Raw genomic sequence first — 144,179 nt, forward strand, 5'->3', positions numbered from 1 at the left:
AGGTTCAACACCCAGCTGGGGCCTTTCTGTGTGGAGTTTGCATGTTCTCCCCGTGTATGCGTGGGTTCTCTCCAGGTACTCCGGCTTCCTCCCACTGTCCAAAAAATCATGCATGTTAGGTTGATTGGCATCTCTAAATTGTCCTTAGGAGTGAGTGTGAGCGTGCATGGTTGTTTGTCTCTATGTGGCCCTGTGATGGACTGGCGGCCTGTCCAGGGTGTACCCTGCTTCTCGCCCATTGACTGCTGGGATAGGCTCCAGCCCGCCCGCGACCCGATCGACGGATTCAGCGGTGTATAGATAATGGATGGATGGATTTTCTCGCTGAACTTGTTTGTGCAAAGACAACTTTTCATGATTAAACCATCTGTTAACAAGCACCGTAACCTTCCTTGAACTCCTTCACTGTTCCCTCTCTGCCTGTATAGTCTTAAAGCTGAGTAGAGAGGTGTTTAAGAGTTGTTCCAGCAGCCATGTTTCTTCCTGCTGTGTCCTCATCAGGGGTCCAAGCTTGTCCATTTTATTTGCCAGAAAATCACACTTCTAGTGACGCTTTAGGCAGTGTTCGAATTACGGGGGGTACTGGGGGGGTCTGACCCCCCCGATTGAGACTTGATACCTCCCAAATGGGACTAAATTACACTTTTGGGGGGTACTGAAAAAATGTATCTATTATTAAAATCAGGTGTTGAAAATGTCTTGTTACTTAGTATTTTTCAATGTGTACTATGAATAACCAAATAAAATGCGTTTTGGAACACCCCTTCGATGGACTGTACCACCAGCGGGCGTTTCGCATGTTCGCAGGCAGCTCGGGCATAGTCCAAAACATCGGCAGCACTGAGATGCAGGGTGTTGATGCCCGTTAAAATGATGTTTGAGATGCGAGCGCGTGGAATTAAGCTGTCAAGGTGGAGGTTTCCCGTGATTTGTTAAATGAAACTAACAAATCAGACTAATATTATTTCAACTTTAAAGCACTGAACTTACAAACACTCAAGACGACCGCCCTTCCCTTTCTCCCATGAGAAAAAAGTTAGCCTAGGACTACATCAGAGGAATTCCATCGAGTCAACATGCACAAGTAGTCTCAGTTCAAAGACAGAGGCGGACTGCTCTAATCCAGAATACACCAACCAACATACTTGATCTCAGAAAATAAAGTACAAGGCTTATCATGTGTTTAAAGCACAATTGGAATAATATCATTTAACTAAGTGAGAAGAAGGCAAATGGATAGTGTGACTCCACCAAGCAAGAAGCAAGGATAGCTGTGTCGAGCAAGAAGGCAAAAAGGATAGCATGCCCACAAAGAGGTAGGAAAAATGGGATTCCTTACCATATGTCCGCCGTGACAAATATAGGATTAATCATAATTTTGACTGTTTGAAGCCATTTCATGTAGCAGCTAGCAGTATACCATGACTACTAGCACCACGGGGCTGTCTGATAGCACTTTTCAATCTCAAGAAAAGCGCACACTGCTTACAGCGGACATTACAAGCTATGTTGAATTTGGCAGTTGTAGTCTGATAATTTACAGCTTGATTCTGTATGCGTCATTGGGTTCACTTTGCTGTTTGACATTTCTTGATTGCGTTTCGTGGGCACTACATAATGGCTAGTTGCTAGTTTGCTAGTGGGCTTTTGGTAAGCCATACAGCTGTTTGAAGTTGGGTCGTTGCTAGGTTTAATATTTATGTATTATTCTGCATGTGTTGGTTCTGCTGCTGTGCTTGTTGCTAACTGGAAAGTTAGCAACGTCCTGCTGCAGCAACGTGTGTGAGACAAACTTTGGCTAGGTGGTTGAACTTGACAGTGCTGCGTGCAGATTTGAGCTGAATTCACCTGCGCAGCGCGGATGTTGCAGGGTTGCCAGATGATTTCCAAACATGCTCAAACCCCGCCTGGAGGCACTACATCTAAACTAAACCAGTCTAAACTGAATTGTATTTATTTCTATGGCCATAGAGCCATATACAGATACAGAAAAACTCGCCCAATACCCATTTTTACCCGCAGACGGTCATCCAAAACAGCCCAATCTGGCAACACGGAGTTTACGGAGACGAGTGCTTTGATGTGATCTTCCCGCGAACGTGGTCACTTGATTCATCTGAGGCTCTAGCAGGGACTTTGCAAATGATAACGTATTGTTGTGTTTGCATATCATGATATATTTTTTTTTTTGGGGGGGGGGTGATGTCATCAATTGATCCGCAAAAAGTCCGACCCCCCCCGAAGCCCGGTGGATAATTCGAACACTGGCTTTAGGGAAGAAATGATTGAACCCTCTTTCATCTTTTTCTCCTTTTTATTCCTGCTCTGCATCCCAGACTTCTCCTCTTCATCTAATCACGATCTGGGGTCTTATTCCAAGCATTACTTCGGCTTTGGAAAGCTCAGGTAGCTGCTCCAACAGGTTCCATCTTTACTGTTGCCATGGCTACACATCATAACAGATGTTTGTTACCAGCAGAAGTAGAAGAAGCGGCACAGCATCCAAAACAGCACAGAAAGTCTGTTGGGTTTTTTTGTTGTTGTTTTTAAAACAGAAAAAAAGCTCCATAGAAAATCTCAAGATTCAAAGAAATAGCTTTCAGAGCTGCTGCAGCATGCTGCCAGGCGGCGTCATTATGGTATTAATTAATCTGGTATATATTAACATCACAAAACAATTGTACTTTATTAGAAACATGACAATAATGTTAACACACAGAGAGCAGTACACGGTTCAATGTAGCAGAGAGAGAGGAGAGGGCCGGTGTTGTGTTGGAAACACACCTTATCCTCACAGCTGCAGGTTGATGAGTTACAGAACGGAAGCGTTCAGCTAGAAAGCTTCAGCTAACAAAGTAATGTGGGAATAATAATGTTCATCTTTCAGAAAGGAACAGCAATAACTCCTTAGAAGCTGGTGTACGTCACCTTCATTAGCTAAGCTGTTAGCGTTAGCTGCTGCTAAAGGAACAAATAAACTATAGATACTCACTAGATATTTCCATTTCCCTTGTCTGAAGTTCAGACACTGAGATTTGGAACTAATCCTGCTCTGTGGCTCGGTTTCAAATCCAGTGTTAAACTGGCCCAAATTGCTGAAATAGTCTGAAAAGTGGTTGATGCTCATACATGCTCATACAGTCTTTTGACTGATTTGACTTGATCATTATCCTCAGATAGAGTTTATCCACTGGGCTCTGATATCCTCTGAGGCTGCTGCTGGATGGAAGATGCATGCTCCTCAGTGCAGCTGACAGCAGAACATTTCCACCAGAAGCTGGCTTCATTGGTCCAGTAGGTTGGATGCAGGGCTCAGAGGATCGAGGCTCAGCACAGGAGGTTTCTCAGACAGGTTTGTACGACACAGAGAGCTTAGTTTTAATTAAACTTGTGTTTTCACATCCAAACCTTTGTCAATAATATTATTAACTCAATCGTATTTCTTTAATATTATCTGATATTTTCCCTATTTTTTGGGGCAAATTCCCGTGATGTACAAATTACTTGGCAATAAAACCTTTTCTGATTCTGATTCTATAATAAATAGGACAGTTTAGAGCGACAGGAATCAGGGGGCAGAGAGAGGGGGAACGACATGCAGCAAAGGGCCGTCCGGTGCGTCCTATAGCCTCTGTACATGGGGAGCCTGCTGTACCCACTACGCCACAGACCACCCCAATATATTTTCCCTATTTGTATATTAATATATCAATCCCTATTTGATTAAGTTTTAAGCATGTTAATTTTTCTTACTGTATATTAAGTTGGTGTCATCCTGTTATGTGTATTTATTTGAAAATGAAGAAATAATCCATGAAATTATAATAATAATAACCAAAACAGACCAAATTTTTGGGTGGTTTCATAACATTGTGAACTTTTATTTATTTATTGTAAAACAGAGATCTACTGCAAAAGTGCTGTTTTTCCTGTGAGTGTGTATAATGTGTGCGTTAGTTTGTTAGGCTGCCAGGTTAAATGAAAACACAGAAAAAAAAAAGGGATGGTCATTTTTCAGTTTGCCAAAGCACCGAACGTACCTGGTATTTTCAAAGTCAGTTTGATAAAGTCTTGATAAGAAAGGAGTGATGTCCTGATGAAACGGTTTCATAAAGGGGTCACACAGCAGCAACAGAGCTGGGCTCAGAGGCATTGTGTAACGGGTAAGTTTGTTCAACTTTTATCAGGAGAGAGAAAATGGAATTCCTTTAATGAAACGGTTGACAAGTGACTTTTGAGCCCTACATATGTGTGTGTGTCATAAGAGTCCTGAGAACCCCTTATTTGGTTTGATTTTCATTTCCAACCCGTGATTTTGCAGCGCGTGCTGAAAGCATTTCTAGCTAGTAGCTGCACAGGTATACATGTTTGTTCCCTCTCAACATCACGGAGAATAAGAGGGAGGTGTGAGACTGTCTTTCAGCAAGCTCTGATCACACATATACAGATGTATAACCAGGCTGATTGCAGGGACATCATTCAGTATTAACTCATTATTATTCATACTAACTCGCCACTGCTGGGTGTCAGAGGTGATTTTAGAGATGCCTGTGTTTGGAAGAAGAAAAAAACCCAACATGGTTCAGAAACGCTTGGGAAATGATCCTCAATGTTTTGTACCACAGCCAGGTTTAGGGTACTTTGCCTGTTTTTTTTTTTGTAGTACCTGTGATGTACGGTCACAGCATAGGATCAATATTTTCAAGATTAATTACCAATCTAGTGCCACCCATGCCTATAGAGCCATGATTGAGACTATGGTCAACATTTCCAAAGATGTATTAAAAAGTCAGTTCAGTGCAGTAGCAGCCGTGTGCTGCTAATCAAAGGCTCTTGAAGAACTGATATTAAGTGTTAGCACCTCTATTAAAGCAGAAGTTTTGTCAGGTTGCTGGTCTGCAGTATTCAGGTGTGGGTTAACACTCTCCAGCTTTCTTGCAGTCTGCTTTAAAGCACGCAGCTGTGAATTATACCAAGGAGCCAACCTCTTCTGACTGATTACCTTCCTTTTCAGAGGGGCAACATTGTCCAGTGCTGTACGATTGCGACGAGAAGATACCATGTGGGTGGGGGGAGGTCGGGAGGGAGGAGAGGAGAGGGAGAGGGTGTAGGACATGAAGTAGTGGTCAGAGAGATGAAGAGGAGTGACAGAGAGGTTGGTGCTAGAACAGTGCCTGGTGAAGATAAGGTCCAGTATGTTGCCAGCCTTGTGGGTAGGAGGAGATGGGGAGAGAGCTAGGTTACAGGAGGAGAGAAAGAAACAAGAGGGTGAAGCTTCTCTGTCTGTATGTTGAAATCCCCGAGACGGATGAGGCCGGAGCCATCATCAGGGAAGTGAGAGACAAGAGTGTCCAGCTCCTCCAGGAAGTCCCCAGCAGGGCCTGGTGGGCGATAAACTACAGCGATGGTGAGCTTGACTGGGTGAGAGACAGTGACAGCATGAAATTCAAAGGAGGAGGGAGAGAATTGCAAGAGGGAACAAAGAGAGTATTTGCAGTCCCTGGAAATCAGCAGGCCAGTACCACCGCCCCGCCTCGCAGCTCTGGGAGTGTGAGAGAAAGAGTACGCATCAGACAGAGCTGCAGGCGTGGCAGTGTTTTCTGGGGTGATCCAGGTCTCTGTTAGAGACAAAAAGTTAAGGAAGAGCAGGGATGCACAGGGTCAGTGATGGGCGGAGTCTGGAGATGTTGCAGAGGTGGAAGAATGCAGTTGATGTTTTGAAGAGGGGTGCAAATTGAAAGATTGCTGTCCAGAATAACACCGAGGCTCTTGACTTGGGGGGAGAAGGGTACAGGGAATCCGTCAACGATGATGGGTGGAGCTGATGATGATGACTTTTTCAAGTCCGACTTTTTCAAGTCCGACTTTTTCAAGTCCGACTTCCTCAAGGACGATCTTCTTCTGGACGATCTTCTTCTGGACGATCTTCTTCTGGACGATCTTCTTCTGGACGATCTTCTTCTGGACGATCTTCTTCTGGGCGGCACCTGTAAGTGTAAAGTGCCATCTTTCGACCAACCATGTGCTTCATTCCCGTTCTTTCCTCTCGGTCTCGGTGACCACGCAGATGCAGGGTCAGACCCAGAGGCCGGGACCCCACTAAACTTATCCTTCCTTCTCTCTCCACTCGTGTTGAGCAAGTGGTGGCAGGGGGGCTGTGGAACTGCCAGTCTGCTGTGCAGAAGGCTGAGTTTGTCCAGCACCAAAATCCTGGTCCACTCATTTGTCACATCCCGCATCGACTACTGCAATGCCCTCCCCACCAAACTCATCAACAGACTGCAAATCATTCAGAACTCTGCCGCCTCATCACCTGTACCAAATCATCGGACCACATCACCCCCGTTGTCATCCAACTTCACTGGCTCCCTGTACAATACTGCATCCACTACAAAAATCTTCTCCTCACCTATAAAGCTCTCCACAACCTAGCCCCCACCTACCTCAGCGACCTCCTTCACCAACACACTCCCTCCCGCACCCTCCGCTCAACCTCTGCTGGACTGCTAACCATCCCCACGTCACGCCTCAAGACCATGGGTGCCCGAGCCTTCAGCTGCTCAGCACCCAGGCTCTGGAACTCTCTCCCCCCACTCATAAGACAGTCAGACTCCATCACATCATTCAAGTCTCAACTCAAAACTCACCTATTCAAACTGGCATACTCTCTTGAACTGGACACTGTTTTTATGTTGATGTTTTGTTTTAATGTCGTTTCTATCTTCTACCTTTCTATCTTTCATGCTTTTATTTTTTGTAAGGTGACTTGAAAGGCGCCTCCAAATAAAACGTATTATTACTATAACTATTATTAAAACTAAACAGGGGTTCTCAGGACTCTTATGACACACACATAAAGGACACAATCTCTGAAGCTGTCAGAGCAAAAAGGATTTTCTTACTGACGGCTTTATCTTCTGAAAAAAAATAAGAAGCCATTTCTACAAATTTCGCCTGTCTTGGAGACAGAAGAGTGATTGTACCAGCCCAGTCCAGACTCCTCTCTTCCATGTCAATAAAATTGAGGACGGACAGCCCACAGAATGGTGCTTCAAGCTTTCAGATGAGTTTTTGTACCACTTGCTCCTAAATGTGTCAATTTCTTGCACCATTCTTTTAAATTCAATTCAGTTTTATTTATAAAGTAATAAATCACAGCAAACATTATCTCCCAAGGCATGTCAAAGATATAGTCAAATTCAAGCCAAAATATAATCCAATTCACTTTAATACAATCGTACAGAATCCGAGAACGGCCATGTATTTAAAAAAAAAATTTTTATGCACTGTTATCTCGTGATAACGACCGATGGGAGGAAAAAAAGACTTATTTCATTATCTCGATATAACAAAGATCGTTTTCCTGCCTTTTTGTTTGTGGGATAATTTTCAAGTCTGATGATTGCGCGCTGGTTATTGTGATCTTCCTGATTTCAACCTACAAGAGCTGCCACGAACGGCTTCCGTACATCTGCTAACCGGTAGACCCTAAACAAACCCAGTCAAGTAAACAAGCTAACATAAAGTGTAACTTATCACGAGAAAACGATCTTTCTTATATCGAGATAACGAAATAATAAGTCGTTATCACGAGATAACAGTGCATTTACATGTGTGAACTGCACAAAGAAAGGCTCCAGCTGGGATTTGAACCAGGAACCTAGACCAAATGATATCATCACATGAACCCCTGAACCTGAACCAGCTTTCTACACCCTGAAAAACAGCACTTATGTCTCCACCCACACTGCTGTCTCCCTGATCCTTCCAAACCATTAAATGGACTGTTGATGAAAATATGGCTGCATGCCTTCTGTTGTTCTGCAGCAACATGGTGAAAGGCTTAGACCTATAGCCTTCTCTTCAGACACACTTGATCCTTTGGCTCCTGGGCTTCTTTAATAACTGCCTGAGGTAGCAGCTCCTGCAGAAGCAGTACCTGCTTCCTTTGACATTGTAGGCTACTCTGACTCTTGTAGTTCCTCATGGTTTTTTATTCTTTTAGAGCAGAAAATATCTCACATTTCCCCTGCTTGTTGGAACAACACAGTCCTCCTCATGCCTTAACATCACTGTGAAACTTTGCACAGTTTGGAATCCTGCTTCTTCCTGCCCTTTCTGGTAATGAGGGGAGGACCATGATCGTGAACTTGCTCTCTCTGATGTCTGTTTTCTTAGACCTGATCTGAAGCAGGTACATTTTTTTTTCAACTGGCTGCCTTAATTCTGATAACCTATGATTTGGTCCAGAGAAAACTGTTTCTCTTCTAAGCAAAGTTGACACATGGGTTAGACCATGTGTGAAAATGGAAGATATGTGCTATTGTATGCTGCTGTGACATTATATAATTGATTAACCAAATGATTTTAGGCTTTATTGAGGGGAATTTTCCAATAAATAAAAAGATTTGAAAATGCTTTTGTTGAAGAAACAAGAGGATTTTGACACCCCATAAAAGCACACAAACTGGAGAAACGTAGTTATGATGGGGGAAGAAAGGTGTGAAAACCTAAATCTTAGAAACTGCCATGTGATTATAGAGAAGTTAATACAATGAAAAAGGCATGGTGTATTTTCTTCTTAAGGTAGTGAAATTAGTACCAGTTGCACAAATTGGAAATAGTAAATTGAAATGCAAGAACACTTCCATGAAGGAGAAGCTTGAGCTTGACAGGCTGTTGGGTAAAAATGAAATAGTTTGATTTTTCAATGCCCCTACTCAATTTCTGACCTTAAACCTTAATCCATCACAGTTAAGATTTAACCCTGCCAAATGTTTAACCACACTTCATTTTAAGATCTGCTAAGGACAAGATTTTTTTTTTTAAATGTCTCCTTCCATAAAACCATAGAAATAAAAGTGGATGCATTTTAGAACTAGTAAGGAGGTTAATTAGCATCTACCCCACAATATGACCCGACTTAGTAAAGATCATTATAACAATACCAGTGCCAAACAAAAAGCAAAAGCAGGGTGATAAGAGGAGCACCAACAGCTTAATACTTCTGTTTATTAACCAAAACTAGCATGTTTAAATGGATTTATTTTCACTGTGGTTACACTTGCTAAAACAAGCCCATTCAATTCTTTACTATTACTAGTAGGAATGCTTTAACCTTCAGTGTTTTGAGGGCTACAATGTATTCAGAACAGGTCCAGTAATGGCTACTAACTCCAAGGAGAAATGAATCAGTGCCACATATTTTTGATCCGTCTAAAAAGGGCTTCTGACTGTGGATTAATAATGAGGTCACCAAACACCTACAGTGGGGAAAAAAAAGTATTTAGTCTGTCACCAATTGTGCAAGTTCTCCCACTTAAAAAGATGAGAGAGGCCTGTAATTGACATCATAGGTAGACCTCAACCATGAGAGACAAAATGAGAATTTTTTTTTCGAAAATCACATTGTCTGATTTTTAAAGAATTTATTTGCTAATAAGGGTGGAAAATAAGTATTTGGTCACCTACAAACAAGCAAGATTTCTGGCTGTCACAGACCTGTAACTTCTTGGCTCCTCTGTCCTCCACTCATAACCTGTATCAATGGCACCTGTTTGAACTCGTTAACAGTATAAAAGACACCTGCCCACAACCTCAAACAGTCACACTCCAAGTTCCACTATGGTGAAGACCAAAGAGCTGTTGAAGGACACCAGAAACAGAATTATAGACCTGCACCAGGCTGGGAAGACTGAATCTGCAATAGGCAAGCAGCTTGGTGTGAAGAAATCTACAGTGGGAGCGATAATCAGAAAATGGAAGACCTACAAGACCACTGCTAATCTCCCTCGATCAGGGGCTCCACGCAAGATCTCAGCAAAAATCCCAGAACCACACGGGGGGACCTAGTGAATGACCTGCAGAAAGCTGGGATCAAAGTTACAAAGGCTACCGTCAGTAACACACTACGCCGCCAGGGACTCAGATCCTGCAGTGCCAGACGTGTCCCCCTGCTTAAGCCAGTACATATCCGGGCGCGTCTGAAGTTTGCTAGAGAGCATTTGGATGTTCCAGACGAGTATTGGGAGAATGTCATATGGTCAGATGAAACCAAAGTAGAACTGTTTGGTATAAACACAACTCGTCGTGTTTGGAGGAGAGTGAATGCTGAGTTGCATCCAAAGAACACCATACCAACTGTGAAGCATGGGGGTGACAACATCATGCTTTGGGGCTGTTTCTCTGCAAAGGGACGAGGACGACTGGTCCGTGTACATGGAAAAATGAATGGGGCCATGTATTGTGAGATTTTGAATGCAAACCTCCTTCCATCTCAGCAAGGGCATTGAAGATGAAACGTGACAGGGTCTATCAGCATGACAATGATCCCGCACACTGCCAGGGCAACAAAGACGTGGCTTCGTAAGAAGCATTTCAAGGTCCTGGAGTGGCCTAGCCAGTCTCCAGATCTCAACCCCATCGAAAACCTTTGGAGGGAGTTGAAAGTCCGTGTTGCCCGCCGCCAGCCCCAGAACATCACTGCTTTAGAGGAGATCTGCTTGGAAGAATGGGCCAACATTCCAGCAATGGTGTGTGCCAACCTTGTGAAGAATTACAGAAACCGTTTGACTTCTGTCACTGCCAACAAAGGATATAGTACAAAGTATTGCGATTAACTTTTGTAGGTGACCAAATACTTATTTTCCACCCTTATTTGCAAAAAAAATCTTTAAAAATCAGACAATGTGATTTTCTGAAATTTTTTTTTCTCATTATGTCTCTCATAGTTGAGGTCTACCTATGATGTCAATTACAGGCCTCTCTCATCTTTTTAAGTGGGAAAACTTGCACAATTGGTGACAGACTAAATACTTTTTTCCCCCACTGTATTAGGTTTGCTTGACTTTAAAGAGCTTATTGACATTTCAAGTTAGAGAGCAAAATTTTGTTTCTAGAATGAGATTCTCTGTATGGATTGCATTTCTGTTCAGTTGGAGCCCAATAAGCATGCATTTCCACACATGTGGTTATGTGTTTTTCTCTTGTCCAAAAGAGTCATGAAACTTGCTGTGGGGAAAAACACCAGGACTTTGTCTTTCCAAGCCAAATGGATTTTATTTAGACATCGAGTCACAGTCATAGATCTATGTGGTGGGCACAGGTGAAAGAAATCAAAGAGAACACGTAAATGATGACAACGTGTATGCACAATGCTTAGTGCAATCATTCCATACTTTGGCTTCTACAGATGTGCTATGTATATTCTAAGCTATACATTGTGTCAAAATTCTACAATAGGCTTTGTAATAAGTAAGTTCATATAAAACAGTGAATGTTGAATTTGTACAACATTTACAATGTATGAAACCACAAATACAATGACAAAGCAAATGTTGTCTAGTGAATGAAAGTGAAGATGAATGAAAAATAAAATCTTGGCTAAACTGCTTGAATATATTTTAATATATCCCAAGGAAAACAATTTGTGCAATGAAGCAAAACTAGTCTAATTTGTTACATGGTACAGTACTTAGTGTCACAGTTCAACACTGCTTTCCTCAGTGACTACTGTGGAACACCTTTTTAACTTGTTTAATTAGCTTAGCATATCTTTGTCACAGAATGAGAATAACTAAATGTGAAAAATAACTTCTATTCAATGTTTTATTCAAAAGAGCTGTGGTGGGGTTTACAACATAAGTGCAATAAGGTGCTTCTGTCATTGATGGAATGTTTGCTGTAAATAGGTAGCTCATTAAAAGTAAATGCTTTTCACTCACAACATTACAGGTTTTAACATTTCTCGTTTCCAGTGATTCATTTAAACAAGTGAAACAACTTGTCCTTAAAGGGATAGTTCGCCTCTTTTGACATGAAGCTGTATGACATCCCATATCAGCAACATCATTTATGAACATCTTCTTACCCCCTGCTGCGTCCTGTGAGCAGAGTTCCAGCTGAGTTTTGGTGTTGATGAAGGTAGTCCGGCTAGTTGGCTGGGCCCACAAAAATAAAGCGTTTTGCTTCTCAAAACAAAATGCGTTCAAAAGAGTAATACATTTGCATCAAAGAATGGTTCTCCAGGAAAAAGTCAGACCTCACAATCGCTTGGCCCTATTTTCTCTCCCTTTGTATCACTGCGTGCTGTGTAGACTGTGCAGACCGAGCAGTAACACCGTAACAGGCGCGGCTGTCGGCAGGCGGCAGTGATACGAAGGGAGAGAAAATAGCACCAAGCGATTGTGAGGTCTGACTTTTCCTGGAGAACCATTTTGTGATGCAAATGTATTACTCTGTTGAACGCATATTGTTCTGAGAAGCAAGACGCTTTATTTTTTTAAACCCCAGCCAACTAGCCGGACTACCTTCGTCAACGCCAAAACGAGGCTGGAACTCTGCTCACAGGACGCAGCAGGGGGTAAGAAGATGTTCATAAATGATGTTGCTGATATGGGATGTCATACAGCTTCATGTCAAAAGAGGCGAACTATCCCTTTAAGGGCCCTTTTTGGAGTTTGCAGACAGTTATATTTGCATCCATGGTACAGTGTGTCACAAAAACATATCGGGCCTCATGCAACAACCGTTCGTACGCACAGATTTGTTCTTAAATCGTGCGTACGAGTGATTTAAGAGAATTTGCGCATTCACCAATCTTTTCATATTTTGCATTTTCTTTCAGGTACGAACAGAATTTACAGTGATCCAGACCTGTCGTAGGAGGTTCATAAAATAGTCCGCTGTTATTCCAATCAAGTTTGCTTGAATAATGGATTGTATATTTAATTACTTTGAAGCAATCATGTGTTCCGAGACCGAGTAGATATCCTTATGGAGACAGACGAATGGCTGACATCGTGATTTAGATTGCCAAGGACTTTGCTGCTGCAGATATGCAGCTTGCTGGAGCCACAACTCCAGAGAGAAACACGCCGATCAAACCCAATTCCACCACACGTCCAGGTCCTCACCACCCTTGGATTTTTGGCCACTGGAACCTTTCAGAGGGAGATGGGAGACAGATCGGGGGTGTCCCAGTCCTCTGTGAGTCGTGCGCTCCCCTTGGTCATCAAAGCTCTCATCAGTTTATCACCCATGGTACATCAGATTCCCATACACCGCTGTCCAACAAGTACAAATTAAGAGGGACTTTCCTCCCGTGGTTGGACTGCCAAACATAATCGGAGCAATAGACTGCACACATATACGCATCAAAGCAGCCGTGCTGTTGTGGAGCGCACTGAGCTGAAGGCCAGGTGGGGGTGTCTCCATACAGCTGGGGGGCAAACAGCTCTATAGCCCAGAGAAGGCATGCCAGATTTGCACAATATTGCCATAAACGAGGGTCTCCCACTACCTGAACCAGCCCAGGCAGACCAGAAGGTGTGGTGCCAGAAGACCCCCCCTCATGGACCGCCCCATCAAAGAGCCATCATGATGAGGCAACAACTCATGATACTGACGCTTTGCGGTAAGACGTGTTGCATCACTTCCTGTTACCTTGCTTGTGCACTGTGGAATTTCTTGCTCCGCTTGGACTACTGATAATCACTTTATTTCTATCTATAACTTACACAATTTTGCATAGTTAAACTCTATAGCTTACTGTTCTGTTCTAACACACTCCTACAGATCTTTATTCTCACTTTTTAGCGGTGTGTCTGGTTCTCTAGCGTAGCATGGCTACCGGTTCTCTTCCTCCTTCTCCTGCTTTCACCTGCTCCGTGTGTCAGATGTTTAGTTACTCCTCTGCCTCCTTTAGCGATAATGGTACATGTAACAAATGTAGTCTTTTTGTAGTTTTGGAGGCGAGGTTATCTGAATTGGAAGCTCGGCTCTGCACTGTTGAAAATCAACCGATAGCGAGCCAGGTCCCTTTAGCCAGTGTGGAGCCACCTAGCGTAGCTAGCTCAATTAGCCTCCCCCTAGCAGAACCTGAGCAGCCAGGATTACAACGTGGCTGGGTGACTGTCAGGAAGAGGCATAGCTCGGGAGCAGGTCGTTTAGGCCAGGCTACCTTAGCAGCTGAAATCTTTATTATTGTACATTCGGTATTATAAGATATAAGTCAGCTCTACTGGTCTGTCTATATATGGTAAATGATTTAATAACCAACTTTAGTGTGGAAGCGTTTTTTTATTTAATAAATGGTGATTTATAAATTCATAAAATTGTGGAAATAATCATCCGCATTGCCACATTCATTGGACAATAATGCTGTAATTATTTAGAAGCCCGTTAGATTCGCGAGGCTTGTGAGAATTAAAATAGTGATTTATAAGATAAGCATGCAATGTCATCGAAAGGGTGACTGATCTGAAAGGGAGCAGGTCGTTTAGGCCATTGGCGTTTAGGCCCCCCCGCAGTCGTTTAGGCCAACATAGGAGTCGTTTAGGCCAGGCTACCTGAGCAGCTGAAATCTTTATTACTGTACATTCGTTATTATTTGAAGTGGGCGTTTTATTTTGAAGACGGTTTGTGCAGTTCCTCTTCCTTTCTTCACGTTCACCACTCGACATGTTTACACCGGTGCGGCAGTCACTGACGATGTAAGTTATGTTCATACTGATGTGAAATGAATGTGTACATGTTACTTACCTTTCTGATAGTGTTTTCTTGCTCCTGGTGTGTATTTGCACTCTTTAAAATGTCCGTTTCTGCTCGTTAGCATGATCGCGATTTAGCATTGTTAAGCTAACCGAATTTGTATTATACAGCATTATTGTCCAATGAATGTGGCAATGCGGATGATTATTTCCACAATTTTATGAATTTATAAATCACCATTTATTAAATAAAAAAAACGTTTCCACACTAAAGTTGGTTATTAAATAATTTACCATAGATATATAGGCTACCCAGACAGACCAGTAGAGCTGACTTATATCTTATAATAACGAATGTACAATAATAAAGATTTCAGCTGCTCAGGTAGCCTGGCCTAAACGACTGCAGGGGGGCCTAAACGACCTGTATCCCACCAGAAACACCACATTTGTTGGACAATAATTATTAATACCTAATAATTTGTTATTCAGAAGCCAGTTTGATTCGTGGTTTGTGAGAATATTTTTGGAATCCTGATCACATAATTTCCGCAGTAGCTGGGGCGTGTACAATTGCTTCCCTGGTTTATCTATTTTTAGAGAGAGCGCGCGAAAATGTACAGATGGCTGGTTGATATGTGTGTCATTGATCTGCGCGGATAGTAATCGCTCTGCATACAGAGCTGCAAGTGGCTTTGATGGGTTAACATTCCATACCCTCGCCTCGTTCACAGCTGGCACATTTAATTGGTCTATGCCAGCACTAATCGCCCGGCATACCAACACTTACCTCTAGTCAGGTGAGAGTGGTTTCGATGGCTCATTAATATCAGTCACAGGTTGCTCAATGACTTCATCGTCATCTTCCACATGAGTGGCGAATTCTTGCTCCTTTTCCATATCCGAGTCTTTGACATCGCTGTCATTTTCTTCTTCAGAAGATATCACACATCAGCTCCAAAAAAAATCAGTAACTAGCGCTAGCAAGTCTTGCTGTCCAGCAGCAGAGCTAAAATTGGACGCCACGAGAGTTTAAAGCTCTACTTTCTTTAGCGAATGACATTTTAAAACAAAAACACAGATCAACACACTACACTATACTACAGTACTACACGATACTAATATTGTAATAAGACGATGACTTTTTTGACAATGACGAATATTGAGAGACTTTCTACACAGCCCTTTTACAGACAGCCGTTCCACTTCCTATTCGTCCCATTATAAAAAATTTGGCTGCAGTTCAGTTGATTTTCTCTGGGGGCGCTGGCGAGCGAGTGCAGAATGACCACTGGCCATAGGGCTGGCGCTAATAACTCAAAAAATGTCCCCGCTAGCGGCTGAAACCTGAAAATAATACTGTGATTTCTGACAGAGGGATGTGGATTTATATCGAAAGTACAATAACCTGGGAGTTATATCTTTCTGTTTTCTTACAGGTCTGGCATTTGCGAGTCAGTCTCCGCTAGCATCTAGCTAACGGAATCTGAAGAACGCACGGCTGATTACGACCGGCTGCTTTACGGCACTCGTCCACTGTGCCAGAGTGCTAACCTGGTGCTGCTAACAACAACCAAAGCTAAACCAGAGGCTAGTCAGATAGTATATAAAAGGGCTGTGCTGAAATCTGTAACTATTTGAGCTAACACCTCTCTGCTAGCTCAGCGCTAGGACTGACCATGCCGTAAAGTGATGCCACATGCGTGACGTCACTCGGGATGCAATACTGACAATAAATGTGTATTTTAAACAAATCTAGTGAGTCTAAAAAATCAAACCAAGTGCCGTTTGAAAGGATAATTTATCCTGCCTTTAGGAAAATTAAAATGAAAAAATATAAAAAATTCTATCCAAAGCAATGGCTGCATCTAAGGTGGATCTCATAGTATCACCAGAGAGTTCTGCCTGCTCTGCACTGCTTCGTTGGCGCCCCTAGAGTGCAGTACCACCCGGAAAAAGTCGCCAGCTTTCCCTCTCCTCATAATAGAGACTCTCTGCTTTCTACGATTAGTTTAGGCTACACCAACACAGATAGCTAGTTTGACAGGAGTGATGGCTGGACCAATCGCGTGCACCAGTCACTCGAAACGTGACTTCCCGCCTATTGTGGGCCTTTGTGTCACTGTTTGTGTACATTTTTAAGCATTTTGATTGGTTTTATGAAGCGAGCAGAGATAGAGACGTTTCAGAGGTAAAGGGAAATCCTCAGAGGTAATAGGAACGGTAGACATTAACGGGAGAGGAGTCGATGAATTTGTTCAACCTGTTTTTAACACATTTAATACAACTTGGAAGTCAACTTGAATTGTCATTTACGTGCCTTTCCTCAATTATATGGACTGCACAACTGTGGGGGATTGTTTTTTAATGTCTATTCTTTGAAATTAGCAAAAAAAAATATTTTTTAATCCATTGTTTTTTCACGTTATCTGCCCGTACCTCAAAATAGAATGTTGCGACTTCCGACTCATTTCGCCAGAGCGAGTCACATATGTAGGCTACCCAGACAGACCAGTAGAGCTGACTTATATCTTATAATAACGAATGTACAATAATAAAGATTTCAGCTGCTAAGGTAGCCTGGCCTAAACGACTGCAGGGGGGCCTAAACGCCAATGGCCTAAACGACCTGTATCCCTTAGCTCTAAAGTCAAGCCCGTTGTTCACCATCGACCTGTCCACGCTTCTAACAGATTTTCCCCACTCAGCGACACACCCGCTGAGGACAAAACCCTGGTAACTGGCAGCTCCATAGTCAAAAACGTGGCATTAGAGACACCAGCGGCCATAGTCAAATGCATTCCAGGGGCCAGAGCGGGCGACATAGAATCCTATTTAAAACTGCTGGCTAAGGATAAACGTAAATATGGTAAAATAGTTATTCACGTCGGCGTTAATGACACCCGGTTACGCCAATCGGAGGTCACTAAAATTAATGTTGCATCGGTGTGTAATTTTGCCAAAACAATGTCGGACTCCGTAGTTTTCTCTGGACCCCTGCCAAATCTGACCAGTGATGACATGTTTAGCCGCATGTCGTCCTACAATCGCTGGCTGTCTAGATGGTGTCCAGCAAACAACGTGGGCTACAGAGATAATTGGCAATCTTTCTGGAGAAAACCTGGTCTGATGAGGAGAGACGGCATCCATCCCACTTTGGAAGGAGCAGCTCTCATTTCTAGAAATATGGATGAATTTATTTGCCACCCTAAAACATGACAACCCAGGGCTCAGACCAGGATGCAGAGTTGTAGTCTTACACACTTCTCTGCAGCTTCCCACCTGCTGCTACCCCCCCAATCAATTAACACAAAAGGAGCAAATCCTCTTGTGCAAAAAGAAATTATTAAAACAAAAACTTTAACTGAACAAAAACATCAAACTATTAAATGTGGTTTGCTGAATATCAGATCTCTCCTTTCCAAGTCTCTGTTAGTGAATGAGTTGATTTGTGATCATCATATTGATATATTTTGTCTTACAGAAACCTGGCTGCAGCAGGAGGATCATGTTAGCATCATGTTAGCATCATGTTAGCATTAATGAAGCAACTCCCTCTGACTGTTTAAATGTTCACGTTCCTGGAACCACAGGCAGAGGAGGAGGAGTGGCAGCTATTTTCAGATCAGGGTTACTAATCAGTCCCAGACCCAAGATTAGTTTGAGCTCTTTTGAATCTCTGATTCTCAGTTTTTCCCACGCAAAGTGGAAATCCCAGAAACCTCTTGTGTTTGTTGTTGTGTATCGTCCACCTGGCCCTTATTCTGAGTTTCTGTCTGAATTCTCAGAGTTTTTATCCCAGTTAGTGCTGAGTACAGATAAAGTCATTGTAGTGGGTGACTTTAATATTCATGTAGATGTTGAAAATGACTGCCTGAATATGAACTTTAATTCTATATTGGACTCTATTGGATTTTCTCAGAGTGTTCACAGACCGACTCACTGCCTTAATCACACCCTTGATCTTGTGCTGACTAATAAATTTGTTCAGTTGTAATCTGTGTGAACTAAACTTTGAACATAATTTTGTCTGAAACAGAAATAATCTGTTTGAAGAGTTTCAGTCAGGATTCAGAGTGCATCATAGCACAGAAACTGCACTGCTGAAAGTTACCAATGATCTCCTCTTAGCCTCTGATAGCGGACTTGTGTCTGTGCTTGTCCTGTTGGATCTCAGTGCTGCATTTGATACGGTCGATCACAGTATCTTATTACACAGACTTGAACATGTTATTGGGATTAAAGGAACTGCATTAGGCTGGTTTAAGTCATATTTATCTGATAGATTTCAGTTTGTTCTTGTAAATGAAGAATCTTCCTCACACACCAGAGTAAGTCATGGAGTTCCCCAGGGTTCTGTGCTTGGACCGATTCTTTTCACTTTATACATGCTTCCATTAGGTAACATTATTAGACAGCATGGCATAAATTTCCATTGCTATGCTGATGATACTCAGCTGTACTTATCTATAAAACCAGATGAACCCAATAGGTTGGTCAGACTACAAGCATGTCTTAAAGACATGAAGACCTCGCATATAAAACAGGTTTGTAGGACTGCCTTCTTTCATCTTCGTAATATTGTTAAAATCAGGAACATCTTGTCTCAGAGTGATGCAGAAAAACTGCTCCATGCATTTGTTACTTCAGGATTGGACTACTGTAATTCTTTATTATTGGGCTGTCCCACATATTCTCTGAAAAGCCTTCAGCTGATCCAAAATGCTGCAGCCAGAGTTCTGATGAGAACTAACAGCAGAGATCATATTTCTCCAGTTTTAGCTTCTCTTCATTGGCTCCCTGTTAAATTCAGAATAGAATTTAAGATTCTTCTCCTTACATATAAAGCTCTTAATGACCGAGCTCCATCATATCTTAAAGATCTCATTGTAAGATATTTTCCTAACAGAGCACTTTGCTCCCAAACTGCAGGTTTACTTGAGGTTCCCAGAGTTTCTAAAAGTAGAATGGGAGGCAGAGCCTTCAGTTATCAGGCCCCTCTATTGTGGAATAAGCTGCCAGTAAATGTCCGGGAAGCAGACACCCTTTCCACCTTTAAGACCAGGCTTAAAACTTTCCTTTTTGATAAAGCTTATAGTTAGGGATGGCTCAGGTGATCCTGAAACATCCCATAGTTAAGCTGCTATAGACCCAGCCTGTTGGGGGGCCTCATCTGTCACACCTTTCCTCACTTTACTCTCTTTATGTATATGTGATATTATTGTGGTCATTAACTCGTGTTTCCCTGTTCCAACAGGTATCCTTTGAATGGTGTTACAGTGTTTGTTGTCCCCTCTTTCCTGTCTTCTCAAACCCCAGCTGGTGGAGGCGGATGGCCACCCTTCCTGAGTCTGGTTCTGCCAGAGGTTTCTTCCTGTTCAAAGGGAGTCGTTTCTCTCCACAGTCGCCTCAGGCACGCTCAGGACGGGAGATTGGACCGAAGACAAGTTTCAGTGCAATCTGTTGGTTTCCTTAGCTAGGAAAGTGTTTTTGAATTGGCTCTATATGAATGAATTGGATTATTTCGAAATGAATTATAATTACAATGAATTGAATTCCATTTGGCTTGAATTGGACTTTATTATCTAAGTGCCTTGAGATGACATTTGTTGTAATTTGGTGCTATATAAATAAACTGAATTGAATTGAACTGATTGCACGGCTTTAGTTGCAGTCATCGAGCGCCTACCCATGGCAAGTTTTTTTAAATTTCTTTTTAAGCCATTTTCATATCAAACCATTTCTTTTTTATTTCGGTGACATTATGAACTACAGGTGACACGGTATTATCAGCACTCGTAATAACTTCCCATTTCTTGGCTTTAGCAGGTCCCGTAATTCCACTGCTGACTCTGCTAAAAATGACAGATTTTCCTTTCTGGATCTCTGAAAGCAGAACTTCAGTCTCAGAGCCCCTAAAGTTGTTCTTTTTGCGCCTTGATGCCATTCTCATGACTCAACACGTCCTGCCAAAGGAGAGAGGAAGCACAGCCTTATATGGTATCATTTTGGGCGTGGAGTATCCAAATCTACTATCCTCGTGCACGTGCACTTAAATACGCACAAGTGTGATTCATCATTTACGCAGGTCGTTTACACACTTTTTCTGAAGATAAGAGCGTTTGTTGAATCTGACGTGGCGTGTTCGTACGAGACCTTCGTACGAAAAAAGTGAGAGAAATTTAGAATAAAAATACGAAAATGTTCTTGCATGAGGCCCATTGTGTGAATCCTTGAGATCTCACAAATTCCTACTACATTTCTATTGCAAAGCTTTCTTACTAAGTTTACACCCCTATGTGTTTGCTACCATCATTCACAATCAGTTCGGCACACACAACCCGTGTTTAGCATGACAACATGAAATCAGCAGTACGTGTATGAATCCGAGTCTGGTTCTGCTGGACATCTCTTCCTGTTAATGGGGAGTTCTCTCCACTGTCGCCTGCCGCACTCTGCATGCTCAGGATGGGGGATTGAACTGAAAGACTAATTAAATCTCTTGGTTTCTTTACCTGGGCCTTTGCTTTGATTACTGCACACGATTGCTGTGGCATTGTTTAAATAAACTTGAATCTTTTAATAAACTTTGTCAATATAATCATTTTTGTCCAGAAATGCATTATTTTTTGTCCAATATATTTTATGAGTGATGGCTGTTGGGTCGGACCTATGTAGTCATGTCCACAGCATCCTAAAGCCTCTCAGTGGAGTTAAAAGTCTGGACTCTGTGGTGTCCGATCCATGTCTCATACTTTCTGAACCCCTCCCTCACAGTTTGGGTATGTCCGTGCCATCAGGGAAGAAAATCCCGGTCAATCAGTTTATTCAGGTCGTCTGCTGATCTCGATCAATTTTTTTTAGCTCACTTTTTAAATTGTTTTTGTCCAGGCAGTGCATTAATGCAATTGTTATGAATTGATTATTCAATTCATTGAAGTGGCTTAAGATGACTTGGGTTGTGAGCTAGCTTTACGTATGTGCCATCAGCTTGTGACTTGTTTGCTAGCAACAACATAAGAGACCCACACTTAAAAAGTGCTCTGTGGCAATACGAGAGGTGAAAAGCTCCACAGGACACCTTTAAGATTTGTGATAGACCAACTCGCAAGGAAATCAGTCCTTTAATTCTACTCTCCTGCTCCTCTACAACAAGAAATATGCAGTCATCAAGGTTTCATTCACCTTAGACTCATTTTGGTGGAAAACATGCATATTTTTCAGATACACAAGTCACACATGTAAGCTGCACATGAAAACTATTGTGTCCTCCAACTACTGTTTGTTAGCATTTCTCTGCATGCAACAGTGAGCTGGTTGAGAAGATTTGGCACATAATCCTTAAATACTTTTCCTAAGAATAAGCATGGAAGAAGAAGGCTTTTGACACAGCACTGACTTATCCCCAGAGGCTCATTCACAGTTACTGATATTAACGAATGGATAACCACTCGGAATCAACACTAGATAAAGAATGTGTTTCATGGGGCACTGGAACCTTCAGATGTGTTAAAACAGCTAACGTAAGGGAGAAATTTGCAGATGATTATAGAGTCTCCTAACAGGCATCCATTCTGTAGGCCTTTACAGAAATGTGTCCTCTGACTGTTTCAAGTCCTTCATTTCCTAATCCTAACTTTTGCTCCAGGCGGCACCCTGATGACCACAGCCATTTCCTGCATCTACATTCTGGGATGACCTTTCCTTCTGATAACCTTCACACATGAAGGATTCATAGGAAGTTATGAGTATGTCATTCATACCCTTTTTAATTTAAGTAATAAATATTGTTTGTATTTTCTTCATCAATACAAACCTCATTGTTGACTTTTAATTGAATTCAAAGCGTATAACGGTACTGTTCACCTCATTTTTGCTTCTCCTCCTTGTTCATATTCAAATCATTCCAATAATGAATCATGGTGCAGTTTTATTGTGAAGGAGTAAGAAAATGCATTTAGTGCAGTTAGAAAATATACCTGCAAAACATTTTCTGCATCTTTTGGCAACAAATTTAATTGAAAATATTACAAGACCGAATCACTTGTACAGCATGCGGCATGAGCGGGATGGTCACTCAGAATGATGGAGAACCGACAATTTGCACTGTAAACAGATCCACCATCTTCTGATCCATTTCAGACAAACAAGTTAAAAACACCTGCTAAAACACCAGTAACTGTGGATGTTGCCAAATCAACAATGGAAGGTAAAATCTTATGAATTCCAGCTTTTACATATGGGCAAATAGTAAGATAATGGCAGATCCGCACAACTACACTAATACAATACACGTTTATGTCTGGGCGTGGGGTGTTTAATTCTTAATCTCTAGGATGGAGGGATTGTGGTCAAGAATAGCCAGAATGATTTTGTCCATATACTGCCTCAGACGTAGGTTGATCTCCTCTTGCTCCTTCAGAGCGTCAACCAGCTAAAAGAGAGAAACAAATTCAACCGAGGGTCAGTCCCAAAAAGCCCCATCCACCACTAACATACTTACCTCGTCTCTGGAGGCATTGTCAATCTCAGCTGCTAAGCACTGGGCCTTGGTCTGACAGGCAAACAGGTTCTTAGCCTCATACAGACTCAGGCTGAGAATCTGAGCATTCAGGTCATCGTTCTGGTCGCGCAGCTTATAGTTCTCCTAAAGAAGCACAGAGACGACATTTCCTTACAGTGGGATGAATGTGTGTAAATACTGAATACTGAAACCAGGTGGGAGCAATTATTCAAAGCCGTCACAACTATATAAGAGAACAGAAGTTATTGTTAATTAAATGAAGTTTTTGTTTAGTAAAAAAAAGAAAGAAAGAAAGATCCATGTCGTATAACTAATAGATAGCCGTATATCTGCTGTAGAACTGTCCTGTTCCAGTTAAAAAACAGGACCCAAAGGAAAGCACGGACACCAAGCTTAAAAACAGGTGTAAATGTAGATATGTATTCCTTCTAAGTGAACTACCAGAGGAACGAGGTGGCTGAGTGTGTACCTGTTTCAGTCTTCTGGCTTCATGCTCCATCTCCATCTCCCTGGTCTTTGCGCTATACTCAGACAACCCCTTGCCTTTCCCAGGATGCTCCATTTCCAACTTGAACAACTGCAGATACTCCAGCTCCCGGTGGAGATCGTCAATCAGCTGCAAAGAAAAAAGATTTGACATCTAGAGCAGAATCCCATTCTAACCTTTTACACCTTTTAGGCGAGCTGTCAGGGGGAGAGTGCCTCACCTCCTGCATGGCCTCTTTCTCCTTATGGAACTCACGCCGGTTATACCACAGCTTGTCCATTATCTTTCTGTACAGGTCCATCTCATCCTTCAGCCTCAGACTGGTGTCCTCCAGCTTGTCCGTCATTCTCTGCTTCTCCTGCAGAGGGACAGCGAGAGCCAATGATTGTTCTGACATGGTTCATGCACTCTCATAGCAGACTTTTTTTTTTTTTTTTTTTTTTTAAGAGGGACACATCACTGAGCTCACTTTTTCAACCACGTCCTGGCTAAAAGAGGCAGCAACAATGATGAGCACTGATAAAGGAACCACTAAATTGTTAATATAAAGCCTACTTCACAGTAAAGGATTTTAATTTATCATCATACACCTCAGCTTTATTTACCTGGAGAAACGCAGGAATGCTTCTGAAGATGGAGGCTCAGTTACTGTGTGTGTGTGTCCTGCTCAGTTACTGTGTGTGTGTGTGTGTCCTGCTCAGTTACTGTGTGTGTGTCCTGCTCAGTTACTGTGTGTGTGTCCTGCTCAGTTACTGTGTGTGTGTGTGTCCTGCTCAGTTACTGTGTGTGTGTGTGTCCTGCTCAGTTACTGTGTGTGTGTGTGTCCTGCTCAGTTACTGTGTATGTGTCCTGCTCAGTTACTGTGTGTGTGTGTGTGTCCTGCTCAGTTACTGTGTGTGTGTGTGTGTCCTGCTCAGTTACTGTGTGTGTGTGTGTCCTGCTCAGTTACTGTGTGTGTGTGTGTGTCCTGCTCAGTTACTGTGTGTGTGTGTCCTGCTCAGTTACTGTGTGTGTGTGTCCTGCTCAGTTACTGTGTGTGTGTCCTGCTCAGTTACTGTGTGTGTGTGTGTGTCCTGCTCAGTTACTGTGTGTGTGTGTCCTGCTCAGTTACTGTGTGTGTGTGTGTGTGTCCTGCTCAGTTACTGTGTGTGTGTGTCCTGCTCAGTTACTGTGTGTGTGTGTGTGTGTCCTGCTCAGTTACTGTGTGTGTGTGTGTGTGTCCTGCTCAGTTACTGTGTGTGTGTGTCCTGCTCAGTTACTGTGTGTGTGTGTCCTGCTCAGTTACTGTGTGTGTGTGTGTGTCCTGCTCAGTTACTGTGTGTGTGTCCTGCTCAGTTACTGTGTGTGTGTGTCCTGCTCAGTTACTGTGTGTGTGTGTCCTGCTCAGTTACTGTGTGTGTGTGTCCTGCTCAGTTACTGTGTGTGTGTGTCCTGCTCAGTTACTGTGTGTGTGTCCTGCTCAGTTACTGTGTGTGTGTGTGTCCTGCTCAGTTACTGTGTGTGTGTGTGTCCTGCTCAGTTACTGTGTGTGTGTGTCCTGCTCAGTTACTGTGTGTGTGTGTGTGTGTCCTGCTCAGTTACTGTGTGTGTGTGTGTCCTGCTCAGTTACTGTGTGTGTGTGTCCTGCTCAGTTACTGTGTGTGTGTGTGTCCTGCTCAGTTACTGTGTGTGTGTCCTGCTCAGTTACTGTGTGTGTGTGTGTCCTGCTCAGTTACTGTGTGTGTGTGTGTCCTGCTCAGTTACTGTGTGTGTGTGTCCTGCTCAGTTACTGTGTGTGTGTGTGTGTCCTGCTCAGTTACTGTGTGTGTGTGTGTGTGTCCTGCTCAGTTACTGTGTGTGTGTGTGTGTGTCCTGCTCAGTTACTGTGTGTGTGTGTGTCCTGCTCAGTTACTGTGTGTGTGTGTGTCCTGCTCAGTTACTGTGTGTGTGTGTGTCCTGCTCAGTTACTGTGTATGTGTCCTGCTCAGTTACTGTGTGTGTGTGTGTGTCCTGCTCAGTTACTGTGTGTGTGTGTGTGTCCTGCTCAGTTACTGTGTGTGTGTGTGTGTGTCCTGCTCAGTTACTGTGTGTGTGTGTGTGTCCTGCTCAGTTACTGTGTGTGTGTGTCCTGCTCAGTTACTGTGTGTGTGTGTCCTGCTCAGTTACTGTGTGTGTGTCCTGCTCAGTTACTGTGTGTGTGTGTGTGTCCTGCTCAGTTACTGTGTGTGTGTGTCCTGCTCAGTTACTGTGTGTGTGTGTGTGTGTGTCCTGCTCAGTTACTGTGTGTGTGTGTCCTGCTCAGTTACTGTGTGTGTGTGTCCTGCTCAGTTACTGTGTGTGTGTCCTGCTCAGTTACTGTGTGTATGTGTCCTGCTCAGTTACTGTGTGTGTGTGTGTGTCCTGCTCAGTTACTGTGTGTGTGTGTCCTGCTCAGTTACTGTGTGTGTGTCCTGCTCAGTTACTGTGTGTGTGTGTGTGTCCTGCTCAGTTACTGTGTGTGTGTGTGTGTCCTGCTCAGTTACTGTGTGTGTGTGTCCTGCTCAGTTACTGTGTGTGTGTGTGTGTCCTGCTCAGTTACTGTGTGTGTGTGTCCTGCTCAGTTACTGTGTGTGTGTGTGTCCTGCTCAGTTACTGTGTGTGTGTCCTGCTCAGTTACTGTGTGTGTGTGTGTGTCCTGCTCAGTTACTGTGTGTGTGTGTCCTGCTCAGTTACTGTGTGTGTGTGTGTCCTGCTCAGTTACTGTGTGTGTGTCCTGCGTGCAGAGCCGGTTCTGACCTCCATGGGGCCCTAGGCAAAAATATGCCAAGGGGCCCCCATAATTAAAGTCGTCCAGTCACCGCCCACCCCACACCCCCCAACCGAAGACCACAGAGACAAAATTTGTCCGACTCAAATCAAGTTTAATGTGCAAACAATTAATAATGGCTCAAAGCCAACTCCTCTTAATCATTTCACCATTTGACAGCCGTCTTTGAAATAAGCCTGCATGAAATGCTCTCCTGGACTTGTCTTTAGGGTAAGAAAAATCAAGCCCTGGCTGGAATGGACCTCTGGGCACTATCTCAGTCCGCGTACTGTCCGTTAAGGCTGAAGGCCATTCTGCTGCATCATTGAGAGGAGCACAGACTGTTGCTAGATGTTCTGGTTCTGCACTAGCATCTGATCATGTCTGAATTTCCTCTGACAATGGTGGCTGTACTGAACATGTGACTGCCTCATCAGCTGCAGGTGCATCTGGCTCATCTTTGCCAGATGCACCTGCCTGAACATTGTGCTGGCCCTCCACTGGCTGACTGACTGTAGTCTGTGCTGGTCAGAAACTTAAGCATAGCGCCTGTAAAATATAAATAAGGCTTCAATTAATTTAGCTCCATCAAATTGGTTGCATTTTAAATTTACCGTATTTCCTCAGTTTATAGCCTGCCCCCTAATAGTAGCTTGCCTCTTTTAGTAACCTGGTCTAAAACATTTTTAAATAAATTAATATGTTAAGAAATTCATATGTAAAATTAATTAATATGCTATATAGCATTGGTTATTATGAATATTGTGATACATTATTGTGACTAATGTGTTTATTATATTGTGATTCACCTTCGTAATGCCACAAGTTTCATACATTCATCAAGAGGTCTGCATTTATTAGTCTGTGGGCTATCCAAGCAAAAACCACGCCCCCTTGCTATTGTTAACATGTCAGTCAAATAATTGATACAAGGTTGAGCTCCACATTACATTGCCATATCGCTCTGTCCACGTAATTCTATTGATGCACCAAACACCTAGCTGTAGTATCCCCCTTTTTTTGCCAATAGACCCAGGTCGTAATTTGACATAATTATTACTATTATTATATTATTAGAATAGTATTACTATTTATTCAGACCTGCAGTCGGCACAAACGGTGTCGAATATCGCGAGGTGCACTTCCAATGCGCAGCGAGAAGGGACACACCTCTCGGTTAAAGCCGCATATTCCTCTCATCTCCCGCTGCTGACCGGAATATGCACACTTCTTTTGTCTTCATTTACTTTTGTACTTAGTATACAAGCTCTTCTACAAACATCCCGACCACTGTCACCCTCCAGGTCTTGAATATTGAGTCTATTGAGAATGAGGAGTTGTCGTCATAGTACAGAGCCCCGCCCCTATCCGCCATGTTGGCAGAATGCTAGCGAGAAAACGCCATTCTCTCCGTTCGTTTACATTGTACGCGTGTGTTTTTAAATCAGTAAGTTTAAACAGTGCGGAATTGCAAGAACATGCCTGGAAATCACTGCTGTGTGAAGAACTGTTCCAGTACCTCACATAATACGTTTGGGAAACATAGGAACAACGAAATACATTTTTTTCGGTTTCCTAAATGGATGCAGCATCAGGGAGAGCAGGCGTCTGACCTGACGAGGAGACGCCGGGTTGCCTGGCTGGCTGGACCTTAATTTCGATTGCACCCCTCCGTCGATGAGAGTGTGTTCTCTGCATTTTCACTCGGGTACGTTATCTAAAAATCTCTTTATGTTGTTGTCTCTTAAAGCTACGAAGTTACTTTATGTTGTTGCAAACCCTGAAGTACACCTGACGTTGCTGCCTAGCGAGCTAACTAGCGAACTGTTGCCTCTTCGAAAATTAATGTTAACTACCCCCTAATGTGGCTAATGTGTTAATGTGTATCCCTTCAGCCCTTTTGTCATACCATGAGCAGCGTTACCCTCTCAGTCTGTATCTTTATTTTGCATGTGTTCTGTGATGGGTTTGCCATTGATTGCATAGGTTTTTTTCCATAAACTATTTATTCTGTTGTAGGTAAGCCATCATATGAGATGTTGGAGAACCACGCTGACTGGACAAATTCAGATTTTTACATTCAACTGTACCTGTGCACATGCTGCTCAAATGTGAGGGTGAAAACCTAATGCCTTTAGATAAGATTGTCACTGTTTGCTGTGCCTTAACGAACATGTGCAAAAGTGTTGTTTGAGTTCATTCTTCATTGTTCATTACCTTTTAATTTGTTTGAAATAAATGCTTGAGTGCCTTGTTCATTACCTTTTAATTTGTTTGAAATAAATTCTTGAAACAACTTGATATGGCTTAACAATGTTTATTAACAGAACAGGAAAAAAGAATAAGGGCGCAAGGTGCAGAATGCAATATACCTCTAGGAAAAGTTAACAGTGCAAAAGAACATGTGTGCATTCAGAATAAAAAGTATAAAAATTTCCAGCATGTAAACATTGACAACAAGCAATAATAAAATAATACTGTTACTAGTGCAAAAGAACAAAGAAACACTATTCAGCACAAGAAGAACAAAACCATGGCGTGTCAGCGGAGGGTCTGTCCACAAGCCCCACACAACTGAAGTGATACCACTGGACTGGTAAGTGGAGGCTCAGAGTCTCTGTGAATGCAGGACCTGTAAAATAAATAAAGTGAAATAAACTAAACAGTAAAAAGCATTTATTTCAAGTTACAGTCTACACTTTAGACACATTGGTAATGGCTGTAATCTAACCAGGACATGTACACCTTGCATTGAAAATGTTAATGGCTTAAATCTAACCAGGAATGTACGCCTTGCATTCACACATAAGTACCCTAGCCAACCCAGAACTGGTTTGTTCACTTTGCAGCCCCCAACACCCAACACAATAACCTGCTACAGTATGTGTCGTTGGGCTAAAATCAAATGACAACTAAATACCTAAACATAAGCTTTAGCATACATCAAAACATTGGAAACGTTTGTGTACATTGAACATCTCGTTAATCTAGTGTTTACAAAACAAGTCGCAGTTAATTACGTTGTCATTTTGGTCAAGAAGTGTCTCAATGCAATGTAATTACAACACACTAAAATGCATGACAAGAACCTTACCTTTGCCAGTACAACGCTGTTATCATCACCAGAGCCACCTGGAGGCTTGTAGATGGCCAAGTCCTGCACCCAGCCACAGCAGAAAGTCTCGTACGATTCCAAAGATTTGTGACTTTTAAACTCCTGCATAGTGTAGTAACTTACACCAAAGACAAGATAATTGACTATGTCCATATATGTGCACGGAGGTAACTGGTCCAGGTCTCTGTGCCATTCTGCTGCAGGGAGCTCGTAAGGATCAATATTTTGGATGCTGGACAGTTTCTCCAAATACCGCTGCTTTGCGCTTGTAATAAGCTTGTCCCTGTAAGGTCCCTTTTCTTTCGCCTTATCTCTCTGCATTGCTTTGCTTTCTTTCTTTTGTATTCGTCTCTGCCCTGCCGAAATGACAAATGCGGGAAGATATCCATTAAGTTAATGGCGTTGCCCCTGGCAACCAATAGATTCTTCTGCCAACATGGCCGACCGGAGTCACGTGACTCCTCATTCTCAATAACATGCACATTATGACCCGTTGCTTACTTTATCACCCTGCCGTTGCCATGCACCCCTGCCTAACGACGGTAAACAAACTTGCAGCATGAAATATTTACCCCGCGTCTCATTCAGAAAAACCTCCACTTCCTCAATATATGTCCCCTACAGAAACAAATACTTCCAATGTGTACTTAGCAATTTAATGAATGTATGTTTTTTTTCTTCTTCTGGAAACCGTTCCCAAGATCCGCGATTGTTAGACAGTCTCCCTCAGTTAACAGTTCTCACGATTCTCACTCCTGTCCCATACGAAATTAGCCACAGAAGGGTAGCATAACCAAAAAGAGAGGGGTTACGTTGCCTTGCTGACTGCTGTTCTCGTTGCTCATTTTCAATGATTTTCTTATTTCGTTCCCAGAAGGAATATGTTGTTTTATATGTATATATAAGCACAATATGGAGATGCACCTTCATTTTGTTGTACTTCTGTGCAATGATAGCCTAGCAAGCCAGACCCGTACAGCAAAAAGCTGTACATAGCCCCGGAGCAAATTCCATTTGCGGCCGCTAGGGGCGTCTAGATTTCTAGGCTAGTGCAATGACAATAAAGCTTTCTATTCTATTCAATAATGAAGACAAATTGAAACTGGAAGCAATTCTGTGGATGTTCAGCAATAAATAATGCTACATTCAGAAAATTTGGGAATTTGTACCAGGCAACTATTTTAGTTGCCTGGTACAAATTCCACTTGGTACATTCCACTCATGAAATAATACATTGAAGTTGTTCTCATAGCTTTGGCATGACATGCTATTAGAATACGGTGTGAGATCTGCTAAGTCTTAACAAATACAGCAGAAAATGAGCCAGCACAAAAAAAAAGGAAAAACAGCAGAAAGGGGTCACACTCGAACCCATAAATCTGATGGCAGAACATATAGGTAATACTTTCAAATGTATTTGCCCTTTGGGATAGATTGAACTATCCTCTGGCTTTTAAGGCCAGTCTGATTTACTGGTACACATCTTTTTAGAAACGGCGTAACATTCCCAGAGCTCAGTGAATCTGTTTGACAGCAACAATAATACTGATTACCACAGATATAAATGCACTCAGAGAGTGCAGACTTCCGCCAATGAAGCTTTGTTTTATAAGCGCATTTTTTTTATCCACCCATATATTGTAGTGAATGGTCTGAAACATTAAGGTCGTAATCCACCACGTCCGAGAGAAAGCGATGCGTCTGCTTAAACTTGTGCATAGATTCAGCTGGCTCGTGTTCCGATTGAAAAGGTTTACAAAGTTAAGATGCTATCTTTCAGATGCGACTCAGAAACGGCAAAGACGGCTTTCACACTGCGACCCGCTACCTTAGCGGGTCAAAATTGCGGACCTCCTTGTCTCCCCAGTTGGCCATATTAAAAAATGTCTCCAACTTGATGTAGGCTAAAACAGAGTAAAACTTGTCCTCACCTGTCGCTGTTGTTCTGAATCAGCTGTCCATTCTGTCTTTTAAACTCCTCACGTCACGCCACGCCCACGTCCGACCCGCGTCGATTGCGTTCACACCAAACTCGGCTCGGCAAAAAGACTAGGGTCCGACGCGGGTCGAAAGGCGAGTCGAGTTGACGCGGCAGCCCGGGTCGGCAGTGTGAACACAACAGCGGACACGCTAAATTCGCGAATTAAACGCGGGTTAAGGCTCTAGCATGGTTGCCGCGTCTGCTCGCGCGAGCGGTGTTGATGACGTCACGAGTTCGTGCCCGCCATAGGACCCTATATAGTGGCGCAAGTCGTTGCGCGCCAGTAGTTGCAATTTTCTCCGTCACAGAGGTGGCGCTGCTACGTTAAGGTTACCGCTACTCTACAACCACGAAAGTGGAGAAGAAAACAATGCCGCTGTCAAGAGCAAGAATACTGTAATTAATGATACTGCTGCAGTTTTCGGATCATTTTAATTTTTTAATTCAGTTAAAAGAGGTGAAGGTTTGAAGCCCCCGGCATCAACAGAGTCTCTGCCCTCTTCTTTGCCTTCACGTATCTGTCCCGTAGCTTCTTCCACACATTCTTACAGAACTCTCCCTCTTTCCCCAAAGTTCTGCCCATCTCTGTGCATCAGTTTGGGGAGTTTACATGTTCCCTGTGCTGTTTCACTGCAGTTTCGTACAGCTGCCTGTACAAACGCACCTCCTGACTGAGCCTGGTCTCACATCGGTCCATCCGGTTCGTTGTGCTCGGCGCCGCCAAGTTACAAAAATCGACTGGTGCACGACAACGCGCTGCGCCGTCTTTTCAAGGGAAGCGCCATGCCTGAAACGTCATTTTGACGTCACGGTCCACCACCGCCGTGACAGACGCGGCAACCATGCTACCGCCTTTATTCGGCAGTGAAAGGGGCTACTGTTTACCTTCCCCCCTGCGCAGTTAGTGTAAGTTTTCCCCCTGCGAACCCCCTCCTACCCCTCCCTCAACGATAACGAAACAACCAAGCCCCGCCACCTTGTGGCAAGATTGCAGCACGAACAGACGAACATCCAGACCAACAGACAAACTCGGGCGATCACATAACCTCCTTGGAGGAGGTAATAACAATGAAAAAAGGAAGGTTGTGAAAAACTGAATGACCTTTTTGATGAATTGCACTCACCTGGTCCAGTTTCTCTGTCTGAGACTTGAGTCTGCACACATTTAACGTCATCTCTCCGTTCTCCTCTTCTAACTGCTGTACCCTGTGGATGAGTGTGCTGGATCAATGCCGGAGCCTTTAAACAGCTGCTTTCAGTTTGGAGTTGCTATACTATTATCCAAGTGTGGAAAACAGGAGCACACAAAGGGCAAATGCAAACACTGCTTTCAAGAGGATGCAGCAGTGCAAGATCAGAGGAACTGTATAGATTTAACTGCGACACACACGCAGACGACCTGGTTTCCGAGTATAAATCAGGATATACTCGGAAACCAGGTCGTCTGCGTGTGTGTCGCAATGAAAGTGCGCATTCGTCCAGTCGCGATTGTTGTTGAATGACCTCCGTAACCGTAACACCCACAATCCTAGCTTGTTCGTGATTGTCCCTCTTGCGTTGTGGCGTGGGATTAACATAGCGCAGACAGCGCTTCAAGGCATAAATCAAAAATAACTGCGTCGTGTCTGCGACAAGCTCACTGCGACACACTGCTGCGAAGTATACACGAGCCTTAAGCCAAGCACTGAGGGGTGCTTGATGCTGTGGTTGGTGGAAACCCCACCCCCCACCAGCTGTATGACGCTATTGTTTGGTTTGAACTGAAGTGAACTAGTTCAAAGTTTAGTTCACACAGTTGTACTTATCTATGAAACCAGATGAAACCAATAGGTTGGTCAGACTACAAGCATGTCTTAAAGACATAAAGACCTGGATGACTCAGAACTGTCTGCTTCTAAATTCAGACAAAACTGAAGTCGTTATCTTTGGACCTGAGCGCTTCAGGGAGAAATTGTCTAGCTATATAGTTACTCTAGATGGTATTTCCTTGGCTTCTAGTTCTACAGTGAGGAACCTTGGAGTTATTTTTGACCAGAACTTATCATTTGACTCGCATATAAAACAGGTTTCTAGGACTGCCTTCTTTCATCTTCGTAATATTGTTAAAATCAGGAACATCTTGTCTCAGAGTGATGCAGAAAAACTGCTCCATGCATTTGTTACTTCAAGATTGGACTACTGTAATTCTTTATTATTGGGCTGTCCCACATATTCTCTGAAAAGCCTTCAGCTGATCCAAAATGCTGCAGCCAGAGTTCTGATGAGAACTAACAGGAGAGATCATATTTCTCCAGTTTTAGCTTCTCTTCATTGGCTCCCTGTTAAATTCAGAATAGAATTTAAGATTCTTCTCCTTACATTTAAAACTCTTAATGACCGAGCTCCATCATATCTTAAAGATCTCATTGTAAGATATTTTCCTAACAGAGCACTTCGTTCCCAAACTGCAGGTTTACTTGTGGTTAGCACGTCACCTCACAGCAAGAGGGTTCCAGGTTCAATTCCCCGCTCATACTTTCTGTGTGGACTTTGCATGTTCTCCCCGTGTATGCCGGGTACTCCGGTTTCCTCCTACCGTCCAAAAGCATGCTTGTCAGGTTAATTGGTGACTAATTGGTGGTTTGTCTCGTTTGTCTCTGTGTGGTCCTGTGATGGACTGGTGACCTGTTCAGGGTGAACCCCGCCCAATGTATCTCGCCCCCTGCCCTGCGACCCTACAGTTGGATGAAGCGGGTATAGAAAATGGATGGATTATGATTACAATGAATTGAACTCCAATTGGCTTGAATTAAACTATATTATTGAAGTGCCTTGAAATTATATTGTTGTAATTTTGCACTATATGAATAAAACTGAATTACATTAAATAGGTATATAGTTCCATTCGACTCGATCCAATGCCTTTAGAGAATCCAGTGAGATCACCATTTCAGCAACGGGCTGGCAATGTTCTACACAATGTTCTGGAGTCTTTTCAAGTTTTAGAGTGTCTGTTTAAAATAAAAACTGTTTGCTCAGTAGATATTGTTTGTGGTAATAATTTCTCCAGTCTGGCAGCTAATGTTTTAGACCAGGGGTCGACAACCCGCGGCCCTGGAGCCACATGCGACTCTTTTCATCCTGATGCTGGAGAAAAAGTCTCCAATTCAAGTGTATTTTATTTGTCTTAGTTACTTTTTTATTGTAGTTCTAAATTGAAAGATTATTGTGATCTTCAAATATTAAAATAAAATGATATTCTATTAGTTTTATTATTTTTCATCACACTCACCGGTATATGGCCGCCAAAACGCTGCGCATTTATGGAGACTTTCAACCCCAAGTATGGAGAAATGTAAGAAAAGAAAAATATCTGCAGAAAATAGAACATTTAATGATGCCTGCAGATTCATTTGCATTTACCTCTGAGGAGACTGGCTCAACAGTGGGCCTGATTTCCGTAAGCAACACACTATAGTTGTTTCTACAAAGCGTAAAAGTATTTGCGGCTCCCAGTGTTTTCTTTCCCGTGGAAACCGGGTCCAAATGGCTCTTTGAGTGTTAAAGGTTATCGACCCCTGCTTTAGACAGAATCTCATAACCGCCATTTAGCAAAGATATATGTTGATATGAAGCACACTGGAATGCATCTTTACCTTGTGTAGTGCAGAAAGTGTTATAGCAGCTTGTCGTAGGGCCGGTGGAAGCTGTCGAGATGGCAAGGATTCATTAAACATGGCTACTAGCAGGGCAATAATTAAGGTGCAAATTTCTTATAGAAGCCTGAGGAAAAGTCGTCTGGACCAGGGGTTTTATTGCTTTTCAAAGATCTAATAGCTTCCAAAATTACTGCATTCAAAATCTTTCTCCCTAATGGTGCACTGTGCTTGGGTGAGATGGAGGGAAATGTAAGTTTGTTGGTTAAAGTTATTGTTTAAAGACATTGTTGATCTCCAAATGGTTGGTCACACCATCGTTTTCATCATAAACCTTAGTTATGAGGCGAGAGGAGGCAGATTGGCTGGCTCATTGGGCTAATAAAATATTGCAATGGGCCCTTGTAAGTAAGGATGTGGCTTTGGCTGTGGTCAGTGTATCGCACTTCGTTTGCAAACGCAACCTTTCACACTAAATACTGTTTGTCAATCCCAGCTAAGGCTTGGAAGATGTTTGACAGCCTCCCCAAGCTTGGCTATTCCTGCTTTTTCTTTCGAGAGAAGTATTCAATTATTTGTCCTCAAAGGAAAGCCTAAAGCGCCTCCTGTAAGGTTTCGTGGGAAACCTCAGGGATGGCGTTAGTTTCTATAAAGAAAGTAATCTGAGAAGAGATTATTCTTACTAATTTTTCATTGGTCAATAGAAGTGGATTAATGGCATGAGGGTCTGAAGCAGTTTGGTTGTGTCAGTTGAAAGGAGAGTGCGCCATGGTCTGAGACAGAAATGATATGGCATTGTATTTCCCCTACTTTGCAGAGGTCATTAAACTGTATCCTGCAGGCTGTGCTTCTAATAATCCCAACTCTGAGATGCTCACGCTAGTTAAATACTTTTAACTGGACTCCTGAATGTCAGCACCACACAGCAGGACAGAGGATAAGCTTCCAAAAAAAACCTAATTATTCTCTTGCCGTTTTTTCGACGTGTTTCTGTAAAGAAAATGTGAGCTGTGCTCCTTTTTATGGCCTGATCACAGCATCCTCAGTGAAAATGAGCGTGTGCCCCTCTGTGTTGTGTTCCCACTGAAGCCCAGCTGGAGCCCGTAGAAACCTGCGTCTACTGAAAAGCAATTTAATGAGTGACTGAGCCAATTAGTCAGATGACAGTAAGTGTTCCTGGTGTAAAAAGGGCTTGCTTGTATTGTAGTTGAGTTTACCTGTAGCACAGCAGTTCTATCTCTGTGTTTCTGTCTCTGTCCATTTTGCTGTACGCCTCCCGGTAGCTCTTCATTTCCTCCTCCACACTCTCTGCTGCCTTTGTCTCTGCATCCTTCACTTGCTCCTCCAGCTCATGCACCCTGGGAGGCAAACGGGGAGAGTGTGGGGCAAAGAGAAAAAAAAAACTAAATTTCTTCAAGATAAGTTTATAAAAAGCTACATTTGTACATCCCGATCCCTCTTTCCCTTTACCAAAACTACATGGAACATTTTGAACATGGCTCGTTTAAATTGCACATATGCATTGAATGTTCAGATGGTTCCATGCAAAAATTAAAGCATCAAGTGTAAAATATCAAAATCATCACTAACATCACCTTTAAAACAATGCATGCTTGTGGTATATTTATATCCAGCAGACCATTTATGCTTATGGTTGAATACATTTTGAAATAAAATGTCATGTGATTTAGAAAAATGTGGACACAATGTGCTTTTGGGTTTTGTACATTTGAAATATAATGTTCAGCATGTGGAAGCATTAATATCAGATTAAATATTTTTGGAGGAATAGATTTGCCTCATAAAACTAAATGTGCTTTCCTACCTGTGAACAAGTTGAGTGTTCTCCTGTTTGAGTTTAGACTTGAGGTCACCATTGGCCAGACTGTCACTTTCCAACTCTGTCACTTTCTTCTCCAGATAACTGACCTGAGTGAGACAACCAAGCTTTTGACTCAACAAGTTCTACAAATGACACTACATACAAGTTCACTGAAGCATAGAAAGTACATACAAACCAAACAGAATGAATATTTTATATATACTGAGAATTGTTTTATGGTAAAGATGTCTGTTATTTTCCTGCAACACAGGGCACAAAGGGCACAGTGAGACTGCTAACAGCTGGAAAAGATTTTTGACAACATGTACTTACAGGAGAACTAAGTATGGATTTTGGGCACAGCAGTGATTTCAGCTTGTCATCCTGCAGGCTTATACCTGACAGTGTCCAGTGTAGCATGTCAGCATTTCCCAGCAGAAGTTGATAAAAAATCATCATCAGTCATCAATTCTTTAAGTCTCCACAGGGCTGATGAATATGTTGTGATTCATTTATTCATGTGCATGTTAAGGCTGCACGGTGGTGCAAGAGGGTTCCTGGTTCAACTCCCGGCTGGTTCTTTCTGTGTGGAGTTTGCATGTTCTCCCCATGTATGCATGGGTTCTCTCCGGGTACTCCGGCTTCCTCCCACCGCCCAAAACCATGCATGTCAGGTCCTTTGGTTATTCTGAATCGTCCCTAGGAGTGAGTGTGCATGATTGTTTGCCTTGTTTGTCACCCTTCCAGGGTGTACTCCACCTCTCGCCCAATGACAGCTGGGATAGGCTCCGGCCCCCCCATTACTTTTAACTGGATTAAGTAGGTATTAAAAATGGATTTAATAGATGGTATGTCTGGTGAAAGATTTTGAACAAGTATTAAAGTCAACTACTTTTACTTTAGTCTGTAACATGTTAGCCATTTTTATGCCAGTGAGTACAAAACACATGTGAAGCAGCCCATAGAATCCAGATCTGTGCCACAAAATACCAAGAAAGAAAAATCTTATTTCATGGATCCATGCTGCTAAGCTTCAGGAGCAGGACTTCAAGTTACTCAAATGTTTTCACTTGTAGCCTGCCACTACAGATTGCATTCAAACGAAGGTAACAATTAGCATTTTTGTTATTCGCAGTTAGATTTATGGATTTACTTTTTTCCCCCAAACAAAATCAGTTGTTAAACGGGAAGAGTAGATGAACATATTTTATGCCAGAAATAAGGTCCAGGTTTAACAACTGATTTTGTTTGGGGAAAAAGCTAACTTTAGTTGTTTGTGGTTTTTCCTCAGCTGTAGGGGTAGAGGGATGGGGCTGTGCGAGGTGGCATCATTGATTGTTCTCCATCTGAACAGGATGGCTCACAGTGGTGCCAGCCAGGACTCCCTCATTACACTGTACCTTTTGATTGTGTGTGTGTCTATTAATGTGCATATTTTCAAACGTAAACTGCTCTCTGGTGAAAAGACACGATACCCTGAAACCTTTTTCCTGACTATTCTGCCTTACCATTTAGATTCTAGTTTAAAATCCTCTGAACTTTTCAGAAAAACTCTGGTGTCACTGTATAAACTATCACCCTGGTAACCAAGAAAATGAGAAGAATCAGGTCCTGTCATGTCTGTGGTGCACTCACATGAGATGTTTGACAGAAATGATCAGTGCAAACACAGGTGACACAGACTGTTGCCTGTGAGTGTTGTGCTTCTGTCACTGTATGAGTGATGTGTCATCAACGATGATGCTCGCCCCAACACCCTGAAATGTGGACACAAGCCCCTAAAAAACTTTAATGTGAACTATACAAACAAAGGATGACGTCCATCTTCTAATCTACTTCAGCAGTAAAAAGCAAAGTCATATTCTGTATTATATTTGTAGGTAACATACTGGTTCCATTATCATCGCAACAATGCAAAAAATGTTTTGGCTTACAGTCAAGTCTTACTGCCTTTTTGCGTGTATTTACTTTGTCTGTGATGTCAAGGTCGCAGGAGTCAATACTGTCTGTGAACAGATCCTCTGTGCTGCTGCCCTGACTGGACCCGAAAACGGTGTGGGTGGCCTGGAACAGCTGACTGCAGAGGAGAGAGGACATATCAAGAAGCAGCACAGACAAGCCATTACACCCACGAGACCAATGATGATATAAAGACAGCCATGCCCGCTTGTGAAGACACTCACACGATAAGATTTTTCACCTTACTTTCAAACCTAGCACTGTGATCTTCAACAAAACAACAGCTCCCTCTTTGCAATGCAGTGGAAGATTAGGTTATCAGGAAGGAGGGTCAGACACTCACCGTCCAAATGCTCTGCTGGAAATCTTTCTGTTAGGACTGAAACACAAGAGAGAAACTAAGTCACCACACTGACAAGAACCCAGCTCCAATCATCTTTTGGACAAAACCATCATCTGTGTATGACCACAAAACTTGTCTTTGCTTGGGTATATCACTCGTGTTTTGTGGACATGTCAAGTGGTAAGTGAAACACTAATTAACAATATTAATTCATTCATTTACAAGAGGGAATTTTATAAATTAAAGTAGTTTCGATTGATCAGGTTTTAAGGTTTAATGGATGGATGGATGGAATGGATGGATGGAAATTACTGCAAAGAGAAAACACCCCACACAACAGAGTATGTACATAAACCTTTATTAACTACAGCTAGAGACCGACACAATTTTCAATTCAATTCATTTTTATTTATATAGTGCCAAATACAACAAATGTCATCTCAAGGCACTTAGATAGTAAGTCCAATTCAAGCCAATTGGAATTCAATTAATTAATAATAATCATAATTCATAAAATAATCCAATTCGTTCATATAGAGCCAATTCAAAAACAATTTCCTAGCTAAGAAAACCAACAGATTGCACTGAAAACTTTTTGTTTTTCGGTCCAATCTCCCGGCCTGAGCGGCGTGCCTGAGGCGACTGTGGAGAGAAACGACTCCCTTTTAACAGGAAGAAACCTCTGGCAGAACCAGACTCAGGAAGGGTGGCCATCCGCCTCGACCAGCTGGGGTTTGAGAAGACAGAAAAAGGGGGGGGGGGGAAGGGGGGGGGGGGGGATGGGGAGGGGGGCAGGGGGCCACCGCGACGGCGGCACTGTAACACCATTCAAAGGATATCTGTTGGAACAGGGAAACACGAGTTAATGACCACAATAATATCACATATACATAAAGAGAGTAAAGTGAGGAAAGGTGTGTCAGATGAGGCCCCCCAGCAGTCTAGGCCTATAGCAGCTTAACTATGGGATGTTTCAGGATCACATGAGCCATCCCTATTCAAGGTAAACACAAGAAACTTGTGCTAACGAAAAAATAAATAATAAAATAAAGTAAAGGACCAGACTCAGTGAGTAATTCCCTATACTCCCTATATAGATCTGCTCCTCACACCACAACAACCATCTTTTTACAGCCACAAGCTACCTCAGCCTCTCACCAACTGCACACCAGTCACAGCGGGGTGGGGATGCAAACCCTGGTTCGGGTAGGGGGAGAAATAAAAGAGGTAAGAGAAGCGGGAATGGGATTCAAACCCTGGTTCGGGTAGGGGGTAATGAAAGTATAGAGGGTGCCAGAGGTGGAGGCAGAACAAGACACACTAGCAGACACACTATCAGATTCAACAGACCTAACTATAAGCTTTATAAAAAAGGAAAGTTTTAAGCCTGGTCTTAAAAGTGGAAAGGGTGTCTGCTTCCCGGACATTTACTGGCAGCTTATTCCACAATTGAGGGGCCTGATAACTGAAGGCTCTGCCTCCCATTCTACTTTTAGAAACTCTGGGAACCTCAAGTAAACCTGTAGTTTGGGAACGAAGTGCTCTGTTAGGAAAATATCTTACAATGAGATCTTTAAAATATGATGGAGCTCGGTCATTAAGAGTTTTATATGTAAGGAGAAGAATCTTAAATTCTATTCTGAATTTAACAGGGAGCCAATGAAGAGAAGCTAAAACTGGAGAAATATGATCTCTCCTGTTAGTTCTCATCAGAACTCTGGCTGCAGCATTTTGGATCAACTGAAGGCTTTTCAGAGAATATGTAGGACAGCCCAATAATAAAGAATTACAGTAGTCCAATCTTGAAGTAACAAATGCATGAATTAGTTTTTCTGCATCACTCTGAGACAAGATGTTCCTGATTTTAACAATATTACGAAGGTGAAAGAAGGCAGTCCTAGAAACCTGTTTTATATGCGAGTCAAATGATAAGTTCTGGTCAAAAATAATTCCAAGGTTCCTCACTGTAGAACTAGAAGCCAAGGAAATACCATCTAGAGTAACTATATAGCTAGACAATTTCTCCCTGAAACGCTCAGGTCCAAAGATAACGACTTCAGTTTTGTCTGAATTTAGAAGCAGACAGTTCTGAGTCATCCAGGTCTTTATGTCTTTAAGACATGCTTGTAGTCTGACCAACCTATTGGTTTCATCTGGTTTTATAGATAAGTACAGCTGAGTATCATCAGCATAGCAATGGAAATTTATGCCATGCTGTCTAATAATGTTACCTAATGGAAGCATGTATAAAGTAAAAAGAATCGGTCCAAGCACAGAACCCTGAGGAACTGCATGACTTACTCTGGTGTGTGAGGAAGATTCTTCATTTACAAGAACAAACTGAAATCTATCAGATAAATATGATTTAAACCAGCCTAATGCAGTTCCTTTAATCCCAATAACATGTTCAAGTCTGTGTAATAAGATACTGTGATCGACCGTATCAAATGCAGCACTGAGATCCAACAGGACAAGCACAGACACAAGTCCGCTATCAGAGGCTAAGAGGAGATCATTGGTAACTTTCAGCAGTGCAGTTTCTGTGCTATGATGCACTCTGAATCCTGACTGAAACTCTTCAAACAAATTATTTCTGTGTAAATGATCACAAAGCTGAGCTGCAACTATTTTTTCAAGAACTTTAGACATAAAAGGGAGATTGGATATAGGTCTATAATGAGCCAACACTTCTGAATCAAGAGTAGGTTTTTTAAGTAAAGGTTTAATTACAGCAACCTTAAAAGTCTGAGGTACATATCCTGTCAACAAAGACAGATTGATCAAATCCAATATGGAAGTGTCAATTAATGGGAAAACCTCCTTGAACAGTCTGGTTGGGATTGGGTCTAAAACACAAGTTGATGGTTTAGAAGAGACTATTGCTGTTGTTAGTTCAGAGAGATCAACTGGGCAGAAGCCGTCTAAATACAAATCAGGTTCTAAAGATACTTCTAAAGCTGCTGTACTTGATGATACATCACTGATAATAGTGGGAAGGACTCCATCAATCTTCTCTCTGATAGAAACAATTTTATTAATAAAGAAGCTCATGAAATCATCACTGCTGAGAGTTAAAGGAATAACTGGCTCAGCAGAGCTCGGACTCTTAGTCAGACTGGCTACAGTGCTGAAAAGAAACCTGGGATTATTCTTATTCTCATCTATCAATGATGAATAATAAGCAGTTCTAGCTTTACGAAGGGCTTTCTTATACATTGTTAAACTATCTTTCCAGACACAACAGTCGAGTGTGACTGTGTGTGTGTCTCTGGGTGTTAAACAACGGAACATTGGGAAAGTGGGAATGATGTTCAGAGAAAGCAATGGATGTGAAGTTACCATGAAGATTACCGGTAAGGATGTGACACCTGAAGAAATATATATAGTGTATAGAATGTTACTACTTTAACATCAACCCAAACACTATGAACACTGAGGGGGCTGCATCATTTAAAATAGCCCATTTTTCCAGCTGTAATGCGATGAAACTGGTTTGAACTCCATGACTCTGAGGTCGCATTGGGGCGAACACATGCCAAGCCAAGGTGGTTCTTTCTTGGAGGTAGAGTGTTTCCTCCTGCACTTTTGTTGGGTCCCGTGTCAGCACCGTGCCGGCATCAGACCTTTAGACAGCACCACTGGGATGAAGGATGAAGTGATGGGCCTCTTAAACAAACCATGCTTCTGCAGGAGGTTGTTTGTTGATCTTGTGCCGTGGTGATCCAACAAAAAAAAAAAAAATAAGCAGACTTTTTTCTCATAAGGTAGTTAGTGTATGAACTGATTTAGGCCATCCTGAAAAGGTTGATTAGCAGGGAAAAACGCAAAGGTTAGTACCATTAGAAACAGTGACTGATATGATAAAAGGTAATGCAAACAAAGAAAAAGAAGAAAAAAAAAGACACTATGGAAATAAGCTTCAGATGGTAAGAGTCCAGACTGGAGATGATCAGGGGTCCAGTAGAAAAGTCCAATTTGCTGATGAAGCTTCCTAACTGAATGAGATGACCCGGAAGTATCTGAGCAGCAGCCAAGAGCTGTTAGAATTTTACAATGCAAAGGAAAGAAGCTGTAATGCCTACTTTACGATCTCCATGGGAATCGGATACCTGCCCATCCTTCATGGAAGAAAGGAGATTGTCCCAGAAATCCTTGCAGCCACCACTTTCATAGTGACCCTCAGTTATTTTCATTCATTTGAACTAAATGTGACTCATGTGAGTAAATATGAGAACGGGAGGGTTTGTTTGGACAGCATGTGACAACGCTTTGAAATGTTTTCATCATTTTCCCTCCTTTTTCAGTTCCAAACCTTGATCATTTGTAATATTCTATCTAAGGTAATATTCTATATTGCCTCTAATAAGATTCATAAGAGATAACCATTGTATAACAGAGTGTATTAGTATCTGTCACACTTATTGTAGAATATTTATTGAACATCTGTAGTTTCAGAGAGTAAATGTGGTGAATTCGGATTGCTGCATGGTTGTCTTTTCTTTAGTCCTTAAGAATTTTCCATCTTTCCTTAACCCCATGATGTTTTCCATCAAGGTCAAGCAAAAGAGTTTAGGAAAAAGTTTTTAAAGAAGTCTTTACCACTCTAGGGCACTCTGTTCTTGCTATTGTTAACAGCAATTTGTCTTCAGGTGTGGTTCCTGTAAATTTAAAACATGCTGTTGTTCAACCCCTGATTAAAAAAAAAAAAAAAAACTGTTTTAGATCCCACAGTTCTTGCTAATTATAGGCCAATTGCTAAATTACCCTTCATTTCTAAAATCATTGAAAAGATGGTTTATGACCAGTTCATGGCCTTTCTGGAAAAGCATAATATTTTAGAAGTTTTCCAATCAGGTTTTAAAGAAATCCGGCGACGTGGGATCTGGAGACGGCAACGGTCTGCCGGACGGTCATACGTCCAGCGACGAGGGAACTTCAACCGGAGACGGTCTGGCGGATGGCCAGACATCCGTCGATGAGGCGGCGAGACACCCTGGGCCCCCTCCGGAGCAGGGACTGGTGCAGCTGGAGGCTGATTTTTATGTTTTCCCCCATCTTACTCATTCTTTTTTCTTTATTTTCTGATCGTGCAGTGAGGGGAGTCGCAGGTGCAGGGCTCATTTAAATATGATTTGCATATTTAAGTAGGGCCGTGGACAGGGAGGGATTGGGTACTCCAACATGTGCGCTCAATTCCACGTTGATTGGGATGTACAAAGGAAATGTGCTTGGATTCATACGCGTGCACAGATTCATACATCTGGATATTTTTGTGCGTACGACGTTTTCTGGATTTGAGCGTACGCCATGTTTCAGTAGTTAATCCACACAAGTCTTTGTACATGAAACCCACCTTTCCAGATTATCAATGTGAGTGTAATGTGTAGGTACGTAAATGCTTTACCTGTTGGCCTTGAGGTTTCTAAGTCGAGCCTCCAGGTCATTGAGTAGATTCACTTTTTTGCAGCATTGAGAACAGTAGATGTCCAGCAGCTCACTGTTGTAAAGCTGCCGCATCTTCTGAGGAGTCTGTCCAGCACTGGAATCACAAAGAATGAATTAATATATAAATTAAACTAATAGCCATGCAAAATGTCAGTACATATCAGCTGGAAAAAAAAAAAAAAAAAAAAAAAAAGACTTCTATGTTCCTGGTTTTGTTTGAAATGTACACGCTGACCACTTATAACTTCAAGCTTAGGGTAAGCTAAAATTCTCAATGTCTGATTGAGAAAAAGGTTTTTGCAACTAGAGGCCTTGTGCCTATTGCGGCCAATATCTGGCCCTCTCCGGGGGAGACTCTGTCCCCCGGTCTTCTAGATCCCCACACCCCTCTCTCTTCTGGCTCCTGTACACAGCACACATTCACACACGTAGGGTTTTGAAGGCGGGTGTGTTCGGAGGGGTGTAGCGGGTGGGACCACGTAGGTGGTCCCCTTTGCTGCACTCTGGAGCCCCCCTGCCCCTGTTTTAATTACACCTTAGACATCAGACACACACACATTAGGTCTTGGGGGGTGGTAGCACTGAGTGGTATCTGGTAGGCGGGGCTCTTTGGGTATGTAGGCTGCCCAGAGGGCCACGCTCCCAGTTCCACAAGGTTGCCTGCCCCTCAATTTTAAATGCTCACCATTAGAAAATATGATAGACCCAGAGGGGCGAGGGGAGGGGTCTTCCCACACCCCTGCTGCCTGGGGTGGGAGGGGCCAGGAGGAGGAGTTGTCCTGCTGGTTCGGGGGTCTGTGGTGGCTGGGGGGCTGCTGGCCCCCGGATGTGCCCGCTGCGCCACAACACAAACTTCCACAGATGAATGTGTGGAAGTTTGTATTGTGGTCTGTAAGTAACCCCCGTATCCACCAAAAATAAAGCCTTCCAGCAGTCAGACATAAAGCAGTGATGTTGAACTTCAACACTTACTCAGCATCAACCAGTGACCACAGCCAGTGACAGGCTGGATCACAGCTGGTGCTGGTGTGTTGGGCCAGTGCAATGCACCTCCACCAGTGCTCTGGAGTGCCCCCCAGTCCCAGCAGGAACCGTGCAGCCCCGCTAGGTCCTACCAGCAACAGAGCCAGCCAGAGCATGAGCGCCCCCCAACCCCAGGGGCAACAGGAAAAAGGACCAGCCCACAATCTAGGAAAGGAACCAGCCAGGACATCCCGAGTAAAAAAGTGGCCCCGTGGGTAAGGCACGGAGGGTAGGGGGAGGGTAGCACACCGCCCCCCACTCCAGCATCACAACCCCTGCCAAGGGCAAGGCACACGCCTCCCACATGTAGGAGGCCGAGGCAGAAAGGAACAGATTATAGTGGCAACGACCAATTCCTGAGAGATGCTGAAGCGACGCAAAGCTCTGTACCCGATCCGAAATAAGTTCATGGAGGGAGGCTCGGGTGCGGTCATCTCCGTGAACAAGCTTTATGTCAATGGGCAGCTCTACTGTGATCGGAACACCACTCCATGTCTCTTCTAAACTCAGGTGATGAGTTTAGCACTTAATTTACTAACACAACTGTTAAGCAAGAGTAGTAACTCCTTATCTATCTCATAAACTCGTGATGCACAGTGAATATGTTTTTTATGGGTTTATTCGTCTTATTTTCTTTGGTTTATTCTTTGTCCTTTTTTTTCCTCTCCTTTCACTTCACCCAAACTAGCTGCATCTTTGCTTCCTTTCATGATATTAATATAAACATACACAGCACTTGTAAAGACTTGCATGGTACATTCTTCCAAACACACACGGGCATACACATAGAAACATAAACCCAACACTTACTCCACTAATCTGACCATGAGCACACTAAGGTATGTTACATGGAACGTGCATGGAGCTACTTCCAGTAAAAATTTTCACTGAAAGAAATAAATTTGGATCTGGATCATCTTTCAAAAACTGGATAAAATAGTATCTTTATCTTTACCTCTCTCAGGCATGTGTCAGGACAAATGATCAAACCGGAAGTTCCCCCCTCACTTTTTCCTATATTTATTGAACCACTAGCAGCTGTTATTAGACAAAGTAAGAATATTAATGGCATGCAAGCCAAAAAAGTAGAACATAAGATAAGTCTTTATGCTGACGATGCATTACTTTTCCTCCAAAATTCACTAACATCCCTCTCACAGACAGTTGCACCTCTTTTATGGTTTGACTTAGATGTTATTCTTACTTTTGTTTTATATGTGTCTGTACTCTTAGTTTTGTCTTGCCTGAGCTCCGTACTTGTGTTCAGTTTAGTTTCTAGTTTATTCTATTTCCCCATACTCACCAGTAGATGTCCTCAGTCCCCCCTGTTTGGTTCCTTCAGCTTTCCTACACCCCTGTTATTGTTACCTTGTCTCAGCTCCTGTCACTTGTCTCCTCAGTCCCATCAGTACATAAGCTCCATGATTTTTCTCAGTCTTTGTCAGATCCTCGCCGTTACTCTCAACTTTGATCACCACTGTAGTTCTGTTCCTTGCTCATCCGGTTTGTTCTGTTACATAGTCTTTTGTTTTCCCATTTTAGGTGATAGTTTGGCCACACTTTTTGTTTCCATAAAATTAAAACTTCAGTTCAATCCTCCATAAACCTCTGGACTGCTGTGTTCTACATTTGGGTCCTCCACAATTTTTCACCACCGTCAACTCAAACAATGTTGAAGTTTCCAAAGCAAGACACTAAACCCCATGTCCTCTCTGATACTTCCATCAGTGTGTGAGTGTGTGATTTAGAAAAAAACCCAAAAAAACCGTGTAGTCTGTTACACTGTAAAGACATGCTGTATGAGCATGTGTTAATCCGTGAATGTGGCTTGTAGTGTCAAAGTATTTTGAGTGGTCAACTTAACTAGAAAAGTGTTATACTACAGTACAGTCCACTCACCATCTACATTTTTCCACACATACAAAACTAGGGATGGGAATTGATAAGATTTTTACGATTCCAATTCCATTTTCGATTCTGCTTAATGATTCGGTTCCCTTATCGATTCTCATTTGGAGAAAAAGGACAACAAACCGGTCGATTAGCATCAACTTTGTTTAGTTTAGAAGTAACACGAGTCGTGACCTTACAAACCCAACAACGGTGAGGTCCACATTGGTCTATCATGGCCTGGGTAATTTAACTCTTCCCTGCTCTGGTGAAAGGAGAAGCTGGAGGGTGCCTCTGGCTCTGAGCCACTCAGGCTCTGTCTCTCATGATTTCATCTAAATGCATGAGAAGGCATTAATTTAACCTTAACCGTTACCAACAGCAGGTTTTACAATGAGGCAAATGGCGCTAACATGATAGGCAGTGTTTGTTAGTTAGTTACCTGCAGTGTTAACCGAGGACATGCTAACGTTGCTGGGTTCAGATTCAAAGACGTTAATCATTCATACATAGTTATTGCATGTTGGTAGTATTTCCTCCCTTTGATGTGCAACCAAACTTTCGAGCTTTTGTACCGCTTGGGCGCTGTGTTTACTGTTGGCTGCTGGCAGCACTGGACTCGCCACGCAAAGTTGTGTGGTGACGTCATTCGCGCCCACTGGAATCGATAAGGGAATCGTTTGCAAAATCGCCAAACGATTCCAAGGAATTTAAACACTGGGAACCGGTTCTCAACAAGAACCGGTTTTCGATTCCCATCCCTATACAAAACACAAGTCAGGTCAATAGAATATTTCTACAAAATGTGTTAGTTTTTCAAAAGAACTCCCATCAATCAAAGCAGTTAAAAAAAATAGTCTGGAATGCAGACTGACTTAACAAAGCAACAAAAAAAAGCAGGGGCGTGTATCCAATTAATGTGCTGAATACAGCTACAGGAGTAGCCTTTATGAATGCATTTTGGAGTGCCATATTTGGCTCAAAATTCACCTTGCAATCTTAGCATCTGTTTTACCGTGAGGTCAGGCAGGGAAACTGGTCCAAGTTTCCCTTACAGAACCCAAACTTCATATTATTCTGTCATACCTTTTTAAGCAAGGTAACAGAAAATTTAGGTAAGTTGTCTATTCAGCAGTCAAAGACTGGAGCCGCTGGTACCATCATAGGTACTACCTGTCCGTTCCCTTAACGATTTGAAAAATCTGTTTCAGTAAATGTGTGTAAATTTGGAGAGTGCGATTCTGAGTAAATGTCTAAACTGGCCACAAACCTGGAGGGAAGGGAGGAACCCAGATCTGAGAAGCCATTTGTGTGGGTATCATCTTCAGGGCAAGGGCTGCTGGGAGTAAAATCCACATCCACTCGCTCACCGTAGTCCTCAAACTGTTCTTCTCCAGAGATGACCGATGCAGATGCTGATCCAATCAGGTGGCTAGGAAGAAGATTTGTAAGGGTTGCTTTGTTAAAAAAAAAAATAATAAAATCAACCCCCAAAAGGTTTGGTAATTACAAAATAACACACTATAATCAGATTTTCATTATACAACTCAAAGTATCAACAAATGTATAGCCACTTCTTCTTGATATTGTTATAACTGACCTGTCTTGTGGGGATGTATCCAACGTCTCAGAGTTATTGGCATTTTGCGTAAGGTTGTCTGTGTCACAGTCTGCATCAGCCCCATAGCCCTCACTGAACACAGTGCACTCTGGGTAAGGCCGTGTACACATGATGATGGGAGGACCAAGCTTTGTTTCGCCATTCTGTTAACAAAAACAAAAACTAGCATGCCAACAAAGTGCACATATTGCATCAATAAGAAAAGACACAAGCATTTAAAAAAGAAAAGCATTTTACATAATCAGAAGTGGTAATTAGGTACTTTTTTCCTTTTTTTTTTTAAGAAAAACTAAATTTTATTTTCTCTGTCTGTGTACCATATGGTTTACAACAGGTCTATACAACTAGTGGTCTGCCAGCCAGATACAGCTCATTTAAATTTTTCCATGGCCCATACAAAGCTGCCAGAAACTCAAACTGGCTTGAATGGATAATACACTTGAACATTATATACATAGTACTGGTGTGCTTACTGTGTATCTGAGCTACTCTGAGACATTGAACCTCATGTTAAACAAGTTGGAGTGAGTGTCTCTCGTATAGACGACCTCTGGGTAACTATGGCATCGGGGACAGGGGTGGGTAACTGAACATACACTACATTGCCAAAAGTATTCACTCATCCATCCAAATAATTAAATTCAGGTGTTCCAGTCACTTCCATGGCCACAGGTATATAAATCTAAGCACATCAGCATGCAGACTGCTTCTACAGACATCTGTGAAAGAATGTTTCTCTCACAGGAGCTCAGTGAACTCCAGCATGGTACTATGATAGGATGCCACCTGTGCAACAAGTCCAGCCGTGAAACTTCCTCTCTACTAAATATTCCACAGTCAGCGGTGTTATAACAAAGTGGAAGTGATTGGGAACAACAGCATCTCAGCCAGGAAGTGGTCGGCCAGGTAAAATGACAGAGCGGGTCAGATGATGCTGAGGCTCATAGTGCTCAGAGGTCGCCAACTTTCTGCAGAGTCAGTCGCTACAGAGCTCCAACCTTCATGTGGCCTTCAGATTAGCTCAGGAACAGTGTATAGAGAGCTTCATGGAATGGGTTTCCATGGCAACTTCATCCAAGCCATACATCACCAAGTGCAATGTAAAGCGTCGGATGCAGCGGTGTAAAGCACGCCGCCACTGGACTCTGGAGCTGTGGAGACGCCTTCTCTGGAGTGACCAATCACACCTCTCCATCTGGCAATCTGATGGAGGAGTCTGGGTGTGGCGGTTGCCAGGGGAACGGTACTTGTCTGACTGCATTGTGCTGAGTTTAAAGTTTGGTGGAGGGGGGATTATGGTGTGGGGCTGTTGTTCAGGAGCTGGGCTTGGCCCCTTAGTTCCAGTGAAAGGAACTCTCAATGCTTCAGCACACCAAGAGATTTTGGACCATTTCATGCTCCCAGCTCTGTGGAAACAGTTTGGGGACGGCCCCTTCCTGTTCCAACATTACTGCGCACCAGTGCACAAAGCAAGCTCCATAAAGACATGGATGAGCCAGTTTGGTGTGGAAGAACCTGACTGGCCTGCACAGAGTCCTGACCTCAACCCGATAGAACACCTTTGGGATGAATCAGAGCAGAGACTGTGAGCCAGGCCTTCTGTCCAACATCAGTGTCTGACCTCACAAATGAGCTTCTGGAAGAATGATCAAAAACTCCCATAAACACTCCTAAAGCTTGTGGAAAGCTTGCCCAGAAAAGTTGAAGCTGGTATAGCTGCAAAGGGTGGGCCGACATTATATTAAAGCCTATGGATTAAGAAAGGGATGTTACTTAAATTTATATGCGTGTAAAGGCAGTCAGATCCACCAGTTCTTCTCCCCAGTCCATTTTGCCATCATTGAGGCTAGCCTCATGATGCTAGCTCCCTCGTGTTGCTGCACTTCGCTGTCGTCATCAGCACTCTGAGCAGTTTTGTCTTCCATTTGGGTTTTTAGGCGGCATCCTCACTCTTTAAGATATTTCAGGTAGACAAACACTTTTGTAATTCTAACTTTGGGGAAGTTTTATTTCACTTTGGTCAGGAGATCTCTACCTAAGGTGCCATCACTTGGTGACCCAGAAGTTCCCTTGCCATAACTCATGAACAAGGGGGGCTTGGGAGCTTGCCAGCAAGTGCTGGGTGGCTGAGCCTTGGGCCTGCCGATTCCCGGGTTTAAAGATTGGGCCTGTGACCCAGGTAGTAAAAGTTTTTTTTTTGTTTCCATCTGTCAGAGAGCAAGTGAGTGTAAGTTGAAACATAGTTCACCATGTATCTAAATAGCTGCTGCACAGCTGTGTCTCGTAAGTTGTGGTGTGGTGGTGAAGGAGGTATCGGATGCAGATATTTCAAAGGAAAACACTTGATTTATCATAAACAATCCAAACAAAAGCGCAGCTGAAAAAAAAAAAAAAAAAAAAACCTGAAAAAAACTTGACACTTGATAAAACAAAAACCTACCTACGTAAGAAACACAAGGACAAACCTGACCTGGCATGGGTTGCTGTGACATGGGTTGCTGTGACATGGCATCAGTGACAGTGGCATGGATGACGGTGAGGACCTGGCAATGGGCATGGAAAAACCTGGAGACTAAATACTGAGGGTGATTGGTGAGTGAAGGCAGCTGAGGGGAGAAACACAGATGACGTGAGTGAAGCTGATGGCAGGGCAAGAGTGACCGAGGAAAACATGGCAAAAACTAAAGACTGGACAGAAACATAAAACATGATCAATAAATACAAATTGTGACGAGCTGTAAATGATATTTGCTTCCTCTGGAGAGAAAGAGAAGAGTGTTGCAACGTTACATCAGAGTTTCTCTCCTCACTACTTCATTCCCTGCGAAGCTAAACCGGAAGAGAGCAAGCTACCTGCTACAAGCCAAGTAACAAATAAAAGAGCTTAACGTGAGGTGTCCATGCATGTAAGGGGTCATCTGGAAAGGTAGCACCAGCAATATAAGAAATCAAGCATTCGTCATGAACTGCAGTGTATGCTACAAGAGGCTGTGAAAACTCTAATAGGCTGTATTGTTGCAATTAGGGCGTAAACATGGTATCATTGTTCAAGCAAGATCAACGTCCTTCACCTAGCTTATTTCAATTATTGCTTACTCTGTATACGACCTTATTGTGAAATCAGAAAATGTTCAAATGGCAGTGTCTTATTCAGAGTATAGTCACCACTGTTTATCATCTTCACAGTTTGAAAAAGACTTTACCTGGTAAATATAGCCATTGTCAGTGACAGACTGATGTTGGGATGCAAGGCTGCGAGGACCCACAGCCATCTTTAATATCTCCTCACAACCTTCAGTCACAAGAACAAGAAGCAAAGTGACAGCAGAGCATTGCACAGGACTGCCTTTTGTAATCTCACTAATTCTGGATTTCTCACCGTAACTGTCACTGATTTTGTGACTTCTTTCATCTCCCATTCAATCTCTTAAATATGTGTGCAACAAAGAGAATTGTTTTGGATTTGTACTGTAATGTCCTCCTTTAGCCTTCCTCTCATCTTAATATTTTGACCCCCTGATTATGATTAGTCCTAGCTAAGTACTGTGTAGTCAGTGTCACACCTGTTGATTTTTAGTTTAACACTCACTCGCACCAATGTGAAAACCATCTGCTCCCACAAGACTTGAATTGGGTCCATTGGACTCTGAATTAACATTATATATCAAATAAATTAACTGTCCCTCCCATGTGACCATTTAGTTGTGTCATATGAGCTAACATTTTGGTTACGTGAAGGGTCCAATCTATCTCATATAAGTAAATGAGAGCAGCCATAACGGATCTCACTGAACTACGTGCAGATGCAGTTTTCTCTACTCCGACTAATAAGGGCTTCTGTGCACAAATACAGCTTGATGTCTGTGTGAAGAGAGTCCTTATCTGCAGTACATGTAATATTTTCTAATTGTAATTGAGAATGGGGGTGTCTTGTCAACAGTTAAAAGGTTATGTCTTAAGTCTATAGTATGTTGTGAGACAGACCACAGACAGCAACATGCTAGCTTAACATAAACAGTGAAAACAGATGGGAAAGGCCTGTCTAAATTCCCCTTTGCAGCACTTAAGAGTAAAATTCTCATGAAAGAGAATGGCAGGCAAAGCTTGAGACCTTTATAGCACGTCTTACCTTTGATTGCAAACACTGCATGGCAAAAGTCTTTGAAGTTGATTTTTCCATGGGCGTTAGGGTACAGATGCCTTGTCAACTTCTTCACCTGCATGAAACACAAATCAAGTTAGTTTGGCAATTTGCCTTTACAATGTTATATTAAAGTAATATAATAAGGCACTCTAACACCGAAGGGAGAGAAAATAGGGCCAAGCGATTGTGAGGTCTGACTTTTTCCTGGAGAATGATTTTGTGATGCAAATGTATTACTCTTTTGAACGCATATTGTTTTGAGAAGCAAAACGCTTTATTTTTATGGCCCCAGCCAACTAGCCAGACTACCTTCGTCAACGCCAAAACGAGGCTGGAACTCTGCTCACAGGACGCAGCAGGGGGTAAGAAAATTTTCATAAATGATGTTGCTGATATGGGATGTCATACAGCTTCATGTCAAAAGAGGCGAACTATCCCTTTAACATCCAGCTATACATTATTATTAGGTTTTTAATTATAAAATGCATAGTTTTTTCTTTTTTCACAACACCGGTAGCATGCTTCTACAGATGTCATTGTTGGTTTGTCATTGGTTGGGTGGTCAACAAGGGAGAGAGGGAGAAAAATGCTGAAAAAAGTGTCTCAAGTGTGGGATCATTTCAAACTCAAACCCAAGGAAAAGACTGTACATTGCATACACCGTAAGGCCCAGCTAACATACCACAATAGCCCAACTTCCATGTTACAGCATCTCAGCAGAAAGCATCCAGGCACTTCCGGCATGAGCAGCGAACCCAAGACATACATACATTTTTATTTTTCGAGGCGCCTTTCAGGTCACCCAAGGTCACCTTACATTAAAATTTGAGAGCATTAAAAAAATAATAAAAGCATAAAAACATGAGACAACATAAAACAGAAGTGCACAGAGTCCAGTTATAGGGAGAATGCCAGTTTGAATAGGTGAGTTTTAAGTTGGGATTTGAATGATGTGATGGAGTCTGACTGTATTATGAGTGGGGGGAGAGAGTTCCAGAGCCTGGGTGCTGAGCAGCTGAAGGCTCACCCATGGTCTTGAGGCGTGACGTGGGGATGGTTAGCAGTCCAGCAGAGGTTGAGCGGAGGGTGCGGGAGGGAGTGTGTTGGTGAAGGTCGCTGAGGTAGGTGGGGGCTAGGTTGTGGAGAGCTTTATAGGTGACAAGTTATACGATTGAAAATTTAAATGAGAAATTTAAAAGAGTCTAGTTAGCTATGCTAATTGTGTTAATTTGGCTGAAAATCATATCATAATCGTCATGCTAATAGCCAGCCAGTGTTTTCTGTAGTTTTTTTTTTTTTTTTCCCCGCGATGTGTTGCGACTTGAGGCTAACGCTAAATTTTCAGTGTAACGTAATGTTAGAATGCCTTCATCATTTTACATCTGTACAACAAACTTTATGGTGCAGCTCTTCTTCATCTTACAAAATAAATAAAAATGTAAGAGAGCAGTATAAAAGACTTTGAGAAGTCATTGTGTTACATAAAGTACAGCAGGGTCATTCTGAAAGTACTAGTAAAATGGTAAATAGACTACTTGTATAGCGCTTTTCTAGTCTAGCTGACCACTCAAAGTGCTTTTAACACTACATGCCACATTCCCCCATTCACTCATACAGCACGTCTTAGTCTATACAGCAATACAGTGCTTCCTACTACATTCACACACAATCATACACCGATGGATGCATCAGTAGGCAACGTGGGGTTCAGTGTCTTACCCAAGGACGCTTCGACAAGTAATTGTCATGCCATGGACTCATGTCTTGAGTTTTATGTTTTAGGTCATGTTTGGTTTTAAATCACGTTTTAGTCATGCCTTAGTTTAGTTCTTAGTTTTCCCATGTTTTAGTTTCCCTGTAATTAGTTTCATTCACGTCACCTGCACTCATTTCCATCAGCTGCACTCATCAGTTCCCCACAGTATTTAAGTTCCCTGTTTTCCTTCAGTCTTTGTGAGATCCTTCCCTGTCACCATCCATGCCACGCCGCAGTTAAGTCTTTTCCATGTTTTGCCAAGTGTTTTGTTAAATAATTTTTCCACAGTCCAGGTTTTTGAATCCGGCTCAGCCACGCTTTCTGTTGTTACTTTGTTTTTGTATAATAAATCTACTTTGCTTTTTTTGAATATCCGCATCCGTGTCCTTTAACACCACCCTAACTGACAGAAGGATCTCACCACCATGGACGCGGCGGACTACTCAGCCTTTTGGGAGCTGGTTGGGGACTTCTGGAGCCGCTCGGGATCGAGCAGCACCTCCTGGGAAAAGCTGAACTCTTCTAATGATGTTTTGGACTTCTTTGTGCAGAAGCAGGTCCTCCAGCACTTACCAGGGGTGTCAGCTATCTGGGAGGAGGTCAGGACTGTACAGCGCACTGCCTCGCTGGAAATTTTTGGCTTGGAGCCAGAAGAGGTAGCTGCGCTGTACAGCTCCTCCTCCTTTCCTACACCGCAGCCCCAGGACCCAGCTGCCACAATGCAGGCCCCTGCCACAGAGCAGCCCACAGCCGCCACAGGGCCAGACCAAGAGGCCACAGGGCCAGACCAAGCCACAGAGCCCATGGGGCCCCGGCCCATGGACTCCTGTTTTCGAGCCCCTCCCTCCCACCCCCAGATATTTGGGATGTCTGGAATCCATCCCTTAAGGAGGGGGGGGGCTCCCCCTTCGCTGTCGGAGGTCTGGGCGCCCGCCAGACCACCGCCTCCTGCTGCCATGTCGTCGGAGGTCTGGGTGCCCGCCAGACCACCGCCTCCTGCTGCCACGTCGTCGGGGGTCTGGGTGCCCGCCAGACCACCGCCTCCTGCTGCCACGTCGTCGGGGGTCTAGGGGCCCGCCAGACCACCGCCTCCTGCTGCCACGTCGTCGGGGGTCTGGGTGCCCGCCAGACCACCGCCTCCTGCTGCCACGCCATTGGAAGTCTGGGTGTCAACCAGACCATCGTCTCCTGCCGCCACGCCGACGGAAGTCTGGGCGTCCGCCAGACCACCGTCTGTTCCTGCCACGCCGTCTGAGGTCTGGGCGGCCGCCAGACCACCGCCTCTTCCTGCCACGCCATCGGAAGTCTGGGCGTCCGCCAGACCACCGTCTCCTGCCGCCCGAGGCCGGTGCACTTGCCGCGTGCCTGGTCGGCCGCTGCAGCCACGCCACCGGGGTTCTGGTCCCCCGTCTGACCGGCTTCGAGCCCCTCCCTCCCACCCTCAGACTTTTTAGGGGCGTCTGGGATCCGCCCCTTGAGGGGGGGGCTCTGTCATGCCATGGACTCATGTCTTGAGTTTTAGGTCATGTTTGGTTTTAGATCACGTTTTAGTCATGCCTTAGTTTAGTTCTTAGTTTTCCCATGTTTTAGTTTCCTTCACGTCACCTGCACTCATTTCCATCAAGTGCACTCATCAGTTCCCCACAGTATTTAAGTTCCCTGTTTTCCTTCAGTCTTTGTGAGATCCTTCCCTGTCACCATCCATGCCACGCCACAGTTAAGTCTTTTCCATGTTTTGCCAAGTGTTTTGTTAAATAATTTTTCCACAGTCCAGGTTTTTGAATCCAGCTCAGCCGCGCTTTCTGTTACTTTGTTTTTGTATAATAAATCTACTTTGCTTTTTTTAATATCCGTGTCCTTTAACACCACCCTAACTGACAGTAATATTGGGAAGTTGGAGTCGAACCACTGACTTTAGGATTGGTGGGCGACTGCCCTTCTTCCTGAGCTCAGCTGCCAAAAGCACAATTCAGATGTTTGGAACATGGCTATTTTAAGTTAAAAATGGGAAGTGGAAACTTTCTTTAAAGAGGATTAAAATATGATGAATACATGAGACAAAAAAAATTGCAGTAGACTATTTTGTACAATTACTACAGCTCTGTTGCATTTTGGTCACAAGGAAAAGCTTTTCCCATTTTTCGATTAACTACACTGGCAGAAAAATCGATAGCTGCAGCCCTAATATATTTACATATTGACCACAAAAAGCAGAGATGCAACCCCGAGGTTCCCAAACCAGACTCCCTCCTCTCCACGACTATGCCCCAAGATCCTGTCCATGAAAATCACAAATCTCCTGGCTGTCAGGTTTGGGTGGGTTGGTAGGATGCGGACTCAGAGGTGTAAAAAGCAAAACTTGGTTTATTAACAAACCACGGTTAAACAAAAGGCGCGGCTGAGCCGGATATCAAAAAACTTAAACTGTGGAATAAATACTTGAATAATAATTGAGACAAAACAAAAGACTTGACATGGCATGGATAAATACTTAACTTAGCGTGGCATGAAGGATATTGACGGGTAGGATCTGGCAAAGAAACAGGGGAGCCTGGAAACTAAGGCCCTGTTTAACACGATAGGAAGACGCAGATATTTTCCTGCGGTTTGGCCTCTCATTTACACCAAAACCCCGTTTTTATTCACAGAAAACGATTACTTCTAAAACCTCCGGCCAAAGTGGAGATTTCTGATAACGCCGGTTATGTGTTGCCGTGTCAACTGGGAGAAACGGCGTTTTAGGTTCTTAAACGTCACATTATGCGCCAGAAAATGCTTAACGTCATGCGAGCGCCTTATGTTTACAGTTTGTTTGGCTACTGATCAGGATTATCATGGATGATGTTAAAGTTCTACTAATTTTTACGTTTGTGCAAACGATTCTGGCCTTACTGCATTTGCCACCCCAATTTGATTGGCTTGCATGGCTTTATTCCTTTCCCTACACTGCCGCCAATAGGTTTGGCATAGTTATTATGGCGCTTGACGGCTTATTTATGCGGGTTGATGTAAATGACAAGTTTTTTTAAAACGATGTTGTGTGCACGATGTTATTATTTAAAATGGACGGGGTGGGGGGGATATTCGTTTCTCTAAATACCCGACTATGTGTAAATGTGGCCTAAATAGGGAACTGGGGGATTGTGAATGAGTGCAGCTGATGGGGAAAACACAGGTGAAGTGAGTGAAACTAATGAGCTGGTATGTGAAGTGAGGGGAAAACAATGGCAAAACTAAAACATGCCAAAACTTAACTAAACATGGACTTAAAAACTAAGACATGAAACCTAAAACATGATACAACATCAAACTAAAAACATGGGGAAAATCCCATGGGCGTGACATTGGCAGAGCCTTAGTTTGACCTAGAGTCAAGAATGTGGACAAAGCTCTTGCTTTGGTTATACAAGGACTGATTAGCTTGCAAAAGTGATTTTGGTACCTCATACTCCATCAGCATCCCCTACGGAACCCCTCGGGGAAAATGGTCGTAGGTCTTTTCCAAGTCTACAAAACACATGCAGACTGGATGGTCAAACTCCCACAGTCCCCTTAGTAACTTTGCAAGGGTAAAGATCTGGTCCACTGTCCCACAATCTGGGCGGAAACCACACAGCTCCTCCTGAATTTAAGGTTCGACAATTGGTTGGGCCTCCTCTCCAACACCCTGGATTAAACTTTCTCAGGGAGGCTGAGAAGTGTGATTTCTCTGTAGCTGAAACACACTCTCCAGTCCCCTTTCTTAAAAATGGGAACCACCACCCTGGTTTGCCACTCCACAGGTGTTGACAAAGGCCCCTGTGCGTCATTGAAGAGACGTGTCAGCCAAGACAGCCCCACCATGTTCGGAGACTTTAGCATCTCAGGGGGAATCTCATTCACCCCCCGCACTTTATCGCCAGGAAGCTTTTCAACTACCCTGGCGACTTCCACCAAGGTGATGGACGAGTCTTCCCCAAGTCCTCAGACTCTGCCTACTCAATTGAGGACAAGCTCATTGGATTGAGTAGATCCTCAAAATTTTACTCTCATGGCCTAAAGGCTCTAGCATGGTTGCCACGTCGGCTCATGCAAGCGGTGTTGATGACGTCACGATTTTGTGCCGGCTATTTATAATGGTGCGAGTCGATGCGCCAGTATTTGCAATTTTCTCCGTCACAGAGGTGTCGCTGCTACGTGAAGGTTACCGCTAACTACTCTACAACGACAAGTCGAGAAGAAAACAATGCCCCTGTCAAGAGCAGGAACACTGTCATCAATGATACTGCTGCAGTTTCTGGAAGATGAAATGCTTAGAACCTTGCCGGCGAAAAGAAACCAATGAGTCTCTGCCCTCTTCTTTGCCTTCACATATCTGTCCCGTAGCTTCTTCCACACTCTCTTACAGAACTCTCCCTCTTTCCCCAAAGTTCTGCCAATCTCTGTCCACAAGTTTTGGGAGTTTACGTGCTCCCTGTGCTGTTTCACTGCAGTGTCGTACAAGTGCTGTACAAACGCACCTCCTGACTGAGCCGGTCTCACATCGGTCCATCCGGTTTGTTGTTCTCAGCGTGCGCAAAGTTACAAAATTCGACTGGCGCGCGCCATGAAAAGCGTTGTCGTGTGCCAGTCGAATTTTGTAACTTTGAAAGGCCTGAAACGTCATTTTGACGTCACAGGCCGCCTGCGCCGTGAGCAACGCATCAACTATAAATCCAGCTTTACAATATCCTCAGTTCGGGTAAGCAGTTCTCCACTTAGATCAAGCACAACCTGAGATAGACCCTGCTTTCCCTTTCTGAGTTGTTGAATGGAATGGAATTCAGAATAGAATTTAAGATTCTTCTCCTCACATATAAAGCTCTTTATGACCGAGCTCCATCAGATCTTAAAGATCTCATAGTTGGATATCTTCACCGTCTACAAGCAGGTTTAATTTGACTTTCAACCGAGTTATCTCGGGGTCTTAATCCGATCGTGAGTAATCCGATCCAATTTCTTGTCAGATTAAAGGTGTGGTAGGGGATCTTTTTCTGGAACATTTTTTTACATATTGCTTGAAATACTCTTCACACCCCCATTGCAACCAATTAATTAAAAGTTTTGACACAAATATGAAAAGTTTTAGTGGCCTCTAGAACGTACAATCTAGGAAAAACAGTATCCAATCATACTGAACGGACCGTTCACAATGATTGGATACTGATGCCGTCTATCAAACTGCAATCTGCTCCTCCCTCCCCCTCCTTTTTCCTGTGCGCGTACCCTGCTCCGTGAACGAATTACGCGTCCAGAAGCTTGGCAGGAACCTAAACTAGAGCCAGCTTGGCTAGCACCTAGCATTACTAAACGTATAGTTAGCATATACTAAATACTAAATACTAAATACTAAATACTAAATACGGCAACGATCGATGCTTGCTGTCAGAACAGCGCTCGTGCACCTTAGTGTTCGTGCGCGTTCATGTACTCTAGAGGCGTGCCTTCGGGGGGAAAGTGAAGAAAAGGGTTGGGACTTTTTACCTGTGTATTTTCAAAATGCAGCTTCGCTGGACTCAAAATCCAGGATCTCCTACCCTACCTTTAAGGTGTCTACATGAACTTAATAACTCAGTCTTATTGTAAATAATCAGATTTTTACAGTGCCATGTAACCCCACTGAGTGAAACACATCTAAGCTCATTCAGTTTATTTGCTAACATTCCTCATCAGTGCTCAGAGAAGACCTTGCATGAATCTTACCTGACATCCACAATGTTTAACAAACACACAAGATTCTATCACGAAAACCAAGAAAATATTCTGGGGAAATCGTGGATGCTTTAGTTCCCCGGACTAAAGAGGAGAGGAGCCATCCGCCTTGTTATAAGCACGCACTTCACAAGCTTGCATTTCTAATGGTATGGGGTTCATTACTGCCACTGGAACTGGCAGCATCTGGAAAGCAGTGTTGTGCCAGTTCACAGCTTTTCTGAACTAGTTCAAGTTCAGTTCATACATGCTCAAAGTGAACAGTTCACGTTCAAAGTTCACAATTTTAATTCTGAACTAGTTCAAAATTCAGTTCATTTTACTTTTTTCGTGAGATATTCAAATAAATACTTTTTTTCACACTACGAGCTAGAAATCACTATACGTTCTTGGAAACTGCTCATTGTAGACATTTGCTCATGACACTGCAATTGTGGGTTTCTTACCAGGTGATGAAACTTGCAGCAGTACAGACAAGGTAGACCAGTTCTATACTTAGTGCAATGAAATCTACCAGCATTTAATTAAAAAAAGAATATATAATATGAAATGCCGTCGGGGTCTTGGTTTGCAAGAGTGTACAATTGTTTTAAATGTTCATAAGGAGAATCGGTGTCTGTCTCCGTGCCATCACTACCACCTGCCTTTTTTTTTTTTTTAATTGCAGCGCGCTCTCTCTCCCTCTCTCGCTCGCTCGCTCCTCCAGCCCTCCACGCTCTCGTCGTTGCCTGCTACGCGGCGTTGTTATGCCTACCCCGCTCTGCTGCAATTCATCACGGGTAACGTCGTGGAAGCCAGTATGTTATTCAATTATTCTCAGCCGGACACTACGTTGCCCGCAATGCATTGCGCACACAATGTCAAAACCATTTCTGTCTGGTGATACATGATTTAAGCGGCACCAGCGAGAATACAGCAGGGAGGAACTTTCTCTCGTTACGTTTCAAAAGAGAAAACAGATGTCACTCAGTTTTCAATGGAAAACAAATTCCAACGTTCATTTACAGTGATGTCTGCCGTTCATGACACATAATGTGAACTAATTCACGTTCAAGTTCTTTATTAAAAAATGTTTTGCGTTCAGTTCAACGTTCACGAAAAAATGAGCGTGTTCAATGAACGCGTTCTTTTGAACTCGTTCACGCACAACACTGCTGGAAAGGCTCCAGACGATGCTAAACCCCATACTGCTTCTATTAAAACAGCATGGCTTAGTAGTAGAAGAGTCCTGGTGATGGACTGACCTGCCTGCAGCCCAGACCTTTCACCACCTAAAATCATTTGGCTCAGTTAAAAGACACGGCAGGTCATTTCCATTCATTTCATTCGTAATCTTGGGAATCTTTAGATTAGCAAAATTCATAACTCCAAATAGTTTTTAAATGATAAAAAAAGCCTCGTCCTGAGAATGAAATGATCATGCTGTGTCTTCTGATTGTTCAAATTCCTGAAAGTTTGCCAAAGGGACGGGAAAGGAGAAGATGGTGACTTGTGAATTTTCACTGCAACAGTTCCCGTTTCCTGGTGGAAAAGAAGCGACCGTCCAGGCCACTGCAAAGTCCGCTGAAGTCATCCACAACCAAAAGAAGGCCGTGAGAGCGGAACCGAGAGAAATCCACTTGGACCCCGCGTGGCCACCACCTGCTGTGTTCCGAGCTGACTAAACAGGACTTCAGTAAAGTAAGGTCGACCCGTTTTTCATCTGACAGACGGTTAGATGGGTGTATCGAGACTTCCACTGTTAAAATTATAAATGAATCCAGGATGTCAGTCTTTAGCTTCAAATAGTAAGCCAACCTGAACTATTTGAGTAAAACCGGTACCTCTCCATTCACCCCTATTTTATTTTCAATTCACTAAGTGTTGTATATAATCACCCATATTCAACGCATCTGTTTGTTTTAAGGTTCATGTCTTTGGTCATATCGTTTTGATAAATAGTTCATAAAATCAACAGGTTGTGTGTATGCTTTCTTTACGTAATGTCTGTCAAAACAAACGAGAATTCAAAGAAGTAGAGTGATACGAGACTGATTATTAATTGACATATTAACTTAACATACCAGAATCGTATGTATGTACATACCAAAATGTCTTTGTATGCCAAATACCAGCTCAACACAGACATTTGAACCGGTTTCACTCACCGGTTCAAACTTGAGCCCTTTAAGCAATGGAACAGCCTCATCTTTTAGCTTCAGTCTCCCCACAAAGTCAGCATCATACTGGGTCTTGTTCATAAAACTGTCATCCATGATGCAAACAAATAGCAAACAATCCAAACCTTTTTGCGAATGTGGTGCTGGCCAGGAAAAACCAAACTGAACTGAACAAACAAAAACAAAGCACTTTGCTCTGAAAAGTACTAGCATATCACTCTTTCCTTACAGCTTAAGTTTGCATGCATGCTCCAGCTCATATGGGTGCACACTGACTAGAGAATGATGTTGCCCTTCTCTCACTGTGACGTGTAAATGAAAAGGTTGTAAAATAAGTATCTCGAGCAAATGACGTTTACAGACTGTTCTTAAAAGAAGAGGGGATGCTACACAATGGTAAACATGGAGCTGTTTCAAAATTCTTATTGAATAATTAAATGAATCTGTTTGACCTTGTAGAATAAGCTATACTGTATGGAGGAGTCTGACTGATCTTGTTCATCAAGATAGAATAAACCATACTGGTACTATAAAAATGTATCGGATAGTCGCTGTGCTAGAGATCGAATGCTCTCGTAATCGGGGACACTTTGATGCTTTGTCTACTAAACACAACATTAGTCTTGGAATGTTTGCTTAGGTACTCTATATTACCAAAAGTATTGGCTCATCTCCCTTTACACACATATGAACTTCAGTAACATCCCATTCTTAATCCAAAGGGTTTAATGTGAAGTCGGCCCACCCTCTGCAGCTTCAACTCTTCTGACCAAGCTTTCCACAAGCTTTAGGAGTGTTTATGGGAGTTTTTATGGGAGTTTCTGACCATTCTTCCAGCTTTAGGAGTGTTTATGGGAGTGTTTGACCATTCTTCCAGCTTTAGGAGTTTTTATGGGAGTGTTTGACCATTCTTCCAGCTTTAGGAGTTTTTATGGGAGTGTTTGACCATTCTTCCAGCTTTAGGAGTGTTTATGGGAGTGTTTGACCATTCTTCCAGCTTTAGGAATGTTTATGGGAGTTTTTGACCATTCTTCCAGCTTTAGGAGTGTTTATGGGAGTTTCTGACCATTCTTCCAGCTTTAGGAGTGTTTATGGGAGTGTTTGACCATTCTTCCAGCTTTAGGAGTGTTTATGGGAGTTTCTGACCATTCTTCCAGCTTTAGGAGTGTTTATGGGAGTGTTTGACCATTCTTCCAGCTTTAGGAGTGTTTATGGGAGTTTTTGACCATTCTTCCAGCTTTAGGAGTGTTTATGGGAGTTTTTGACCATTCTTCCAGCTTTAGGAGTGTTTATGGGAGTTTTTGACCATTCTTCCAGCTTTAGGAGTGTTTATGGGAGTTTTTACCATTCTTCCAGCTTTAGGAGTGTTTATGGGAGTGTTTGACCATTCTTCCAGCTTTAGGAGTGTTTATGGGAGTTTCTGACCATTCTTCCAGCTTTAGGAGTGTTTATGGGAGTGTTTGACCATTCTTCCAGCTTTAGGAGTGTTTATGGGAGTGTTTGACCATTCTTCCAGCTTTAGGAGTGTTTATGGGAGTTTCTGACCATTCTTCCAGCTTTAGGAGTGTTTATGGGAGTGTTTGACCATTCTTCCAGCTTTAGGAGTGTTTATGGGAGTGTTTGACCATTCTTCCAGCTTTAGGAGTGTTTATGGGAGTTTTTACCATTCTTCCAGCTTTAGGAGTGTTTATTGGAGTTTTTACCATTCTTCCAGCTTTAGGAGTGTTTATGGGAGTTTCTGACCATTCTTCCAGCTTTAGGAGTGTTTATGGGAGTTTTTGACCATTCTTCCAGCTTTAGGAGTGTTTATGGGAGTTTTTACCATTCTTCCAGCTTTAGGAGTGTTTATGGGAGTTTTTGACCATTCTTCCAGCTTTAGGAGTGTTTATGGGAGTTTTTGACCATTCTTCCAGCTTTAGGAGTGTTTATGGGAGTTTCTGACCATTCTTCCAGCTTTAGGAGTGTTTATGGGAGTGTTTGACCATTCTTCCAGCTTTAGGAGTGTTTATGGGAGTGTTTGACCATTCTTCCAGCTTTAGGAGTGTTTATGGGAGTTTTTGACCATTCTTCCAGCTTTAGGAGTGTTTATGGGAGTGTTTGACCATTCTTCCAGCTTTAGGAGTGTTTATGGGAGTTTTTGACCATTCTTCCAGCTTTAGGAGTGTTTATGGGAGTGTTTGACCATTCTTCCAGCTTTAGGAGTGTTTATGGGAGTTTCTGACCATTCTTCCAGCTTTAGGAGTGTTTATGGGAGTGTTTGACCATTCTTCCAGCTTTAGGAGTGTTTATGGGAGTTTTTACCATTCTTCCAGCTTTAGGAATGTTTATGGGAGTTTTCACCATTCTTCCAGCTTTAGGAGTGTTTATGGGAGTTTCTGACCATTCTTCCAGCTTTAGGAGTGTTTATGGGAGTTTCTGACCATTCTTCCAGCTTTAGGAGTGTTTATGGGAGTGTTTGACCATTCTTCCAGCTTTAGGAGTGTTTATGGGAGTTTCTGACCATTCTTCCAGCTTTAGGAGTGTTTATGGGAGTTTTTGACCATCCTTCCAGAAGCTCATTTGTGAGGTCAGACACTGATGTTGGACAGAAGGCCTGGCTCACAGTCTCTGCTCTAATTCATCCCAAAGGTGTTCTATCATGTTGAGGTCAGGACTCTGTGCAGGCCAGTCAGGTTCTTCCACACAAAACTGGCTCCTCCATGTCTTTACGGAGCTTGCTTTGTGCACTGGTGCGCAGTCATGTTGGAACAGGAAGGGGCCGTCCCCAAACTGTTTCCACAGAGCTGGGAGCATGAAATGGTCCAAAATCAAAACAACAGCCCCACACCATAATCCCCCCTCCACCAAACTTTACACTCGGCACAATGCAGTCAGACAAGTACCGTTCCCCTGGCAACCGCCACACCCAGACTCCTCCATCAGATGCCAGATGGAGAAGCGTGATTGGTCCCTCCAGAGAAGGCGTCTCCACTGCTCTAGAGTCCAGTGGCGGCGTGCTTTACACCGCTGCATCCGACGCTTTGCATTGCACTTGGTGATGTATGGCTTGGATGCAGTTGCCATGGAAACCCATTCCATGAAGCTGTCAACACACTGTTCTTGAGCTAATCTGAAGGGCACATGAAGGTTGGAACCACGCACAGTACCAGGCTGGAGTTCACTGAGCTCCTGAGAGTGAGCTATTCTTTCACAGATGTGCTGATATTTATACACCTGTGGCCATGGAAGTGACTGGAACACCTGAATTTAATTATTTGGATGGGTGAGCGAATACTTTTGGTAAAATAGTGTATATAAGATGCCTGATTCATTCATTCTGGGAAAGCTTCCCGTCACAGAACTGACTTTTGTGCTATTCCGTGTAATACTTTTGTAGAATAAATAAACTTAGACCAGGACCTTGTTGCCTGATTTCATACATATAACTCTAACACATACAATGTGAAAGTGTTTGTTAAACAGCTACAAATAAATACAAATAAGATTTTAAATATTTGATCAATCTGAATATCCTAATTAGTAATGGTAATTAATCACATTGAAATGTATTATCAATATGAATATTCATAATGTTAATGACTGTGATAATAATAACAATGAAAACCCAGCATGTAAACAAGCTAGTATTTCTCCAGGCAACTGCCCAGCCAGCAGCCCAGCCAGCAGCCCAGCCAGCAGCCCAGCCAGCAGCCCAGCCAGCAGCCCAGCCAGCAGCCCAGCCAGTCCGAGGAGGACGGTCGCGCGCACCTGAGAGCGTTACAGTCATACGTAGACAGGTTGTCTATAATCAGAAGCTTCACTGGTCCAACAGTCTCCAGCCATTAAACCTTATGGACATGTTAGTGCACAAACCACGGCTCATTAAATACAAAGCGAGCGAACATGAAGCAGCCGGTGGTTCACGTTGAACCTGCTCGCGCTCACCTCGTCTCCTTGACCGAACTGAAGACCAAGGTCCACCAAGTGCTCCACCCGGATGAAGCCGTCAGCATCCTCGTCACAGACATCGAAAACCTCCTTAAGCCGCCTTAGAAACTGCAAAAGCTGCTCTTGGTCAGGAAAAACGTGACCTTCCATTTGTGAGCTGGCTCCGACAGCAAGATATCTAATTCCTTTCTTCAAATGAAGCTGGAGAGAATCGCTCTGACGGTCGCCATCATCATTCCAGTCCTCAGCTCCGCGCGGCCGGACAGACTGGCTGCTGTTGTTGTGACATCAGCAGCATCTCACGCTTAAAACACGCGAGGAGTTACGGGAAAAGGACGATGCTTTACGATTTGAGTTATTCTATCCAAGGCCAGCTAATAACCCAGCTTACTGTCGCTACCTCCTTCTATTAGGAAGATATTATGGGAGCATGAATAAATGAATGCTCGGAATTCTAAAGCGTTTCTCGTAATAAAGATTAAAAGGAAATTCGATGGATTTTTATTCCTGAATAAATTAATTTACCTTCACAAGTAACATTACCCAACAGTTGTTAAAAGAACACGCAAGAAATGTGTCCATAAAAGTCTAGGTCAAAAAGGTTAACATTAAGGAAATCTGGATGAATTAATCTTATACATGTTTAGATTTTTTTTTTACTTTTGATAATTTTTTTGTGACATTCTAAATGCACAGCTGATTCATTGTCTGATATCTACACATAATACACTTTGATTCACTTGTAACCCAGCAGATGTTAAAACAAAGCCATTACAGAACTGGACTCAATCTACCTGTCTCCTTCTGCATGACCGTATTCATATCATATAACATTTTTATACAATATTCTTATCTTTTTGCACATTCTATTATACTTTTTGCACACACATATCATATTCTAAGTATATTATTTGTCCAATTCTGTTTTTATTTTTTCTACCTCAGCATTTTATTCTATTCAAATGTACCGAGATGAGACTGCAATGACGACCTAATTTCCCTTCGGGATGAATAAAGTCATCTATCTATCTATCTATCTGTTACGGTGCCACAGGATTTTGATTTGTGACAATACAAGATCATATGTAAAAATGAATACATATCATCATTTTACAAAAGAAAAACTTGAACTTTTCATCTCTTAACTTTAATGACAGGAAATAGTTTTGCTTCCCAATGCTTTTTTCCCTATAGAACTCCAACCATTTCATCCATACTTCAAGCATTTCCAAGCAGAACTAAGCTTCCATAAAATGGAAATGAGCCAAATAAAATCCCTACTTGATCAAACTTCCAATAGCTTCCCTTTCTTGTGATAAGCTTGTGATGCTTCAGCTGATACGCGATTTAAAAATATGATATAATAGGAAGATTCGAAGAGTCAAAGCTCAAGATGGAATATTTTATTAGGAAAAAATGTTTGTATGAGATTGATCATGGTCACATTACTGTACAAAAGATAAAACCATTACATTCCCGTCCAGGTAAGAAAGGTGACTTTTAGTTCAACATATCTTAAAGATCCTACAGTTCATTTGCTAAAAGACGAAGCCACCATGTCCAAAAAAGGTGGATGTTCAAATGCAGTGTTTTTCCAATTTAAATGATCAGTCTTGGTTCCAGCAGAGACTCCCACCGTTCTGTCACCTGCGGGACATAAGTGAAGATGTTAACTGAATCGCGATCACATTGAAACAAAATGACTGTTTCTGTACAGCTGCTCCCCACACTTCTCCTGTTTGGACAAAAGACTGAATGGAGGGATCACTGAGTCAATGAGCTCTTTCAAAGAAGAAGACAGGTTTAATAGCACAATGTAAAGATTGTGTACTGACAAAACCAAAGCTATCCAAACACAATGCAAGCTGCCAAGACCAGCTGTGGCTTAATCAAGGCACATGCGGAATCAACCTTCAATTTTTCAATACATCACTTAAATGGTGTTAAATATTTATTTTTTGATAAACTAAAACTGAATTTGAAATACATATGTGGAAATATACCATGTGATGTTCACAAACAGAGATTTGGTTTATTTTATTGACTTCAGGTGGCAAAACTAAATACGTAGAGTTTTAATAGCACAGAAATGACATTATTGCTTCTTTTTCTGTGACAGAGTAAGTTACACAGCTTACCCAAGATCCTCTGGACACAGCATACTCCACTCTTTCTGAGCCATCTGGATTCTGATAGACAAGGTCAAACTTGCCGGGTTCAACAGGAGCTGGTGGAAAATCAGAAAGAAAAACCACAAATGTGTGAATGTTGAAGCAAGAAGTTTTTTTCATGATAGAGCTGATGTTGTGCAGAAGCGACAGGTCTGGACTGCAGCAGGCAGATCACTTAAACATATCAACTCTTCTCTAATAATATTAAATCTTCTTTTTCACCATTTCAAATAGGGGATAAAACCAGAGAAATTGGAGAAACTGTATCAGAAGACACCTGGAAAGCTGCCAGACGGCGGATACACACATCCTCTCTTTGAATCAGGCATGGGCTGATTCAATTTAAGGTTGTCCACAGGGTGCATTAGTAGACTATCTAAAATATACCCCAATATCTTAATCACAGCAGACTGTCCCAGATGTCAATATTCCCCTGGGTCCTTTGGTCATATGTTTCATGGTTTCTGGTCTTCGATTTTTCAATCCCTCTCAGCAATACCTGGAAAAACACTACAACCCAACCCTTTGACAACTATCATTGGTATAGTTGCGGATGAGCTGCAGTTGTCATATATATATATATATATATATATATATATATATATATATATACACACACACACACACACACACACAGACACACACACATTTAATCTTTAAAAAAGCGCCTTTCTCAACGCTCACGGACACTTTACAACACATTAAAAACACAATAAATAAAATAACACAAGTTAAAAAAGAGACTAGAGGGAGAATGCAGCTTGAAACAGATGGGTTTTGAGTTTAAATTTGAAGAGGGGTAAAGAGTCAATAGCCCCTTTCACACTGCCGAATAACCCGCGTTTAATCCGCGAATTTAGCGTGTCCGCTGTTGCGTTCACACTGCCGACCCGGGCTGCCGCGTCAACTCGACTCGCCTTTCAACCCATGTCGGACCCTAGTCTTTTTGCCGAGCCGAGTTTGGTGTGAACGCAATCGACGCGGGTCGGACGTGGGCGTGGCGTGAGGAGTTTAAAAGACAGAATGGACAGCTGATTCAGAACAACAGCGACAGGTGAGGACAAGTTTTACTCTGTTTTAGCCTACATCAAGTTGGAGACATTTTTTAATATGGCCAACTGGGGAGACAAGGAGGTCCGCGAGCTCCTCAGCCTCCGAGCAGAGGACGTTATTTACCGCCACATTTCGGGGACTATAGTCCTCTTGTATTCTCCGCATATGTTCTTCGGCGGCATCCCATGTTGTAACCATCCACACCCCGTAAAATAACATCTCTATGAACTGCATATACAATTGCAAAAACGAGTCCTCAAGGTGTATTTAACCCTACCTCCGACGCATGGCTTGTGCCTACGTCATTGTACACGCCCAGCATTTTATGTGTTTCGTGTGACGCTCTGCCACTAGGCAACGCCCCCTGAACTCGGCTTCAGGCGACACGGGTCACCAACACGCCAAGCGTTCACATTGCTCGACGCGGGTCGAAGGTGCAATTTGGACCCACTAAGGTAGCGGATCGCAGTGTGAAAGGGGCTAATGTTGCGGATGTCTGGTGGGAGTGAGTTCCAGAGTTGGGGAGCAGAGCGACCATCATACAGGGTACTGTTACCATCATACAGGGTACTGTTACCATCATACAGGGTACTGTACTGTTACCATCATACTGGGTACTGTTACCATCATACAGGGTACTGTACTGTTACCATCATACAGGGTACTGTTACCATCATACAGGGTACTGTTACCATCATACAGGGTACTGTTACCATCATACAGGGTACTGTACTGTTACCATCATACTGGGTACTGTTACCATCATACAGGGTACTGTTACCATCATACAGGGTACTGTCCTGTTACCATCATACAGGGTACTGTCCTGTTACCATCATACAGGGTACTGTCCTGTTACCATCATACAGGGTACTGTTACCATCATACAGGGTACTGTTACCATCATACAGGGTACTGTACTGTTACCATCATACTGGGTACTGTTACCATCATACAGGGTACTGTACTGTTACCATCATACTGGGTACTGTTACCATCATACAGGGTACTGTTACAACCATACTGGGTACTGTTACCCTCATACAGGGTACTGTACTGTTACCATCATACAGGGTACTGTTACCATCATACTGGGTACTGTTACCATCATACTGGGTACTGTTACCATCATACAGAGTACTGTTACCATCATACAGGGTACTGTTACCATCATACTGGGTACTGTTACAATCATACTGGTTACTGTTACCATCATACAGGGTACTGGTTAAGGCAGACTATAAAACTCAAATAAATAAATAAATAAAACTCAATTTAACAGACATCAATCATGACACAATTTTATCCTCACAATTGAAACCTCCAAAAAACACCCTGTACTTATGTCGCCCCAACAACAAAACATTACTTTCAGTGAACACAATTCATCAAAAATTGTATGTCAAGGTAAAATGATCCCTACCTTGAGAGGTATTGATAAGTTGAAGTTCAATCTGTTTGGTGTTTGGGTCAAAACTCACAATCCGTCCCTCCTAAAACATACAGACACTTGGCTGGTAAGTACAAGGTTTAAGAGTTAGGACATCACAAGCATACGATTTCCGTGGGCTGTCCCCATAGAACGAGACAACCCCTCACTCACCTTATATTCAGATATTTCTGGTGTATAGTTCTCTGTTAACTCCAGCAACTGTAAATAAAAGGATATAAATTAAGAAATTAAGCATCTAATTAGGAGCAAAATGTTGGTGCAGATTCTCAGTCATCCAGGTCATGGTAAGGCAAGGCAAGGCAAGGCAATTTTATTTATAGAGCACAATTCATACACAGGGCAATTCAAAGTGCTTCACAGCTACATAAAATCACAAGAAGGCAATAAAATCATTAAAAAGAAATAGAAAATAAAATAAAGAAATTAAAAACCCATTAAAATAATCATTAATTAATTAAAAAGCAAAGAGTGCAGATAAAATACTTTCAGGTGTCATATGCACAGCTAAATAGAACTGTTTTCAGCCTGGATTTAAACATTGTCAGAGTTGAGGCCTGTCTCACATCTTCTGGAAGACTGTTCAGTAAGCCTAAGAGCTTGAATAAGGACAACTGGACTTCATGTTCTTGGTTTCTCACAAGCGAGACTGATTGAAATGACCCACTGGTCAGTGAGTCAGTGACACACATGTGATCTTAAAGGATAAGACCGGTTTTTTGACATTGGGCCCTTGATTTCACATTATAACATGATGTTCTACTCACCCCTGCTTGTTGTTGGTCATTTGGAGCTGTTCCGAAGATATTCGCGAGGCGTCTGGCTGCTCTCTTGAGATATTCGGCCATGAAACGGTTTCCTATGGGCAAGCTTATACAGGCACAAACTATGCTGTTTATAATTTATTAATTACTCTACACTAGCACTGATAACGTGGAGGTGCGTCGCTTACTTAAAAAAAATCCGGGTTACTAATTTTGAATTTTAGCCGAATGAATAAATAGGCAGCAGGTCTGTGGGCTGTCTGTGGCAGTAGCACGACGATGACGTCAGTAACACCCACTTTACGACAAAAATTCAAAATTACAGAAACCCGGATTTTTTTAAGTAAGCGACGCACCTCCACGTTATCAGTGCTAATGTACAGTAATTAATAAATTATAAACAGCATAGTTTGTGCCTGTATAAGCTTGCCCATAGGAAACCGTTTCATGGCCGAATATCTCAAGAGAGCAGCCAGACGCCTCGCGAATATCTTCGGAACAGCTCCAAATGTTCAACAACAAGCAGGGGTGAGTAGAACATCATGTTATAATGTGAAATCAAGGGCCCAATGTCAAAAAAACGGTCTTATCCTTTAATGACTCACCAAGTGTCGACGGTCCTTCAACTACTTATAAGCAGAAAAGAAACTCCCTACAAACGAGTTAGAACTGAAAAAGACTTTTGTATAAGAGTTGAAATATCTTCAAGAATCAAGGAAAAGAAGTCCAATTGCCCTTACTCGAGCTCTTAGGGAGTAGTACCAAACTGTTTAAAGGTGGGGTAGGGGATCTTTTTCTGGAACATTTTTTTACATATTGCTTGAAATACTCTTCACACCCCCATTGCAACCAATTAATTAAAAGTTTTGACACAAATATGAAAAGTTTTAGTGGCCTCTAGAACGTACAATCTAGGAAAAACAGTATCCAATCATACTGAACGGACCGTTAACGATGATTGGATTCTGATGCCGTCTATCAAACTGCAATCTGCTCCTCCCTCCCCCCCCCTCCTTCCCCCTGTGCGCGTACCCTGCTCCGTGAACGAATTACGCGTCCAGAAGCTTGGCAGGAAGCTAAACTAGAGCCAGCTTGGCTAGCACCTAGCATTATTAAACGTATAGTTAGCATATACTAAATACTAAATACTAAATACGGCAACGATCGATGCTTGCTGTCAGAACAGCGCTCGTGCACCTTCGTGCGCGTTCATGTACTCTAGAGGCGTGCCTTCGGGGGGAAAGTGAAGAAAAGGGTTGGGACTTTTTACCTGTGTATTTTCAAAATGCAGCTTCGCTGGACTCAAAATCCAGGATCTCCTACCCTACCTTTAAGTCTCGGATTAAACAAAGAGTTGGACCAAATTATTTAAACTAAACTACTAGAGAATATGGAAACATTTTTTGCTCTGTAAAGCAAAACAGTGTAGTGAGGGGCAGGAAACCAAAGTCGTGAACCGTCTTATCTCAGTCTCTGGACACTCCTGGGCTGTTTCAGGCAAAATATTCACCATACAAGTAAATGTACCTCAAAATGAATCAGAGTTAGTCACATAGTTTCAAGGTTCCAATCTTCTGTAGTGTTGCTATCATACAATTGCTTTTCCTTCATTGTTAATATAACATAGAGATGTATACCAAAGGTGATGTAAGGTTAAAAAAAAAGGAAAGACATGGGTGGCATTAAAATACCCCTCCAGAAATCATCATAGTGATTTGGTGTCTAAAAAGAGAAAATAACCAGAATGAAGCTATTATTTGACTGAGCTTCTGACCTGCGTCTGACCTTTTTTTTTTTTTTTTTTTGGGGGGGGCTTTTATGTCTTTAATGGATAGGACAGTTTAGAGAGAAGGAAGCAGAGAGAGGGGGAACGACATGCAGCAAAGGGACTCGAACCGGGGCCAGCTGCAGCGAGGACTATAGCCTCTGTACATGGGGCGCCTGCTGTACCCACTACGCCACCAACCACCAAGATGCCATCATCTACCTGCTTCAACCAGCCCACTCTCATCTGGACAACGCAGGCAGCACTGTGAGGATCACGTTCTTTGATTTCTGCAGTGCTTTTAACAGTCAGCCTGTACTGTTATGCAAGAATCTGCAGAATATTCAATCGACTCCTTGACAAACAGACCACAGTTACTGAGACTGAAGGGTTGTGTGTCTGAGGAGCTGGGGACAGTAAAACTCAGACTCCCAAAACAACTCAGGGTGCTGTCATCTCAGGAAATACTCTGATGAGATATCAGATGTATAAAAGACATGATTGTGGATTTTAGAAAATTTCAAACAATTTTTATCCCAGCTGAAAAGGTGCAGGACAGCAGATATCTGGGTGTTTCCTGGACAGCAGACTGGACTGGAACTGCAACGCTGAAGCTGTCCACAAGGGACAGAACAGACTCCACTTGTAACGGAAGCTCAGCTCCTTGGAACAATGTGCTCTGCAGCATCTGTTGGGCAGCAGCATCAGAGCCAGACACTCAGAGAAAGTGAAGAAAGGGATAAAGAAGGCTGGCTCTGTGCTGGGGGCTGCTCTGGAACCTCTGGAGCTGATCTTTAAAAGAATGTTGCAAAAGCTGCTCTACATAATGGACAACACTGCTCATTCTGAAATATGATCCTTTAATCATAATGATGTTCAGATTTTTCTGTTTGAAAGACTAATTCTGTATATGAAGACTAGTTAAATAACTGAATAGGTTTTACAAAAACTCTATGGATTCAAATTGTAGTTTGATGTGTCCTGTCAACACTTTTACGAATGTTTTCTATCACTGAGGAAAATGATATTGTTGCTATTATAGCAGAGGGGCTATTAAGTGAAACCTATCTGTACAGCAGCCCTATGTTAATAAGAAACCAGATACTTTTGACTTGCTCGACCAGACTTACCTTAAAGGCAATCTTCTGCCCCACCTGTGGCGGGGCGGCTAACAGGGGCATAGAGCTATAGTCCTGTTTGGGAACGCTCTCTGCTCCATTCTACACACAGAGCAAGCACAAGCAAGAAGCCAACATGTTATGAATATCTTTCCATACAGCACATTTCATATGGCACAGGTAACACAATGACCATGTTTACAGATACACACCAGATTACACTGCACTGCTAAAATGGCAAAGCAGGACTTAAGTTTTTCTACTGTTGGCTAAACTCTTCCTTCAGAACTGTGACCCTCCAATCTGGTCTTAGAAACAGAATAGAGTCTCTCACATCTTTCTTCATTTCAAAGCCATGCATTCTCAGAGATCCTTTATATGGTGAGGTTAATCCTTCCCCTGATATGAGGAGCATCAGAGACTTCACTTTGATGGTTGCTGGTGATGATGCTTTGTAGGTTTTCCCACCAGATTTCCAGTTACTGTGACACATCATTAAAAATAAAAAAAGTATTTTTACTACAGCTGAACTTTGTAAAAGATACATTAAAAAAATCTAATTAAGTTGTCATTTTTTCAGATGAAGTAGAGGAAAAAATAATGGAATCAGGGAAATCTGAATGTCTAAAACTGCACAAGTGTAAACATCCAAGAGAGCCCTGCAGAGCTGATGCACCCAAATAACTGACAGGAAACATGGCCCCAACTAGAGAGCAGTCAGTGGAAACAATGGATTCTAAAACTCCTTCAAGAAGGTAATTCAACTCAAAGTGTGGCAAAAGATGTTGGATGTTCCCTGTCAGCTGGGTCTGAGGTCCAAACAGAATGAGAAGGTTGTAAAGGGGAACATACAGGTCGACCAAGGAAGACGTCAGAGAGTCAGGACAGAAAACTTAAAGGGATATGTCTGAAAATAGAAAATGTTCAACAAAAGAAATGAAACCCTATTGGTCAGAAACAGGAGCCAATGTTTGTGAGCCAACTGTAAGAACCCGACTGAGGGAAATGGATTTCCATCCAGAGAAGCCAAAGGAAAGCATCACTAACACCTAAAGAGAAGAAAAGCAGGTCACAGCGGGCTGAAGAGAAGCAGCCATGGACTGTGGATGGTTGGATGCAAGAGAGACTCAGAGATGAATCACCAAGGAGACGATGCTGGAACTTTAATACGCTCCAATGAAACGATGGAACATATGCTCCTGCATATGTTCAGACTGGCTGAAGGAAACCAGCACATTTCCACCATCAGTGATGAAATGGGGCTGATGGCAGGTAAAGGACCAGGGGAGATGGCAGCCATCACCTCTACAGGAGATGCACAGCTGGATTCTGACATTTTGGACTCATTCCATCAATCCAAAGGAGCTCATTTTCAGGATGATGATGCATCTCTCCACAGAGCAAAGAGCGGCCAATCTTTTCTTCAGGAAAGACATATCAGCTCAATGACATGACCAGCAAACAGTCCGGATCTCAATCTGAGTTCCCAAAGTGAACAAAGCGCTCCATGACGAGACTGCGTCCTGCAGAGCTGATCAGTCAGCTGCTGTCAAAGAAAGATGGATCCTGATCCAAGAAGAATGTTGTTTCTATTAGTGAAGTCCTCAAAGAATTCAAGCTGGCTGAAAAGGAGCTGAAACGGAGGACTGACTCAGATTATTAGTTTGTTTGTTTCATTTTTGCTCAACTCTGGAAAAAAAGTGAGGTATGTTTTAGAAAGTCAGAATGTTCAGCGATGAATAAGATTGTTTTGTATTATATCTGTACCTGGTTTATTTTTTTAGTGATGATTCCATCATCCATCAGCCTGGGGCTGAAGCTGTCATTGAGTTCACTAACAATTCACAGTTTTGCCTTATTTGGGCAAAATAATGAACATGTTTCAAATATGAATAGAAACTTATTTGGTAAAAAAATGCAAGAAAAAAACCAAGCTTGACAGACATTTGTTAGCCTCACAATAAAACAAGTTTACAGTTAAAGTAAGCAATATCATCCATGAGTGTTTTACTCATTAAAACAAAAAAAGATTACTGATTGTAGTAAGATAAAAAAGTCGCTCAGACACATGCAGACAAACCTGAAGGACCACAGACATATTAGTCAGTGAATCAGTTTTGTAGGACAGCTCCTGTGCACCATTGCAGTTGGACTCAAAGCAACCTTCAGCTGAACCGTACTCTCCAGGACCCCCAGCATGCCGCTCTGCTCCTCTGCAGCGGCCTGGCCAATGGGAGTGACTGGCCGTGCTTCTGCCGGGTGCCTGTGGCCGTCGGATAACCAGCTGGATCTCCTCGTCACTGCCTGGGTCCTGAGGCTCCATCATTCCGTCACATGGAAGGCTGACAGCCTGTTTCTGAGCACAGTTTGTGGACTGCACGACTGAAAGAGCTTGATGAGATTTGGAGTTGGTGGTGGGTGGTAAAGGTTTAACTTTTGGGGATATTTTAGCACTGAAAGCAGTATCTGAGGACGAGTCGGTTTCTGAAGAGGGTGATGAGGGAGGGTGGGATTTCTTCTGAGTGGGTTTGCTGTTTGAAGGTGCTTTGGAAGCAGCAGGGGTGGAGGAAGCTTTGGCTGCTGTTTCTTTAGGAGCTTCATCTCCATCAGAGCTGCTACTACTGGAATCTGAGGAGATGGCATTATTGGTTTTTACTTGTGCCTCTGAGGGCTTCTTGGTGCTCTTAATTGGTGGGTCGACATAACGTTGGATTTTTTGTGGGGCAGCAGCTGGTTTAGGGGTAACAGGATGGCTGTTATCAACTGTCCTTTCATCTCTCTTCTCTGTACGTTTCTTTCTTTTTGACTTCTTGGACTTCTCAACTGCAGCCTGCTTGGCATCTTCTGGTGGGATTTCCTCACATTGTTTTTTCTTCTTTTTCTTTTTCCATTCTACCCTCACTCCATTGTTTCCTAGCCCATCCTCCCCAGTGTCTCTTTGTCTTTTCCTGCAGTTTACGCTCGCTGCATCTGTAAGGTTGCTGTGCACGTTCACCTGAGCCAGACAGTCCACCTTCACCCTGGCAAACAGAAACATCATTAAACAGAAGAAGAAACAGAAGGGAAGTTATGTTGGCCCATTCTGTGTTCACAGTGAAGGTAATGTGGTGTATAAAAACAGTACAGGATTTAATGGGCTGTCTGTAAAAACTATTCTGCAGATACAGTGTTCGATCAGGTAGTGTAAAGTGTGAAGTTAAAAATATTCTCCTGGAATTAGGGAAGGGCTGATGTGAGGGAAGAGGAGGCCAGGTGACAGAAATGGAACAGAGTCAGATGTCAGCCCAACATATCATCCAACTCTTGCTTTGTGGCAGCCTGCTGCTGCACTTCATTCCTTCTGTCAGAGGAGCACTAAAAGTGTTTGTAACAAAGTGTTGAACTCAGACTACAGGGTGGGATTCATGTTTCCCACCCTCTCCAGACACTGTAAAAGACCCACAGCTGCTCGTAGTTCCCCCTGCAGCCTTTTCTCTGCTCCAGCTGCACTTTAAGGAGCCAGACATCTTTCAACAAAACTTTCCTACCATGTTGTTCATGCAGGTTAGAAACACATGGACATCTCTGAGAAGGCAGATCTTTTACAGCTGATGAAAGGGAAAAACACTAAATGAAATGTGTTCCCATTCTCTGCTGACACTCACTCTTCTCTCCTTCTGCTTACACGGACAGCTGCGTGAATCCAGATGAATTAGATTGGGAGAAACCCAGCTCCCGCCTGGTGTTCATCTGATGCTGTTCTTTTTTCCCTTGGTGTCCCCCAACACTAACGCTCCGTCTTTCATTGGATGTAAAGTCAGTAAATGCCCACATGTTCCCCATGAGTCATCACCACTTTAATAGATCAAAAGTTTTAGAAGACATATCAAACTCTGGCAAACCACGATGAATGCCAACAGAATGAGTTTTTAAAATCGCTGTCAGGATAGATGCTGAGACCGATTTCATAAAAGAAGGATTTTAACATCCCATTTTTAACAGGCAGTCCCGGTACAGATGCAGATGGATAAAGTTCCTACAGCAAGCAGTCATTACAGAGATACCAGAAGGCATCAGTTCTACACCTATATATCTATAACACAGTTATTGAGCATATGTTGAAAGAAGACTCAACACATCCGATCATATCCCCCTTCTCCATATCTGGGTAGAATTTAGCCTTCATCTCTGTATCGAGTGTCTATGCACCACAAACCACAAAAGATCCTGCTCTGTGAAAACAAGGTCAGCGTGCAAAGGAGAATTGGTTCCAACTGACCTACCAGCTGAAATAAAGGTTAAAGGAACATAGATAAACCTAGATGCACTGTTTATGCTGACTTAGTCAGATCATGTCCAAGATCACGTCCCAGATCACGTCCCAGATCACGTCCCAGATCATGTCCCAGATCATGTTCCAGATCATGTCCCAGATCATGTTCCAGATCATGTCCCAGATCATGTCCCAGATCATGTCCCAGATCATGTCCCAGATCATGTTCCAGATCATGTCCCAGATCATGTTCCAGATCACGTCCCAGATCACGTCCCAGATCACGTTCCAGATCATGTCCCAGATCATGTTCCAGATCATGTTCCAGATCATATCACAGATTATATCACAGATCATGTTCCAGATCATGTCCCAGATCATGTTCCAGATCATATCACAGATCATATCACAGATCATGTTCCAGATCATATCACAGATCATGTCCCAGATCATGTCCCAGATCATGTCCCAGATCATGTCCCAGATCATGTCCCAGATCATGTTCCAGATCATGTTCCAGATCATGTTCCAGATCTTATCACAGATCGTGTCCCAGATCGTGTCCCAGATCGTGTCCCAGATCATGTCCCAGATCATGTTCCAGATCATATCACAGATCGTGTCCCAGATCGTGTCCCAGATCGTGTTCCAGATCATGTCCCAGATCATGTTCCAGATCATGTTCCAGATCATGTTCCAGATCATGTCCCAGATCATGTCCCAGATCATGTTCCACATCATGTCCCAGATCATGTCCCAGATATGTTCCAGATCATGTCCCAGATCATGTTCCAGATCATATCACAGATTATATCACAGATCGTGTCCCAGATCACGTCCCAGATAACGTTCCAGATCACGTCCCAGATCACGTCCCAGATCACGTCCCAGATCATGTCCCAGATCATATCACAGATCATGTCCCAGATCATGTCCCAGATCATGTCCCAGATCATGTCCCAGATCATGTCCCAGATCATGTTCCAGATCACGTCCCAGATCACGTCCCAGATCACGTTCCAGATCATGTCCCAGATCATGTTCCAGATCATGTTCCAGATCATGTCCCAGATCATGTTCCAGATCATGTCCAAGATCACGTCCCAGATCACGTCCCAGATCATGTCCCAGATCACGTCCCAGATCATGTTCCAGATCATGTTCCAGATCATGTCCCAGATCATGTTCCAGATCATGTCCCAGATCATGTCCCAGATCATGTTCCAGATCATGTCCCAGATCATGTCCCAGATCATGTTCCAGATCACGTCCCAGATCACGTCCCAGATCACGTTCCAGATCACGTCCCAGATCATGTCCCAGATCATGTTCCAGATCATATCACAGATTATATCACAGATCATGTTCCAGATCATATCACAGATTATATCACAGATCATGTTCCAGATCATGTCCCAGATCATGTTCCAGATCATATCACAGATCATATCACAGATCATGTTCCAGATCATATCACAGATCATGTCCCAGATCATGTCCCAGATCATGTCCCAGATCATGTTCCAGATCATGTCCCAGATCATGTTCCAGATCATGTTCCAGATCTTATCACAGATCGTGTCCCAGATCGTGTCCCAGATCGTGTCCCAGATCGTGTCCCAGATCATGTCCCAGATCATGTCCCAGATCATGTCCCAGATCATGTTCCAGATCATGTTCCAGATCATATCACAGATCGTGTCCCAGATCGTGTCCCAGATCGTGTCCCAGATCATGTTCCAGATCATGTCCCAGATCATGTCCCAGATCATGTTCCAGATCATGTTCCAGATCATGTCCCAGATCATGTTCCAGATCATGTCCCAGATCATGTCCCAGATATGTTCCAGATCATGTCCCAGATCATGTTCCAGATCATATCACAGATTATATCACAGATCGTGTCCCAGATCACGTCCCAGATAACGTTCCAGATCACGTCCCAGATCACGTCCCAGATCACGTCCCAGATCATGTCCCAGATCATGTCCCAGATCATGTTCCAGATCATGTCCCAGATCATGTTCCAGATCATATCACAGATCATGTCCCAGATCATGTCCCAGATCGTGTTCCAGATCATGTCCCAGATTATGTCCCAGATCATGTTCCAGATCATGTCCCAGATCATGTCTCGCACTGACATTTTTTTTCATTTCCTCGCAGAAAGATGAGTGTCACAGTCATGTGCTACGTAACTGCAGCCTATGTATGTCCTTTTAGTTGGATCCTACTGAAACCAGCCTGAAACCAGTCTGATACCAGCCTGATACCAGCCTGATACCAGTCTGAAACCAGCCTGATACCAGCCTGAAACCAGCCTGATACCAGCCTGAAACCAGCCTGAAACCAGCCTGAAACCAGCCTGAAACCAGCCTGATACCAGCCTGATACCAGCCTGAAACCAGCCTGATACCAGCCTGATACCAGCCTGAAACCAGTCTGAAACCAGCCTGATACCAGCCTGAAACCAGCCTGAAACCAGCCTGATACCAGTCTGAAACCAGTCTGATACCAGTCTGAAACCAGCCTGATACCAGCCTGATACCAGCCTGATACCAGCCTGAAACCAGCCTGATACCAGCCTAAAACCAGCCTGATACCAGCCTGATACCAGCCTGAAACCAGCCTGAAACCAGCCTGAAACCAGCCTGATACCAGCCTAAAACCAGCCTGAAACCAGCCTGATACCAGCCTGAAACCAGCCTGATACCAGTCTGAAACCAGCCTGAAACCAGCCTGAAACCAGCCTGATACCAGCCTGATACCAGCCTGATACCAGCCTGATACCAGCCTGATACCAGCCTAAAACCAGCCTGAAACCAGCCTGATACCAGCCTGATACCAGCCTGAAACCAGTCTGAAACCAGCCTGAAACCAGCCTGAAACCAGCCTGATACCAGCCTGAAACCAGCCTGAAACCAGCCTGATACCAGCCTGATACCAGCCTGATACCAGCCTGATACCAGCCTGAAACCAGCCTGAAACCAGCCTGAAACCAGCCTGAAACCAGCCTGAAACCAGCCTGAAACCAGCCTGAAACCAGCCTGAAACCAGCCTGAAACCAGCCTGAAACCAGCCTGAAACCAGCCTGATACCAGCCTGATACCAGTCTGAAACCAGCCTGATACCAGCCTGAAACCAGCCTGATACCAGCCTGAAACCAGCCTGAAACCAGCCTGAAACCAGCCTGAAACCAGCCTGATACCAGCCTGAAACCAGCCTGAAACCAGCCTGAAACCAGTCTGATACCAGTCTGAAACCAGCCTGATACCAGCCTGATACCAGCCTGATACCAGCCTGAAACCAGCCTGAAACCAGTCTGAAACCAGCCTGAAACCAGCCTGAAACCAGCCTGAAACCAGCCTGATACCAGCCTGATACCAGTCTGAAACCAGCCTGAAACCAGCCTGAAACCAGCCTGATACCAGTCTGAAACCAGCCTGATACCAGCCTGATACCAGCCTGAAACCAGCCTGAAACCAGCCTGAAACCAGCCTGATACCAGCCTGAAACCAGCCTGAAACCAGCCTGATACCAGTCTGAAACCAGCCTGATACCAGTCTGAAACCAGCCTGAAACCAGCCTGAAACCAGCCTGAAACCAGCCTGAAACCAGCCTGAAACCAGCCTGATACCAGCCTGAAACCAGCCTGAAACCAGCCTGAAACCAGCCTGAAACCAGCCTGATACCAGCCTAAAACCAGTCTGAAACCAGCCTGAAACCAGTCTGAAACCAGCCTGATACCAGCCTGATACCAGTCTGATACCAGCCTGATACCAGCCTGATACCAGTCTGAAACCAGCCTAAAACCAGCCTGAAACCAGCCTGATACCAGTCTGAAACCAGCCTGAAACCAGCCTGAAACCAGCCTGATACCAGCCTAAAACCAGTCTGAAACCAGCCTGATACCAGTCTGAAACCAGCCTGATACCAGCCTGATACCAGTCTGATACCAGTCTGATACCAGCCTGATACCAGCCTGATACCAGCCTGATACCAGCCTGATACCAGTCTGAAACCAGCCTGAAACCAGCCTGAAACCAGCCTAATACCAGCCTGAAACCAGCCTGATACCAGCCTAAAACCAGCCTGATACCAGCCTGATACCAGTCTGAAACCAGCCTGAAACCAGCCTGAAACCAGCCTGATACCAGCCTGAAACCAGCCTGAAACCAGCCTGAAACCAGCCTGATACCAGCCTGATACCAGCCTGAAACCAGCCTGAAACCAGCCTGATACCAGCCTGATACCAGCCTGAAACCAGCCTGAAACCAGCCTGATACCAGTCTGAAACCAGCCTGAAACCAGCCTGATACCAGTCTGAAACCAGCCTGATACCAGCCTGAAACCAGCCTGAAACCAGCCTGAAACCAGCCTGATACCAGCCTGATACCAGCCTGATACCAGTCTGAAACCAGCCTGATACCAGCCTGAAACCAGCCTGAAACCAGCCTGAAACCAGCCTGATACCAGCCTGAAACCAGCCTGATACCAGCCTGAAACCAGCCTGAAACCAGCCTGAAACCAGTCTGAAACCAGCCTGATACCAGCCTGATACCAGCCTGATACCAGCCTGAAACCAGCCTGATACCAGTCTGAAACCAGCCTGAAACCAGCCTGAAACCAGCCTGATACCAGCCTAAAACCAGCCTGAAACCAGTCTGAAACCAGCCTGAAACCAGCCTGAAACCAGCCTGAAACCAGCCTGATACCAGCCTGATACCAGCCTAAAACCAGCCTGAAACCAGCCTAATACCAGCCTGATACCAGCCTGATACCAGCCTGAAACCAGCCTGAAACCAGTCTGAAACCAGCCTGAAACCAGCCTGAAACCAGCCTGATACCAGCCTGATACCAGTCTGAAACCAGCCTGATACCAGCCTGATACCAGCCTGAAACCAGCCTGAAACCAGCCTGATACCAGCCTGATACCAGCCTGAAACCAGCCTGAAACCAGCCTGAAACCAGCCTGAAACCAGCCTGATACCAGCCTGAAACCAGCCTGATACCAGTCTGATACCAGCCTGAAACCAGCCTGAAACCAGCCTGATACCAGCCTGATACCAGTCCGAAACCAGCCTGATACCAGCCTGAAACCAGTCCGAAACCAGCCTGATACCAGCCTGAAACCAGTCCGAAACCAGCCTGATACCAGCCTGAAACCAGCCTGATACCAGCCTGAAACCAGTCCGAAACCAGCCTGATACCAGTCCGAAACCAGCCTGATACCAGCCTGAAACCAGTCTGAAACCAGCCTGATACCAGTCCGAAACCAGCCTGATACCAGCCTGAAACCAGTCTGAAACCATAAACCCGTTTTCAAAGTCACTTGGAGCCGTTTTCTCTTTAATCTTGGTCTAAAACCAGAACCAACTGGCCCTGTCAGCATTCTATCACACGTCTCAGAACAGGCAGGAATCAGAGCCTGAACAGGTCCTATACATCTAACCAAAGCTGAGTGTTTCACACAGGAAGCTGTTAGCTGAAACGGACTTCAGGTTAGCTTGTTACAACCAGCAGTGAGCACGCGCGCACCTGACGTTGTCGTTGTCCCGCACCACGTAGATGCTCTCTGTGTGAGGGAGGTAGCAGTCCTCTACGAACAGGCTGAGGATGCTTCTGCGGCTGAACTCAAACTTCTCCCTGATGATGCTCTCCAGATCCGCCACCACGCGACACGCGTTCAGGTCCACGAGCATCCAGCACATGCGGCAGCCGACGGCGGCCGGCGGCGGGTAGTCAAAGTACAGACGCAGGCGGATAAAGTTGCTACTGTGGGCAGACATTACGATGCCAAAACACGGCGCTCGTGCTCTCACAGGCAAGCTCAAAGACAACACTTCCGCTTGGACTTTCAAACTAAGAGTGTTTCCGTTTTGAAACGCTGCCCCCTGGCGGCTTGGAGGGCCAGTCTTCGCTGCTGCCCAACCAGACAATCTCCTTTTGTCATTGTGTGAAAAATGGAACGTTAGGACCTGACATGTACAAACTTACTGTTGGTCCATGTACAGTTGACACCTTCTTTCTTTTTTTCGATTTATTTCCAGATGTGTGAAAATAACATATTAACCCACAGGTCAGCTGACCCACGTGTCAGCTGACCCGGGGTGTGGTCATGTGACTGCTTGCTGCAGATATCTGCGGGTTTTGGAGCAGAGCAGAGCGGGTCGTTGCAACGATGGGTCGGCTTCAGGTGGTCTTCGGTGTGTGCTTCCTGCTCGGTGTTACCGCCCGGAAAGGTCAGCTTTCTGTCGTTCCAAACTTTACTTTCAGTCTGTTTTCTGAACGGGCTGCAAAACGAAAGTGACGTTTTACTGCTGCTGCTGCTGCTAATATCTGTCATGTAACATTTTAACCTGCTGAGTTCACACCGCAACACTGTGCGTGGACCCCCGGTTAAAGCTGAGCCGGTCTGCATTGTGTGCAGGGGTCTCCTCTCCGCTGGCCGGAGGAAAGGAAGCATGGGACTACGTGGAAGTGAGGGACGGAGCCCACATGTTCTGGTGGCTGTACTACGCGGACAGCCCGTCTGCTCGGTATCAGGATCTGCCCCTGGTCCTGTGGCTCCAGGTAGGACAGATCAAAGTCTCTCCTTCTGTGCTTCTGCATGTGTGTTTGCCTTTGTTCAAGTATATCAGGTCTTTTTCAAAAATCAAGTCTGATCCATGAGGGCCAGGTGCTCTTTGTGCTGTGAACCGGGACCCCCTGCACGTGATCAGTCACCTCAGTGGAAACTGGCAGCACTCTGTCAGCCAGTCCTTCCTTAAGTTTGAGGATAATCAGTCACACTTTAAAAGTGGAAGTGGTTTGGTTAGCAGGGGCATTTTCTCTCTGCCTGTTTGGTCAATACATTGATCGGTACTCAAGGCAAATGCATAGATTCTAACCAGTATATCACTCAAGAATTCCTACCATTTTTTTCTCTCTTTTTCAAACTTTGACCAAAGTACGGGTCATGTGACTAAATGAGTGATACCAATGCTGACTCAACCTGGAGATGCAGAAGAGGAACTCCGGTTTGCTGATTTTCAGTTAAACGGAGGCCCAGGAGGCAGCAGGGGAAGTAGAAGGCCTATGCACAGAATAAGGCACTGTACGAGTGTGTGGTTAAACACTTTGTATAACCTGGATAAGGTTTTAAAGCTCATGCATCCACCCTAATGATGGATTAGTCATCAGCTTTTTGGGAATGTTTTTCAGAATATCGAAAAACTCTCAAAAGTTGTAACTAATGCCAAAGAAACCCATCCATCTTCTGTACATGTGATTCCAGAATAAAGCTCCTCACATTCATGCTGTACGTGGCTTCTGCTGCATTAAATCTTCCTTCTGCTCCTCCCCGAACATGATGACGTGTTGCTGTATTTTTAGGGTGGACCAGGAGGATCAGGAAGTGGCTTTGGCAACTTTGAGGAAATCGGACCTTTGGGCAGAGATCTAAAGCCCAGAAAGACGAGCTGGGTAAGATGGTTGTATTCAACTTGTTTTCAGCTATATGCAAAAAAATAGATAAATGATTAGAATAAAAGAGCTGATGACTTTGCTGAAAACAAGTTAAATGTGTGTATATAAACACCCACACATATCCATAAATGTAAAAATAAGAAATTAAATATTTCTAATAGAAAAACAAATGTGTTTTTTGATGCGGTCATGAACAGTGGAATGTGGATGGTGAGTGGAAGTTAAACGGAGTGTGTTCACCTCTCACACAGTTTAGTGTTCTGGCAGGTGTCAGCAATGATTCCCCAAACTGTTCTGAGTCCGTTAGAAGGAGCTCCGCTGCCTCTGCACTGAGTCGTGGAGAGGATGGGATGATTGTTCGTGACTGTGAGCCCTTTGTTCAGCGACCTCCTGTTCCTCACTGACTCAAACCTCTCCACTTTATGACCTACTTATTGCTGGGATAACAGCCAACAGTCCTGCTTGTGATGGTGGAAGATGATGTATGAAGTCTGTGAGGTCTTTGATGTCTTCTCCATGTGGTTCACAGAGCAGACTGTTGTTTCTAAGCGTCCTGCAGCGCCTCCTGAGTTCAGGCTCATTTCTATTCCCATTACTTACAGAAATAGGTACATCCGTTTCAAAGATTGTCATGCCTGCTTTACGTTGGCATGGTTGTTCGGCAGTATATTCACCAGATGGCGGCGCAGAGTTCACTTCCGAGTTTCAGACGATAACAAACATGGTGACGGTGGAGGAGATCATGATAATGTGCCTGCTCAGACTGAGACTTAAAGAGAAGCAGCCCAGCAGACAGCGGTGGCATAGATGGCAGCATGTGGGCCCAGTTCTGACCTTTCTGTTTTTGTCTTCTTCTTGTTTGGTCCTTTCCCTGGTCGCACGTGAGCTAAGCTGCGCAACACTGCCCCAACGATTTCTGCTGGTAGCCTACTGCTCTGTTTACTCCATCTGCAAGGTCTCTGAAAGTGAACTGAAAGCAGTGGAGCAGACAGAAGGCTCCGTGACGTTGGGAAGAAATGAGCCATTACTGTCTGTGTGTAAACAGGCTGCCTCTGAACCGCAGGGACACACTGAGGGGACAACACCATCAGGTGGTGTCCGAGTGGGGGCATGGCAGGGGCACTGTATCCGTCTGTATGCGTGTCTGTATATGCGTGTGTATGCATCTGTATGCGTCTATATGCGTATCTGTATGCATCTATGCGCGTCTGTATGCGTCTGTATGCATCTATGCGCATCTGTATGCGTCTGTATGCATCTATGCGCATCTGTATGTGTCTGTATGCGTCTATGCGCGTCTGTATGCGTGTCTGTATGCATCTATGCGCATCTGTATGCATCTATGCGCATCTATGTGCATCTGTATGCGTCTATGCGCGTCTGTATGCGTGTCTGTATGCATCTGTATGCATCTGTATGCATCTATGTGCATCTGTATGCATCTATGTGCATCTGTATGCATCTATGTGCATCTGTATGCGTCTATGCGCATCTGTATGCGTGTCTGAATGCATCTGTATGCATCTATGCGCATCTGTATGCGTGTCTGTATGCATCTATGCGTGTCTGTATGCATCTATGCGCATCTGTATGCGTGTCTGTATGCATCTATGCGCATCTGTATGCGTGTCTGTATGCGTCTGTATGCATCTATGCGCGTCTGTATGCATCTATGCGCGTCTGTATGCATCTATGCGCGTCTGTATGCATCTATGCGCATCTGTATGCATCTATGCGCATCTATATGTGCGTCTGTATGCGTCTATGCGCATCTGTATGCGTCTATGCGCATCGGTATGCGCATCTGTATGCATCTATGCACGTCTGTATGCATCTATGCGCATCTGTATGCGTGTCTGTATGCATCTATGCGCATCTGTATGCGTGTCTGTATGCATCTATGCGCGTCTGTATGCATCTATGCGCGTCTGTATGCATCTATGCGCGTCTGTATGCATCTATGCGCATCTGTATGCATCTATGCGTGTCTGTATGCGCATCTGTATGCGTCTATGCGCATCTGTATGCGTCTATGCGCATCTGTATGCGTCTATGCGCATCTGTATGCGTCTATGCGCATCTGTATGCGTCTATGCGCATCGGTATGCGCATCTGTATGCGTCTGTATGCATCTATGCGCGTCTGTATGCGTGTCTGTATGCATCTGTATGCATCTGTATGCATCTATGTGCATCTGTATGCATCTATGTGCATCTGTATGCGTCTATGCGCATCTGTATGCGTGTCTGAATGCATCTGTATGCATCTATGCGCATCTGTATGCGTGTCTGTATGCATCTATGCGTGTCTGTATGCATCTATGCGCATCTGTATGCGTGTCTGTATGCATCTATGCGCATCTGTATGCGTGTCTGTATGCGTCTGTATGCATCTATGCGCGTCTGTATGCATCTATGCGCGTCTGTATGCATCTATGCGCGTCTGTATGCATCTATGCGCATCTGTATGCGTGTCTGTATGCATCTATGCGCATCTGTATGCGTGTCTGTATGCGTCTGTATGCATCTATGCGCGTCTGTATGCATCTATGCGCGTCTGTATGCATCTATGCGCGTCTGTATGCATCTATGCGCGTCTGTATGCATCTATGCGCATCTGTATGCATCTATGCGTGTCTGTATGCGCATCTGTATGCGTCTATGCGCATCTGTATGCGTCTATGCGCATCTGTATGCGTCTATGCGCATCTGTATGCGTCTGTATGCATCTGTATGCGTCTGTATGCATCTATGCGCGTCTGTATGCGTGTCTGTATGCATCTGTATGCATCTGTATGCATCTATGTGCATCTGTATGCATCTATGTGCATCTGTATGCGTCTATGCGCATCTGTATGCGTGTCTGAATGCATCTGTATGCATCTATGCGCATCTGTATGCGTGTCTGTATGCATCTATGCGTGTCTGTATGCATCTATGCGCATCTGTATGCGTGTCTGTATGCATCTATGCGCATCTGTATGCGTGTCTGTATGCGTCTGTATGCATCTATGCGCGTCTGTATGCATCTATGCGCGTCTGTATGCATCTATGCGCGTCTGTATGCATCTATGCGCATCTGTATGCATCTATGCGCATCTATATGTGCGTCTGTATGCGTCTATGCGCATCTGTATGCGTCTATGCGCATCTGTATGCGTCTATGCGCATCGGTATGCGTCTATGCGCATCGGTATGCGCATCTGTATGCATCTATGCACGTCTGTATGCATCTATGCGCATCTGTATGCGTGTCTGTATGCATCTATGCGCATCTGTATGCGTGTCTGTATGCGTCTGTATGCATCTATGCGCGTCTGTATGCATCTATGCGCGTCTGTATGCATCTATGCGCGTCTGTATGCATCTATGCGCATCTGTATGCATCTATGCGTGTCTGTATGCGCATCTGTATGCGTCTATGCGCATCTGTATGCGTCTATGCGCATCTGTATGCGTCTATGCGCATCGGTATGCGCATCTGTATGCATCTATGCACGTCTGTATGCATCTATGCGCGTCTGTATGCGTCTGTATGCATCTGTATGCGTCTGTATGCATCTATGCGCGTCTGTATGCATCTATGCGCATCTGTATGCGTCTGTATGCATCTATATGCATCTGTATGCGTCTGTATGCATCTATATGCATCTGTATGCGTCTGTATGCATCTATGCGCATCTGTATGCGTCTGTATTCATCTGTATGTGTCTGTATATGCGTCTATATGCGTGTGTGTATGCATCTGTATGCGTCTATGTGCATCTGTATGCGTCTATGCGCATCTGTATGCATCTATGCGCGTCTGTATGCGTCTATGTGCATCTGTATGCGTCTATGCGCATCTGTATGCGTCTATGCGCATCTGTATGCGTCTGTATGCGTGTCTGTATTCATCTGTATGCGTCTGTATGCGCATCTGTATGTGTCTATGCGCATCTGTATGCGTCTATGCGCATCTGTATGCGTCTGTATTCATCTGTATGCGTGTCTGTATTCAATTCATTTTTATTTATATAGCGCCAAATACAACAAATGTCATCTCAAGGCACTTAGATAGTAAGTCCAATTCAAGCCAATTGGAATTCAATTAATTAATAATAATCATAATTCATAAAATAATCCAATTCGTTCATATAGAGCCAATTCAAAAACAATTTCCTAGCTAAGAAAACCAACAGATTGCACTGAAAACTTTTTGTTTTTCGGTCCAATCTCCCGGCCTGAGCGTGCCTGAGGCGACTGTGGAGAGAAACGACTCCCTTTTAACAGGAAGAAACCTCTGGCAGAACCAGACTCAGGAAGGGTGGCCATCCGCCTCGACCAGCTGGGGTTTGAGAAGACAGAAAGGGGGGGAGGGGGCCGCGGCGGCGGCGGCACTGTAACACCATTCAAAGGATATCTGTTGGAACAGGGAAACACGAGTTAATGACCACAATAATATCACACATACATAAAGAGAGTAAAGTGAGGAAAGGTGTGACAGATGAGGCCCCCCAGCAGTCTAGGCCTATAGCAGCTTAACTATGGGATGTTTCAGGATTACCTGAGCCATCCCTATTCAAGGTAAACACAAGAAACTTGTGCTAACGAAAAAATAAATAATAAAATAAAGGACCAGACTCGGTGAGTAATTCCCTATACTCCCTATATAGATCTGCTCCTCACACCACAACAACCATCTTTTTACAGCCACAAGCTACCTCAGCCTCTCACCAACTGCACACCAGTCACAGCGGGGTGGGGATGCAAACCCTGGTTTGGGTAGGGGAAGAAATAAAAGAGGTAAGATAAGCGGGAATGGGATTCAAACCCTGGTTCGGGTAGGGGGTAATGAAAGTATAGAGGGTGCCATCTGTATGTGTCTATGCGCATCTGTATGCGTCTATGCGCATCTGTATGCGTCTATGCGCATCTGTATGCGTCTATGCGCGTCTGTATTCATCTGTATGCGTCTGTATTCATCTGTATGCGTCTGTATGCGCGTCTGTATGCTCATCTGTATGCGTCTGTATTCGTCTGTATGCATCTATGCGCATCTGTATGCGTCTGTATTCATCTGTATGCGTCTGTATGCATTTGCAAACAAAGGGGGCCAGAGTCCTGTTTTTCCTTGTGGAGCAGTCAACAAACTGGTGGGAAGTGGGCAGTATGTAGTCCAGACTACAACGGTTAAAGTCACCGCTTACTGCCACAAAAGCCTCCGGGTGCTGCCCTGTATCCTGGCAACACCAGCATGTATAGTCTCCGCTGACGGGGGCGTGTAAACGCTGATCAGCAGGACGGAGGAGAATTTGTGTGGTGAATGATATACACGGATCCGGATGGTCAACAGTTCACTAACTAACATAGTAATCCCACCAGCCTTCTTTTTACCACTGCTGCTAACGCCCCTGACAGTCCTGAAGCTGGAGGAAGGAATGGAGACGCAATGCTCCAGGATTCCTGCGCGCAGCCACCACTCCGTCAAACACAGCATGCTGCTCGTTCTGCACCCCTCCTGGGGTAACAATCGGCTCATCTGATTTATTGCCCAATGACCTTGTGTTCCTCATGATAATGGAGGGGACCAGGGGCTGGAATCTCCTCCTCTTCGTCCGCAGCTTCACTCGAGCAAGGCACCCCTGTCGTTTCCTCCTGAGCTCTGCTGGAATATCAGGCCTTGATGAAAAATATCAAGATAAAATAGTGTAGCGTTAAGATGAAAATGAGGTACTCTATCAATGGGTGTTCAAAAATGAAAGCAGACTGCACCATGAGGCTCACTGCTTAAATCTGTGTGTGTGTGATCTTCTTGGCAGGTCCAGGCAGCCAGTGTGTTATTTGTGGACAATCCTGTGGGCACCGGCTTCAGCTACTCACAGAGGTCAGATGGCTTTGCCACCAACGTTGCCACGGTGGCCTCGGACATGCTGGTGCTGCTTAAACACTTCTTCACAGAGAGGGCTGAGTTCCAGGTATGCCAAACCACCTCGCAGCTGCTCACAGTGAATTTTAGAAGCATTCTTAAAGCTGTTTGCAGAATATAAAGCAGATGTAGGAACAGAGAAAGTTTCTAAATTGGTTGGCTGTGTTTTAGTGACCCATGTCATGGAAAGAAACGCATCAGAATCTGGGTCAACCTTTGGATGAAAGAAACATCAGAATCATGCAAAAGGGAATTTCACTGGATTAATTTTTTTTACCTATAACAACACGCTGCATTTGATATACCAAAGAAGGGTCTCCTTCTGTTGGGTGAACATAAAGAAATCCGTGATTGGTGATGCTATTACGAGTTTCCCTGGTGCTTTTGAGTTGTACAAAACTCTAAGATGGCTTTAACTCAACATCTTAAAGGGCTAGGAACACATTTCTGTCCTGATGGTTGCTCAGGGAATAACTATCTGCCTAACATATTTAAAATCTTTCTACAGTTTGAACTGTTGCTTTAACTTTCCAGACCATTCCCTTCTACATCTTCTCTGAGTCGTATGGAGGGAAGATGGCAGCTGCTATTTCTTTGGAGCTTACCAAGGTGAGTATGCTGTTTTTTGAGTGTCAGTGCAGTAAAGTCCCAGTGCAGGAGAATTACCGTCTTCTCGACAGAGGAAGCAAACAAACATTACCTAAAGAATTGAATTGTTTCATCTGCACAAAGCAGCCGTTTATTGCTCTAAAAATATGAATGAAGTTCCACTCAACTTAAAGCCAGTAAGTAAGAAAAGTTCCTGGCAGCTGGTTGGGAGGTGCTGTGGCTCCAGTGCGTTTCATCGGTCTCTCGTCTATCTGTAGGCAATAGCCCAAGGGTCGGTGAGATGCAGCTTTGCTGGCGTGGCTCTTGGGGACTCATGGATTTCCCCCCTAGGTCAGTTCCATCTGTTTTTTAAGTCTGTACCTTTGTTCTTGATATGTATGGCAACCAGCCTGACCGGAAGGCTGCACATTTAGATTTTGGACCATAGTCACTTTTCTTTATAAATCATTCTGTTTACTCTATTTTACTCAATGCAAAGGCTTTCAGGTGCAGATTTTACAACACTTACCAAGAATCAGAAAATAGTTTTTATTTTTTTTAAAAGTTACACTGAACCTTAATAAAGCAGTTGATCTGACAGGGAATTAGCAGAAATTCTGCTTTTGCAATTCTTTGAAATGGAAAGTAATCACTAGGAAATCATGTGACTGGACTGGAGTCCCACTCCTAGTTTAAAGCTGCCGTCGGCAACTTTTTTTTTTTTTTTGTCATATTAGCTTGAACTGTCATGGGATTCTGGAAGTAGAATATTAAATAGGCTGTTTAGGAAAAATAACGAATTCTGTAGCTCCCTCTGAAGCCTGTAATCATGCTTGCAAAAACCGAGCGCTGCCGGCTGTTTTTAACCAATCAAGTTAGGGTGGAGGAATCCTACCTGTCAATCACAGCTTGTGCACACGCTGCTGAGCGTGAGTCTGCCCCAGCTTGTGTGCGCTCACACTGGTGTGAACTCACGTGCACAACCTCGTCCACAGAGGGGGAGGGGTTTGGGGGGCGGTTTGGAGCTTGGTAGAGGTTGGGGGAGGGACCTGAAAGTTGTATCAGTTCGAATTTTCCGACTTTAGACTCGGAATTTTGAAAACCTGCCGACGGCAGCTTTAAAGCATAGCTTCAACGTTATAGCTTCAACTGATGTTATATGATGCTTCCAGGAAGTTTAGGTGGTACCCTGTGGACTGAACAGGAGGATTCATTCTGATGTATTCATTTCCAAGAAAGAGTTGTTTGTTGTTGGTCTGTGATTGGCTGAATTTCCCTGGGTGTAAACAATAACTCTTTGATCATTCAGCCACATCAATCAATCCATATTTATTTGTAAAGCACTTTTCATACAGAAACTAAATGCAAATACATATGGCTCATGTACATCCTGTGAAGTTCCAAACAAGACTTCAGAGTTTTCTTTGCTGATAAAATGATTCGATTGTGAAATGGATTTCTTAAAGATTAGAAGCTTTGTTCCGTGTCTGAAATATTAGGCCATTTTAGCATGGAAATAATTTGACATCACTTAAATGGAACTAATCACTGAATTTGAGCTTTTTTTTTTTAGGTTTATACCACTCTTAAATCCTAAAGTAGTTTGTAACTGACCATTGCTGATTTATTTGATAGTTTTTTTTTCCTCTGAAGGAATTCAATTTCCATATTTATTTGATGTACTCTGAAAATGTATTAGAAATGATATATTTCACACAATATTGAATATTGTGTGTCACTTATCAGTGGGTGGCTGACAACATTTGGTCAGTCAAACCAATTAAAGCAGCTGGAACTCTTAAAGACCTGGTGGAAAGCTGGTGGCCAGCTGGTGGAGCCCGTGAGGCTGAGCTCTCACCACATCAGGGTCGGCTTTATTTCACACCCCGTGTCATTTACCGCACTTTCCTGTCAACACACCGCTGCGTCCATCATGAAGCCAACTATAGAAAATACCACACTGAGTGTTTGGTGAATTATGGCAGTGTTTATCTTTCATTTTTGGATGACAAACGGTTTCGGTTCTCACCGTCAGACTTGTACTTTACTCGCAGACTCTGTCATGACGTGGGGACCATACCTCTACACCACTGTAAGTAGTGCACGGAAGGGAATGTCTCCAGTTTCTTTATGTCTGAAGCCAAGCTTTGGTGTTGAGCTTTGGTGTTGAGCTTCCGTTTGACTTGACGTGTGCAGTCTCTGCTGGATGACTACGGCCTGGCTGATGTCAGCAGTGCAGCAGAAGCCGTGAAGCAGGCCGTGGAGCAGCAGCAGTTCCTTAAAGCCACCGAGCTGTGGTCTGTGGCTGAGACTGTGGTGGAGCAGGTTGGTACCACCCTGGAGGATTCAGTTCAGTCATAAGGTTCATGCTTTCAAACACAAGACGCTCTTTCTAGTGTATATTAGTAATCAAGTGTTTTCTGCCAGAACACCAATGGAGTCAACTTCTACAACATACTCACCCAGGAGCCAGATGACAAACTCCCTTTCTCTGGAGGAGAGGACTTCATCTGTAAGCCAATATGCCAAATGATCACATCCACACAAATCTGGCTCTGGTGACATGAAATGAATCCTTTCCCTTCTTAAACCTAAACACTAAAATCTGTGGTTAACTGGTGTGTTCTCCGTCAGCTCTGCAGGCGAGCCGCCACCTCCGCCCTCTCCACAGGCAGTCGCTGAGTGAGCTGATGAATGGACCAATCAGGAAAAAGCTGGCCATTATTCCCCAGAATGTCACCTGGGGAGGTACCTTATCTTGCACCTGGACTGTTCTCCTACATTAGCTAAATTCTGCATTTCCATGCCTTTATAAAAACTCCTTTCATGTTTTTACCCATTTCTTTTTTTGGTCCCCTCTCTTGTCCATTCTAATGGTTCAGGTCAGGCAGAGGAAGTGTTCAGCAACATGGCAGGAGACTTTATGAAGCCAGTGGTGGACATAGTGGACCAGTTGTTGACTGCTGGAGTCAATGTCACCGTTTATAATGGACAGCTGGATCTCATAGTGGACACTATGGGTGAGAGTTTCTGCACTCGTGATTTATTAACACAGAGGGTTGAACACAAGGCCTGTTGCCTAGCATGTACCATCCAAGAACCAGTGCCATGACATGTCTTTGTGGAAAAGATCTCTGCTTCAACATGGTTCTCCTTACAGGTCAGGAGCTTTGGGTCAAACGGCTGGAGTGGGAAGGACTTCCTAGTTTCAACAAGCTGAGGTGGAGCCCCCTGGATGACCCGGCCTCCCCTGGCATTACTGGAGCTTTCTATAAGACTTACAAGAACTTTGCTTTCTTCTGGATCCTCAAAGCTGGTCACATGGTAACACATTAGCTGGGAAGATGCAGTGTTAAAGGGATAGTTCGCCTCTTTTGACATGAAGCTGTATGACATCCCATATTAGCAATATCATTTATGAACATCTTCTTACCCCCTGCTGCGTCCTGTGAGCAGAGTTCCAGCCTCGTTTTGGTGTTGATGAAAGTAGTCCGGCTAGTTGGCTGGGGCTAAAAAAATAAAGCGTTTTGCTTCTCAAAACAATATGCGTTCAACAGAGTAATACATTTGCATCACAAAATCGTTCTCCAGGAAAAGTCAGACCTCACAATCGCTTGGCCCTATTTTCTCTCCCTTCGTATCACTGCCTGCTGTGCAGACCGAGCAGCAAACACTGGTACAGGAGCAGCAGGCGGCAGCAGGCAGTGATACGAAGGGAGAGAAAATAGCACCAAGCAATGTGAGGTCTGACTTTTTCCTGGAGAACCATTTTGTGATGCAAATGTATTACTCTTTTGAACGCATTTTGTTTTGAGAAGCAAAACGCTTTATTTTTTAAACCCCAGCCAACTAGTCGGACTACCTTCGTCAACGCCAAAACGAGGCTGGAACTCTGCTCACAGGACGCAGCAGGGGGTAAGAACATGTTCAGAAATGATGTTGCTAATATGGGATGTCACACAGCTTCATGTCAAAAGAGGCTAACTGTCCCTTTAAGGACAGAACTCTTGGTGACACCAACCTTAATTTCTAAGGTCCAATCCCAGTTCCTCCACTTGGCCCTACCCCTCTGTTTCGCAGAAATAAGATGCTTGTTTTCATTTGGGGTCCAAGACTTTTGGTTATCTACCATACAAAATGCCCCCAATGCCAAAGCTCATGGATTAGATGACCACTACTCTTGGATCTCCAAAATTAGGTTGTCACCTTATCTCTGTGAAATGGAGGTGTTGGGCAAAGGGGAATAAGCATGAATAAGAAATGCTAGCAGGCATAAAAAAACTCAATATTGTGTGCTTTCATGGGATGCACTGTAGATTATCTCCTAATTGTACACAATAAAACATCTGGAGATTTATCTGAATGACAGAATACGTTGGTAAGAAACACAGATTATTTGCAAAGCTGTTGTAGCAGCAAGGATACAGCCTGATCAACTCTAGTTAATGCTGGTAGATCCTCAGGAGATGCCTCACAGTAGATATGTCAACATGGAGAATTGCAAAGTGTAATTTCAGCTTGTTACCTTTCATTGTGTCTGTCACAGATCCCCTCTGACCAGGGACCTATGGCCTTGCAGATGCTGAAGATGATCACCGAGCAGCACTGATTCACCTGCTCTGCTGCCAACTGGAATGGCTCTGACAATCACAATGATCTCATGACCTTTTTCTGCTCTGCTTAACCAAACTCAAATGATCAGTTGTATTTGATTAGTGCATTGGAACCACAGAACCAATAAAGATGTTTCTTTTTTGTAAGTGTCATAATGGCTTGTTCTGTGGGACAGAGAACAACATTTTCCACACGTTACTAGTATTGGTTTTTCTTTGTTACATTTTCAAACTTGACATTCTAAGTATGGCTTGACAACTAACAAATGAAGGAATAACCTGCACCCTTGACTCCAGCTCCTAAGGGATGCTGGCCTTACAGGCTTTTTTTGCAGGAAGGGTTTGGGTCCACCCAGGAGATGGCCACTTCAGATCAATATATTAAAACACTCCAATCCTGGTGGGAAGAGTGTGTCTTCCATCATTAATGCCAACATCCATATGAAATAAAAGATCACTGAATACTTGGAATATGAAAATAATGTGCATCAAATTCTATGGCCCAAGAGTCAAGTTTGTAAAAAATGAAGATGAGCAGTCATGGGGCAGTGTTCCTGCAGCAAAACTCTTATTATTCAGAGAATCTGACCAGTGTTCATTTGGAAGGTTTTTCTATCGTACGCTTTAATAGCAAAAGTCTCTACTCCAATTTTGTAGAAATCAAAGATTATTTAGAGTCATTAAAACATACATTTCAAGTTATAGCTGTAAGTGAAACATGGATACCAAAGGAAAAGGGAGCTAACTTTGTGTTAAAAGAACACGATTTTTTCAGTGTCCACAGGATTAATAAAATGGGTGGTGGAGTGGCATTGTATACACAGAAAGACTTCCAATGGAAGGTTATTGACACTACAGTTGTTGATAATGACATGGAAAGTTTAACAATTGAAATTCAGACAAAAAAAATGTAAGAATGTAGTCCTGAGTTGTATATACAGAGCGCCTGGCTCAGGCATGTAACAATTTCTAAAAACTACAACCGATATTTTTTTAGAAAAATATGTGATAAAAAACCTTATTTTGTTTGTGGAGACTTTAATATCGACTTGATGAAATGGCATGATCATAAACCGACAAATGATTTTTGTAATGCAATGTTTAGCTTTGGACTAAGGCCGCTCATAAATAAGCCTTCTAGGATAACCAAGGATAGTGCCACACTGATTGACAATATCTTTACCAACGTATATGGCCCAACAACAAGTGGTTTATTCTTTTTTTTTTATTTTTTATATTTTATTTATAAATTTTCAATATATAAAACAGGACAACAGGCATACTGTGACAAAAAAGGAAAGCACAATACTGAACAAGTGTTCATGAACAAACACATATTAGCACACATTGCTAAAAAAACGACAACAACGAAAATACAAACAAAACAAAATGAGAAAAAAAAACCTGCTCAGAAACAATACAATTACATACAGAACATACCTGGCATTATGTAGAAATCAAAAACATGAAGTTACGTTGACAGAGAGGGATGTGAGTGAAGCATAACTATCACTGTCATTTTTGACAGATATAGTAGGAAAGGTTGCCACATCTTATCAAAAGTTGCAGAGCTGAGAGAGACATTGTGTCGGATCCTTTCCGTATGCAGCAGACTGATGATTTATGAAAGCCAGGCCTTAAAGGAAGGCGCCTCATCCCTTTTCCACAGAGTTAGTATGTTCCTTTTTGCAATGACCGTAAAACTATACAATACATGCCGTATTGTATAGTTTTACGGTGCACATTGGTAGGCATAGAAAGGTGTTGAGAGCCACCTAAAATTGCAGTGAATGGATCAGGAGAAATTGTACACTTATATACCTCAGAAAAGCATTTGAAAATATCAGACCAAAACTGGTTTAATTTGGGACAAAACCAAAAGAGATGGCCCAGGGTTCCCTCAGCTAACCGGCATTTTGAGCAGATTAGGGATACAGAAGGGTAGAAAGAATGAAGTTTAGTACAGGAGTAATGTAGTCTGTGGATAACTTTAAATTGAATAAGCTGGTGTCTTGAATTTATTGAGCAACTATGAATATCACCAAGATAGGATTCCCAGTCATTGTCGCTTATTGACAAAGCTGAGTCTTTTTCCCAAGCTTCTTTTAAGTGTTGGGATGAAGTCGGGTTAAGTGAGGTGAAAAGATCAACAAATCGTGAAGTAAGTCTCTTAGAATCAGGGGGTCGAGTCAAAAGAGTGAATAATTCAATGGGAGCTGGTAACGACTGAAAGTGAGGAATGTTTTTCCGGGCGAAATCTCGAGAGGCGTCTGGCTGCAGACCTGCACTGTCAGGACCCTTAGTTGCAGACATGCACTGTGACGTCACCTGCACTGTGAGGACCCGAAGCGACAAGCGAGGAGCACGTATTTTTCGTTCCCCATTTGAACTGTGGAGACGGCAAGGTGAGTAAAAGTCGAGTGAAAACAACTTTCTTTCATACGAAGAAACAGAAACAGTCTTTATTCACTGGAACGTTACGTTGCACACTATATACTCTAAAGTTATATTAATTTTAAAGAATCAGGTTTTTTTTTTAAACTTTTGGCTAGTCTTCAGCGTTGTTATCGTATAGATAGTGCTCAGTTGTATAATTTTGTTTGACTTATTACGACATTATTTGTCTCTTACAGATGCATATTTCAATAACTATATACTGTAAAGTTATATTAATTTTAAAGAATCAGGTTTTTTTTACTTTTGGCTAGTCTTTAGCGTTGTTATCGTAGCGATAGTGCTCACTTAAATGCGCCATTTATATATATATATATATATATAATTTAGTTCTACTTATTACGACATTATTTGTCTCTTACAGATGCATATTTCAATAACAACCGCCGGCACTACGCCCAAAACCGAACGTTGCACGTCATGTTGCAAACTGTTTCACTGCCCTCTGTGCCTACAATTTAAACCAGCAAAAGCTGCAGAGCCACTTAGAGGCACATACAAAAGGTGGCATTTTATTTAAAGGTAAGCATAATGTATTTGTCTGTTTGTTTGTACTCATAAGTATTAGCCAACGCTACTAACTTCTGGCAGGTTGTGGTTTGGTTTGTAAAAGGGTAAAAGGAAAATGAAGGGAATGTAGGTTGCAGTGAAGAACATCTGACACCTCACTTTCTGTCTTTTAGAAACCTATCCCAGTCACTAAATCCTGGCAACTGGACAGAGAAAACTGGACTACAAATTCAGGTAAGAGTATAAAGTATGTATAATGCATGTATTCATATTAATAGTTGAGTACTCAGGAAGAAGAGCAGCAGGCAGAGGTCTCCAAGAGAGCCAGACTTGCTGATGTGGACACACCAGTGGAAGGCGTAAGCTTTTGCACAGTATCTATTGGTCAGATACTGTTGGTGTGGCAGCTATAGTACAGACATCTTTCTTTCTGTCTTTTCCATAGGACTCGGTTGAAGATCGCATTCTTCAAAATTGCAGACATGCAGCAGAGTGGGCTGAGGCCAACAAACCACTGTTGTCTGCCAGAGTGGACCTGCCTGACGTTCTGGGCATCGGGGAAGAGGAACAGGCAGAGGCTGCTCTACAGTATGGGAGGTTGTGGAACGAAGAACTGGACGAGGATGAAAGAGAAGCGATCCTGGAGCCTTTCAAAATGATATTTCACAATATTAACGACATGCTGATATTTTGTGAACAGGTAGTCGACAAAAACAAAGATTTTTTGTCATATTGTGAATGTTTGACTGAATAAACACTACAGAACATTTGATCATGTTGTGACTTGGTGTGTTTTTTATGTTTTCTCATTGATCCCTTAATAATTTGACTAAGATTATACTGTAGATATCAAGAGTTAGGGTACTATTTAGTGGTACTAAGGTGTTCCAGCAGCACAAGAACATAATTGGCATAGACATAGAACCAAACATGAAATTTATGGTGGTTAAGGATAAAAATACAGAATAATACAACAGAAAAACTAATTGAAACAAATATATATATATATATAAAGAGCAGTGCGATAAAGTTAAAATGAAATCATAATGAAATAGCAGTGACTTACTCTATAGTACACAATAAAATGTACAGTATAGGCCTATGGCATCTTGTAAGATGTTGGCTTATAAATATGAGCCTAAGAGAAAATGTGTGCAGTGACCAAACAAAAGTTTACAATACAAATAAAAACAATAGACCGGGAATTGATAGATTTTATATCGTACTGTTAACTAATTAATTAATTTGTGAGGACCTCTTGAAAAATATAGCGTTTAAAATCGTTTAAAAATACGTGCTTCCGATACACACGTTTTTATTTTGAAAGGCTTCGAATCAACTTCCGGTCCTCACAGTGCAGGTGACGGTCTGCAACAGGGTCCTGACAGTGCAGGTCTGCAGCCAGACTCTCTTGGAGAGCTCTAACCTGCAGGTAGCGAAAGGAATGCGTGTCTGACTGTGTATATTTCCCCTTGAGTGGAGCAAAGATGGCAAAAGTCTTATTGAGATAAAGGTCCCCAATGGTGGCAATACCCTTATTCACCCAGAGCAGAAAAGAAAAGCGTTATCAGACAGTGAGGGTGGGAAAGTGTGGTTTCGGTAGAGAGGGGTGTAGCTGGAGATCTCAGGCAGGTTAAATGATTTCCTAATTTGATACCAGATTTTTAAAGAGCTTGTAACTGAAGTTTTTTCCAGCAATGGATTTTAATGACTGAGCTGAGGAGAAGAGGAGGGCTGGCATAGAACTGACAGGGAGACTTTGTTACAAGTGGTTTATTTTTGAGTGATATTACTGATCATCTTTCCATATTTGGAGTCTTGCATATTTCAAAATATAAATCTCCAGTTGAAAACAGTGAGCCGACTCATAGACTAGTGAGAATAAGGACTCCAGAAAGAATTGAGGCTTTAAAGGTAGATCTTGCAGACTGTACTTGGTCTGAAGTGTATGTTGAGGATTTGAACTTGGTTTATGATGCATTTTTGTTTACATTTAAGATTAAGATTAACATCCGATTTATTGTCATGCATACACACGAAATTTGTCCTCCGCTTTTAACCCATCCAGGTTGGCACCTGTTGACACACACATGCACAGAGTCACACACTCAGAGACAGATGCCAACCTGGAGCGGTGGGCAGCCATTCACAGCACCCGAAATCAATAACACTGTTTCACAATAAGGAAGGCCACCTGTGGTGTACCCCAGGGATCTGTGATCGGTCCGAAACTTTCTTTGCTTTATATTAATGATATTTGTAATGTTACAGATCTGTTGAATTTCATTATTTTTGCAGATGATACAAACATGTTCTGCTCTGGCAACAATTTACAGGAACTTTTGTCTTCTATAGAAAGAGAACTAGAAATCCTCAAAACCTGGTTCAATGTTGATAGATTGTCACTCAAAATAAAAAAACTAAATTTATGGTCTTTGGACATCGAAAAGAAATTGACAAGGATATGAAATTAAAAATGTGTGATGCTGAAATTGAAAGAGTGACAGATAAGATTTTAGGGGTTGTTATTGACAATGAATTAACATGGAAACCACATGTTAATTATATCAAAGGAAAGATTTTGGAGACAATAGCAATTCTGTACAAATCAAGAAACATTAAATTATAAGGTCTTACATCCTGCTCACTTATACTTCCTTACACATCATACTGTGTGGAAGTCTGGGGCTCCACATCTAAAACAACTGTTAACGCAAAAGTTCTCCTACAGAAACGAGCCATACAGATTATTAATAAGGTTGATTACTATGCACATACTCCCCCCTGTTTATGAAATCACAGGCTATGAAATTCAATGACCTGGAATATTACAAAATAATGCAAATAATGTATAGAGCTAAATCAAAGTTACTCACAGTCAGCATACAAAGGTTTTTCTCATCTCAGGAATAAAGTATAATTTAAGAGACATATGCAAACTTACTGTACCAAAGGCCAAAAAAGAAATGAAAAGGAGATGCATACCTGTTGTTGGGCTTTCATTATGGAATGATGCTAATATAAATGGAAGAAATTGTAGGCAAGGCAAGGCATCTTTATTTATATAGCGCATTTCATACCACAGGCAACTCAATGTGCTTGTAGTACATTTTTGGTTTTCAAAAGAATGATTTCTAAAGCAATTTTTGAGGGCTACAAGTATTTATAATTTGTGAAGGATTTTGTATTTATTTATGATTTTGCTTCATTATTCTTCTATTTTGACTGTTACTTTACTGGATGCAATTCTGTTTTTTATCTTTTCTCTTTTTACTATTATTTTTCTTCTTCTACTTTAGTATTTGTAAAAAATATAGGTTGATGGATGGGTAGCTTAACTTTGTTCAGGCGGACAGGCTTAAATATAAGCATTACGCTTCAGCCTTTTCAGTCACTTCTAAATGCTTTGATTGTACTGAACACATCTGTTGTATACTGTGTGACTGAATAAACAAACAAACAAACAAAAAACAAACATGTGGTGACCTAACACTTAAATACGTTCTCTCCAACCGCTTAATTCCCATATAGGTGGGGGCTGGAGCCTATCCCAGCTATCATCGGGTGAGAGGCGGGGGGCACCCTGGACAGGTAGCCAGTCCATCACAGGGCCACACAGAAACAAACGAGATAAACAACTATTCACGCTCACACTCACTCCTAGGAACAATTTAGAATCACCAATTAACCTAACATGCATGTTTTTGGGTGGTGGGAGGAAGCCGGAGTACCCGGAGAGAACCCACGCATTCACGGGGAGAACCAGCCGGGATTTAAACCAGGAACCCTCTGCTGTGAGGTGCATTCCCACCATTGTTTTCCTTAATTTCTTTATATTTATGATTATTTTGTACATTTTTTTACACTTAACCACTCCTACATGCTTTACACTATTTCAGCCATTCAATGGTGCCAAATGGGTTCTAGGACTTTTGGTGTTGGAAGAACCTTTAGCTGTTTTGTTTTTTTAATCTAAAGCTGTAAAATGATTGGACATTCCTGGATTTGTGGGCGGAGACTGTTGCACCTAGCCTGATTAACATAGACTTTCAAATCTCTTCGAGATTCTGGTCTGACCAAGACCATAACGAATACGATTCGAAATGGCCTGGTCAACCCGCCTCCCTCGGGTTGCTACTGGTTGTGGCCAGAAAAGGCTGTGCCTAAGCTTAAGCCAATCACACCACTCTTTCCTCTGACGTATGATTTAGCTACCAGCGGGGCTAACTGGTAGATTAAACTCTTACCAAAGCCAGTAGGGAGCAAGCCAGGCGAAAACGTCTTTCCTGTCAAGAAACGATTCAAGGGCTGTTCTTTGCTCGATTTTTAACGAGAATCTCCTGTCGAACACTTTCATTACAGCATCTACAGCAGTGTCAAAAGCTTGATGCTGCTCCATGTTGATATTGAATGAAGCGCTTCCGTGTACAATCCATGGGTTGAGTGGCAGTTCAACCACGTCACTACCTTGAACCCGCCTTGGTTGGCGCTGCTCAAAGTTGATTGCTTCCCGACAAAGTGGGTGGAGTTCCCATTTTTTCAGGAACTCGAATCCACCTGAATGAGCAGTTGGCCTGAGTAAGTGTAGCAGAGCCGAAGGTGTTGCGTCACTGCGAGGGCGGAGCCTGGGTATGTTGCACCAGGAGTCAGAGACTTTCTAACTCAGGCAGAACACTGATTTGGATAATAGATTTGTACAAATAAAACAGGAGCTACCTTTTGCAGAATCAATGACGTCCATTTTTAGCACAATGACTTTGAAAAAAGGCCAATACAAAAATATTTAAAAATGATTCATTTGATTGATTTTTGCTCAGAAAATATGTTTGTGACAAAATAAGAGCTGAATAAGCATCATCCCAGAGGTTGAGATAGTTTCATCGTTTACAATGCTAACATGCTGAACTAAAGAAATATCTTTTACATAACTTATCAAAATGATGGCAACGTTAAAATTTTTTTACAGGAATGTTGCCAAATGCCTTTCATCCTACATTTTATTCCTGATTTGACACCAGATCCTTCCTGTTCACATCACATCCTGAGGGCTTTCTGCTGGACTCACATCTGCTCCACTGCAGTCCTCTCAGGAGAAAGTGAAGAAATCTTTCCAAAAATCCAACTGTTCCTTTGACATCCACATACCTTTTTCTGGAGCTTTCAGGCAAGGCAAGTTTATCTGTACAGTACAATTCAACAACAAGGTGATTCAAAGTGCTTTACAGATACATTAAAACAGTAGAAATAAAAAGCATGATTTAAATTTTAAACGAAAGAAATAAGAACAATAGATGAAATCAGATAAAATCAGTAGTTAAAATATGATTAAGTTTTGAAACTCAAGCTTCAGATTTGGAGCTTTATTCAAATGCAGCTGAAAATAGGTGTGTCTTCAACCTGGACTTACAGTGCCTTGCGAAAGTATTCGGCCCACTTGAACTTTTCAACCTTTTGCCACATTTCAGGCTTCAAACATAAAGATATAAAATTTAATTTTTTTGTGAGGAACCAACAACAAGTGGGACACAATCGTGAAGTGGAATGAAATTTATTGGATGGGTCAAACTTTTTTAACAAATAAAAAACTGAAAAGTGGGGCGTGCAATATTATTCGGCCCCCTTGCGTTAATACTTTGTAGCAGCGCCGCCTTTTGCTGCAGTTACAGCTGCAAGTGGCTTGGGGTACGTCTCTATCAGTTTTGCACATCAGAGACTGAAATTCTTGCCCATTCTTCTTGCTGTACAGCTGGAGCTCAGTGAGGTTGGATGGAGAGCGTTTGTGAACAGCAGTCTTCAGCTCTTTCCACAGATTCTCGATTGGATTCAGGTCTGGACTTTGACTTGGCCATTCCAACACCTGGATACGTTTATTTGGGAACCATTGCATTGTAGATTTGGCTTTATGTTTTGGATCTTTGTCTTGTTGGAAGATAAATCTCGGTCCCAGTCTCAGGTCATATGTAAAATATCTAAAATCATGAAATTTATTCTATTTGCAGATGATACAAATATATTATGCTCAGGGGATGACCTGGAGAAACTTCTGAATAAAATAACGCAAGAAATGTATAAGTTAAAAATCTGGTTCAATATAAATAAATCATCATTGAATTTGAATAAAACTAAACTTATGCTGTTTGGAAACCGAAAAAACAATGTGCCTGTACAAATAATAATTGATAACATAATAATTGAAAAAGTACAACAATATGTGTTTTTGGGTGTAGTTGTTGATGCAAAACTATCTTGGAAACCTCACATAACACATGTACGATCAAAAGTGGCTAAACGTGTCGGTGTGATGAAACGCTGTAGTTTTGTATTAAATCAAAGTGCTTTATTTATACTATATCACTCCTTTATAATGTCATATTTAAGTTATTGTATAGACATCTGGGGAAACTGTTACAAGACAAATTTGTTACCTTTAATCACACTTCAAAAACGAGCCATGAGAATTGTTCATCACGTTAAATGAACGCACCAACACACTTTTCTTCAACACCTTCAATTTAAAACTGTTTGACTTGATTAATTATAAAACAGCTCAAATAATGTACAGGGCATCGAAAAATTCTCTTCCTAGTAATATTCCAAACCTATTTCAAGATAGGGAAGCTCACCAGAATTACAAACTAAGGGGAATTAATAAATTATACCAACCAAAAGCAAGAACAACCCTGAAATCTATGTGTATTTCGGTGAGGGGAGTCACATTATGGAACAGTCTAACAGAGGAAACAAAAACCTGTACAAATTTGGTAAAGTTTAAAATATTGTTCAAAAGAAAGGTGATGAGGAAATACCAGGAGGAGAATGACCGATGCCCAAAAACCTATTGTATTAACTATTGGTAGTTTTATTTTTGTGTATGTTATGTGTGTATATATGTAAATACACATGTATATTCTGTGGGGAGAGGGGTGTAGGGTTGGAGTTTGTCTGGGCCAGTGTTCGAATTATCCACCGGGCTTCGGGGGGGGTTGGACTTTTTGCGGATCAATTGATGACATCACCCCCCCCCCCAAAAAAAAATATATCATGATATGCAAACACAACAATACGTTATCATTTGCAAAGTCCCTGCTAGAGCCTCATATGAATCAAGTGACCACGTTCGCGGGAAGATCACATCAAAGCACTCGTCTCCGTAAACTCCGTGTGGCCAGATTGGGCTGTTTTGGATGACCGTCTGCGGGTAAAAATGGGTATTGGGCGAGTTTTTCTGTATCTGTATATGGCTCTATGGCCATAGAAATAAATACAATTCAGTTTAGACTGGTTTAGTTTAGATGTAGTGCCTCCAGGCGGGGTTTGAGCATGTTTGGAAATCATCTGGCAACCCTGCAAAATCCGCGCTGCGCAGGTGAATTCAGCTCAAATCTGCACGCAGCACTGTCAAGTTCAACCACCTAGCCAAAGTTTGTCTCACACACGTTGCTGCAGCAGGACGTTGCTAACTTTCCAGTTAGCAACAAGCACAGCAGCAGAACCAACACATGCAGAATAATACATAAATATTAAACCTAGCAACGACCCAACTTCAAACAGCTGTATGGCTTACCAAAAGCCCACTAGCAAACTAGCAACTAGCCATTATGTAGTGCCCACGAAACGCAATCAAGAAATGTCAAACAGCAAAGTGAACCCAATGACGCATACAGAATCAAGCTGTAAATTATCAGACTACAACTGCCAAATTCAACATAGCTTGTAATGTCCGCTGTAAACAGTGTGCGCTTTTCTTGAGATTGAAAAGTGCTATCAGACAGCCCCGTGGTGCTAGTAGTCATGGTATACTGCTAGCTGCTACATGAAATGGCTTCAAACAGTCAAAATTATGATTAATCCTATATTTGTCACGGCGGACATATGGTAAGGAATCCCATTTTTCCTACCTCTTTGTGGGCATGCTATCCTTTTTGCCTTCTTGCTCGACACAGCTATCCTTGCTTCTTGCTTGGTGGAGTCACACTATCCATTTGCCTTCTTCTAACTTAGTTAAATGATATTATTCCAATTGTGCTTTAAACACATGATAAGCCTTGTACTTTATTTTCTGAGATCAAGTATGTTGGTTGGTGTATTCTGGATTAGAGCAGTCCGCCTCTGTCTTTGAACTGAGACTACTTGTGCATGTTGACTCGATGGAATTCCTCTGATGTAGTCCTAGGCTAACTTTTTTCTCATGGGAGAAAGGGAAGGGCGGTCACCTGTCTTGAGTGTTTGTAAGTTCAGTGCTTTAAAGTTGAAATAATATTAGTCTGATTTGTTAGTTTCATTTAACAAATCACGGGAAACCTCCACCTTGACAGCTTAATTCCACGCGCTCGCATCTCAAACATCATTTTAACGGGCATCAACACCCTGCATCTCAGTGCTGCCGATGTTTTGGACTATGCCCGAGCTGCCTGCGAACATGCGAAACGTCCGCTGGTGGTACAGTCCATTGAAGGGGTGTTCCAAAACGCATTTTATTTGGTTGTTCATAGTACACATTGAAAAATACTAAGTAACAAGACATTTTCAACACCTGATTTTAATAATAGATACATTTTTTCAGTACCCCCCAAAAGTGTAATTTAGTCCCATTTGGGAGGTATCAAGTCTCAATCGGGGGGGTCAGACCCCCCCAGTACCCCCCGTAATTCGAACACTGGTCTGGGCCTGTCTGTGTCTCTGTCTTTGTCCTGTGTTTGTGTTGAGAGTTATTGTAGCTAATTGTGTTTTTATGTTTGTTTTGTTGTGAATTTTGTGATTTTTTTTTGTGAGCGGTTGAGTGAGGGGTTGGAATATTAAAAGCAAAGCTTCCTCCATCCCCTTTTCAAATCGCAGTGTTGTAGCTAATTGTGAAACTCTATTCTGTATACAGATTTGAAACAAATAAAGAAACAAACAAACAAACAAGGTCTCTTGCAGACTCCAACAGGTTTTCTTCCAGAATGGTCCTGTATTTGGCCCCATTCATCTTCCCTGTCCCTGCTGAAAAAAGCAGGCCCAAACCATGATGCTGCCACCACCATGTTTGACAGTGGGGATGCTGTGGTCAGGGTGATGAGCTGTTGCTTTTATGCCAAACATATCACTTTGCATTGTGGCCAAACAGTTGGATTTTGGTTTCATCTGACCAGAGCACCTTCTTCCACATGTTTGGTGTGTCTCCCAGGTGGCTTGTGTCAAACTTTAAACCAGACTTTTTATGGATATCTTTGAGAAATGGCTTTCTTCTTGCCACTCTTCCATAAAGGCCAGATTTGTGCAGTGTACGGCTGATTGTTGTCCTATGGACAGACTCTCCCACCTCAGCTGTAGATCTCTGCAGTTCATCCTGTCATGGTCTCTCCCCTGGCTCCTGGTAACAAGCACTTGTGCTTTCAATTACTCTCACTCTGCTCTGCTTAATTGCTACACCTGCATTCAATCTGCCGTTAACCCCTGTATATAAAGCTCTGGTTTTCAGTTCTGTGGGAGAAGGATGTCATGACATTCTCATGACTTCTGGCCTAGTTACATCGTGTGCCTTGCTGACTGGTTCAGAATATTGTTGATAGTTAGAATGAGTTGTTTAACATTAGGCACCTCCAGAGAGTGCCACGTACGCTTGTTTTGATAAGGACCAGCATAAAGAGAGATCACAGAAGGAAGACGGCGGACATTTTGTACATTCTGTATGCATATTTGCTGTGACAGTTTGTTCAATAAACTCCCCAATGGACGGCTGACCAACGCGTGATTCGACTCTATTTTCTCCACAACATAATGGTGACCCCGACGTGAGGAAGTGTGAGGAAGTGTGAGGAAGTGTGGATCATGGGTCCGGAGGAGGAGATGACCAAATCACCGCCTCCGGACGCCACAACGAAGGGACGATCTGGGGAGATCATGTTGTCCTCGGGTCAGAAGAAGTTGTTCACAATGGTTGTAAGAATAGAAAGATTTTTCGGGGAAGTCTAGGGGGATTTGATACCATTAGCACTACGGGACAGAATAATCATGTTAATCCAAGAACAGACGGAGTGTACATGCACAGGTGGAGTCAGGAAAACAGTGTAACTGTGGAAGATGGGTTAAGGCAGCACAGGATATGTGGTATAGATGGGCATGGTACACTACGAGAGAACTGACAGCGACAGAGTGTCTCATATGCGCAGACGCTCCAGGAGCATTGCCTGTTGTTGTTCCAGAGCCACACACCTTCAGGGACTGTGCAGTGGTCCAGCAACGGGAATGCAGAGAAGGTAGGTTCACATCGGAAGAGGATAAACGGTTATTGTTTCCTAGGTGTGGTATTAAGTGCAGATTGATGTTTGGGCCAAATAAATTACATAATTGTTTTCAAAATAAGGGAGGGCCACAAATTGGAGTCTTCTTGTGTTGAATTTAATCTGAGTACATCACAGGATGGGCCTCCGACTGATTATAGAGTAGATTACGATGGTGAGGTTGAATGCTGTAGCGTTACCGGGTATTTATATACCTATTAAATATAAGGATTTATGAGATGTTCTTACCGTCTCAAATAAACCTTACCTCGAATTTAGGGGCACCACCAACCTAGGTTTTGACTTAGTTTTAAGTCACAGTCCGGTCGGAAAACTGTTCGAAATCTTACGATCCTGGTGTTAAATTAATATTCAATTAATATTCAGTCTCATATCTCGCTACTTTCGTGAAGTTCTCGTTTGGTTGGACAGACATTACGTAAAGAAAGCATACGACACAATCTGTGATTATAACATATATATAGATATATGAACTGTTTATTACAATGATATGATCTTAGACATGAACCTTTAAACAAACAGGAGATGCATTGAATATGGGTGATTATATAAAACACTTAGTGAATATAAAATAAAATATGGGGAATGGGGAGATACTGGATTTATTCAAATAGTTTGGGTTGGCTGACTATTTGAATCTAAATACTGTAGCCTACTGACATTTCGGATTAATTTATCATTCTGTGAAAGCCTCGAGACATCCATCAAACCCACTTTAAGGTGAAAACGGGTCGGTCTTACTGTGCTGAAGTTCTGTTCAGTCGGTTCGGACCAATGGTAGCGGCCACGCGGGGTCCGAGGGGACTTCTCTTCCGCTCTCTGGGCCTTCCTGGCTGTGGTGGCTGACTTTAGCGGACTTCTCAGTTGCTTCTTTCACCGGGAAACGGGGACGATGATGTCGAGGGCTTTACTGTGGGATGATCAAATCCATCGTTGTGTCAGAGTTGGTCCGTTGCTGCTTTCTCTGATGAAGTGAACTTAAGTTCACAGAAGATTAATAAAAGGTTGCTTGGAGTTGGCTTTCTTGGTAGGAAAAGGTGATGATGGCGTGAAAAAGCGGAGGTTAGGACGTGGATGGCGAGGGACGAACACAAACACGTAAAACGTGCATCTTCAGAGTATTTCAATCTGTTTCTTTGTTCGGGTCTTTCTTTCTCGTCTCCGGGTCTCACTGGGTTCTGGAGGGTCTCCTCCGGTCGTCCGCTGCATCGTTATCCACACGTCCTTCCGCTCTCTCCTGAGATTATGGGAAAACTCCCAAACTCCGGCGAGCTCTTCTCTTCTGCTTAAACCATTTCTAAAAGTCTATGAGCAGCTGTCTTCTGCTCAAATCTTCTTCTGAAACTCTGGGTTGGAACCCTTCTGGAACAAGATCCAGGGCACCAGAGGGCAAGCGCAGACGCCTGAAGCGAGCCAGCAAGCACGAGCGCCAGCGGGGAAGAAGGGAAGAGAGAAAAGGCAAAGAGAGTCCTGTGTTTTCCGCTGTTCCGGGTTTTGACTCTCGGAGGCGGGGCTTACACTACTTTTTCAGCCAATGACATGCTTGAACTGTGTGCATGTCTCTGTAAGGTGATCTGTGCTAGGGGGATTTCTGGATTTAGACAAAGGAACTCTGTGTTTCTCCATTACTCCCATCTCATAGAACATTTGTCTCGGTGATTCTGAAAACACCACATCTTGTTAAGATATGCAGATTAAAGATATAACATAGACTTGTAATATAAAGACATCAAAATAACACACATGATAAAGACAATTATGACTTTCAAAATTCAGATGAATATCTATGAAATCGTGACATATGAATATTGAATTACACAATGCTAATTTCTGTGTTAACAATGGGGACACTAAACAAATACCAAATAGATACCGAAGGGACATCGTTAGAAGTTACTAGCTGCATAATTGTCCATTTTATATCCATTTTACTGAGTCCTTTTGGGATTTATATGTTCAACTAATCAACACTGCAGACCACTAGGGGGCAATGTGGTTCCATCAGGCAGGTTGGGCATTTTCCACCAAAATCAGTTCTTTGTCAATATTTAAGCCAGAATCGTACAAATTGTCTCTATATGCGTCTTGTGATCAAGCTGGAAACCTGAAAGAAATTGTACACGGTTATCAAACACATTTAATATAGTTTAAGATTTGACTACAAGTGAGTCTTCTCAGTTCGTATGTATAGCCATCTGGTCGGATTCCTGGTGAAAAGGGGTGTTAAAGTGTCAACTTTCGAGTTATGGTCTAGATAAGATAGTAAGTCTCCCACTTTTCCAAGAGTGAGTTCGACTCCCCAAAAGCTCTTAAGGGTGTTGTAAATTAGGCAGTTTCTGTCTCTTTTTCCTTTGTGGAAAGAAAATGAAGATCTGGTTTATATCCACATACGTAAACATCCCCCACAGGAATGTTGGTTTTGTCAAAGTTTGAAAAACTCTTAATCCACACGGCACTGTGACTGCTACATTCCCCCATTCGAATCGGATCTGAACTCGTGGCTGATCCGAATCGCAGGTGAAGAAGTCCAGTGTGTCCGAGTCTGGTGGTTGCTAGGACTCTCAAGAGGGTTATGGTGGGTGTCTCGAGACAGCCTAATACAATTCTGACACAACAATGGCTATAAACGTACAATGGCTATAAACGTAATTTTGTTAAGCTTACTTAACCTACGTAGTAAATGTCTAATAGCTAAAGATAATGTTCATAAGTAAAGGTTTCTAAGCCTATATAATTTCAAATGGAAAATCCTAGTAAAAGCATGCAGATTTCTTTTGGAAAAAGATCAATGTTAGGGGAGAATTTTACTCATTGTTAGAGTCATGATCTAGGAATGGTATTTCTTAATAGTTAGGAAATGAGGACGTTTACTACCTGAGTGTGAGCAATATTCGCAGGACTTTATACGAACAGTAATGTGTAACATATTTGTCGCGGCGGCGGTCCTGGACAGGGCTTCACTGTACAGTAGCAACGAGTGATATTCTAACTAAAAGGATCCATGGTGAAAGCTGTTGTCAGTGTTTCACTGCTAATTTGCTTTTAATTCAGTTGTAGACCAGTTTCCCCCATTTGTAGATGTCACATGGGTGAAATAAGGTAAGTTGAGTGTGTCACCAGATGATGATAGACTTGAAAATTGAAGTTTTGAACACTGAGGTGTCCTGGATTCAATCTTGAGGCATCATGATTCTACGGAGTAGTTTTATCGTGATTGGGTAAGTGATATTTTGAGGGTAAGCTTCTTTGCTTCCTTTAAGAGTTAGCTATGGTTAAAGGTTTGGTATTCGGGGTTACTAGAATGTTTGTTGGAGTGTGAGGTCCTACCTCCAAGAACAGGCTAGCATTTCTAAGTCTCTGTTAGCACGATTGGGTTCTGAACTTTTCTTTTCTTTTAGTAGCAGACTTTTCAGGCTATCAATATCATCTTGACTGATGGCACTTATTTCACCAGACCATTGCTGAGATTTGATGTGGTCCTTGTCGATGACTCTGCTCATCTCAGTTGTTTTCTGATCTGGTGATGGTTGTGACCATGCAGTGTGTGATGGTTTATAGCGAGACCGAAGTCTATAATTGCAGTTGCGGTTTCGAGCGGATTGCTGGTCATGTCGATTTTGAAAAGACATGTCTTTTTGCGGGTTTGAATGAACACTGTGGTTGTCACTGTGGCAGTGAGTTGGTTCATGGCTGGGCCATGAGGATTTGGGATAGTTGTGTTTGGAGCCTTTCTTAGGCCGTTGAGAATGTGGCCAGTGGGGGACCTCTGCTGGAGGTCTGCCACTTTGTCCCACTTCTAACTCTGGGGACCAAGAACCAGGGTTCTGGGTCTGTGTGGTGATGGGTTCTGGCTGTTTAGCTTGTCTATGTTTTTGGAAACCTAGACTGGCCCATTCACGTAGCTGCTGAATGGTAGCAGTGTGAGGGTTAGCTATAACTCCTAAGTGATAGCTGGTAGTTGGATGGAGGTTTTGAAGGAAAAGAGTTTTGAAACTCATGTCTTCCTCCATTCCTACCTTGTTGCTGAAACCAAAATAAGCTTTTAGGAGGCGGTAATAATACTGCTGAGGCAGCTCATTCCGTCCCTGTTTAACCATCATGGCAGCGGTTAAGCCAGATGGGGTCAGCTCGTCTGAAAACTCGCGTTCGAGTGCTTGGCAGAGGAGTGTATAGTCGTTCCGGATGTAATCGGGTTGACGTTCAATGAATCTACTGACTTCGCGGCTAGATGTAACCTTAATCAAGTAGAATTTGTTGTTAACTGATGCGTTTGGAAACCTTCGCATGAAGAAATCAATGTCGTCCAAATATGCTCGGGTGTCATGTGGCGTCCCGAGAGTCGGTTCGAATCTGGGCACATGGCGAGCAATTTTGTCAAGCTCTTCGTCAGAAGGAGCTTGTGGAACTTGGGGTTTTAGAGTGGGAAATGATTGATCCGGTTTACCTGGATCATAAACGATCTTTTCAGATCTGAAAGAATTTGTTGTCGTTGAAGACGGGGGTGAAACAATTGAGGTCTTGTAGGCTGTTTTCACTTCAGGAAAAGGGTTCCCTGTGTCTTCCTGTGGGAAACCATGTGTTTCCTGTTCATGTCCAGTCTCCAAAGACTGACGTAGGTCTATCTCAACACCTTCTGGTTTATCTGATAGGTGTTCCTGCTGTGGATGAGCGGCGTTTTGCTCATCCTTAGCTTTGCTTAGCTGTTCTGTCAACAGTTGCATTTGTTCCTGCTCAACATTAAGATGCTTGTCATCAGTTGGCACTTTGGCTGTTAAATCCTGCACTTTCTGCAGAACCACGTGTAGAGATTGCTGGGACTGTTTTTGTGCTTGGTCCACCTTCTTCAGTTGGACTTGGGTTGAAATCAACTCTTGTTGGCAGTTTTGAAGTAGCTGTTCAAGCTTTTTGTTGTTTTCATTGAGTTGAATAATTTGTTGGTTTGAGTTCTCAACCTGTGTTGTTAACTCTGTTACTTGGGCATTAGCTTGGCTGGATGCCCTCTCAGTGGCTTTAAGTTGGTGTTGGAGGAATTTGGTTTCCTCCTGAAACTGTGGCTTTTTCTGTGACCGAGTTTTAAGTTTGTCAGCGGCTTGTTCCATCACTTGGTGTGCATGTTTAACGAACACCACAGCTAGACTACTTAACATTTTGGTCAGAGATTCTTCTTTGGGCTTTTTAGCTTTTGTCTCAGCCGATGGCTTTACACTGATTTGCTCTGTTTCAGGTGTTTTAATGCATCTTTTCTTTAAGGCATAACCCAGTATCAACCTTTTTGTTAAGTCCATCATCTTGTTTTTCACTTGTCTCAGAAAGGGTTCTTTCTGAAAATAGGTTTGAGTTTGGAACAAGGGAAAATAGTTGGGTTAATGTGAAGGTGGTTGGGAATAAGGATTGTTCTCCTGAAATTAATTTCTTCCTTTTGAATTTGTTTACTTGAGAAACAAATAAGGAAGGATGTTAAAATAAACACGACTGTGTTATTTTACTCAAAACTGGAAGAAATGCATTTAATTTAGAAGCTTATCATTAACCGTTATGGTAAAAAGAGGGAAAACATTAATGCTAACACAAAAGGGAACATACAAGCTCTTGGCTGTTGTTTTCTTTAAGCCTTAGTGTCTTATAATCAGTTCCTGTTAAGGTAATCTGATTTGGTGAAAGACACACATTTGAGATAAATTAGCTTCAATTAATGTTTCCAAATAACAAAGTTGGTATTGTTTATGTCAAACAATTGATTCAAATGCATTAAAGAATATTCAAATAAAGCTGGTATTCGTTAGTACCAAGCAAAATGATCAGCTTTCTTTGTGATCCTATTTAATGTGACCGGGCGGCTCACATGTCAAAGCTTCAAGTGGGCGGGTTTGAGAGAAGGGAGTGAGGAGTTGACGTCACTGGTGACGATTTCTAGCACCGCCCACCAATAGTCCTTCAAGTACCCAGTGAATTTGCCTCATTTCAACTGGGGAATGAAAGGGTTAACGTCTCTCACAGACAGTGCACAAGCGATGTTGTAGTTTGCTCACAAACTTTTAAACACAGATTTGCAACATTCACAATGCTTGACACGGCGGCCTCAGTTCAGAATGCTTCTAAAAGTCACCAACTTTGATAATAACAACGAATAGAGTCACCAACTCAATTTTTCTGCAGCAAAATTGGTCTGTCCACTACTGCCGTATATTATTTTAGTTAGGACTTGTAAGCATTTTAAAAATAAACACACCCTCAGTTTTTCTTTCAACTGGGTTCAACAGACACGGCGTTCCGGTCGTTTATTTAATAATACAAAAACAATTGACTGTTTAAGTCATTCATGCGATCACGTTTTGTGACCGTGTGTATTTTATTCATTTATTTTATCAGGAGCGACGGCTCTGACTCATTCAGTTAAGCTCAGCAGCTTTAACTTTCAATAAGTAATCTGTATTACTTTATTTTAGGCGTCACAACGCTCCGTTAAACAACGTTTAAACTCGCTCCCCCACTTCATGGGGTTTCAATATAGCACCTTGATGCTTTTTTTTATGTCCGGCTGCAAGATTACAGCGGATCAAAACTCCTGTGTTTGAGGAGGCTCTGAGTTGACTAAATTCACCGGGACTCGCGGCTGAATTTGTGATACTCATAAAAAAAAATCAAATCAACCGTGTTGGAAACTCGCAACTACGGCCAGGCCTTTAAATTCAGCGTTCTTACGCTGTGCATGCAATCTTTATTCTGGGGGGAAGCAGCTGGGCTGCTGGCTGCTCTTCTGCGGTGTGCAATTAATATTGCGCACCCACGGATTTGGAGAGTTATCATGCGTCCACGATTACTCTGATAAAGTGCTTTTAGTCATTCTAAGTTTATAAAGACAGACACAGCCACTGCTTGCATTGCTCACACACAGATAATGAACCAGCCAATATCATGTTTTATGCTTTCCTTCACGTAAGTCAGTCTACCGTAAAACGCCTCGCACGGCGCACCAAAAATATGTAGCGTTACCGGGTATTTATATACCTATTAAATATAAGGATTTATGAGATGTTCTTACCGTCTCAAATAAACCTTACCTCGAATTTAGGGGCACCACCAACCTAGGTTTTGACTTAGTTTTAAGTCACAGTCCGGTCGGAAAACTGTTCGAAATCTTACGATCCTGGTGTTAAATTAATATTCAATTAATATTCAGTCTCATATCTCGCTACTTTCGTGAAGTTCTCGTTTGGTTGGACAGACATTACGTAAAGAAAGCATACGACACAATCTGTGATTATAACATATATATAGATATATGAACTGTTTATTACAATGATATGATCTTAGACATGAACCTTTAAACAAACAGGAGATGCATGGAATATGGGTGATTATATAAAACACTTAGTGAATATAAAATAAAATATGGGAATGGGGAGATACTGGATTTATTCAAATAGTTTGGGTTGGCTGACTATTTGAATCTAAATACTGTAGCCTACTGACATTTCGGATTAATTTATCATTCTGTGAAAGCCTCGAGACATCCATCAAACCCACTTTAAGGTGAAAACGGGTCGGTCTTACTGTGCTGAAGTTCTGTTCAGTCGGTTCGGACCAATGGTAGCGGCCACGCGGGGTCCGAGGGGACTTCTCTTCCGCTCTCTGGGCCTTCCTGGCTGTGGTGGCTGACTTTAGCGGACTTCTCAGTTGCTTCTTTCACCGGGAAACGGGGACGATGATGTCGAGGGCTTTACTGTGGGATGATCAAATCCATCGTTGTGTCAGAGTTGGTCCGTTGCTGCTTTCTCTGATGAAGTGAACTTAAGTTCACAGAAGATTAATAAAAGGTTGCTTGGAGTTGGCTTTCTTGGTAGGAAAAGGTGATGATGGCGTGAAAAAGCGGAGGTTAGGACGTGGATGGCGAGGGACGAACACAAACACGTAAAACGTGCATCTTCAGAGTATTTCAATCTGTTTCTTTGTTCGGGTCTTTCTTTCTCGTCTCCGGGGTCTCACTGGGTTCTGGAGGGTCTCCTCCGGTCGTCCGCTGCATCGTTATCCACACGTCCTTCCGCTCTCTCCTGAGATTATGGGAAAACTCCCAAACTCCGGCGAGCTCTTCTCTTCTGCTTAAACCATTTCTAAAAGTCTATGAGCAGCTGTCTTCTGCTCAAATCTTCTTCTGAAACTCTGGGTTGGAACCCTTCTGGAACAAGATCCAGGGCACCAGAGGGCAAGCGCAGACGCCTGAAGCGAGCCAGCAAGCACGAGCGCCAGCGGGGAAGAAGGGAAGAGAGAAAAGGCAAAGAGAGTCCTGTGTTTTCCGCTGTTCCGGGTTTTGACTCTCGGAGGCGGGGCTTACACTACTTTTTCAGCCAATGACATGCTTGAACTGTGTGCATGTCTCTGTAAGGTGATCTGTGCTATAGGGGGATTTCTGGATTTAGACAAAGGAACTCTGTGTTTCTCCATTACTCCCATCTCATAGAACATTTGTCTCGGTGATTCTGAAAACACCACATCTTGTTAAGATATGCAGATTAAAGATATAACATAGACTTGTAATATAAAGACATCAAAATAACACACATGATAAAGACAATTATGACTTTCAAAATTCAGATGAATATCTATGAAATCGTGACATATGAATATTGAATTACACAATGCTAATTTCTGTGTTAACAATGGGGACACTAAACAAATACCAAATAGATACCGAAGGGACATCGTTAGAAGTTACTAGCTGCATAATTGTCCATTTTATATCCATTTTACTGAGTCCTTTTGGGATTTATATGTTCAACTAATCAACACTGCAGACCACTAGGGGGCAATGTGGTTCCATCAGGCAGGTTGGGCATTTTCCACCAAAATCAGTTCTTTGTCAATATTTAAGCCAGAATCGTACAAATTGTCTCTATATGCGTCTTGTGATCAAGCTGGAAACCTGAAAGAAATTGTACACGGTTATCAAACACATTTAATATAGTTTAAGATTTGACTACAAGTGAGTCTTCTCAGTTCGTATGTATAGCCATCTGGTCGGATTCCTGGTGAAAAGGGGTGTTAAAGTGTCAACTTTCGAGTTATGGTCTAGATAAGATAGTAAGTCTCCCACTTTTCCAAGAGTGAGTTCGACTCCCCAAAAGCTCTTAAGGGTGTTGTAAATTAGGCAGTTTCTGTCTCTTTTTCCTTTGTGGAAAGAAAATGAAGATCTGGTTTATATCCACATACGTAAACATCCCCCACAGGAATGTTGGTTTTGTCAAAGTTTGAAAAACTCTTAATCCACACGGCACTGTGACTGCTACAATGCTTTTGGAACTCACGTAGGGAATACTACTGTTAAATGGAAGGTCGCAGGGGTTTTATCTTGGTTTCCACACGCAAATATGAAACCAATATTTATTAGGATTTATTTATTTGGATCAAATTGTGAAAATATAGAAATGATCAGTTTAACTCTATATCTTTTTGGGGATCAGACACACCCAATAGCTGAGAGTTACTGGATATGTGGAGATAATGTTTTGTTAAATGTGCTACCCAACGGGTGGATAGGTCTTTGGGCACTGGTGAGGAGGAACACATCAGTTGTGTTAGTGTATGACAAGGTAAACGAGATGCGAGGTTTGGATGTGGAAAAAGGGAGAGTTAAAAGGTCTAGTGATGACTACATCATGGATAAGCACGTTTACTTGGATGCAATAGGGCAGCCGAGAGGGATTCCTTTCGAGTTCAAAGCACGCAGGGAGATTGCAGCTGGATTTGAGTCTATTTTGCCATGGATCATATTTAACAAAATGGTGAGTGGATTAATTACATATAATACAACCAACAGAGGATTCTTAACTACACGGGTGAAGGGTTTGCGGCCTTTGGAGAACAACTACATGAGACGAGTATGATGGCTTGGTAGAACAGGCAAGGTTTAGAATGTATATTAGAAGGGCAAATTGGTGTCTGCCAGATGTTTGGGAAATGTTGTACATTTATACCCGGGAACACTGCAGCTGATGGGACGTTTACAACGGCTGTGAAGAAGATCAGAGAATGGAGAGAGGAGCTGACGTGTGATGCTGGTGGAGGTGAACGGTGGTGGACTGGTCTGTTTGGGATTTTGGGAGAAGGGGGAGCGATGACGGTTAAAGCGGGAATAGCAATATTGTTGATAGTGATAATGGTTTCCCTATTGGTGTGTTGCATTATACCCATTCTGAGAAGGTGGTTGCTGCAAGTGATGTTCAAACGCATGGAAGAGCTGGTCAACGAATGAAGGTTATCAACGGACGGTTCACAAGATTCTTTCCTTGAGGGTGTGGAACCAAGCATAGTCTGACAGGGAGAAGAGATGCTGAAGATCTCTTTGATTGGGAGTGACGTACTGGCGACCTCTCCTCCCAGAGTTAGCTTAGCAGTTCCAGACCCAGCCGGACAGATGTTCGGCCAGAAGCAGACGGCACCAGAGTACGGGAGATGGGACGGGACTAGAAGAGCTGCATTACATTGCATTTTATTATTATTTGTTGTGTGATAATCCATAATTTTGTGTATTGTACTTGGTACAAAACGGTGATTAACTGATTTGATGGTGGTGTATTCAGTCTATGTGTATTATCAATCAGAACTGATCACTAATATGTGCATTGCCAGTTGTGTTAGTCAACTGTTCGGAGTGTGACCTTGGTAAAGTGGTCGGTCGCCAAGTGGGGTGGGGCCGTAGGTGAGTTTTCCCAAGATAAGAACATGAGTTACGAAAGTAGCAGCCGTAATGTAAAACTTGTAGTGTTGTTTAATTCAATATCGTTTAATTTAATTTAATCATTTAAGGTGATTCGGGTACACATATAAATATTCCTTTTCATTTATTCAAAATGGTCCCGTTGATTGATATTGTAGAATTATTAGAATAATTTGGTGTTGATTATGTTACATTGTGTGCCTTGCTGACTGGTTCAGAATATTGTTGATAGTTAGAATGAGTTGTTTAACATTAGGCACCTCCAGAGAGTGCCACGTACGCTTGTTTTGATAAGGACCAGCATAAAGAGAGATCACAGAAGGAAGACGGCGGACATTTTGTACATTCTGTATGCATATTTGCTGTGACAGTTTGTTCAATAAACTCCCCAATGGACGGCTGACCAACGCGTGATTCGACTATATTTTCTCCACAACAGTTCCACCCTGTCAGACCGTCTGCGAACATCCTGATACCTGTTCCCTGGCAAAAGTACTCTGACTCCAGTTAAACCCACCCGGACCTGCTCTGTAACCCTGCCTGTTCTCCAGTCCTTGGAAACCCGACCTGCCTTCTGCCTGAAACCCTCCCTGATCTCCTGCCCTGGTAATGTTGACCTGCCTTCCGCCTACCTACCACGATTCTGGATTACCCTTGACTGTTACTGCCGCTTTGGTCACCTTTTCTGTTGTGTGTGTGTGTTCCCCCCCAGGACTCCCAGCCCTGTGGCGAGTGAGCTCGGACCTACCACCACCTAAACGAGACGCCGCTCAACCACTGGGACACACACACACACAGGCACCTGGACCATAGCACAGTGGATAGCACACCAGCCTGCCAAGCCAGCAACCTGGGTTCGATACCAGAGTCGGTCCCAACTCCCTTTCCCCTGAAACTCCAATAAACTGTTTAAAACGTGACGCATTTGTGGTCCTCCTCTGTCTGGTCTTGACAGTACGGTCTGACCAGCATGGCCAGCGCACGACACATCCATTATGGAAGCCTCCAACCCTGAGCCACCAACTGCTATGCAGCGACTGGAACATGCAGAGGGAGAAATGCAACGTATATCTGGATACCTTTCACCGCTGATTCAGCTTGGTCACCAGCAGCGACAGCAGATCCAGCAGCAGCAAGGACAGCTAGCCCAGGTATTGCAAATGCTTACCCACCTGACTTCTCCGTCTGTTCCTGCACCACCTCTACTCTCTGCTCCAGTGGCTCTTCAGCATCCCACCACCGCTCCAGTGTCCCCACTTCAAGCTTCCGGTGACCCAGAGCCGAAGATTGGTAACCCCGAACGCTTTGACGGTGACCCTGGCCAAGTGAGGGCGTTCTTGACCAGCTGCCGGCTCCAGTTTTCACTACAGCCCAGAACCTTCGCCTCAGAGGGCTAGAGTGGGGTACACCATTACACACCTGACAGGCCGGGCTCAGCTGTGGGGAACCGCTGAGTTTGACCGGCAGACACCAGCCTGCACTTCTTTCGATGCCTTTTCTGAGGAGATGTTGAAGGTGTTCGACCTGGGCTCATCAACTTCGGAGGCATCCAGGGCTCTGATGACCATTCGCCAGGGGAACCAGACAGTGTCAGACTATTCCATCGATTTCCGCACCCTGGCAAGGCGCAGCCCCTGGAATGAGGCCGCACAGGTGGATGCCTTCCTTCACAGCCTAGCAGACTATGTGAAGGACGAACTCGTCTCACACGATCAACCCCCGACACTCGATGAGGCCATCAGTCTTGCTGTTCGGATCGACCGACGGATCCACCCGCCGGGAGAAGGGACGCTTCACCCAGCCCTCTGCCCGCACTCGGAGTGATTCTTCTGCTCTGCCCCCCACCTCAGCTGCTCCCCAGAACCAGCCCGACCCATGGAGATTGGTCGTGCCTCCCTCACTGCAGCAGAGCGCCAACGCCGCTTCTCGTCCAACCTCTGCCTGTACTGCAGGAGGGAGGGCCATCGTGTTGCCACCTGTCCAGCAAAAGCCGGAGCTCACCGGAAGTAGGAGGGGTCCGGCTGAGCTCGATGAACACTCTTTCCTCCACCGTCTGTAAGCCTCTTTTTCAAGTCCGTCTCCTCATCTCCCGGACCACCCACACTTTGGCTGCCCTGGTGGACTCTGGTGCCGAAGCCAACATTATGGACCCTGAACTGGCCCATCAGTTGGGTCTGGAGACCCATCATCTGCCCTCTCCTATCCCAGTCCGAGCTCTAGACGGCCATCTCCTCGGTACTGTCACCAGCATCACCGCCCCCATCTCAATGATCCTGTCGGGTAACCACCAGGAGACTCTCTGCTTTCACCTGCTCCGCTCCCCAAACCAACCTCTTATCCTGGGCTACCCATGGCTCCGCCGCCATAACCCTCACCTCGACTGGATGACCGGGACAATCAAGGAGTGGGGAGAGGACTGCCACCAGACCTGTTTGCGTTCTGCCCCATTGCCCCCCAGTTCGGTGCCAACCGATTCAGCCCCTGACCTCTCCAATGTCCCCAAAAACTACCACAGACTTCGGCAGGTATTCAACAAGGCCAAGGCCACGTCACTGCCTCCGCATCGCCCCTATGACTGCGCCATAGACCTCCTCCCTGGAACTACTCCACCCAAGGGCGGCCTGTACTCTCTGTCTGCCCCTGAAAGAAGAGCCATGGAGGAGTACATCAGTAACTCCCTAGCAGCTGGGATCATCCGCCCTGGGATCATCCGCCCGTCCTCTTCTCCAGGTATGACCAGGTCACTATGAGTACCTGGTCATGCCTTTCGGCCTCACCAACGCCCCAGCAGTGTTCCAGGCTCTAGTAAACGACGTCCTGTGGGATATGCTGAACAAGTTTGTCTTCGTGTACCTGGATGACATTTTGATCTTCTCCCGAACCCTGACCGAACACACCCGCCACATCCAACTGGTCCTCAGTCGTCTCCTGGAGAACTCCCTGTATGTCAAGGCAGAAAAGTGTGAGTTTCATGCTCGATCCATGGCTTTCCTGGGATACATTGTGGCAGAAGGGAGTATCCAAATGGACCCAGCTAAAATCTCAGCAGTGACTTCATGGCCCGTACCAGAGAGCAGGAAAAAGCTCCAGCAATTCCTTGGGTTTTCCAACTTCTACCGCAAATTCATCCGCAACTACAGCACAGTAGCCTCTCCTCTCACCGTTCTGACCAGTCCCAAACAACCATTCGCCTGGACCTCAGCAGCCAATGAAGCCTTCAGTGTCCTCAAATCCCGGTTCACCTCTGCCCCCATTCTCCAGATGCCCGATCCAGACCGACAATTCGTTGTGGAGGTGGACGCCTCTGATGTGGGAGTCGGAGCAGTTCTCTCGCAACGAGCAGCCGAAGATGGCAAACTCCACCCCTGTGCGTTCTATTCTCGCAGACTATCACCATCGGAACGCAACTACGACATAGGCAACCGTGAGCTTTTGGCTGTCAAGCTTGCCCTGGAGGAGTGGCGCCACTGGCTGGAGGGTTCAACTGTTCCATTCATTGTCTGGACTGACCACAAAAATCTTGAATACATACGAACCGCTAGACGACTGGACTCCAGACAGGCCCGCTGGGCTCTGTTCTTTACCAGGTTCAACTTTACCCTGTCATACCGCCCCGGAACACGAAACACTAAGCCTGATGCCCTTTCCCGTCAGTTCCAGAAAGACAATACTCACACAAACAACCCAGCACCCATCCTGCCCGGTCCCTGTCTCATTGCCGCTCTGACTTGGGATGTTGAGGAACAAGTACGGGAGGCTCTTCGTGACCAGCCTGGCCCCAGTACGTGCCCTGATGACCGCCTCTTCGTCCCTGAAAACCTGAGGTCTCAAGTCATACAGTGGGGTCACAGCTCCAATCTCGCTTGCCACCCTGGGTCCACTCGCACCTGTCACCTTCTCACCCAGCGGTTCTGGTGGCCATCTCTGAGGAAGGATGTGAGGGACTTTGTCCGTGCTTGCCCCACCTGTAGCCAGAACAAGTCATCCAACCAGCCCCCCGCTGGTCTACTCCAGCCTCTGCCCGTGCCCATGCAACCCTGGTCCCACATCTCTTTGGACTTTGTCACAGGTTTACCCCCATCTGACGGTATGACTGTCATCCTCACAGTAGTAGACCGTTTCAGTAAGATGGCACACTTCCTCCCTCTCCCAAAGCTGCCATCCGCCAAGGAAACCGCCCAGGTTGTCTTGGACCATGTCTTTCGTATACACGGGTTGCCCAAAGATGTTGTCTCGGACCGGGGTCCGCAATTCACGTCGACCTTCTGGAAGGAATTCTGCCACCTTCTAGGAGCTACGGTCAGCCTCACCTCGGGATTCCACCCCCAGTCCAATGGCCAGTCAGAGCGGGCGAATCAGGAGCTGGAAAAGGCGCTCCGATGCATGACATTGGAAACCCCCGGGCCTGGACGAAGCAATTGATATGGGTTGAGTACGCCCACAATTCTCTCACCTGCTCGGCCACTGGCATGTCCCCCTTTCAATGTGTGTATGGCTACCAACCACCCCTCTTCGCCAGCCAGGAGGGGGAGGTCACCTGTCCATCAGCCCTCGCCTATGCCCGACAATGCCGCCGTGCCTGGTCTCGAGCTCGTGCCACACTTCTCAAATCGGTCATCAGCTACTCTCACGGGGCCAACCGTCGGAGGACTCCGGCACCGACCTACCGAGTGGGCCAGAAGGTGTGGCTTTCGACCAAGGACCTGCCACTTAGAGTTGAGTCAAAGAAACTGGCCCCTCAGTTCCTTGGTCCATTCCCCATCCTCAAGATCATCAGCCCTACTGCTGTCCGGCTCCAACTACCCAGGTCCATGAGAGTGCACCCCACTTTTCATGTCTCCAAGATAAAGCCGTCTCACGAGAGCCCGCTGGTTCCGGCCGCACCCCCTCCTCCTCCACCATGTCTCATTGATGGAGGTCTGGTCTACTCCGTCCGACGACTGCTCCGGTCCAGGCGAAGAGGCAGAGGTATCCAGTACCTAGTCGACTGGGAAGGGTACGGTCCAGAGGAGAGGTCCTGGGTGCCTGCCAGACGAATTTTGGATCGGACACTCATTGCTGATTTTCATCGTCTGCATCCTGACCAGCCCTCCATCCGGCGTGGCCGCCCTAGGGGGCCCCAACGGGCTGCCCACTCGACACCTGACCCGGACCCAGAACCTGGCCTGTGTTCTAACGTGCTCCCTGCTGATGGGGGAGCAAGGCCCCTTGGCGATGTGGATTCACCGGTCCCCTCTGAGGACGAAGCGATGGAGACTGATCGATCTGAGGAATTCTGACCCTCCTCCGACTCCCCCCTCCGCCCTCCCTGCTTGGTGGTGTCTCTTGGGGACTTCTGGGGCCGTCCCTTGGGGGGGGGGGGGGGGGGGGGGGTTCTGTCATGGTCTCTCCCCTGGCTCCTGGTAACAAGCACTTGTGCTTTCAATTACTCTCACTCTGCTCTGCTTAATTGCTACACCTGCATTCAATCTGCCGTTAACCCCTGTATATAAAGCTCTGGTTTTCAGTTCCACCCTGTCAGACTGTCTGCGAACTCGCTCCTGATACCTGTTCCCTGGCAAAAGTACTCTGACTCCAGTTAAACCCACCCGGACCTGCTCTGTAACCCTGCCTGTTCTCCAGTCCTTGGAAACCCGACCTGCCTTCTGCCTGAAACCCTCCCTGATCTCCTGCCCTGGTAATGTTGACCTGCCTTCCGCCTACCTACCACGATTCTGGATTACCCTTGACTGTTACTGCCGCTTTGGTCACCTTTTCTGTTGTGTGTGTGTGTTCCCCCCCCAGGACTCCCAGCCCCGTGGCGAGTGAGCTCGGACCTACCACCACCTAAACGAGACGCCGCTCAACCACTGGGACACACACACACACAGGCACCTGGACCATAGCACAGTGGATAGCACACCAGCCTGCCAAGCCAGCAACCCGGGTTCGATACCAGAGTCGGTCCCAACTCCCTTTCCCCTGAAACTCCAATAAACTGTTTAAAACGTGACGCATTTGTGGTCCTCCTCTGTCTGGTCTTGACACATCCAGAGGGATCATGGGCCTCTGGGCTGCATCTCTGATCAGTCTTCTCCTTGTTCCAGAGGGACGGCCGGGTCTTGGTAGATTTGCAGTGGTCTGATACTCCTTCCATTTCAATATGATTGCTTGCACAGTGCTCCTTGGGATGTTTAAAGCTTGGGAAATCTTTTTGTATCCAAATCCAGCTTTAAACTTCTCCACCACAGTATCTGGGACCTGCCTGGTGTGTTCCTTGGTCTTCATGATGCTCTCTGCGCTTTGAACAGAACCCTGAGACTATCACAGAGCAGCTGCATTTATACGGAGACTTGATTACACACAGGTGGATTCTGTTTATCATCATCAGTCATTTGGGACATTGGATCATTCAGAGATCCTCACTGAACTTCTGGAGTGAGTTTGCTGCACTGAAAGTAAAGGGGCCGAATAATATTGCACGCCCCCCTTTTCAGTTTTTTATTTGTTAAAGTTTGACACATCCAATAAATTTCATTCCACTTCACGATTGTGTCCCACTTGTTATTGATTCTTCACAAAAAATTAAAATTCTATATCTTTATGTTTGAAGCCTGAAATGTGGCAAAAGGTTGAAAAGTTCAAGGGGGGCGAATACAGTACTTTCGCAAGGCACTTGCACTGTACGTGCACTGAGTGTTTCAGCTGATCTGAGGCTTTCTGGGAGTTTGTTCCAGACATGTGGAGCATAGAAGCTGAATGCAGCTTCTATGCTCAGCCAAATTAACATTTCTACAGCCGTGCTATTGTTGTTATGTAGGCAGGTTGATGTTTCATAAGTAGCTATTACAGGGAGAACAATCTGCTCCTCAACACCTCCAAAACAAAGGAGGTCATCATCGCTTTCAGGAGGAAGAAAACGGATATCCTTCCACTGTACATCAGGGACAGTGTGGAAAGGATGGTGGACTTCCGCTTCCTGGGAGGACCTGAGCTGGAAGCAGCACGGCGGCCCAGAGGACAGCGCTTCAGAGGGTCATTAAATCTGCACACAAGGTTGCCTCTCCCCACCGGAGGAGCTGAACTCTCTGAACTGCTCCCACCAGGGAGCCGGTACCAATGTTAAAAACAAGGACAAAAAGACTAAAGAACAGTTTTTATCCCACTGCAGTCGCCACACTTAAAGGGATAGTTCGCCTCTTTTAACATGAAGCTGTATGACATCCCATATTAGCAATATCATTAATGAACATTGACTTACCCCCTGCTGTGTCCTGTGAGCCGAGTCCCAGCTGAGTTTTGGGGTCCACGAAGCTAGTCCGGCTAGTTGGCTGGGGCTTGAAAAATAAAGCGTCTTGCTTCTCAAAAAAATATGCGTTCAAAAGAGTAATACATTTGCATCACAAAATCGTTCTCCAGGAAAAAGTCAGACCTCACATCGCTTGGCCCTATTTTTGCCTCCCTTGATATCAATGCGTCCAATGTAAACTGTGCAGACCGAAGAGCAGACCGAGCACTCCCCTGCTTCCGAGCAGCAAACACCGTAACAGGTGCAGCTATCGCTAGGTGGCTTGACGCATTGATATCAAGGGAGGCAAAAATAGCGCCAAGCGACGTGAGGTCTGACGATTTTGTGATGCAAATGTATTACTCTTTTGAACGCATATTTTTTTGAGAAGCAAGATGCTTTATTTTTCTAGCCCCAGCCAACTAGCCGGACTAGCTTCGTGGACGCCAAAACTCAGCTGGAACTCCGCTCACAGGACGCAGCGGGGGGTAAGTCAATGTTCATAAATGATGTTGCTGATATGGAATGTCATACAGCTTCATGTCAAAAGAGGCGAACTATCCCTTTAACACTGCCAATACAGGACATTCTCATTGTTTAAGAGATCGCTGCAATAATCCCATGTATGTGTGTTATTTATTCATCTGTTTTCATATGCGTTTTTCCTTCTTTAATGCACTGACTGGATGACACTTTTACATTTCGTTGTAAACGCTACAATGGTAATAAAGATGTGATTGAATTGATGATTCAGACTTTACTTGAAAGCCTGAAAACAAGGAGCTAAGTGGGAGCTGAGCTCATAGTTTGGGTTTTTTTCAACTAAAGGGTTGTAAATGGTGAAAGAAAGGACAACAAAGAGGAGTGACTGTCAGACGCAGAAGTACTTTAAGAGAGCTGCAGAGTACAGAGAACAGCCATCACCTCCAAAACAAACTTTATGAGTCATTAACAGATAGATGAGAAAGGGTTAGACAGATGAGTTCCACAGATCTTATACGGCTGAGCCTTTTACTCCAGATCTGTGTGTATCTAGGATGCAAAGTCCTCCATGTAGCTGAGCTGTCTTCTGCCCCAGTGAGTCTCAGGTACCCGGAAGCCCTCCCTGACCACCGGCTCCACCACAAGCTCCAGCAGGGTGGGTGGCTCCGGCACAACCAGCTCAGTCACCCTGAACAGATTAGAGTACGCCCGGCCCACCAGCACCAGCCGTCCTGAGGGGATTCGTGGATCAGGTCTTCTCAGCTGGCGCCAGTAAACCCAGAAGTGACGTATGGGTTCTGTTGGGTATTCCCAGCGCAAAGTAGCATTGAGCCGCAAGCAAGGAGACGGCATCTCTGCTGAGGTACCGGCACCACGCAGCCAAACTACGTCAGTGATGCACACGCCCCGGACCCCGGCGGGGGGCACCTGCAGCCCGGCTACATCCAGCAGCTACAGAGAAAGACCGGGGGGGGGGGGGGGGTAGTAACAAAGAAGATTGGAGGAATTGTCAGTTTCACACTGTATCATAGGCAACATTTCCTGAGGAAAACATATTGCTGTTTAATTCTGCATTTATAGACTGAATCATCACTTTACATACAAGGTAAAAGGAATTCCCTTCAATTGATCTATATAGCACCAACTCACAACCAATGGAATCTCAGGGCACTTAAAAGATACAGTCCAGTTCAAGACAATTATAATCCAATTCATTATAATCCAATTCATTATAATTCAATTAAATTCATTTCTTTTCTCGTTTGTCCAACTGACCCGATGTCACAGACAAAAGAAAGGTGCACGCCTCAGTAACCCAACAGATGGCATTCAGGTCACTGTCCTGACTCCAGTTAATAATCAAGTTAGAGTTCCAAAGTCAACCCTCTGAGGTCTATGATCAGATCACATGCCATCATTACGGCTCAGAGCCCACAGGGTCAGAGGAGCTAACACCTGAGTGATGAACGGTGGTGGCAGTGTTTCGCTACATCATGAATACAGTCATGGTGATAGTTTTAGGCTACGGCTACACGAAAACGAAACGAGGGTTTTTTTGAAAATGGGTACGAAAATTATTGCGACCACACGGGAAAGCTTCTGTAAAGAATCAGGTCCAGATGGTAACGATGAAAACGATGAAACGATGCAGTACACATGAAACACCTCTATGTGCGCTGTAAGCCACCCCCACCGGTTACACCAGAACAATAGAAGAAGCAATGCGCATGCGTGTACGCCCCTACTTCTACCAGCGCATCACCTGTAAATGTTCCTTCAACAACGCCGCTGTAGTTAGCAGTGTCTGCAGCAGTGCTGCTATCAATGTTGTGGGGTCCATGATGATCGCTGTCTGTCCTTGTTGTGTTGTCTTCTTCTTCCGGATTTTGAATGGAAGCCGCTATTTGTTCTGGTCACTGACGTATGTGTATACGTCACTGCGTTAGCCATGTGGCTGTGACACAGATGTAAACGAATCCGTTTTGGCTGTAACAATGGAAACGAAACGAGGCCGTACTCAGATCTTCCCACTCTGGAACCCGTTCTCCAAAACTATCGTTTTGGGGTACTGGGAACGCCGTGTGGCCGCGACAGCCAAACGATAAGAAAAAGTATCGTTTACAGTGAAAGACGTTTCCGTGTAGCCGTAGCCTTAGGCTGGTGTGTAAGCTGATCACAGCTGAAACAGAAAACAATGAAAGCTGGAGGAGCTCAAGGCTCTCTACACTTTAAAGCTCTCATTTCAGATCTGGTTTTAATTCGGTGCTAATCTTCCTGGAACACCCATTTGAATAGAAGCTGCTCCAAAGTCAGTGGCTGTGAATGTAAATGTGCCACTGAGTGGCTAAGCAGGCGACCCTTTCTGGAACAGCCTGTCACAGACATGCTGGTGTCAGTACATGTATGTGGTCCTATCTGTAGCATCATGCAGAACAACAGGAACACAAACATACACAGTGGGGGTCCCTGCATGGGCTGTCAGCTGGGTACTGTAGCATGAAAGTCTCAATACACAGCAGTCACTATTCCACATTAATTCGGTTTGCTCACCATACCAAGAGAAAAATATAAGAACCAGAGACAGGAGGACAGAAGGACAGAAGGAAAATGCCCAAACATTCTCCAGCTGAATCACAGAATGCCTGATGTCTCCACGGTCTGTTTATGGGGATTTTATCAGTTGATCAAATCAGGACATAAGACTTGAAGTGAGCAGTCTTACCATCATTTCTCCCACTCTGCAGCTGAAAGGCATGTCCTGAGTCTCTCCAACCCGCTGGATAAGGACACAAACTTCTCTCAGGAAGCGGCCATGGAGCTCCATTTGTGAACATCTGCCAGTGATATTAAGTCAATAGACAGATGAGAAATGCAGCCTCCAAAATCTCATTGAAATCAGCTTCTCTGTTACTTGGCTGTTAAGAGTCCCTTACCTGACGGTCCAAGCACCTGCATTAAAGTTTCCACATAACTGGGAGAACTTCCTAACTAACTCATGTCCATTATCTAGAACTTCGGGGGACACACTGGAATCTGCACACAGAAAAGAACATCTTTCACCAAGTCTCTGTTAGTGAATGAGTTGATGTGTGATCATCATATTGATATATTTAGTCTTCCAGAAACCTGGCTGCAGCAGGAGGATCATGTTCATGTGATTACGCTGTGACGCTTTGCGGTAAGACGTGTTGCATCACTTCCTGTTACCTTGCTTGTGCACTGTGGAATTTCTTGCTCCGCTTGGACTACTGATAATCACTTTATTTCGATCTATAACTTACACAATTTTGCATAGTTAAACTCTATAGCTTACTGTTCTGTTCTAACACACTCCTACAGATCTTTATTCTCACTTTTTAGCGGTGTGTCTGGTTCTCTAGCGTAGCATGGCTACCGGTTCTCTTCCTCCTTCTCCTGCTTTCACCTGCTCCGTGTGTCAGATGTTTAGTTACTCCTCTGCCTCCTTTAGCGATAATGGTACATGTAACAAATGTAGTCTTTTTGTAGTTTTGGAGGCGAGGTTATCTGAATTGGAAGCTCGACTCTGCACTGTTGAAAATCAACCGATAGCGAGCCAGGTCCCTTTTGCCAGTGTGGAGCCACCTAGCGTAGCTAGCTTGATTAGCCCCCCCCTAGCAGAACCTGAGCAGCCAGGATTACAGGGTGGCTGGGTGACTGTCAGGAAGAGGCATAGCTCTAAAGTCAAGCCCATTGTTCACCATCGACCTGTCCACGCTTCAAACAGATTTTCCCCACTCAGCGACACACCCGCTGAGGAAAAAACCCTGGTAATTGGCAGCTCTATAGTCAGAAACGTGGCATTAGAGACACCAGCGGCCATAGTCAAATGCATTCCAGGGGCCAGAGCGGGCGACATAGAATCCTATTTAAAACTGCTGGCTAAGGATAAACGTAAATATGGTAAAATAGTTATTCACGTCGGCGTTAATGACACCCGGTTACGCCAATCGGAGGTCACTAAAATTAATGTTGCATCGGTGTGTAATTTTGCCAAAACAATGTCGGACTCCGTAGTTTTCTCTGGACCCCTGCCAAATCTGACCAGTGATGACATGTTTAGCCGCATGTCGTCTTACAATCGCTGGCTGTCTAGATGGTGTCCAGCAAACAACGTGGGCTACAGAGATAATTGGCAATCTTTCTGGAGAAAACCTGGTCTGATGAGGAGAGACGGCATCCATCCCACTTTGGAAGGAGCAGCTCTCATTTCTAGAAATATGGATGAATTTATTTGCCACCCTAAAACATGACAACCCAGGGCTCAGACCAGGATGCAGAGTTGTAGTCTTACACACTTCTCTGCAGCTTCCCACCTGCTGCTACCCCCCCAATCAATTAACACAAAAGGAGCAAATCCTCTTGTGCAAAAAGAAATTATTAAAACAAAAACTTTAACTGAACAAAAACATCAAACTATTAAATGTGGTCTGCTGAATATCAGATCTCTCCTTTCGAAGTCTCTGTTAGTGAATGAGTTGATTTGTGATCATCATATTGATATATTTTGTCTTACAGAAACCTGGCTGCAGCAGGAGGATCATGTTAGCATCATGTTAGCATCATGTTAGCATTAATGAAGCAACTCCCTCTGACTGTTTAAATGTTCACGTTCCTGGAACCACAGGCAGAGGAGGAGGAGTGGCAGCTATTTTCAGATCAGGGTTACTAATCAGTCCCAGACCCAAGATTAGTTTGAGCTCTTTTGAATCTCTGATTCTCAGTTTTTCCCACGCAAAGTGGAAATCCCAGAAACCTCTTGTGTTTGTTGTTGTGTATCGTCCACCTGGCCCTTATTCTGAGTTTCTGTCTGAATTCTCAGAGTTTTTATCCCAGTTAGTGCTGAGTACAGATAAAGTCATTGTAGTGGGTGACTTTAATATTCATGTAGATGTTGAAAATGACAGCCTGAATATGAACTTTAATTCTATATTGGACTCTATTGGATTTTCTCAGAGTGTACACAGAGCGACTCACTGCCTTAATCACACCCTTGATCTTGTGCTGACTTATGGCATTGAGAGTGAACAGTTAACAGTGTTCCCTCATAACTCTGTCTTATCTGACCATTTTCTGATAACCTTTGAGTTTACATTACTTGACTATACAGTTTCTGAGAAGAAATGAACATATAGAAGGTGTCTATCAGAGGATGCTGTAACCAGATTTAAAGAATTAATTCCATCATCCTTTTCTTCACTGCCATGTGCAGATATGACAGAGGACGACTACCTAAACTTTACTCCAGCAGCACTTGACTCTCTTGTTGACAGCACTATAGTTTCAATGCGTACAGCACTGGACAATGTTGCCCCTCTGAAAAGGAAGGTAATCAGTCAGAAGAGGTTGGCTCCTTGGTATAATTCACAGCTGCGTGCTTTAAAGCAGACTGCAAGAAAGCTGGAGAGACAGTGGCGTTCCTCTAATTTAGAAGAGTCTCCCAGGTTTCTTTTCAGCACTGTAGCCAGTCTGACTAAGAGTCCGAGCTCTGCTGAGCCAGGTATTCCTTTAACTCTCAGCAGTGATGATTTCATGAGCTTCTTTATTAATAAAATTGTTTCTATCAGAGAGAAGATTGATGGAGTCCTTCCCACTATTATCAGTGATGTATCATCAAGTACAGCAGCTTTAGAAGTATCTTTAGAACCTGATTTGTATTTAGACGGCTTCTGCCCAGTTGATCTCTCTGAACTAACAACAGCAATAGTCTCTTCTAAACCATCAACTTGTGTTTTAGACCCAATCCCAACCAGACTGTTCAAGGAGGTTTTCCCATTAATTGACACTTCCATATTGGATTTGATCAATCTGTCTTTGTTGACAGGATATGTACCTCAGACTTTTAAGGTTGCTGTAATTAAACCTTTACTTAAAAAACCTACTCTTGATTCAGAGGTGTTGGCTCATTATAGACCTATATCCAATCTCCCTTTTATGTCTAAAGTTCTTGAAAAAATAGTTGCAGCTCAGCTTTGTGATCATTTCCACAGAAATAATCTGTTTGAAGAGTTTCAGTCAGGATTCAGAGTGCATCATAGCACAGAAACTGCACTGCTGAAAGTTACCAATGATCTCCTCTTAGCCTCTGATAGCGGACTTGTGTCTGTGCTTGTCCTGTTGGATCTCAGTGCTGCATTTGATACGGTCGATCACAGTATCTTATGACAGAGACTTGAACATGTTATTGGGATTAAAGGAACTGCATTAGGCTGGTTTAAGTCATATTTATCTGATAGATTTCAGTTTGTTCTTGTAAATGAAGAATCTTCCTCACACACCAGAGTAAGTCATGGAGTTCCCCAGGGTTCTGTGCTTGGACCGATTCTTTTTACTTTATACATGCTTCCATTAGGTAACATTATTAGACAGCATGGCATAAATTTCCATTGCTATGCTGATGATACTCAGCTGTACTTATCTATAAAACCAGATGAACCCAATAGGTTGGTCAGACTACAAGCATGTCTTAAAGACATAAAGACCTGGATGACTCAGAACTGTCTGCTTCTAAATTCAGACAAAACTGAAGTCGTTATCTTTGGACCTGAGCGTTTCAGGGAGAAATTGTCTAGCTATATAGTTACTCTAGATGGTATTTCCTTGGCTTCTAGTTCTACAGTGAGGAACCTTGGAGTTATTTTTGACCAGAACTTATCATTTGACTCGCATATAAAACAGGTTTCTAGGACTGCCTTCTTTCATCTTCGTAATATTGTTAAAATCAGGAACATCCTGTCTCAGAGTGATGCAGAAAAACTGCTCCATGCATTTGTTACTTCAGGATTGGACTGCTGTAATTCTTTATTATTGGGCTGTCCCACATATTCTCTGAAAAGCCTTCAGTTGATCCAAAATGCTGCAGCCAGAGTTTTGATGAGAACTAACAGGAGAGATCATATTTCTCCAGTTTTAGCTTCTCTTCATTGGCTCCCTGTTAAATTCAGAATAGAATTTAAGATTCTTCTCCTCACATATAAAGCTCTTAATGACCGAGCTCCATCATATCTTAAAGATCTCATTGTAAGATATTTTCCTAACAGAGCACTTCGTTCCCAAACTGCAGGTTTACTTGAGGTTCCCAGAGTTTCTAAAAGTAGAATGGGAGGCAGAGCCTTCAGTTATCAGGCCCCTCTCTGTGGAACCAGCTGCCAGTTTGGGAGGCGGAGCCTTCAGTTATCAGGCCCCTCTCTGTGGAACCAGCTGCCAGTTTGGGAGGCGGAGCCTTCAGTTATCAGGCCCCTCTCTGTGGAACCAGCTGCCAGTTTGGGAGGCGGAGCCTTCAGTTATCAGGCCCCTCTCTGTGGAACCAGCTGCCAGTTTGGGAGGCGGAGCCTTCAGTTATCAGGCCCCTCTCTGTGGAACCAGCTGCCAGTTTGGCTTCTGGAAGCAGACACACTCTCCACTTTTAAGACCAGGCTTAAAACTTTCCTTTCTGATAAAGCTTATAGTTAGGGATGGCTCAGGTGATCCTGAAACATCCCATAGTTAACACATTGACTCCCAAGTCACGTAAAACTACGTTTTTACTGCCCATGCGTTGGCTCCCAAATGGTAAAAATACGTTTTTACGTTTTTTTAATGGTTTCTGAATCTATACATTCTAATGCACATTCTGTGTGATTTTTGTAATTATGTGATGAACAGAACTGACATAGATGGCAGTCAAAAACTGGTGTCATCATCTTGACATTTTGATCATCACGCCAATGGCTTTGCGTCAACTCAAGAACAATTTTGATAACGCTGCAATGATTGTTGTGCATTTCCGCATTTTGTCCAATCGCACGTGTCGGTTTCCAGAGGGTGGCAGTAAAGTAACATAAACAACAAGAAGGAGAAGAAGATGCGCGACAAGTCTAAGGAGGCGGTCTTATGAACAGGTTAGCTTAGCTTAGCTTTGCAACATGCTGCGATCACGCTTGGAGGGAAAGGGAAGCCGATATCTCAGTTTGTTGTTGATTTTGGTGGATACCCGCCTGGGTTTAGCTAAGGATAGCTCGCTAATGGCGGCACCTAGAGACACGCAGTTTTGACCCACAAAGAGTTTAAAGTCTCAGCTTTCAAACGAGCCATAACATGTTTCAGTGGCCCTATCACATAATATGCCGTGACTGTACAAAAAACGTCAAAAATGGTTTAGAACGCTGGGATTCTTCGACATAATTCCGTAAACACCGCCGGTATTCAATGTGTTAATTTGCTATAGGCCTATACTGCTGGATTACCTCCCATGATGCCCTTCTCCTCAGGTCTAATGACGTAAGAAACTTTGTCGAGGTTAGGTCTAAGAAACTCACATCCAACTTCCTCAGCTTCAGTGAGAGTTGTGTCTGTTGTCTTCATCTCCAAAGAAACTGTGATCCCAGCTGTTGCCTTGTAGATGAGAGTCACCAGGGTCTTGAAATTCAGTGGTAGATGGAGATAGAAGATCCTGACAAATAAAAGACAATATGGAAATATTAAGCATAAACTGCTGGACTTAAAAGTTACCAGACACAATTAATTAGAGAAATAATGGTAGACAGCCATCTGAGCACACACACAAAATGCAGGGTGGAATGATAAATAAATATGTCATATGACTATTTCCTTAAAATCCCATATGAATATGGGGAATATTTGCATATGTCATATATGTCTGGCATATCTCACAGATGGCACCCTCTAAAGATTTCCGCCACATCTTCCTCTCCGCTACACTTAAACTCTCTACATGTTTGTCAGCTGATTTATATTTTGTTTTCATCCATCTATAAAAATAGCATAACTTTAATAATAATCAATACTGAAGCAATATCATTTCCCTTTGGAGATTGATAAAGTATTATTGAACTGAAAATCTCAGCAGCAATGCTGGGTCTGTTTAGAATAAACTCTTTCCTCTCCATGTACACAAGGCATCATGTGGTCATTAACTTGTGTTTCTCTCTCTCAGGTGTCCCTGGCCTGGTGTTACAGTGTTTGTTGTCCCCTCTTTCCTGTCCTCTCAGCCCCCAGCTGGTCCAGGCAGATGGCCGCCCTTCCTGGTTCTGGTTCTGACGGAGGTTTCTTCCTGTTAAAGGAGTTTTCCCCCTCTACTGTGGTCCTGTGCATGGTCAGGGCGGGGGGACTGAATGAAAGAGAGGCTCTGATGCAATCTGCTGGTTTCCTTAGCTTTTTGTTGGGATTTGGTGCTATAGAAATAAAGCTGAATTGAACTGAATTGATTGGAATTGAAAATGTGCCTTTCTGCTCCCCTCCCATGTGTGAACACATGACACATAGAAGCACACTTTTATACATGATGGATTTTGAGAAGTGAAACAAATGAACATGCGTGTGTGTACCACTCTACCCTCCACAAGAATAAAGTCTGAACAGAAGACACACACACACACACTTGGCACAAACTGGAGTCTTTAGCGCTGCAGGGATGAGTCCCTCCAGCAGCAGTGAGCAGCCTCCAGTCCAGGGGTCCTCTGTGCAGCCGGAGCTCCTCACCCAGCCCTGGTCCTGCAGGTCCACGTGGTAGTACAGGGGCTGGACCTCCTGTGCAGTCAGGTTAAACCAGCTCCTCCTCGTCTCAGGCTGCATACACACAAAACAAAGCAGGAAAAGAACACTTTCCTTTTACTTTATGCCAACAATTTGGGCCATTAAAACAAAGCATCTCCAAATTCAGATTCTACCCTTAGAATAAGCAACAAGCCTGATACTCATGGTACAAGCATGTCATGGAGGTGATTCGGGGGGGGGGGGGGTTGAGTTTTTCTGAACTGGTTTGGAAGCAGTGCTGGGTGATTGATTTTTCCTCCTTCTTCTGACACCTGTCAACATCTGCTAGGTTGAGGCTTTGGCTTCAGGAAGCAGACACCCTCTCTACCTCTAAGATCAGGCTTAAAACTTTCCTTTCTGATAAAGCTTATAGTTAGTGATGGCACAGGTGGTCCTTAAACATCCCATAGTTAAGCTGCTATAGGCCCAGACTGCTGGGGGAGCTCCCATGATGCACCTCTCCTCCCTCTGCTCTCTTTACCCTCCATGTACATGTGACATCATTGCTGTCATTAACTTCAACAGGTATGCTTAGAATGGTGTTATGGTGCTCGTTGTCCCCTCTTTCCTGTCCTCTGGATAACTGTGTGTCTGGTTTGTCTCTGTGTGGCCCTGTGATGGACTGGTGACCTGTCCAGGGTGCACTCCGCCTCTCACCCAATGATAGCTGGGATAGGCTCCAGCCTCCCCACCACCCTGAAATGAATGAAGCAGGGATGGAAAATGGATGGATGGATTATAATTGTAATACAATTAATTGGCTTGAATTGGACTGTATCTTTGAAGTGCCTTGAGATGACATTTATTGTGATTTGGTGCTATATAAATAAAGCTGAAACTAAATTAAATGAGTTACCATGCCATTACCACTTTTTTAGAAACAGGAGCTAATTGAGCTTTCCAAATGTCAACTGAAGACCAAAAAAAACAAATCCCAGATGATCTGATGAGGAAACTCCATGCATGTCGGGCAGGAGCAAGACCGAGAAACAAATGAAGGAAGTTCCAGCCAGGTCTTCCCTGGATACCGATGGGGAATGTCAGATCACCAGTAAATAAAATGGATATGCTTGGAGCACTCAGGACCAATACTAAGAATGCAGGACTGTGTTCCACTGAAACATGGCTGCAGGAACATATATCAGACTCCAACGCCTCTCTACCTGACTTAAAGATGATACGAGCCAACAGACATCGGGAGGAGCAGGAAAAGAAAAGGTGGAGGTATCGGAGTGCTTGTTAACAAAAGATGGTGTAATTCTGGACATTTCACAGCGAAAGGAGAGAAAATGAAAAAATAATAAAATGCTGCATCGTTGAAATTTCCCTTGAAGACAAATAAATTATTTCTAATTTAATTTAATTTAATAATTTTCATTAAAAACAAGACACTTGTCATCTCATTCCAGGCCAGAAGTATGCAAGTCCAGGCAGGTAATTAGTTTTTCAAATGTATTTCTAGTTTTGTTTTTTTGAAAAACTTTTGCAGATTATTCTTTCTTTGCTCAGCTTCCTTCAGGTACAAGTGGTGGGTTAGAGAAAAATAGGCTGTAAATCTTAGTAAGGTGTGGGTCATACATCTAAGATTTCTTAAAGCAGCTTTGACTAAAAACTACTGATTAGTGCCACTGATTAATAATATCCATCTTCTTCCTCCACCTTGTGAATACCTGTCCTCTCCAGTAGACTGCCTTCCCAAAGCCCCGGCAGAAGGAGGAGATGAAGGGCAGATGTGAGGCAGGCCGGTGGACGTACAGATAATCAGATAGTAGAGCCCAGAACCTGTAGGACAGGGCAGAGCATACGAGTCTCAATGTTTCTGTGTACCTACACTAAATAATGTCCACTGTACACTCTGTACAGTGTAAATGTTGTACTGGTCTCACTTGTCTTGATTCTTGCAGAATTCGCTCTTATCACTGTGAGTTTCATATACCCATCCTGGAGCAAAGATGGCTGCAGAGAAATTGTGCCTCCGAATGATTTCCAGAGCCTGTGGGAAACCAAAGTCAGAAACTGCACACTGTTGACGATCCAAAAGGTCCTAATTATTTCTCACAAAGTGACATATCATCCAAAATGGATTACCTTATTTGTTTCAAACATCCCTCCCACCACATTTCCTCTGGCAAACACATCTATCCCAACATAGATGTCAGCCTGACGGCCTTGCACCCCATGGTGGTCCTTCATCCACTCCAGGTTCTCCTCAGTCCAGTTGTAGTTGGTGAAAAAACCATCACAAGCTTCAAAAAACATACTGTATTGGAGAAATTTAAATGGTTGAAAAAGTCTTTGGAAAGTTACTAAAAACACTAACAAATCATTATAATGACAAATTGAGTACTTTTTCAAGCAGCCAACAATTTCAATATTTCTCAACAATTTCCTCTATTGTAAACCAATTTAGTCAAGGCTTTCAGTACCAGGTATACCTGGCTGGGAAGATTTTTTCTTTGAAAGAAAGGGATAAGGCATGTATTTTCTACTTCCTTTACCTGTTGGACTGATTGAGTTCATTCTGCCATTTAAGTTGTCCACTCTCAATCACACTGTCATACCACAGGACCAGGCTGCTGGACACTCGCTCGTGCATCTGCTCCGTCAGATAGCGCAGAAAAAGAGGTGTGTTCTTCACTGCAGCCTCCTGCAAGCAAAGGACATTCCATATCATCTCTTTCACAAGTTACCAATTGCTTTACTGATACAGTTCAGTTCAAATATTCAATCACTTTGTGGACTTTGTTTTTTCCAGTCACATTACAAGTATGACGAGTGATAGCAAGTGAGCCGCTGGTTACACTTCCCATTGACCTTGTTATATACAGAGTCAGATTAACCTTCAATTAGTGCATAATTTAAGTCAAACAGAATAATGTCAGCATCAGTTTGGGGTATAATGTATATATTTATTTATGTTTGCTTCAAAGTAATTAAATATACAATCCATTAGTCAAGCAAACTTGATTGGAATAACAGCGGACCATTTTATGAACCTCCTACGACAGGTCTGGATCACTGTAAATTCTGTTCGTACCTGAAAGAAAACGTAAAATACGAAAAGATTGGTGAATGCACAAATTCTCTTAAATCACTTGTACGCACGATTTAAGAACAAATCTGTGCGTACGAACGGTTGTTGCATGAGGCCCGATGTCCTTTGGACAGAGCAGACCAAAGTGGAGATGTTTGCTTTTAATGCACAGCAGCACGTTTGGAGGAAACCAAACACAGCATATCAGCACAAACACCTCACACCAGCTGTAAAGCACGGTGGTGGAGGGCTGATGATCTGGGCTGGTTCTGCAGCCACAGGACCTGGGCACCTTGCAGCCATTGAGTCCACCATGAACTCCTCTGGATACCAAAGTGTTCTAGAGTCAGATGTGAGGCCGTCTGCCCAACAGCTAAAGCTGGGCTGAAACTGGCTCATCAACAGGACAAAGATCCCAAACACAGCTGTGAAACTACAACAGAATGTCTGAAGAAGAGAAGAATCAAGGTGTTGCAATGGTCCAGTCAGAGTCCAGACCTCAGCCTGACTGAGATGCTGTGGTGGGACCTTCAGAGAGCTGTGCAGAAACCAAAGCTGCAAACCTCAATGAGCTGAAGCAGCAACCATGAGAGAGACTGAGAACGTCCCACAGGAAACCATTACTTCAACACATTGCTGGTGGATCAGGGGGTAGACTTGAACATTTTGTTAATTAAATAATGGAACAATGTAATAGGTCATGTGTTGGTGTTCAGAGGTTGGATTGATTTCAGATTAAGACCTGTTAGGAACTAAATGATCTTTTCCATCCATCCATCCATTTCCTATTCCCGCTGAATCCGTCGGTGGGGTCGCGGGGGAGCTGGAGCCTATCCCAGCAGTCATTGGGCGACCGCACCAGTCCATCACAGGGCCACACAGAGACAAACGAAACGAACAAACACACGCGCTCACACTCACTCTTAAGGACAATTTAGAGACACCAATGAACCTAACAGGCATGTTTTTGGATGGTGGGAGGAAGCCGGAGTACCCGGAGGGAACCCACGCATACACAGGGAGAACATGCAGACTCCTCACAGAAAGAATCAGCCGGGAGTTGATATTATCTTTTTATGTTCTAAAAAAAAAAAAAAAAACGTAGAATTGAAAGTGTGTGGAATTTCTTTTTACCCTGACTGGAAGTAAGCTATGAAAATATGGTCAGTCAAGTTATAAACTCACTAAAGCTGTAGCATGTCTGATCAAATAAGTAATAATTACAGATTTGACGTTTAAACATATAACATGAAGTTGGAAATTAATAGAAGTGCTTTTATTTGAAAACCTACAACTACTAGCCCACCCCTAGCTTTTAGGGCTGTGGAGAGTACAATTTTATGGTCTCTAGATATATGTTTTTAAATCAACAGAAAATTTACAACATAACTGCAATACTGCTTTCGAGGGAAAAATATCTACTGACCAGTATGTCTCACATGAAGGCTCTGAAACAGAAAACAATAACTTAGGGACAAAAAGGGTTGATCGTTTTTTCTTTTTAACCTGTCATTTAAAAAAACAGCTGGAAGCTTAACCTCTGTCCTTCTGTGTGGTGCTAACATTCAGGAGTCCAGTAGTTACATAGTAGTTAACTATCCTGAGCATTCAGAGCTGTGAGTATTAGAAGAACAGCCTGCAGGATACAGTTTAATGATGTCCCTTCATGTTCTTGTGGTGACACTCCTGACCTCTGGAAGGTAGGGGTAGAAAGGCTTGAATTGGCTCGTCTAAAAACGCTTCTTTGTGTAAAACAGTTCAATTGTTTGCATCGAGTAGTGTTGTGTAACAGAGCAGAAGTGTTACTCACACTGAGGATGTTCTCTATGTTAATGAGCCAGCCATCAAAGCCATAACATAGGCTGATTTGGACAAGTTTATCAGCCACTACCCGGTAAGACTCCTCATCTTTCAGAAAGG

General features: G+C 43.5%; 4 protein-coding genes across 6 annotated transcripts in view; 1 reads left to right on the forward strand and 3 right to left on the reverse strand.

Moving 5' to 3' along the window:
- Positions 1-19,412: 19,412 nt before the first annotated feature.
- rab11fip4a (RAB11 family interacting protein 4 (class II) a) lies at positions 19,413-67,129 on the reverse strand. Of its 3 annotated transcripts, XM_075454515.1 has the most exons (15): positions 66,812-67,129; positions 53,228-53,315; positions 52,302-52,390; positions 49,078-49,241; positions 48,748-48,909; positions 44,524-44,658; positions 39,120-39,155; positions 38,786-38,894; positions 36,821-36,924; positions 36,213-36,353; positions 32,485-32,566; positions 23,721-23,858; positions 23,483-23,629; positions 22,993-23,136; positions 19,416-22,923 (listed from the first exon to the last, which is right to left on the reverse strand). In XM_075454515.1, the coding sequence occupies exons 1-15, from the start codon at positions 66,962-66,964 to the stop codon at positions 22,807-22,809; spliced, it is 1,809 nt and encodes a 602-aa protein (XP_075310630.1). In that variant the 5' UTR covers positions 66,965-67,129; the 3' UTR covers positions 19,416-22,806. The 3 variants fall into 3 exon arrangements, with proteins under 3 accessions (XP_075310631.1, XP_075310632.1, XP_075310630.1); XM_075454516.1 differs by lacking the exons at positions 53,228-53,315; positions 66,812-67,129 and adding an exon at positions 51,569-51,704 and having other exon boundaries at positions 19,413-22,923; XM_075454517.1 differs by lacking the exon at positions 52,302-52,390 and having other exon boundaries at positions 19,414-22,923; positions 66,812-66,898.
- Positions 67,130-68,202: 1,073 nt separating this feature from the next.
- coil (coilin p80) lies at positions 68,203-85,213 on the reverse strand. The gene is made up of 7 exons (XM_075454045.1): positions 84,926-85,213; positions 77,216-78,155; positions 75,148-75,237; positions 71,642-71,689; positions 71,462-71,531; positions 68,953-69,041; positions 68,203-68,461 (listed from the first exon to the last, which is right to left on the reverse strand). The coding sequence occupies exons 1-7, from the start codon at positions 85,174-85,176 to the stop codon at positions 68,414-68,416; spliced, it is 1,536 nt and encodes a 511-aa protein (XP_075310160.1). The 5' UTR covers positions 85,177-85,213; the 3' UTR covers positions 68,203-68,413.
- A 278-nt stretch (positions 85,214-85,491) lies between these two features.
- On the forward strand, positions 85,492-98,118 carry scpep1 (serine carboxypeptidase 1). Its single transcript, XM_075454264.1, has 13 exons — positions 85,492-85,629; positions 85,818-85,960; positions 86,762-86,851; positions 92,655-92,810; positions 93,296-93,370; positions 93,628-93,700; positions 95,404-95,441; positions 95,546-95,674; positions 95,777-95,861; positions 95,984-96,097; positions 96,232-96,369; positions 96,510-96,673; positions 97,896-98,118. Exons 1-13 carry the CDS (start codon positions 85,569-85,571, stop codon positions 97,956-97,958), a joined length of 1,329 nt encoding a protein of 442 aa, XP_075310379.1. The 5' UTR covers positions 85,492-85,568; the 3' UTR covers positions 97,959-98,118.
- Positions 98,119-130,055: 31,937 nt separating this feature from the next.
- Positions 130,056-144,179, reverse strand: part of engase (endo-beta-N-acetylglucosaminidase) — a 26,801-nt gene continuing 12,677 nt past the window's right edge. Inside the window, exons 6-15 of the mRNA XM_075454261.1 lie at positions 144,070-144,179; positions 141,724-141,872; positions 141,314-141,485; positions 141,112-141,218; positions 140,896-141,007; positions 139,071-139,258; positions 137,989-138,122; positions 132,607-132,706; positions 132,396-132,507; positions 130,056-130,624 (exon numbers count right to left, since the gene is read on the reverse strand). The exon at positions 144,070-144,179 is cut by the window's right edge and continues 45 nt beyond it. Of these exons, the coding sequence (XP_075310376.1) occupies positions 130,223-130,624; positions 132,396-132,507; positions 132,607-132,706; positions 137,989-138,122; positions 139,071-139,258; positions 140,896-141,007; positions 141,112-141,218; positions 141,314-141,485; positions 141,724-141,872; positions 144,070-144,179 (1,586 nt within the window). The 3' untranslated portion in view covers positions 130,056-130,222. The remainder of the gene's footprint in view (positions 130,625-132,395; positions 132,508-132,606; positions 132,707-137,988; positions 138,123-139,070; positions 139,259-140,895; positions 141,008-141,111; positions 141,219-141,313; positions 141,486-141,723; positions 141,873-144,069) is intronic.

Source organism: Odontesthes bonariensis, chromosome 21 (genome assembly GCF_027942865.1).
Source record: "Odontesthes bonariensis isolate fOdoBon6 chromosome 21, fOdoBon6.hap1, whole genome shotgun sequence".
Lineage (NCBI taxonomy): Eukaryota > Metazoa > Chordata > Actinopteri > Atheriniformes > Atherinopsidae > Odontesthes > Odontesthes bonariensis.

Coding starts and splice junctions, on each gene's coding strand:
- scpep1 (XM_075454264.1), top strand. CDS start 85,569: ATGGGTCGGCTTCAGGTGGTCTTCGGTGTGTGCTTCCTGCTCGGTGTT. Junction 96,370..96,509: donor TCTCATAGTGGACACTATGG/GTGAGAGTTTCT, acceptor TTCTCCTTACAG/GTCAGGAGCTTTGGGTCAAA. Junction 96,674..97,895: donor TCCTCAAAGCTGGTCACATG/GTAACACATTAG, acceptor TGTCTGTCACAG/ATCCCCTCTGACCAGGGACC.
- coil (XM_075454045.1), bottom strand. CDS start 85,176: ATGTCTGCCCACAGTAGCAACTTTATCCGCCTGCGTCTGTACTTTGAC. Junction 78,156..84,925: donor CGGGACAACGACAACGTCAG/GTGCGCGCGTGC, acceptor TCTGTTTGCCAG/GGTGAAGGTGGACTGTCTGG. Junction 71,532..71,641: donor CAGAAATATCTGAATATAAG/GTGAGTGAGGGG, acceptor TGTATGTTTTAG/GAGGGACGGATTGTGAGTTT.
- rab11fip4a (XM_075454515.1), bottom strand. CDS start 66,964: ATGGAAGGTCACGTTTTTCCTGACCAAGAGCAGCTTTTGCAGTTTCTA. Junction 36,354..36,820: donor AACACTCAACTTGTTCACAG/GTAGGAAAGCAC, acceptor TTTGCCTCCCAG/GGTGCATGAGCTGGAGGAGC. Junction 23,137..23,482: donor AAGCCAGAAGACTGAAACAG/GTACACACTCAG, acceptor GTGCTTCTTTAG/GAGAACTATAAGCTGCGCGA.